The 143,793-nt window shown below is 45.2% G+C and overlaps 4 protein-coding genes across 6 annotated transcripts; 1 reads left to right on the top strand and 3 right to left on the bottom strand.

The window, feature by feature from the left end:
- Positions 1–8,568: 8,568 nt before the first annotated feature.
- On the bottom strand, positions 8,569–17,136 carry LOC114685574 (zinc finger matrin-type protein 1-like). 2 transcript variants are annotated; one of them, XM_037203806.1, is made up of 2 exons: positions 16,814–17,136; positions 8,569–10,507 (listed from the first exon to the last, which is right to left on the bottom strand). In XM_037203806.1, the coding sequence occupies exons 1-2, from the start codon at positions 16,820–16,822 to the stop codon at positions 9,887–9,889; spliced, it is 630 nt and encodes a 209-aa protein (XP_037059701.1). In that variant the 5' UTR covers positions 16,823–17,136; the 3' UTR covers positions 8,569–9,886. The 2 variants fall into 2 exon arrangements, with proteins under 2 accessions (XP_037059701.1, XP_037059702.1); XM_037203807.1 differs by having other exon boundaries at positions 17,031–17,136.
- Positions 17,137–27,798: 10,662 nt separating this feature from the next.
- On the bottom strand, positions 27,799–48,021 carry Krcc1 (lysine rich coiled-coil 1). The gene is made up of 3 exons (XM_028860217.2): positions 47,857–48,021; positions 34,826–34,991; positions 27,799–29,078 (listed from the first exon to the last, which is right to left on the bottom strand). Exon 3 carries the CDS (start codon positions 29,054–29,056, stop codon positions 28,286–28,288), a length of 771 nt encoding a protein of 256 aa, XP_028716050.1. The 5' UTR covers positions 29,057–29,078; positions 34,826–34,991; positions 47,857–48,021; the 3' UTR covers positions 27,799–28,285.
- An 8,328-nt stretch (positions 48,022–56,349) lies between these two features.
- Smyd1 (SET and MYND domain containing 1) lies at positions 56,350–104,714 on the top strand. Of its 2 annotated transcripts, XM_028860219.2 has the most exons (10): positions 56,351–56,564; positions 77,684–77,860; positions 79,510–79,723; positions 80,996–81,126; positions 82,999–83,037; positions 92,945–93,134; positions 99,963–100,055; positions 101,836–101,999; positions 103,468–103,636; positions 104,369–104,714. In XM_028860219.2, the coding sequence occupies exons 1-10, from the start codon at positions 56,428–56,430 to the stop codon at positions 104,525–104,527; spliced, it is 1,473 nt and encodes a 490-aa protein (XP_028716052.1). In that variant the 5' UTR covers positions 56,351–56,427; the 3' UTR covers positions 104,528–104,714. The 2 variants fall into 2 exon arrangements, with proteins under 2 accessions (XP_028716053.1, XP_028716052.1); XM_028860220.2 differs by lacking the exon at positions 82,999–83,037 and having other exon boundaries at positions 56,350–56,564.
- Positions 104,715–110,300: 5,586 nt separating this feature from the next.
- On the bottom strand, positions 110,301–115,872 carry Fabp1 (fatty acid binding protein 1). Its single transcript, XM_028860221.2, has 4 exons — positions 115,670–115,872; positions 113,764–113,936; positions 112,499–112,591; positions 110,301–110,421 (listed from the first exon to the last, which is right to left on the bottom strand). Exons 1-4 carry the CDS (start codon positions 115,734–115,736, stop codon positions 110,371–110,373), a joined length of 384 nt encoding a protein of 127 aa, XP_028716054.1. The 5' UTR covers positions 115,737–115,872; the 3' UTR covers positions 110,301–110,370.
- Positions 115,873–143,793: the final 27,921 nt, after the last annotated feature.

Here is a 143,793-nt window from a genome sequence, read left to right as displayed (position 1 = left end):
GATTCAAAAGCAGCAAGTAGTAGAACACTATCCTTCCCTATAGAGCACCCATAAATCCAGAATAGCATCAACCTTTTTCTTTAAGTTTTACAAATCCCTGCCTAACTTTGATACATTATTTTGGGTTACTCTATTACAAAGTGTACCATTGTCCAGCTTGTTCCAAAAGCCAGAGGCTGATACAGAATCCCTCATAATTCATTCCCAGGAGTAAAATATTCAAGCAGAAAGGCTGCTCTCATCCCTAGCCACATGCTCACTATAGCCTTTACCCCTCTGTGTGTCTCAGTTGACAAACTCATCAAATGCACACAAGGTTCCTTTACATCACTTCTTCTTCTTCTTCTTCTTCTTCTTCTTCTTCTTCTTCTTCTTCTTCTTCTCCTCCTCCTCCTCCTCCTCCTCCTCCTCCTCCTCCTTCTTCTTCTTTTTGGTTTTTCGAGACAGGGTTTCTTTGTGTAGCTTTGCGCCTTTCCTGGATCTTGCGCTATAGCCCAGGCTGGCCTCGAACTCACAGAGATCCACCTGCCTCTGCCTCCCAAGTGCTGGGATTAAAGGCGTGCGACACCACTGCCTGGCCATTTTAGCTTCTTAAGGTTTTGATTACATTTATTTATGTGTGTGTCTTCAGGTCAAAGCACAGCTTGTGTGAGTCAGTTCTCTCATTTCAACAAGTGGGTCTTAGGGATCAAATTCATCTTACTGGCCTCAGCCTCATGTTAACTTGTGAAATGAACATGGTCACTACCCCAGAAAAAAGGACCCCAAATAGGTAAATACCAAAAAGCAAATATACAGGGTTTTTAAAATGACTCGAGTCTGGGTATTGTGGCACATGTCTGTAACTCAAGCGCTTAGAAGACCAAGGCAGGAGGGTCTTCTGTTTAAGGCCAGCTGGGACTATATATCGAGAGCCTGCCTCAATAATTTTAAGTTTTATACTAGGAAACCTAAGTCCTTTTATCAGCTCACACCATGACCCTACGTAGAGTAAGCCTTTTATTAAAAAGAAATTATTCAGCTAGACACTGTAACTTTTGCCTGCAATCCCAACATTCAGGAGGCAGAGGCAGGGATTTCCACAAGTTTGAAGCCAGCCTGAGCCACATAGTGTTGGCTGTTGAAGGAGAAGAAGAGAGAGAAATCCAGCAAGGATCAGTGGGTAAAGATGCTGTTAAGTTGCATGATCTCAGTTTGATTCCTAGAACCCACAAACTGGAAGTTGTCTTCTAACCCTCACACGTGCCACACAGGAACTCACGCAAATATACAGATAAATGTAATAAAAATAAGTAAGAAGGAGAAAGAAAATACTCAAATAAAATCCTGTGTGTGTGTGTGTGTGTGTGTGTGTGTGTGTGTGTGTGTGTGTGATATGTGTCTCCAGGCTCGCATAGGTCACCAGCCTTCACAGTAGGTGATAAGGGTCTTCACCTGTTGAACTATCTCACCCACCTCTTTCAATCAGGCTGGAGCATTCTAACAGTCCTGACCAGGGCTGGGAACATAGCTGATTAGTAGAGCTTATACAAGAATACACACACACACACACACACACACACACACACACACACACACACAGTCAACCTTGATGGCTGGCTGGAAGGATGATTACTTATAGATCAGAGTTTTCTACTACACTTGAGCTTAGCCAGAAAAGATGTACCTAGAGTTTGAGACCTGCTTGTGCAACATGGTAATATCCTTGTCTCAAAAGAAAATATGAAAAAAATCCCACATGCAATGAATGAATACATGAACACCATGCTCGCTCCCTCTTCCTCATTCAGTCCAGGGCCCAGTCCATGAAATGGCACTGCCCACATTCAGGATAGGTCTTTGTATCTCACCCCAATTAAGACAATCCCTCATGCCCAAGGCCAACCTATCTAGACAATATCTCTTATAGATATTCACTTTCCTGGTGGTTCTACATTGTGTAAGTTAAGCATAGGTTTGCTGACCTCCTGTATTCAGGGGGAAAATATTATTTTATTTACTGTTTACTATTTATGTCCAGGTTCTCTGACTTCAACTTTTAGAAGGTTAAATAGCTAGGCTGGTCAATACAACTCATACATGTAATACCAGAATTTGAGAGATGGAGGCAGGAAGATCAAGGATTCAAGGCTAGCCTTGGATACATAGTGAATTTGATGCCAGCCTTGGATGCATGAGACTCTTCAAAACCCAACTAATAAAACCAAAAATAACTATGTTACAAGTTATCATTGTAAGAGATGCAAAGATTTTGACTGAGTAGAAATGCTGACCTCAAAGCTATGGTATGGCCTATAGTATAGCAGCTATTTTTCATCTATATGGATGTTTGCCTGAATGTATGCATGTACATCATGGATGTGCAGTGTCCTCAGAGGTCAGAAGAAGGCATTAGAGCCCTTGGAACTGGAGTTGCAAAGGGTTGTGAGTTACCATGTGGGTTCTGGGAAACAGAGCTGGAGTCCTCTGAAACCTCAGGCAGCGTTCTCAGCGGCTGAGCCATCTCTCCAAATGCATTCAGCAACTGCCTTTGTGTCTAAGTCAGCACACACATTCCACATGAATGCTTTTCACGGTAGCTCTAGCATCCAGTCTGATCTCTCATCTCCGCACACATGCAGGAACAGAAGGAAGGAGATGTGGCAGTGTGCGCTGCAGGTGATGATAGTGTGCTGGGTGTTTCCTAAAGGATTAGGTTGTGCTCAGAGCCTCCGCTGGTGGGAGATGTGTCTATCTCTATTACATCATCTCTGTTTATCTCCCTATCTGCACCAATGTCACCTCCATCCCTCGCTACATCATCTCTATCTATAGCAAGACATCTATAGTAATAATACATATGTATGTGCCTATGAGGTTCTGTTATTCTACATAGCTCAAAATACTCTCCGAGAGGCTGGTCTAAAATCAACTCATGTTCTGGAAGACGTTGTCCTGCAGCTCTATGTATTCAGCTCTGCTTCGCAGTCAGTCTTAGCTCTTTGCTCTAACCTAGTGAGCAGAGAGGAGGCTAGCCACCAACCACCATCAACCCCCTTGTTCGAGCAGCTGTACTGTGCCCTGCGCCTGTTTGCAAGACGGAAATCTGCACCTGCTCCAGACACTGGCTCATTGTGTAACGCTCTGTTTTCTACTCTGTGGCAGCACATGTGGTTACAGCGCACATGCTCTGTTGTTCCAGGCCCCAGATATTCCAGGCAGTGGCATGTATTCAGGAGCTAGGCAGACGGAACTTCTGTCCACAGGAAGTACACAGTCTTCGTGGGATAGACAAATAATAAAGAGACACTATGAAAAATTGGGCAATTTGTACCAAATTACAGTAATTTAAATAACGCTTGGTGGGAGACTGAGGAGATGTCTCAGTCTTTAAAGCACTTGCCTCTCAAGTGTGAGGAGGACCAGAGGGCAGATCCCCAGATATGTGCAATGCCCAGTGGGTGTGGCTGCCCATCTCTATTGCTGGATTAGACATGGAGACATGGGATCCCCAGAGCAAGCTGCCTAACAAGACAGTGAGCTCTGGGTTTGATTGAGAGACCCTGACTCCATGAATAATGTGCACAAGTAATTCAAGGTGATTCCTGACATCAGTCTCAGGCTTCCACGTGCACATGCCCCCACTTGTGCCCAAACACAGGTGTGCCAGCAAACGTGAATACATACACAGACATACACATACAGATACACACACATGTACATACACCACATACATAAAAATGGGAAAAGGCAAATAATAAATTAAGATTCTTATTTCTTTTCAGACAGTCTCATGCATCCTAGGCTGGCCTCGAACTCACCACACAGCTGAGGATGACTTTGACCTCCTGATCCTCCTATCTGCTCCTGCCAAGTGCTAGGATTACAGATGTGCATCACTGTGCTAGACATTAGTTTAAAGGTCTTAGCTGGTTTATTTTCTATTCTAGAACACTTCGGTTCATAAAGCAGAATTAGAGTTACTAAGGTCTGAGCTGATGAGGCCAATTTTCTAGACAGAGAAGAGCCAAAGCCATCAAGAAACTGAACCAAGTCTGGCCCAGGCCGTTCCAAGGCCTTCTAAGGTGGGGACAGAATAACAGAAAACCAACTGACTGCTTAACATTTGATCATTTCAGGGGCTTTTGTTTGTTTGGTTGGTTGGTTGGTTTTTGGGGGGGTTGGGTTCTGTTTTTTTTGTTTGTTTGTTTTTGTTTTTGTTTTGTAATGATTAAAGAATGCAAGATATAAGGCAGAGGAACCATCATTACCATGAACTGAAGTTAGCCCACTGGGGGAATCTGGAAGTCACCTCTCATTTCTTTGGTTTCTTGAAAGGTAAAATAAATGGCTTAGGATTAGTTTGATGACGTGTAACTTTAGCATGGTGACTTTCTTTTGATGGTGTGTGTGTGTGTGTGTGTGTGTGTGTGTGTGTGTTGTGTGTTCCTCTGCATGCATGCATGTGTGCAGGTACACATAGGAGCCAGAGGTCGACACTGGGTGTGTTCCTCCACCAATTTCCACCTTACCTTTTGAGACAGGGTCTCTCACTGAACGTGGAGTTTTCAGATTTGTCTAGACTGGCTGGTCAGTAAGTCCCAAGGATTCTCCTGTCCCCACTTCTGCAGCGCTGGCCTTTCAGGCACGAGTCCACACTCAGTTTTCTATGTGGGGGCTGGAACTGAACTCAGGTCCTCAGGCTTGTGTGGCAAGCTCTTCCTGACCAAGCCATCTCCCCACACATTCTCTTTTTGACTTGTAGTCTGTTGGATGGATTTTTATTTAACAAATTAATGAGCTGATGAGGAAATAGACTCATTTATTCAAGGCCACAGTGAGTGTGCACGTGCATTCATGATTGTGTTCATCACTGTGATTACACATGAAGATATGTGTGATTGCATACACACTTTAGCATGCCTCACTATTTAATGTTCTGCATATTGATACCTGATCAATATTCACGACTCAGCATTCTGTTCGATAAGTTGAAAGCAGGCCATTGGTTTATACTCAAGCAAATCATGCTGAAGTTCTAAACCAAGTTAACCTAGGAGAGCAAAGAGCCCAATTCCCAAACCAGGCAGCTGCGGTTGTCACGAAAAGAAGCCTCCTGCATGGCAGCCTTCTGGTTTGGGCTTTCCTCAGCCCCTTTCTGCTGTTTATCTGTGTTTCAGTCTTTCATCTGAGCCTTCTCACTCCTGCCTGGAGGACACCCCAAAAGGGCACCTGCAGTCAGCAGTTTGGCAACTTCATATCATTTGTGAGGAGCAGTGGGCTCTGCCTCAGAAGACCTCACTTAAGAGTCATGACCTGTTCTCCCAGACACCCAGGCTTTGTACGGGGGGTGGGTGTGGGGGGTGTTATGATCGGCAGTCTTGCCATCATGCTGGGGTGTCCACAGGGACACAATGTGGAAGTGTTTCTTCATGCCAGGTGGAGTTGGCGCACATCTTTAATCCCAGGACTCGGGATTTAAAAGTATTCAGTTTTTTCTCATGTTCCCCTTTTTCATTTTACTTACACACAGAAATATGCAAAACCCTTGGATATTTTCAGTTCTTAACCAGAATCATTTGGGAATTGTCAAGTTTTTCTTTAAGGAATTTAGAAAGGATAGCGGATGGTGGTGGCACACACCTTTAGTTCCAGCGCTCAGGAGGGCAGAGGCCGGAGAATCTCTGAGTTCAAGGCCAGCCTGGTCTACAGAGTGAGTTACAGGGCAACCAAGGACACAGAGAAACTCTGTCTTGAAAAACCAAAAAGGAAAAAGAAAAAAAGGAAGGAAGGAAGGAAGGAAGGAAGAAAGGAAGAAAGGAGGAAAAGAAATCTTTTTTTCACACATGAACTGAAGGATTGAGTCTGGAACTTTGGGTGTGAGCTGGACTCTACGGAGGATGCATGTTCTATGTTATGATGGACTGCGCTGATTGTCTTATTGTGGAAGCAGAGAGGGACACTGGCATTTAGTAGGTGGGTCCAGGGGTGACAGATATTACCTGTTCCTTCCAATAGATGTCCAGAATCAAGTTCCAACTTATATATAAAGTCTCCCTCCATGTTTCTTCCTTCTTCCCTCATTTCCATATTTATGTTTATCTCATTCACTGCCATATCTTAGTGGCTAGACCTATGACTAGAATTCAATAGCTTAAAATTTGTGTGTGTAAGGATCTCCCTGGGAAAGGGGAAACAGAATAGATTTCTTTGGTGGACTGGGAGTGGGTGGGTGGGAACAGGAGAGATCAGTTGTGTGTGTGTGTGTGTGTGTGTGTGTGTGTGTGTGTGTGTGTGTGTGTGTGTTGGGGGCAGAGAGAAAATACTGGGAGAAACACCTGGAATTGGGGGCATTTCGGGGGCGAGGCAGAAATCTAGTGCAAAGGAAACTCCATGGAATGGGGAACGCAGAGTCTGAACCGATCATCTTTTTTTTTTTTTTAAGATTTATTTATTTATTATGTATACAGTGTTCTGCCTGCATGTATGCCTGCAGGCCAGAGGAGGGCACTAGATTTCATTACAGATGGTGGTTGTGAGCCACCATGTGGTTGCTGGGAATTGAACTCAGGACCTCTGGAAGAGCAGTCAGTGTTCTTAACCTCTGAGCCATCTCTCCAGCCCCTGATCATCTTTTGTAACCAAGCAAGGCCTCAAGTGGCAGGATTAGGACACCAACCCAGCCACAAAACCTTCAACTTGGGACCAGAGTCTAGCAGAATCCTCTTCAGAGGCCAGAGAGACTTCATCCAGCAACTGATGGGAGCAGATGCAAAGTCCCCTAGCCAAATATTAGGCAGAGCTCGGGGAATCCTGTGGAGAAGGGGGAGGAAGGACCGGAGGAATAAGATGGATCAGAGACACCAGAACATGGTTCACAGAATCAATTGACCAAGACTCATGGGGGCTTGCAGGCATCAGGGAGCCCCGAGGGGTCTGACCTAGGTCCTCTGCGCATGCGTCATGGCTGAGTAGCTTGGTGTCCTTATGCGACTCTCACAGAGCGGCTGTCTCTGACGCTTGCCTGTCTGGGGGACTCACACTGTGCTGCCGCCTCTTACAGCCTTGAGGAGATGGTATGTGCCTGTTCCATTGTAGCTTGTCATGACATGTTTGGTTGACGTCCCCGGGAACCTGCTCTTTTCTGAGAGGAGGCCGAGGAAGGGTGGACCTGGGGGAGAAGGGAGGTTGGGGGGGAGGGGAAACTGCAGCCAGGATGCACTATATGAGAGAAGACTAAAACGATTCACTTCACATTAAAAATGGATGTGTTGCGGGTAGTAGCCCAAATCGCAACTGTATGGCTCAAGAGATTTTCAGCAAATAACCACAGGGCCACTACTCAGATAAAAAACAAAAAACAAAAACGTGTTTATACAACTTGTGGGAGGGCATGTGTGTGCCACAGGAGTGTGTGGAGGTCAGAGGACCATCTCAGGTGTCCATCTTCTCCTCGAGACAGGGTCTCAAGTTAGCTGCTGCATACGCCAGCCTAGCTAGGCCTTCTTAAAATTCTGTCTCTGCCTCCTGTCTCATAGGAGTTCTGGGGTCACAGGCACAGCTACTGCACTGACTTTATACGGGATCTGGGGACTCGAACTCAGGGCCTCACTCTTGCACAGTGAGCGTTTCGCCTGCTAAGTCACCTTGCCAGCACTTACTGTCTACATTAACAGGTGCAATCCTTACTCTTCTGTTCGGTTTATGATTTCTTAACTGGTAGAAATGGTTTGTGTAGTAAGACTTTATCAGTGAGGGCCAAGTCAAAGCCACAGCGGTAATTTAAGCAGAGAAAATTAAATACAAAAAAAAAAAGTAACTAATAAAAAATGGGTAATTACCCAATGAGTACAAGAGGACTCTAGGGCAAGGGTTGACAGGCCTTCTGTAAAGGGCCACGTCGTATTTTGGGCTTTGTGGGCAAGAGTCGTGGCCAAGGATATCACAGACTACAACACAAACATCCACAACATTTTATTGATAAAATCCAAGATAAAATGAATTCACGTTTCTAAAAACTGTATTATGCTTCTCTATTGTGTTGAGGGTACAGGGAGTGGCTGCATGTCACACGTGGAGGCCAGAGAACAACTCGGGGGACTTGGTTCTCCATCCATTCACCAATGCGGGACCCAGGGATTGACCTCAGGTCCTCAGGCTTGGCGCCAAATGCTTTCAGCCACTGAGCCATCCGCCAGGCCCACAAGTACATGCTTTGACATACATTTCGATGATGACGACATCTCCACTTTGTATCACTGAGATTCAAATACAAGAACCATTAGCAGCTCAAGAGCGACAAGCAGGTGGCTGGCTGTGACCTGCAGGTGCCGGTTGGCCGGCCTGGGGCTCCAGGGGTCGGGCTGAGGGGGTACAATGGGTGGGGGAGGCTGGGGGTCCTCTCCACAACCGCTGAGATTTAGACTCTGCAGCTAGAACTGAGCCAGTCCACCAACAAAGACATTTGCCCAGGCGTGCAGGCTACAGGTAGGGCCCGCCCCAACACCTCCCCATTTTTGTTACCAAGCAAAAGGCAAGCCAGGGAAAGGGGAGGAAAGCCCCCCCCCCCCCCCCACCCCCGCCGCCTCTACTCTACAATGACCTTCTAGTGCCATCTACTGGAAGAGAATAAAAAGCCAAGTAGTGAAACCAGACTAGCGGGGACGTCCTGTTTTACCAGGTGATCATTTGATAACTCCAGTGGGGAACCTAACAGAGTGATAAAGGTGCTTTTCCCACTCTGCTACTTGCTTTTACAAATATCTCCTGGAAAAGGCTCATATGAAACGACATTCTGAATAAAAATAAAATAAATAAAAACAGCACATTGCAGGAGCTGGCTGTCTCCTTTTACAGTGTGGGTCCCAGGATCAAAGTCAGGGAAGCCAGGCTTAGTGGCAAGCCCCTTTACCCTGAGGCCTCTCACTCGGCCCATGAAGGTTAGTCGACTCCTCACTGTCCTCTACCCATCCAATTCTTGTGTCCTGAGTCCATCCTACCAGATACTCTGTGTCTTTCTGTGTGTGTGTGTTTAATGCTTACTGTCAAGATTCTAATTTTTGTAGATTTTAGAGCAAAATTTTCTGCTTTACTCAAAGTAAAAATGTTTTGGCAAATACATCTATTACCTTTTCTTGTTTAATAGCATCTGGCGAATGTATCTTGAACAAAAAAAACAGTTCTCTCTTGGCTGGGCCTGGCTGTGACTGCCTTCAGTCCCAGATATTCTCGCCATGACTGTTTCACACAGCACATGCAGATCTCTGCTCACTATAATCCTTGGTGCACGCTAGGTAACCCTGCAGCCAATTTGACTCCGGGCGCTTCCCTTGGTGGCCCGTCAGAAGAAGGCTTGTGATTGGGGATGAGATGTAGCTCAGTGAGAGAGCTCTTGCCTAGCGTGCTCAAGACTGAGGGGTGGGGGTGGGGGGTGGAGGGGTGTGTGTGTGTGTGTGTGTGTGTGTGTGTGTGTGTGTGTGTGTGCATATTCGACTTGACTGGTGTAGATCACAACCCTCTTGTCTTCTTTTGCTCTTTATCGCTAGTAGGGGGCTGAGTGGTGACGAGAAGAGGGAGTGGATGGCAGGAGCAGCTTCTGAATGGTGGCAATGGCAAAGGTGGCCGCAGGTATTGCCCCCGTGGTTTCCAGGGTAGCAACAATGGTAAGAAAACAGCTGAATTTTCCAGAGTGTCCAGGGGCAGAAACAATAGAGGTGCTGGAGACAGCAACGAGCCACAGAAGGGAAAGTGAGCCCTGGTCAGGGGGAGGTCAGTCCTCTGAATGCTCCACACCAGCAGAGCAAATGGACCATGGCAGAAGCCTGACATCTAGTTGCTTTGAGGTATTTGATCCACCCTTACCAACAGAACCAAGTTGTTGACTTTTGGGACCCCAAATGCCCAAACATCAGTCGCAACTGCCCAAGATAGCTTCATCCCACAAATCCCTCTCCTCTGGTTCCTTCTTCTCTCTGTGGGACTGGCGTCTGCTTCTGGTGGGGTCTCTCCCATCGTGGCGGGTCCTCTTTCTGGGCTCGGACTTGTCAGTTCCCGCTGGCTCCGCTGAGGCCTTCCTTCTGCTGAGACCTCCGTCTTCTCTGTGGGAAGCCCTCTCTCTGTGGTGTTTCCTCTTGAGCGTCCCTTGCTCCACACCGGTGGCTCCTCCCCACTCCTGGTGTCCGTCTTGACTGACTGGCTGGTTTTTCTGATGATGTTTTAGAGATTGCAGTCTTCGTGTGCAGTGAGGTACCAGGTCTTCCACTGTCGGCCTTTCGTAGGAAGTAGAGGATCTGGGGTGTTTTCTGGATGAGAGAGGTGGCCCCAGCATTGGAGCTCCCGGGCTGACGAAGTAGTCTCTTTCTTGGTGAAAAGATTCCTCTGCCGTATTTCTGACAAAGGTCCTTGGATGTAATCCAAGGCTCCTGCTTGTAGTCCTGGCTCTCTGCTTTCTAATGAAATCTTCAAGCTCATGTTGAAAAGAGTCATTGGTCTGAGGCTTTTCCATTGTACTGACCATGAACGGACTTCTCTAGAGAAAAATGGGAGAAGACCTTCTGTTAATGCATCATATTGCTGAAGATATTTTCTCTGTCCTAAGAGAGTGTTACGCTACATAGTATACAGTAAGTAGTGAGTAGTCACTCATGTTGGACATGAGTGCTTCTGACGTACTGGGGATGGGAAAGTATAATGGGGGAGGGAAATGATTGCTCATTTGTCTTGTTTTAAAAAATTTGATTTTGTGTATGTTGAGTATGGGTTTGTACACAGTGCCCACAAGGCCAATGGTGTCAGATGCTCCTGGGGCTGACAGGTGGTTGTGAGCTACCTTATGTACGTGTTGGGAACCAAACTCTCAAGTAGTACATCCTCTTAACTGCTGAGCCATTTCTTCAGCCTGAATTTTTTCTTTTTTGACATGGTGACTTGGTCCTACTAAGTAGCCTTAGCTGGCCTAGAACTCACTCTGTAGAACAAGCTGGCTTCAAACTTGTGTTTCTATGTCTCTGCCTCTAGAGAGCTGGGATTATAAGCACCTATCGAAGCTGGTGGGAAATGAGTCTTAAATCACTGCAAATGTTCGGATCTATATGTATAAATAAATGTAATACATAGCGAGTATTGTAATGTAATACATAGTGTGTGTGTGTGTGTGTGTGTGTGTGTGTGTGTGTGAGACCACTTAACTGTACATTCATTTGTGTGAACTGCATAGTTATGTGCAGGCTAGAGGCTAAGCTCAGTATTACAGTATTATTATTATTTATTTTATTTTATTTTTTCCGAGACAGGGTTTCTCTGTGTAGTTTTGCACCTTTCCTGGAGCTTGCTCCGTAAACCAGGCTGGCCTCGAACTCACAGAGATCCTCCTGCCTCTGCCTCCCAAGTGCTGGGATTAAAGGTGTGCGCCACTACCCCCGGCTGCTCAGTATTATTCTTCAGAAGCCTGGTTTTTTGAGACGGTCTCTCGTCGGGACCCAGGGCTTGCCCAGTATGGTAGGATGACTGGCCAGTGACACCCTGGGATCTTCTGTCTCCTACTCAGCACTGGGGTTACACATTCGCCACAACTTCTCCCCAGGGTGCCAGAGATCAAACTTGGTCCTTCTCATGTTTGCCTTGCAAGTATTCTTTGGACTGAGCCAACACGGCGCTCAAGTGTAACATGTACTAATGGGTAGAAGAAGATTTATCAATGGTTGAGACAGGTTTAACAATCAGATAATTTGGGCTGAAGAGATGGCTCAGCAGTTGAAATCACTGGCTGCCTTTACAGAGGATTGTTGGGATCCCAGCACCCACATGGTAGCTCACACCATCTAGTTCCAGGGGATCCTGTGGCCCTTCCTGGCCTCTGTAGGCACTGCATGCAGACGGTACAGAGACAGGCACTCCAGCACACACATACACACAAAATAAAAATAATTCTTTAAGGTGGCGCATGCCTTTAATCCCAGCACTCGGGAGGCAGAGGCAGGCGGATCTCTGTGAGTTTAGAGACCAGCCTGGGCTACCAAGTGAGCTCCAGGAAAGGCACAAAGATACGCAGAGAAACCCTGTCTCAAACCCGCCCCCCAAATAAATAAATAAATAAAATAATTCTTTTAAAAAAAATCAGGTAATTTTAGACTTTTTCTCTACCATAAATACTATTCCATGTATAAGATTAAGACATTTAAAGAAGAAAACAAAAAGAGAAAACCATGTAATTAAACTAAGCTGAAATTAAGCTGGGCATGTTGTTACAGACAGTTAGTCCCAGCACTTGAGAGGCAGAGGCAAGTGAACTTCATGAATTTGAGGCCAACCTGGTCTACACAGCAAATTCCAGGCCAGCCAATGCTACACAATGAGATCCTGTTTTAAAACAAACAAACAAACAAACAAAAAAGTGCTAGGATGAGGACCAGCTACATTCAATGGGTCACTGGGGGCTGCTCTGAAAACCTGACTTCATCTGACTGTTTGGTTTTTCCTTCCATTTAGCTAAGGTAACTGTTAGTTCTAACAAAAAGCCTGCTGTCGTGACGGTACCTATCACCCAATCCAGTTCCTGCTATTCTACCCTCTGGGCTAATTGTTGCTCTATTATAAATATAATTATAAATGCAACTAAGTGTGAAGTCAGATTTGTCATGCTGGCTTGAGATTTAGTTTCTTTCTTAAATATATATATATATAGTCACATGCTACATACCATTTTAGTCAAGGACAGAATTCACATGCAATGGTGGCCCCTTAAGACTGTGAGCTGGCTCAGCAGGCCAAGGCACTTGCTGACCAGTCTGATGACATCAGTTCAATACCTGGGACCTACAAACTGTCCCCTGACCATCACATGCCCTGTGGCATCTGTGCAAGCACACACACAAGTGTCTTAGCTGGAGCACAAGCACTCTGGTCACATAACATTTCTCGATATCTCGTCCTCATTGATAAGCAATGCACAGCTATGCTAAGAACCGTTTTCTATTTCTATTTCATAATGGATGCATATAATTAAGGGAGCTGCCTGGCATGCTGAAACACTTTTGGAAAGTGGTTTTTATTTTCAACCAAATCTCTAAATTTAGGTTGTTTTGTGGTTTTTAGGTCTCACTAATGAAGCGTCAGCATTCTGGACACACAGTGTGCCATGGATATAGCCAGGCTCTGGGGCCACGGCCCCCATTCTTGGGAAGGCCCGACAGCCTAGTTCTAAAGCAGATAAAGCTGAAGTTCCCACCAGGGACTTAAGCCTTTCTCCCTTCCAACTGCTCTTCCCTGTCCTCCCTCCATTTTCAGTGAGAAAGGGTCTCATGTAGAACAGGCTGGCCTGGACCACTCTGACCTCAGACTCCAGCCTCTGCCTCTCAGTCCTGAAGGTATGTGCCACCACCCCGTCAGGTGGATGTGGTGCTGGAGGGCAAACCAGGGTGTGCCGCTCACTACCAACTGAGCTACATCCCCAGCCTTGGGTTTTATTTTTCCTGTGAAGAGATTTAAACTGAGTTCAGATTGTGTGGAGGTGAAATGATTTTCTGGTCTTCAATATGGAAAGATGAAGAGCAAACTTTTGGCAGAAAACTGTTTTGTCAGTAATGGAAAGGTGGTTAACACCCTGGTCTATAATAAGAAAAGTGCAGGGGAGAAAAGACAGTGTCCACCCACAGGGAGGAGGAGGCGCTCCAAGAGCCCGGGTGTGGCTGGGTCTCACCTCCTGATCCTGCTCTCAGCCTCTGGGAACAGGCCACACTCCTTTAAGATGTGACTCTTGTGTCACATACTCATGCGTCCACCTGCCTGACAGTCTTGTTTTCAGTACCTCAGCTCCTCACGTGGGAGGGCCCCGTGGGGTGAGTCAAGCAGGCATTGTATGGTGTGTTTCTGCATGGAGTTCCTCCGAGCCAGGGACGAGGCTTGGTCTTCCAGTTTTGTATGATGATAGGAACAATAAATAATCTTTGACCCCACCCCAAAATGCCAAACAAGGGCTGGGGGTGCAGCTCAGTAGGATGTAGGATGGCCATATTGAATCTCCAGAACTGCTGTAGCAATTTAGCAGAGTCACTGTATCTGGAGTAGACACTACAAGGAACTGAAGAAGCCTTGTGGAAAATGGTGATTGTTTTGCTGAAGGGACTTTGCGGCCATCCCATGACTTTGGTCACAAGCCACCTCAGGCATTGTGTACTGCAAATGACACATGATAAAGGACTAGAGTCATGGGGGCGTGGGAGGCTCTCCTTTAGTAAGACCTGTAAATCAGATTATGGACCTTGAGATGAGGAAATACTTTGTGTAACTCTCAGTAAATACGCCTTTGTATGGCTGTTTGGGGTTCAGCCCATCAGAAGAGGCTGGACCTTCCTGCTGCCACATGGGCCTTACGATGTCATCTTGGAGTCCCTTCTTTCTTCAACCGACCCAGGCTATACTGTGCACCTGGACATGGCACTCCCTCCCCAGGTGAAGCAATTCCGATAACAGGAAAGGCCCCGGGCTGCTTTATTGGGAAGAGGAGATAAGGGACAGCAGACACTGGATAGAGTGACTATGCCCACTTCTTTCTCTACGAATGACCTTCTTTAAAAACGGCTTAGACATTGGCAGAAAATAAAGACACCTCAGCTTCACCAAGTCTGGCCTGTCTACCTACTCAGCATCCAGTAGTTTACCTGCTGCCCTCCATTTTGTAAATCTGTAATTTAACCCCCCAATTTATTTTATTGCATTCATTTTTATTTTGTGTGGGTCTGTATATACGGGGGAGGCATACATACGCTACGGCACATGAGTGGTCAGAGGGACTGTGGGGAGTTGGTTCTTTCCCTCTACCGTGTAGGACCAAACTCAGGTCACCAGCCTCGGTCTAAGTAAAGTGAGATCCTTTGCTCTCTGAGCCACCTGCACACCCCTTTAAAGTTGGGCTTGGGCAGGGCAGTGGTGGCGCACACCTTTAATCCCAGCACTTGGGAGGCAGAGGCAGGTGGATCTCTGTGAGTTCAAGGCCAGCCTGGTCTACAGAGCGAGTTCAGAACAGGCTCCAAAGCTACACAGAGAAACCCTGTCTCAAGAAAAAAAAAAAAAGAAGAAGAAAGAAAAGAAAAAAGAAAATTGGGCTTGGACTGGATCACTTTACCTCCCCTGGGTTTAAGGGATTCCAGGCTCATGTAACCACACCCTTAGCGGTCCTTCTACTTTGACGCATCTAGAAGTCAATTTTCCAAGAAGAAAACAGAATAGATTTGAGAGTCATCCGATCATGTCATCACCAGCCCAAACCCCCATGTTTCTCTTTGGTTTAAGTGATACTTATTAAGTCATGGGGCCATCCACTTTTGAGTCTCTACTTATCCAGGGTATTTATCATTTTCACCCTATTTGTGACCCAGGCTTCTTACTGACCATGAAACATGAACTGGGATTGTCAGGAAGGAATTCCTATGCCAAGTGCTTGCCTAGTCAAGATGAGCTGGGCTGCCCTCCTTCTGCTTCCTAGGCTTGTACTATACCGGAGGGAATACCGCTATTTGTCAATAGAAAGACAAAATGTCAAGGAAGAAAGCCCAAGAAATACTTAGCTGAGGAAAAGCAAGGAGGGCTAAGAAGAAAACAGTGTTGAGACCAAATGTTTCCCTCTGCTCAGAGTTTTCCCCGAGGCGGGAAACCCAGGCTGTGCTCACCACAAGGGAATCTCATTAGTCAGGTGCTCCCTCTCCACCAACGCCCACCTGTCCTCAGGCAGTGAGAGCCTTCTGAGGCTCTTTGCTGCTTCCCTACCTTGAGGCAGCACCATCAAGGTTTGATCTATCCAAAGCTGGCTTTGAACTCACTGGTGACCTTTCCTGCCTCTCCCCCAAAGCACTGGGATCCTAGGCATGTACCACCACACCCAGTTTTACGCAGGGCTGGGGCTCCGTGCATGCCAGACAAACGCACTATCTATCAACTGTGTTACACCTCTAGCCCCAGCTCCATTTCCGGTCTCCAAAATCCCGGTCAAACTGCCATACCACTGGTGGGCTGGGGACACTCCCTCTTTTCTTGGGCTCCCCGCTCCAGCTCATTGGGTCTGTTTCCAAACCCACACTCACAATAATCTTTCTAGTTTCCTCTTATTTGCTCACAGGTTTCCCTCCTTCAGAGGGAAGCTCAGTTGTCCACTGGCTGCCCACAGCCCTGGGGTCCCTGCGTCCTCAAGACAATCTTCCTCTTGTTCTGGCCTTCCAAACACACTGCCTCTGGGCTCACACAGGGACACTGGTCTCTGAGCCTTTGTGCTCCGAGTCTCTAAGCAAGCACACCAAAGATTAATCATCACCCAGGGCTGGGCTGGAGTGCTACCTCAGCTCTGACGACCTCCACGACACCCCTCTGCTACCCCTGCGTTATCACTGCTTAAGCTTCCCCACGTGCAACAGGGATGTCACACGCCTGTAACCCAGCACCAGGGAGGCTGAAGCAGGATTCTGAGTTTAAGTCTAGCCTGGCTAGTGAGTCCTTGGCTATAGTCACACACAGCTGATTCCAGCTCTTCCTTTCTACCCGGCTCCCTGCTGCTGGCGGCATTTCTGTCACCTAGACCACACAGAGCGGCAAGAACTAACACTTTTTCAGGTCAGGTATGTTCTAACTTCCCACACATGCCCGCAGGGTCCTCATGCGCAGAGAGCTCTGCAGAGAGTCTCTGTTTACCCGTTTCCTCACGACATCAATTGTGCCTGCCGTCAACTAGGTGCTTGGCAAAGAAACCAGTGAAGACAGGTCCTGACCTCTCCCTTCCTCTCGAGGTCCACTAGGAACCCCAGATCCGAGGAGCCCACCCTTCCAGTTTCAGGGTCCCTTGCTGTACCTGGGCCATGGTTCTCGCTAGTGCTCCAAAATGCCGCCAAACATCAGCGTGAATGAGAAACGCGCGTTTGGGTCAGTTCTGCTCTGGAACCATCACCTTGATAGTTTACTGAGAAAAACGTCCACACACAGATGGATTCCTGGCCTTCGCAAGCTTAAGAGCCTTAAGGGTCATTAACGCCGAAGACCTGTGGGTACCACAAAGCACCAATGTCTACCTGGCTAGAATCTTCAGTAAGGGCCTCACAGGAGTGGCGAATTAGTGAGCTCCGGAAGAATCCCAGGTTCCCAGCTGCTCTGCTAATGCTCTTCTGGGCTGGATGCCTGGGAGCCGGAAGGAGGAGGCCACGCCCCTTCCTTTGTCTAGGTTCTGGTGCTTCGGCCTTCTCAACCTGTAGTTCTAGCTCACCGAGGAAATAAACTCAATCTTTTTTTTTTTTTTTAACATAAAAACAGGTTATAATTCAAAAGTCCAGGATTATTTGAAGCTGGAAAATATTTTCTCTGTAGAAAATAGTATAAATGATAACATTTCCCAATAAGCCCTTTTAAGCCAAAATGACAGCTGAATTATACATATAAATATTGATTAGGTTCTGGGATGCAGAAGAAACCTATCTTCATCTGTTCAAAGAGCTATGCTTTACTTAAGTTGTGTGAGATTCCTATTCATCTTCCTATTCATCTTCACTGATTACAGCAGACATTTCTCTATAGGCTAATCCATAATCTAAAAAGATTTTAGCCTCCCCTCCTAAAACTACAGCCAGCATAGTCTTTCATCAGCTTGATATGGTACAAATTCTTATCCTAATAGTGAAATGAATAAACCCAATCTTACGCCTGAAAGGGACTGAGGAACACCCTCAGTTCACTGCCTGAGAACAACAACAACACAAAAAAAAAAAAAAAAGAAAAGAAAAAGAAAAGAAAAAGAAAAAACAAAACAAAACAGAATGTAGCCAGATCAACACTAGTCAATCCTGTCTGGAGTTTATCTTGAAAAAGTAAATGAAATATCCAATTTTTAGCATACCCAACCCCCACGAAGTACCTCCCTCCCTCGTCTTTCTCTTTTTGGAGATAGTCTCATAGCCTTAGTGGGCTTCAAATTCTTTTTGCTGTTTTTTTGTTGTTTTGTTTGTTTGTTTGTTTTGAGACAGGGTTTCTCTGTGAAAGTGTCCTGGCTGTCCTGGAACTCACAGAGATCTGCCTGCCTCTGCTGCCACGCCCCCTCCCCAGTGCTGGTATTAAAGGTGTGTACCACCACCACCACCGCCCTGCTGACTTCAAATTCTTTACAGAGGATGACCCTGAACTCCCAAACCTTTCTAGCTCCACTTCTTGGGTGTTGGGATCACTGGCCTGAGCCAACAAGTGGATTTATGTGGTACTGGAGATTGAACCCAGAGCTTCTAGTATGCCAGCTAGGTAATCACTCTTAACAACTGAGCTACAATCCTTCATGTTGTACTTTTAAAAATATTGCCAAATTTGGCAACCAATCTTACAGGGTTAATCTTTTCCTATTCATCTTTTGAATTATAATTACTAACAATTATAAAATCTAGTGACTTTCATGGTGACATTGTCATTTTATGTATGTGTCATAGTCTGATTCAGTCCTGTCTGTGGATGCCAACCTGGGGTTGGCTGTGTTGAACACTCTGACCTCAGAACAAGGCTATGTCCAGGGAAGTCATCACTGTCTTCAGGCAGGATCGTTACCTAGTCAAAAGAGTTCATCTGTTACAACATGCAGATGCCAGTGGAGGATGGGTGGGTGGTCATGCTCAGCACTTCTGACACAGGGCAAGACTGTCACTGCCTCGGGGCCAGACTACTGCTAGCCACAGGAAATCCCAACTGCAACTCTTCCAGAACACCGTGACACTGAAACTTGGACTTCCAGCTCAGAGTTCCCTTCCCAGCCCAACCAAAGCAGCTCTCTTGTCCTCTTGTACCACAGTGTAGCTAATGAACTCTACTTCCAAGTTCCCCTGTCTTCCACAAATTCATTCTTAGTCTGGGTCTCTGGTTTCTGCATGGCAGTATCCCCCTTAAAACTCCTCATTTTTGCTCTCCACCCATCCCTTTCCTTACTTGCTGTAATAGTCCTTGGATTTTCAGGTTATCCTTGTTTTGTTTTCTTAAAAAAAAAAAAAGAAAAAAGGCCGGCAGTGGTGTCGCACGCCTTTAATCCCAGCACTCGGGAGGCAGAGGCAGGCGGATCAGTTTGAGGCCAGTTGAAAGACCCTAGCCTTTCAGGCTTACACCCTCAAGCCTCAGGAAAAGAGAAACTTCAAGCACCAGGAAATGAGAAACTAAAAATCTAGTTCCAAGGACAACCTGACTTAGCCATTGTTCAATCTCCCCTGCAACCATATAACAATGTAAAGAGATTTCTGTTAAGAGATATGCTCAACTGTGACTGGGATAGTTGCAAGTGTTCCAGGAAGGACCACTGTGACCTTTGTGTAAACTCCACTCCTGCCCTGATACGCCCCTTGAGGTTTCAGGAAAAATGTACCTGTTGACATAACTGTACCCCCTCTGTGATCACTTTGTAACCAGACCATGATCTTGTGAAACAAAATTGTATGGGAATTGTAATCTTGTGGGTTTTGTGGGTTTTTCCTTTAAAAGCCCTCATGGGACTGCAGTAAGATGCGGCTCTTGCTCTCAGGACAAGAGTTTGCCCTTCTATATAGAAGCTTTAATAAAAACCTCTTGCTATTGCATCAACTGGACTGGAGTCTGGGTTCTTGGGCGCCACTTGAACCTAAATTTTGGGGTCCAACACAGCCTGGTCTAATGAGTGAGTTCAAGGACAGCCAGGGCTACCCAGAGAAGCCCTGTCTCAAAACAACAATAAAACAAACAAACAATGGCACCTAATCACACACAACACATTCTGTATTGACAGTACACCAAGTAGTCCAGAAAGCAAACTAACAAAAATCGAAAAAAAAAAAAAAAAAAAAAAACAACAAAAAACAAAACAAAACAAAAAACAAAAAAACAAAAAACAAATTCAAGCATTAAACACAAGTTCTACAAAGAAGATATAAGGGTGATGGCCTTTCTAGTTCTAACTCTGCTGTGGTGGTTGTTGTTCTTGTTTTGGGTGGTGGCTGAGTGTATAAAAATATATTTGAGGGCGGTGGTGGCACAGACTTTAATCCCAGCAGAGGCAGAGGCAAGCGGATCTTTGTGAGTTCGAGGCCAACCTGGTCTACAGAGCAAGATCCAGGAAAGGCACAACGCTACACAGAGAAACCCTGTCCCCAAAAACCAAAAAAAAAAAAAAAAAAAAAAAAAAAAAAAAAAAGAACCCCCACCCCCAAAATATATTTGGTAGTGAAGTGTAAAATCGAATGTGAAGTTCCACGGCTTCTGTTCACAATATCTGCTCCAATTGTACAGAAGTCCATTGAGTTGTATAGTCTTTGTGTCTGGTTAAGTTTGGTGTGTGATTTTTTTCCAACTGTTGTTTATAATACAGTTTCAGATATTAAAAATAAAATTGAAAGTGTATTCTGTTTGTTTATTTGTGTGTGAATGTGAGTGCACACGCACCATTGTGTGCTTGTGGAAGTCAGGGAACTTACGGGGGTCATATCTCTCCTTCCACCCTGTGGGTGCTTGGGATTGAACTCAGGTCATCAGGCTTGGTGGTCAGGGCTTTCATCAAGTAGCCACTTTCCCAGCACCTGGTTTCTGAAACAGGTTTTATTCGGAAGCCTGGAATGGTCTAGAACTCACTATGGCACACAGCTGACCTTGGTATTGCAGCAATCCTCCTGCCTCAAACCTCCTAAATGTAGGCCTTAGAAAAACATAATCAGGTACATTCCCTCCATCTCTCCCCACCTGTAGCCATCCTGATCGAAGTTAGATGGAATCTCACTGTCACCTGGATTTGCATTTCCCTGATGGCTAAAGATATCGAATATCCCCCCCCCAAAAAAAGATATCGAATATTTTTTATTACATATTATTGTCTGTTTGGATTCCTTTTGAAAAGTGCTTCTCAAATCATTTGCCTATTGGTTAAATCACTCATTGTTTTGTTGTTAAAAAACAATTTTATTTGAGAATAGTCTTACTCTGTAGTCCAGGATGGCACTTAGATACAGAATCTTCCTGCCTTAATCTTATAAGCACTGGGGTTGTAGGCATGTGCTACCATGCCTGACTTAGAATTCATTTAATATTCTGGTCATTTCATTAAGCATCTATGGGATAAACAGCTGGCAAAGATTTTCTTATTCTGGAGGTTTTGTCTTTTTTATGCAGATTCTTTACATTTTGATGATATGGTCCTCTTTGCCTATTCTAGCTTTTATTTCCTAAACTAATGAAGTCCTAGTCGGAAATCATTTCCCCTGCTGAGATCTTGAAGTGTTTCCCCTATGCTTTCCTTGAACACTTTCAAAGTGTCTGGTCTTATATTAAGGCCTTTGATCTATTTTGACTTTTTCTGCAGAGTGCAAAATAAGGATCCAGCTTCTGCTTTTTTCTACAGATACGCAGTGCTAACTAGCGGCCCTGTGTTAAGGAGGCTGTGTTTTCTTCAGTGTGTTGTTTGGCAACTGTGTAAGAACCAGGTGGCTGGAGATGATGCATAGGTGTATTTCTGGACCCTCTAGGCTGTTTTATTGGGCTCTGCTTCCATCTCTGTGACAGGAGCACGCTATTTCTGTTACTATGACTGTATGAAATGAGGTATTGTGATGTCTCAGCATTGCACTTTTTGTTTTGTTTTTCTGAAAACAAAGTCTGTCTACATAGCCCTGGCTGTCCCAGAATTCACTATGTAGACCAGGCTGGCCTTGAACACATAAAGATCTGCCTGTCTCTTCCTCCCAAGTGCTGGGATTAAAGGCGTGTGCTACCAGGCCCAGCAGCATTGTAATTTTGTCTCCGAGTCCTTTGGCCATTGGGGTCTTTTGTGCCTGCATGTAATTTTTAGGATTGTCTTTTCTAGGTAGGGACTGCACTCAGTCTGTAGATCTTTCAGCAGTATGACCATTTTACAAAATTAATTCTCGCGATTTATAAACACACAAGGCCTTCCTGTAGTGGGCAGCCGTTCCAGCTTTGACCTGGAAGTATCACCCCCTTTGAGGCTTAGGCAACTGTCACGCCTACAAGGTGGAGCTGAGAGAGGACCCCTGAAGACCCGGGATCTGGATGGGGAGCTTGCTTGGTTCCTGGACCCTGGACGCTGGAGGTAGACCAAGCAGAGTTCTCCAGAGAACACCGCCAGACTGTGCTACACCTTTCCCAGACCCTGTTCCCTATCCCTTCACTTGTGAGTTACCCCACAAAATAAACCTCCCTTTTAACTAGTGGAGTTGCCTTAATATTTAAACCAATACCTTCCCATTATCTAGTTTCTTTCTTTCTTCTTTCGTCTCTTCTTTCCTTCATTCCTTTCTTCCTTCCTTTTTTTTCTTTCTTTCTTTCTTTCTTTCTTTCTTTCTTTCTTTCTTTCTTTCTTTCTTCTTTCCTTCTTTCTTCTTCCTTTTCCCTTCCTTCCTTCCTTCCTTCCTTCCTCTTTTTTTTTTTAGTTTTTTCGAGACAGGGTTTCTCTGTGTTGTTTTTGTGCCTGTCCTGGATCTCACTCTGTAGACCAGGCTGGCCTCGAACTCACAGAGATCCACCTGGCTCTGCCTCCTGAGTGCTGGGATTAAAGGTGTGCACCACCACCGCCTGGCTTCTTTCTTTTTTTTGTGGGGGGGCAGGGTTTCTCTATGAAACAGTCCTGGCTATCCTAGAACTCACTCTGTACACCAGGCTGGCCTTGAACTCACAGAGATCCGCCTGCCTCTGCCTCCTGAGTGCTGGGATTAAAGGCGTGCGCCACTACTGCCTGGCATTGTCTAGTTTCTTAATTGAAAAAGTCTACTTTTAGTTCTGTGTATGTGTCTGTGCATGTGAGTGCATGTCTGAGGAGGCTAGAGGCATCTGACCCCCTTGTGCTGCACTTAGGGGAGGTTGTGAGTTGCCCTGTATAGGAGCTGGGACCTGAACATGGGTCCTTTTTAAGAACAGCGTGGACACACTTTAACTGCTGAGTCAACTTTTCAGCCCCTTTCATTTTCTTTCTTCAGTGTTTTATCATTGTATTAAAATGTATCTTTACATTTGTATGTGTGCATGTGTGTGCTATAGAGAGCATGGGCAGGTCAGAAGACAACTTGTGGAGTCTGTTCTCTTCTACCTATGGGCTCAGAGGATCACACTCGGGTTGTCAGGCAGGGTGGCAAGTGCCCTTACCTCCCAGGCCATATCACCAGCCCTCCTTTACAATTTTTATTGGAAAAGTCTTCTACTTTTTTGAAATTTATTCCTATTTTTAAAGGATGTGTTGAATAGGATTATTTTCCTGACTTCTTTCTTGCATTACTTGATGTATAAAAAAATGGTTTAGCCAGGTGTGCGCTGCTTCCTAGCACCTGGGAAGCAGGGGCAGGCAGATCTCTGTGAGTTCGAGGCCAGCCTGGTCTACAGTGTGAGTTCCAAGACAGCCAGGGCAGTTACACAGAGAAACCCTGTCTTAAAAAACCAAACCAAACCAACCAATCAACCAACCAACCAACCAAACAAACAAAAAAGGACTTACTTTTAAGTACCTTTTCTCTTTTTGATATGACATCTTTTTTCCCAGATGTATTTATTTATTATGTATACAGTATTCTACCTACATGTTTGCCTGCAAGCCGGAAGAGAGAACCAGATCTCATTGTAGATGGTTGTGAGCCACCATGTGGGTGCTATGCATTCTAGGTTGGAGTTGAACTCACAATCCTCCTGCCTCAGCCTCCCAAGTACTAAGATAATAAGCATACACCACCACACCTAACAACTATTTGCTCATTTTTTTGAGATGTCTCATGTAGCCCAGGCTGGCCTGGAACTATGTACCCAAGGCTGGCACTGGTCTCCTGACCCTCCTGCCTTCATTCCTCAGGTGACAGAATTGCATACCTACCTAACCCCTTGGTCTTCATGTTTCACCCACTCAGACTCACCTAGAACCATTCTCCAGGAAGCAGACAGAGGAACTTCAGAGTCCTGATCCTCTGCTTCCACCTCCCAAGTTCTGGGGTTAGCACAATCATGCCCAGACAATCATGGAACTCTTTTTTTTTTTTTTTTTTTTTTTTTTTTTCGAACAGGGTTTCTCTGTGTAGCTTTCGCCTTTCCTGGAGCTCACTTGGTAGCAGGCTGCCTCGAACTCACAGAGATCCGCTGGCTCTGCCTCCCGAGTGCTGGGATTAAAGGCGTGCGCCACCACCGCCCGGCCCGGAACTCTTTTTTTTTAATTACTGTTTTTATACTGTATTATGCTTAAATTTGTGTATATTGAGCCATCCTTGCACTTCTAAAACAAAACCAACTTGATCATGGTGTATTTTTTAAATATGCTTTTGAACTTAAATTGCAATTATTTTTATTATTTTTTGCATTTATGTTCATCAGCAATACTGATCTATAGCTTTTTTTCTTTTCCTTTTTTTTTTTTTTTTTCAGATAGGGTTTCTCTACATAGCCTTGAGTATCCCAGAAATCATGGTAGACCAAACTGGCCTTGAGATCATAGGTATCTACCTGACTCTGCTTACTGTGTGCTGGGATCAAAGGCAAACACCACCACACCCAGCCTATAGCTTTCTTTTTGTGTGTATTATTTATGTTTTGGTAAGTATAATACTGCACAGACATAATTTGTCTCCTAACAAAGAAAGCTTGGGACCAGATGGATTCAGTTAAATTTTACCAGGCCTTTGAAGAATCACTATCAATGATTCTCCAACTATTCTATGAAAGACAGGGAAGGAACTCCCCCCAGATTAATTCTACAAAACCTATACTAAACCTACCCAAACCCGAGAAAGACACATGATCAGCTGGACATGGTGAAGCATGCCTGTAATTCTAGAACTTGGGAAGTGGAGACAGAAGATCAGGTGTTCAAAGTCTTCCTTAGTGATGTAGGCAACCTCAACTACCGGAGACCCTTTACTCTCTTGTTTTTTAAAAAATCCTGTATCATCACGTGTAGGGACAGAAAGAATATGAGCAATATGTGAAGATTCTGATAGGTGTAGGTGTCCATACCATTTACTATGACATTCTGTCGATGCTAAGGATATATCTGGTGTGGGCCTTCAGGTTATGCTTGTTTGGGGCTGGATCATCAGCTGCAGGCTTTTGTCTTATTGAGGATGAATGTTTTCCTGGTACCTGCTGAGGTCAGAAGAGGGTGTTGAATCCCCTGGAACTAGAGTTATAGACTGCTGTGAGTCCCCATGTGGGTACTGGGAATCGAACCCAGGTTTTCTTCAAGAACAAAGTGCTCTTAACTGCTGAGCCATCTCTCCAGCCTCCATCTTCCATATTCTTTTTTAGGTTGAAATATCCACCAAAGTCCAAGTGGGATTAGGTTGTAGCAAACAATCTACAACCTGCCCTGGATTTCTCTCCAGGTGAAATGAGGTAATTTATGTCTCTAGAAAGGCTATGTTTGCTGGGCAGTGGTGAGTGCACACCTTTAATCCCAGCACTTAGGAGGCAGAGGCAGGCAGATCTCTGTGAGTTCGAGGCCAGCCTGGGCTACAGAGTGAGTTCCAGGAAAGGCCCCAAAGCTACAGAGAAACCCTGTCTTGAAGAAAAAAAAAAAAAGGAGAAGGAGAAGAAGGGCTATATTTGCTTCTGGAAGCTTTAAGTCTGTATACTTGGAGGCAGTGTGAAAGCAGGAGCTATCTCACTGTCCAGAACAAAGTTTGTTAGCATGTGTATCAGTTAACAGGGTACATATTCACTCTGGTGGTCTGCAGTCTGTGTATCCAGATGTGGCATTACACAAACTGGTGGTGTATCCCTGGAATGTCTCAGAGGAAGTAATCAAACCAACTTATTTGATGGAGTTCATGGGAGCCAAACCTGTTGTGGGATAATCCTTTTGTACACTATGAAGATGTGTCTCTGCCAAGGTACTTTCTGATTGGTTTAATAAAGAACTGAGTGACCAGTAGCTAAGCAGGAGAGGATAGGTGGGACTTCTGGAAAGAGATAGGAACCCTGGGAAAAGAGGCAGATTTGCCAAGACACAGGGAAATCAGACGTACAGTATGGAGGAGAGCTAAAGAGCCATGTGGTGTATATAATGTAGATGAATATAAACGGGTTCTTATAAGAGCTAGTTGGGTACAAGCCTAAGCTAAGGCCAAGATCTCATAATTAATAAGTCTTTGTGTCATTATTTGGGAGCTGGCAGTCCAAAACAGTCTATACAAGTCCTTTGCCAACCTGGTCTTAGTCTTTCAGATCTACCCCGTGTGAAACCATGTGATCAGTCTTGATTCTTGTCATGGTACCACTGGTGACCGTGTCCCTTGTTCACTTCCTCCCCACAACCCAAATTCCCCACTGGACTTGTGAGAGACATCCCTCCTTATTTGTATTTGTCCCTCAGGGGCCTTCTCCCACCCTGTCACTGAAGCAACGTATCTACAGGAACCTTGAATTGTGATTATTCACTATTTTCTGGTCCTCTGAGCAGCCAGTCCGGGATGAAGTACTTCTGATAAGCACTTCTCAAGACAGTGCACAGCATTCTGAGGTTTTGCTGGGTGTTGTAATGGATTCTCCAAAGATGGCTTGTCTGGAGGACAGTTTCAGGCTAATCCTCCTGGATTTAAAATTTTCTAAGGGCCAGTTTTTTCCTGCAGTTAGGACTGTAGTTTGATGTTACTGTGAGTGGCTGGCACTCTCTGGCTTACCTTACACTTGTGGTCTTTGGTTCTTACTGGCTTGGGGAGCAGGGACAACTAAATTGCAAATTGCTTTGTATATCTTTGCATTTCTCTGTGGTATTTAGGCTTCTTCTCTTTTGATTTCCAGACCTCTTTCTGTCCTCTTCATTGCTCTGATTCTTCTCACTTGCAGAGTTGCATGAAGAATACTACTATTTCCCATCTTGTACTTTGATCAGCTTTTTTTTTTTTTTTTTTTTTTAACGTGATACTTAAGACATCTTCCTAACTTTTGATCAGGGTTTCTCCACCTCTTCTATTTTGTTTCCAAGTTTCTTTGTAGTGGAGACTGTCCTTTGCACAGTCGATGTTTGACAGCAGTGTCAATGAAGGCTCAGCTTCAATCAGTTTTACATACTTTGTGTTTCAATATTGAATGGGGTTGGAGAACAGGACATTTTAGGACAAAAGCCTTCTGTCCTAATTTTTTTTAAAAATATTGTGCTAGCCAGAGTGGTTTCCTCAATATGATCAATACTACATATTTATAGTCTTCTCTTGCTCAATACCTATGATTTTAATTAAAATGTCTTAAAGGAACTGCATGACATATTTAGTGTCATTTAATGTTCAATTATATGATGCTAACTGTTGACCTTGAGTCATGTTGAAGAAATTACAGAACCTTGTTGTCTTGGTATTTGTACAGCATTGCCAAGGGTAGAATAACATATTCTTTTTCATAAATTCCTCTCATTAGTTTCAATTATTTGGAAAAATTATGGTGAGCCACAGATTTTTTTTTTTTTTTTTTTTTTTTTCGAGACAGGGTTTCTCTGTGTAGCTTTGCGCCTTTCCTGGAACTCACTTGGTAGCCCAGGCTGGCCAAGAACTCACAGAGATCCGCCTGGCTCTGCCTCCCGAGTGCTGGGATTAAAGGCGTTCGCCACCACCGCCCGGCGAGCCACAGATTTTTATCATAAAATATGAGTAAGCCTGATACAGTAGGTAAGGCATTTTCACAACTTTCTAGCGTGTTCTACCTCCAAAATCTTTCCTCTTTATTATAGTGTGGTTATTGCTTTTCCCCTTCCAAAGGAAAATCACTAGAACAGAGCCACTGACACAAAACAACATTCAGAAGTTAAAATACTTTATTATTATAAACATTTTCAGAATATAAACTGATTTTGTGTGAAGACTCTGAAACTTTTAAAACTATATGTAAGATAAGATTATTATAATGTATTTCACTTTCCAACCCAGAAAATACTGCAAGTTAGATCTACAAAAGGATATCTAAATTGTTTCATAGAGAAAGCCAGTGAGCATAAAAATACGTGACTCAAAACTAAAACAAACCCAACCAAGAAACAGATTCCACAAAGTCTGTTAATCCTCCAATTTTAAATAAATGATCTCCCAAGGGAAAATAATTCCACTACCACAGCAATTTGGTGAATCAAAGCAGAGTCACTCTTTTCTTAAAGGGAAATTCTATCATATGTAAGAAAAATTAATAAAGCTTTTAGAAAATAGGAAAGTAATCTCCATGTTGGAAAGCAAGCATACTAAATTCCTCATGTTCACTTCGTTAGAAGTTGAAACTTCTGTCCACATAGGAAAGTGACATGAACATGAATGCATAGAACCAAGCTCCTCAGATGTTATTTCAGTTGAGCCTCAGGAGAACTGACTTAGGAGCTTCAAAATCCAAGGATAGACTGGTCCCAAAGCATCTCCTCCTCTGTCCTTTCTTCGCCTTGCTCCTTTTTCTCCTTTCTACGCTTACGGTCCTCTTTCTTAGAGGATACATCTCGGCCTTTTCTCTCTTTTCGGTTCTTAAGCTTTTCTGTACCGTCCTGTACAGTTTCTGTTTCTGCCTTTGTTTTCTTTCTTTGGATGTTCCTGTGTTTGTTTAAATCCATTTCCTCTGAACTCCTTTTCCTCTCGTGTTTGGGCCGCTCTTCCTCCTTTTCTCTGCTCTCCTCTAGATGTCTTTTCCTCTTCTGGTGCATTTGTCTATGACTGGCTTGAGGGTCAATGGTACTGTGCCCTGAGCTGAGATGCTTGTGAACTACAGATTCTACACTATATGAGCCACAGTTGTATTCTTGCTGACTAAGGTTGAAGGGGACTGGTTTTTCTGAGAAGCCGTCTCTGGTAAATTGACAGTAGCTCAGAGAGTCTAATCTCAGCTTTCCATGAGCTGGTAACCACTGGGGCAAGCGGTCTTCTGTCTGTGAACTACTGCATGATCTTGGGTAGGTATGGTTGGTTCCAGATGGGAGTCTTTGATCAAACATGCTATACCTGGGCCTGGAATCAAACTCTTCTCTGTACCCACAGCTTTCCAAATAGTCCCCTCTCATCCTTCTGAAACACGTCTTTGGCTCTAAGCCTCTGGCTTTCTGTACTTTAATATAATCTTCAAGTTCATCTTGAAAAGAGTCATATGACTTGTTTGAATGCTTCATTAGGTTGACCAAAAGGGATTCTCTATAGAAAAGATGGGAGAAAAAACCAAAAAATTATTTTGTTCTGAAAGCTTCATTGTTCTTAGAAAGGTTAAAATAACAAAAGGAAGACCAAATTAAAACCTACTTTAGCAAGTGCTAAATATTTTGGTACTATATATCAAAGAGTAGTATCAAAATGGTCAAATATCTCACAAACCATTCACAAATAACTTCACTATTCTTCTACATTGGGAGAAAAAGTATAAAAAGGGAGTTGACACATGGGATATTTTCATACAGCTGAAAATGTAAGGCAACAGGGATGTGTGAATCACATGTCTGTGGCAGTGGCCTGATCTCAATGTTAGATAATTTCTAAGGCTGTGATGACTCAGTTTCCTGTTATTATTGTTTTCTAAGACAAGTAACAGAACCACAATAAAGTAATTTAATCTTTAAAATCCTGTTTACTCAAATAAATGTATATACTTACCTGACTACAGTACTCTAAGGCTTACTAATAAAAGAATGTGATGTTTGTAAAGTGATTTAGTAATGCTGGAGATGATAAAATCAGCTACAAGATGAGAACTACTCTTAGGGATCGGGTGTGAGGGAGGATGAAGGAACAGAATAGAGTTCTGCGGCATCTGTATAGCACTTGGATTCCCCTCTATTACTTCTGACTGGTATAAAGGCATTCTAGAATGCCTTTTGGTTTGTTCTCTCCAAGAACAGTAAGTATGAGGTAGAAACAGAGAAGGAAAGTGGAGATGGACATAATAGGGACAGAACTCATGTAGAAACATTTCAGAATTAACTCACACATTACAGAATTTTTATTTGATTTTTTTTCTTGCTAGGAGGAACAGCAACTATTCCTGATTCTCTTTCTTTCCCCCACATCAAAATACATTTCCGGGGATTTATTTTCTCTATAAAATTAGGAGGTAGCAGCAAAACCCTATGTACAATTGAATATTTCTTCCCTTTAAAAAGTACAGTCCAGAGAGACACTGCAGCCACCGCCATGACCAGCAGCATGTGAAGACGCCGGTAAGCCACCAGCCATGTGGCAAGGTATAGATTTATGGAAATGGTCAATTTAAGCTATAAGAACAGTTAGCAAGAAGCCTGCCACGGCCATACAGTTTGTAAGCAATATAAGTCTCTGTGTTTACTTGGTTGGGTCTGAGCGGCTGTGGGACTGGTGGGTGACAAAGATTTGTCATGACTGTGGGCAAGGCAGGAAAACTCTAGCTACAAATGGCGCCCAACGTGTTGGCAAGAGTTTCCACCTAAAACCTGAGAAAAGATTTAGTTCTAAATCGGAACTAAAAACAGCTTCCTAATTGTCTCTCTCAAATGAGCAGCAGCTGCCGGTTTGAGCTACTGGCGGGTTCCTAGCATGTGCGCTTGACCTGCAGTATGGCGGGAATGAGGACTCTGCAAGTGGCACATTAAGCTGCATAGTGGATTTAGCTTTTGCTAGTACAAAACAAAAAAAGAGGTCTCTGGGCTACACGCTGCTTGGATAAAAGCATAGACCCACGATGGCTCCCAGAGCTGGCGGAAAACATACCACCGCCATGTTGGGAAGCTGAAATGGGCGGAGCCAGCAGCCACAGCGCCATTTCAGGCTTAAAAGGCTGCAGTTTAAAGCAATAGGCTCAAGGTAATATAAAAAATAAGCCACATAAAGATGGCTACCACACAGAGAATCTGGATTATGTTCTCTTTGATATTCGTAACTGAAGAAAAACATTTGATTACAAAAGCTGTTGAGTTATGCCAAAATGTATATTTTAAAGGTACCTTGACTTCAAAATTTGACTATAAGGATATGTTGCTTTGGAAAAGAGGCTCTGCTTTTGTTTCTACAGAAAGCCAGAGGCTATGGATTTGTTCCAGATTAAGATACATCAGGTTTGACCAGCCAAGACCACCTGAAAGGTCTCCGATGACACCATGGCCCAGAAGATCCAATATCCAGAATCGTTTCAAGGCAACTGGCTCAGACGATACGGTCTCATGGACTACTCCATGATCCTAAAATTTTCTTTGTGTCCCCATAAGATACAGCGCCCCCCTCCAGCAGGAAGTAGTAAGAGAAGCTACGCCCAAATTCCCAAATATACCAAGCTGACTTTGGAGATGTGTAAAAGTTAAAAACCTTCCTTTTAAAAAAAAAAGAAAGGGGAAGTGCTGTGGGATGGTCTATATGTCAAATTGCTCTGATTGGTCAATAAATAAAACACTGGTTGGCCAGTGGCCAGGCAGGAAGTAGGTGGGACAAGGAGAGAGGAGAATTCTGGGAAGTGGAAGGCTGATGTGGAGAGACACTGCAGCCACCGCCATGACCAGCAGCATGTGAAGACGCCGGTAAGCCACCAGCCATGTGGCAAGGTATAGATTTATGGAAATGGTCAATTTAAGCTATAAGAACAGTTAGCAAGAAGCCTGCCACGGCCATACAGTTTGTAAGCAATATAAGTCTCTGTGTTTACTTGGTTGGGTCTGAGCGGCTGTGGGACTGGCGGGTGACAAAGATTTGTCCTGACTGTGGGCAAGGCAGGAAAACTCTCTCCTTTGAACTTGTCTTTGTTTGGCATGTTGAGATTTTATTAAGAACCAAGGCCCATACAGGGTAGTCAGACTGAAGGGGAATAGGAAGTACATTTGCTTTCAGTCTCTGTATGTGGGTGAACATGAATGAACAAAGCAAATAATGAATCTGTATGATGTTCTTGACAATGGAAGAGTTTGGATGCAGCTCAATTCAGGAGATTAAAAGTGGAAAGTATAAATCTGGATACTTATTTTCTTAGAACTATGCCTGTATGTTCCTTGTAATGTCTTCTGTTATTCACAGGTACATTTAAGAGTGTTCCTCTTGAGGAGCAGTAGGTAGAAAAATTGAGGCAAATCAAAACAAGGCATTAATTTAGGCAAGAGAAGCCTTTACACAAACTGTAGAGCTATGGTCTTCATTGCAGACCAGCTTGTAAAAAAGAAATGTTTGCTATATTTTCTCTTTTGTCAAGGCAGAGAAATATTCATTTCTTATTCTTCTAGTAGAAGGGATGAGAAAGACGGACAAATTTATTAAGAAGAAATTATTTACATTTGCTTATAGGAGTCCGGCTCCAACCTGTTGAAGTGTTCTTGAGGGGGAGTAGTGAGGAATGAGGAAGTATTAGATAGAAATATAGACAGAGATGACCAGAAAGTCACAGACACAAGATATCTTTGGGAGGTCAATACCCAGTCACTTTGACTTTACTCATGATGGGCTTTTCATACATCAGCAAAGGGAGGGGCAAAAACTTATCCCTTTAAAGGTGGAGGTATAAAGTACCAGCAAATGTAGACCCTACAAAACACCTAGTAAACACACCCTTGGCCAAATTATCACATTATGCAACCCTGCTGTGCAAAGCAAGCTCAGACTTTCTGACCTTGAGTAAGGACTTACTAGGGAGCCCCTGTGGGCCCCCACAGTTACTTTATGTTCTTTTTCAAAAACAAAAAAAACTCAAAATTTTAGGATGTAAGGATAGCGAACTAGTAGTCTTGAAGCCAGCCAGAGAATTGAAGAGCTAAGTCTTGGGACACTTTCTAACCCTCTTCTCCTCTAACCCTCTAATCCACTGTGGTCATTTCTATCAGTGTCAATGAGAAGCATTTTCTTTGCTTCCATGATTTGTACATGTAACAGTCTTATTAAATAAGAAACACAGAGCCAAATGCAGAGTTAAAAGCCCAAGAGGTCAGAGCAGTAGCTAAGAGTTGATACTAAAAACCCTTTCCTACCCTTTGCTGCCACTGCTGTCCTTCTGCTCAGAAAGAGAGAGGCCTACTTCCTGTGTGTCTGTGTTTTTACTGACTTTCTGTTCTGCCTTCTTATTGTTCTGCCTTCTTATTGGTTGTAAACTCAACCACATGATGTCCTCGTCACTGCCTGTCTATACAGACCTCCGGTCTTCTATGGTTGGTATTGAGATTAAAGGCATGTATCTCCATACTGGTGGTGTCCTTGAACACACAGTGCTCTGCCTGTCATGTGATCAGGATTAAGGGCATGTGCTACCACTGCCAGATTTGTGCTATGGCTTGCTTTTAGCTCTGACCCCAGCACTTTTATTTATTAACATACAAATAAAATCACATTTCAGCACAAATAAAATATCACCATAATGATTAAAATCTTTTGTAATCAAAGTCCTTGCCTTACTCCTCTCTTATCTTGTTCCATTGTCCCATGTGACAGTGGACTGCACATGTCCAGGAGGGAACTCCCAATGCTTATCAAAGCAGCTCACTTAAAAGAAATCCCAGGGCCCTGGTGCATCCAACCCAATGGGATTTTTGTGATATATGTAAAAGTAGAAAATATTAGTGGTCATGACTCCATTTCAGATGTAAATATTACATATAGCACACACCACTTAGAAAACGTAATGAACATGTATCATGAAAACAGAGATTTGCAGTATAATTTGCCTACTCCACCTAACACATCATTAAACAAACTCTGCTTATGATTAGACTGTGGGAACATTGCAGGATAATTTTACTTGCTATGTAGAATCAAAGGAGATATAAACATTATCTTCCCTAAAACTTAATGACTACAAAGTGTGTCTATAAAGACATCAGACAATTCTTTATATGATATAGATATTGCCACAATTCAGTCTTTCTGGGGAAAATATATTTTACATAATGTAACTGAATCAGATACTGTACAAGGTGAATATATTCATTAAAGAACTCTCATCTTCAAAAAAAAAAAAAAAAAAAAAAAAAAGTACAGTCCAACAAAGCACTCCAGAGTCACAAATAAGCAGTGCTTATTCTGAAAACAGGAAAATGGTCTAACTGAAACCTATTTTGGTGAATTAGAAAAATTAGGTGCCATTTGAATTTGAAAAACATAAAAGCTCTGACTAGGATAGCAACAATAAACATGATGAAACAAAGGCATACTATGTTGATACTTCAGAAGAGCATGTATACAAACGGTCAATAAACACAGGAAAAGATGTTGCAGATCATTAGATATAAAATAAGTATGAATTCAAACCACAGTGAAAGATTGCTTCACATTCACTGGAATGACTGAAAGACTGACAGTGCTTGGTGAGGAACAACTGCAACCCTCACCTCTCAGGCAGGAATGGTAAAGGAGACAATCACTTGGAAAACAGTTCAGCAGCTACTTAACCAAGTTACATACACACCTATGTAATGACCTAGTCAAACCACTCAGAGGCATTTACCCCAAAGAGAAGGATATGTCTATACAAGACTTATATAAATATGAGTGTTCATAGTGGTTTATTTATTTATTTATTTATTTATTTATTTATTTATTTATTTATTTATTTTGTTTTTCGAGACAGGGTTTCTCTGCGTAGCTTTGCGCCTTTCCTGGAGCTCACTTGGTAGCCCAGGCTGGCCTCGAATTCACAGAGATCCGCCTGGCTCTGCCTCCCGAGTGCTGGGATTAAAGGCGTGCGCCACCACTGCCCGGCCTATAGTGGTTTTATTTTTAATAGCCCCAGAAAGGGAAAAAACAAAAACCACCTAAATGTAAACCAATAGGTAAAGCAACTGATGGTCTAACTACCTAACGGGAAAAACATCAGTGATAAAAGTAGAAACAGACCCAGCATCCACCCACTGACAACTGGACAAAGCAGAAGAACCCTGGAGAGACACTATTCCAAGTAAAACAAGCCAGTCCCTAAAGATTTCAGATGGCACATGTGAGTGAAACCTTACCGTTATCAGGCTGAGAACTTGATGGTGAAATGTGATCATATTCAACCATTAACTGCTTCAGTATTTCAGCACGAATGCTCCACAAAGTGAAGACTACAACAATCAGGGAGCTAAATCTCGGAGTAGAGAATTCATCTACTTTTTCTAATATTCAACTCTCATTCACCTGAAACCAAGCACAATTTTGTCACATAGATTAACGTTCATACCCAGGCAACCAACACAGATCATCAACAAAATACATCTTTATTGTTTTGCTGTAAGTCTGAAACTTTTTTTTAAACATATATTTTGTGTGTGTGTGTGCGCGCGCGCACAGAGGTGTATACACGTATAGAGGACAGAAGACAACTTGCATAAACCAGTTCTCCTTCCACCATGTTGGTTCTAGGAATCAAACTCAGGCTATCAGGCTCCAGAGGCAAGATTCTTTGCCCACTGAACCATCTTGTCAACTACTAAAAACTTAGCTTTTGTTTGTTTCATTTTTGAGACAGGGCCTCTCTACATGGCCCTGTTTGTCCTGGAACTTACTATATAGACCAAGCTGGCCTGAAACTCATAAAGATCTACCTGTCTTTGCCTCCCAAGTGCTGGGATTAAAGGTGTATACCATCTTGTCCAGTGAGCATTTTTTTTAAGCCCTGAAAAAACCATTTTGATTAAGGTATTGTATCTAGTATCATCCCTCTTGTCCACCATTCTGGTTTCTCCAGACTTCCTTAGTCCTGCAGGAGCTCCTCTTTCTAGTAACCTTAACCCCCTAGGGACCTCTTGGTGCTGACCCAGTATCTACCTAATTCTTCTCTACCACCTACCCATTTCAGCTATTCCTTCCAGTGCATCTCCATTCCTTTATGACACTCACTGACTTATAGACTCACTCTCTACTAGGGAGCTAGTGGCCACACTAGGCTGGATTTTCAGGTCAGAGCACTGCTCTGAGCATTCCTCTCATCAGAGAAGCTTCTTTCAGTAGATGAGAATCAGCACAGAGAAGTACAACTGAACAATGTGTGGAAAGTGACACTTTGGAGAACTCAGTCCTAAACACGATGTCTTCATTAAACTCCTATCTTTAAGGTTCAGGGATCAATGTGGAAGAGAAGCCAGAAAGACTGTAAGAGTCAGGGGTGAAGGAAGACTCCAGGGAAACTCCTTCTAGACAACAGCAGGACTGATGCACATAGGAATGCAGACTGTGGTAGCATGCACAAGATCTGCACAGGTTCAAGAAAGATGGGATCTCAGCCCTGAAAAGGGAAAGTGGACACAAAGTTCCACCCCTAACCAAGAAGCTAAATGTAACTGATACCTGCTAGGAAGGGGAAAATTAGTCTTCCTAATGGAGTGTCACTAGGTGTATCAACCACACTCCAGAGCAGGTCCCATGCCCAGGAGTACTTGGCCAACACAAAAAAAAGCCCATGTTTTTGGCATTTTTTTTTTTTTTTGGTCACACTTCTTTGTTTTGTTCTTATTCCCTTCTCTCTCTCTCTCTCTGTCACGCACACACACATACACACACACACACACACACAGAAAGAACACATGAAGTTGGGTGGGTAGGAAGGTAGGGAAGATATGGGAAAGGTTAAGGGAGGCGAAGAAGATGGTCAAACATAGTGTACTAAAATGTTTAAATGCATTATCACAATGGTGAGATGCTTCAGTGGGTAAAGGTGCTTGCCACCAAGCCTAAGGATCTAAGTTTGATAACTCATATGGTAGGAGAGAACTGACTTTGGCTGAGTTCAATTCTAACTTCCACATATTCACACCATGGCTTGCATGGCCCCCCACATTATGATGTTTGCTCAGTGGGTATATGTTTGTCACATAACTACAAAGACCCAAGAGTTCAAATCCCAAGAATGCATGTAAAGGCAGGTACACTAGCATGTGCCTATAATCTATTAATCCAAAAATTTATTACTATATTCAGAGTTTTAACCTGGTCAGAATGCTATCTAGCATTAAGAAAACAATAATAAATGCTATCAAGGACTTTGGGGGAGGTATGCATTGCTGGTAGGAATATAAGCCTGACCAGACACTATGGAAATGTGTATGAAGCTCTTAAAACAAAAAACACACAAAAAAAAACTAGGAACTACTGTATAACCTAGCTTTCCCACTTCTGGGTATTAACCTCTATGACTCAAGCCAACATATTTACTACAGCACTATCCACAATAGCCAGGTTACAGAATCAAGTTATCCATCAACAGATAGACGGATAAAGAAAATGTGGTATATACTGCACAACAGAATTTTATGCAGCCATAAAAAAAGAATGAAATGTTGTTGCTAAAAAATGGATGCAAACTAGAGATCATCATATCAAGTGAAATAAGCCAGGCTCCTGGGCAGATATGGTTTCTCTTATTTGTTGATCCTAGATTGGACATATAAAGGCACACACAAAAATATTTTTTTTTAAACATGTATTTTCTGGCCATTATTAGGCAGAATACAGCCATGTGAATAACTTCAGGTTAAAAAAAAAGAGCTCAAGTGCTGTATGGGGGTGCTATAAGCCCTCTTGCTGCTGGAATGATGCCACAGTTAAGACTTTAGTCATCACAGAACATGAAGAAGTAGGCCAGTGACTCAGAGCAAAAACAAAGATGCTCGGGTCTTCTCTAATCACATGATGAAGATGTCCTAACAGTCTTGTATTGTCTACCTCCAAACTCTTTTTTATTTTTATTTTTTATTTTTTTTATTTTTCGAGATAGGGTTTCTCTGTGTAGCTTTGCGTCTTTCCTGGGACTCACTTGGTAGCCCAGGCTGGCCTCGAACTCACAGAGATCTGCCTGGCTCTGCCTCCTGAGTGCTGGGATTAGAGGTGTGCGCCACCACCGCCCGGCTTACCTCCAAACTCTTATGAAAGAATATCTAAGAGAAAATGTGGTGGTAATCTAATTGTACTGAAATGTGATTTTGATTGTATGTTAATAAATAAAGTTGCCCAGGGTCAGAGCTATTAGAGCCATAGACAGAGTGTGGCGGTGGTGGCACACGCCTTTAATCCCATAGATCTCTGTGTGTTCAGGGATACAGCCAGCATTGGAGACATATGCCTTTAAGACCTAGGGGGCTGTACATTCAGACAGTGACGAGGCAGTCATGTGTTTGGGTTTACAACCAATGAGAAGGCAGAACAAAATACTATAAATAGACAAACAGACAGGAAATAGCTCTCTTTCGGGAAGCTGGCACCGCAGGCGGAAGGGTGAGATTTTAGCTCTGAGCTCTGACCTCTCGGCTTTCTCTTTTACATTGTTTCTGTGTTTCTTATTTAATAAGACGGTTGGTTACATCAATAAGAAAATGTCTCTGAATAAGCTTAAAACTGTCCATATAGTAATAACTAAAATGATGGTACAGGGAAAACCAAGAAATTAACATTTAAGAGTAAGATCATAAATTATTTTTCTTGAATCTATATTTATCTAAGTTGGCTATTACTTTAAAATCTAATTTACAAGCTAATTTAAAAATTTCAATACTGGGGCTGGAGAGATGGCTCAGTGGTCAAGAGCACTGACTACTCCTACAGAGGCCCTGAGTTCAATTCCCAGCAACCACATGGTGGCTCACAACCACCTGTAACGAGATCTGGTGCCCTCTTCTGGCCTTCAAGGACACATGCAGACAGAACACTGTATACCTAATAAATAAAAATAAATCTTAAAAAAAAAAGAGAAAAAAAAATTCAACACTGCACAAAGAATCAATAAAAGTTAAAAAAAATTTCAACTCAACTCAAATGTCAAAAACAACACTTTGATTACCTGATACGTTTCTAGAAAATTAGAATAAACACAGTTGGATGCCTGCTTTTACTTAATTAGCAAACAAGGCATTTTGCAGGTTTAAGAAACAGAGAGTCAAAGTGACTTGCCCAACAATTAATGGCAAAATTGAGACCTGACTCCAAGGCCCCTAAACCCAAAGCTAAGAAATATCTACAATCCTTTAATCTTTAAATTAAAAAAACTTTAATCTCAACTACATATGAACTATGATGTAGTTTCAGACAGATAACCAATGGATAAAACCAGATGAGGTGGTTGGCAAGCTGGCTCAGTAAAGGGCACTTAGGGCCAAGCCCAGTCACCTATGTCTGATCCCTGGGAACAAGAAGAAAGGTGAAAACTGACTCCAAGTTGTCCCCCAGCTTCCCTCAGTGCTGTGGCAGGTATACACCTACATGCAAAATAAATATGTACGTGTATGTGGGAACCACTTAGATGAGGTCTTTAAAAACAGCACAACTGACTTTTATGTTTCATTAAAATAAAGTGCCTAGTACTTTTGCATCTAAAATACCAAGCTAGAGAGATGAAGTTTATCCAGGTCTCTGAACATTAAGAGACCAGAGTAGGAAAAGATTATTATACACAGATAGTAGTGCTTAATGGCTATCCCCTGCCCACCGCCGCTGCCAGGACACTATTATACATACAATGGTGGAAGAATGGAAGCCACACCATCTAAGGGAAAACACTGGACAGGGACTCAGACTTCATGTACAGCAGTGGTTCTCAAACTTCATAATGCTTCGAACCTTTATACAGTTGCTCATTGTTGTGGTGACCCCCAACCATAAAATTATTTTCGTTGCTACTTGTGTAATTTAGTTACTGTTGTGAATCATAATGTAAATTTATCTGTTTTCTAATGGTCCTAGGTGACCTCTGTGAAAAAAAGAGGGGGGGGTCTTGACCCACAGGTTGAGACCCACTAATGTACAGGCATATTCCCATCTGCGACTAGCTGAGAGTCACAACTCATCTGGGTCAGTATCTTCATCTATGACCTACTGGCAAGCCCACCAAACAGTTCACAGCTCTTTTTCCATGATGTGAAGCCTCTACTTAAAAGGCTATCAAAGTAGTATCACCTTTACTGTAGTGGAAGCCACTGATGAGGTGGCTTCAGCAGAAGAGTATGAGGGGGTGAACTTTAGAGTTAGAAGGATCTGAGTTTGAGTTTAAACTCTAATTATCCAAATATGTCAGCACATTACTTCTTTTCTGAGTCAGTGTCTTTATCCATCTAAAGGACAATAACATCTACCACATAGGGTTCTTAAAAGAATTAAGTAAAATGGCATGGATGAGGTTTATCTGCTACTTTTTTTGTTGTTGTTTGAGACAGGGTTTCTCTGTATAACAGTCCTGGCTATCTTGGAACTCACTTTGTAGACCAGGTTGACCTTGAACTCACTGAGATCTGCCTGTCTCTGCCTCTTAAGTGCAGGAATTAAAGGCATGCGCCACCACGCACTGCCTGTTTTATCTACGTTTAAAAGCTTCCAAAAGATACAGTCTTTTTATTTTCAACCTACCTCATAATGAAAAATCTTTGATCATTCAAACAGCAACACCACTCCACAGATGTCTTTTATAAAAACCTGTCTGAATTCATTCCTGGTATCTACAGAGAAAATAGGCTGTTGTGTTTTCAATCTTCAGTTGCCAATATCATTTCATATACTATACTGTCAAATTTAAAGCATTTCTCCAACTGCTCTTAACAAGGTGGGTGGGGGGGGGGGGTATACAGATAAATTTGTAATAGCTTTTTGCTCATGAGAATGTCAATTTTAACATGAAAATGTTATGCAAGCCTAATATTTAATATGGTAATTTTCTTTCAAACTTAAAAAATAAATTACACTTGTTTATTGTGTGTGTTGGGTGTACATGCCAGAGCAGGTGTGTGGAAATCAGGGTATATAACTAGCTGGTGTCAGTTCTTTCTCCTTCTACCAGGTGGCTTCCAGGGATTGAACTCAGGCCCTCAGACTTGGAGGTGCAAATCTTTATCCACTGAGCCATCTTCAGGCCTCCTTGCCTCAGCCTCATGAGTACTCGTAATTATAGACGTGTACTATCCCACCTGGATGTAACATTTTCCTGTGGTCCAGAAAACATCACTCTAAATGAGAAGGTACCTGGAAACCAATGATTAGGCTCTATGGAAGTGGGCTGGGGCACAATATTGAAATATGGACTAAGATACTGAACCTGGGCACTTTTTGGTAGCAAACAATCTGAATAAATGAAATAAATTTATTAGTCACTGATTCTAACTTCAGTGAGCCCTCCGCATATCCCTGTGGTCCAAATTCTTGGATTTAATCAACTACTGATTAAAAAAGAACATGTTCATAGAGAGTGAGAGAACTTATTTTCCCTGTCATCATTCCCTAAACAATATAGTTTAACAACTATTTACCTAACATTTACACTGTACTGGGTCACTGGACATTTCAAGTAATCTGGAGATGACTCAAGTGTATAGGAGAATGTATAAAGGCTATGTACAACTACACTAAGACTTGAACATTTGTATATTTTGTTAAACAAGAGGTAGGGAGTCTGGAATCAATTTCCTGCAGATAATTAAATTCGACTGTATACCACTAATGTTCTACAAAAATCACAGGGAGGAACCACAAACCCTGTTCACCTGTGGCAGGCAACCTTCTCCTACAGTTGGTAAAAATGTGACCAAATTAATTTCATCAAAAATGCAAAGCCATACAAATTCCTCAGGCTAGTCATGTTGTATATTAACTTTTAGGACTTGGGCTAACTTTTCCTTCTTCATAGTAAATCTTGCCTCACTATATTTACATGGTCTACAGTTCAATCTCAAGTACCTAACTATTGAAATTTATTTTACACATGCTAACCAGTTTATGAGCAGGACTTTGCTACAGTTTGACAAAGCCCATATTGGAAACTATGCCCAGCACAAGTTAGGTGAGGCCTAATGGGAAGTATTTAGGTCATGGGGTCATCAACTTAAGATTGGATTAATGCCAGTTATAAGAACTTGAAGCTGCAAGTTTAATTTTTCTCCACACGAAGACTCTTGCCTTCCTTCATTAAGATGGCTTTCACCAGAGGCTGGCATCTTAAAATAGGAATCACCAGACTCTAGAACTGAGAAATCTTTTTAAATAGTGTGGTATTTGGTTATATCAACATGAAACAACTAAAGACAAATGCCAATTATTTAATACCAAAACTGTACTTTATATGCAGGTATTCATTTCTGTTGTTTGAGATGCAGTCTCATCATTTAGCTATTGATAACGTGGAACTATTTAGGACAGGCTAGCCTCAAACTTCAGAACTTCCTGTCTTTGCCTCCTGAGTGCTAGGATTATGGTTATATGCTAAAATGCTGCCTTTTATGTAGTTACTTAAATTGGAAAAGTGGTGTTATGAAGAAATGTCCATGGTATAGTAAAAGAAAAATGTATATACTTCCAATTTTAATATCAACAACCCAATATATACAAGCAAAAAAAAAAAAAAAAAAAAAAAAAAAAAAAAAAAAAAAACACATTTAAGGGAGGAATTACTGTAGCTGTGTCATGATTCATTCACTTCCTTCCCCAGGGATGGGGGGTAATGGTAGAAGGTAGGTAGCACCTAGATCTGAGCAAAGCCCTGAATGGTATTTGCTCGGAGGAAACTCATCTTTAAAATTCCCTTTTAAGATATTCTTGGCCAGCTGGGCGGTGGTGGTGCATGCCTTTAATCCCAGCACTCGGGAGGCAGAGCTAGGTGGATTTCCGTGAGTTCGAGACCAGCCTGATCCAGGACAGGCACCAAAACACAGAGAAACCCTATCTCAAAACAAAACAAAACAACAAAAAACCTTGGCCAAGGATTACTAAAAGTAAACATGGCCCATCTCTAGGAGATATAGAACCCCGAAGAATGCCATAAAAGCTATATAACTCCCTAAGGCACATGGATATATTCACAACCTGTGTGAAATGAACCAGTGAATCTCACTTAGAAACTATCCATTACTTTGGGCCAAAGATAAAAGTTTGAAATATCTTTCACTTCCCAGATACCACTTTATTTCATTTGGGTTTCTAAATGAACTTATCTTTGAAATACTTACTCATTCTTGATACTGTCTAATACTGCTGACTCATGGAAGCTGATTTGGTTCAATCTTTTTTTTTTTTTGAAATGTATACGTCCTGTATTATCAATTTGCTTTTGCAACCTTGGAAGGAGCTTCCCACCCCCCAATCTTCACTCAACCTTGACAGATTTTAATTAATTAATTATGCTTTGTTGAGGTGGAACTAAGCCATGACATAGGTGCTAGGAACTGAATCCAAGTCCTCTATGAGTAGCCAGTACTCTTAACCTCTGAGCCATTACAATGAACTCTTTTGCCTTTAAAAAGTTGTATCTTGCTGGGCAGTGGTGGAACACACCTTTAATCCCAGCACTTGGGAGGTAGAGCCAGGTCTAACTCTGTGAGTTCTAAAGAGCGAGATCCAAGACAGGCACCAAAACTACACAGAGAAACCCTGTCTCGAAAACAAACAAACAAAACAATATAACAAAAAAAAAAGTTGTATCTAGTGCCTATCTAAGTGTGAATGTAAATTGGTGAAGGCACTTGCCACTAAGCCTGATGATCTGAATTCTATCCACATCCACATCATGGAAACAGAGATTTGGTTCAATCTTGTTAGCTATATTTTATTGAAAATAACTAGATATAAAGCAAAGGACAATCAGACTGCAACCCATAAATCCAGGGAAGCTATCTAGCAGGGGGGACCCTAGGATGGCAGTGGCTTATAATAAGTTTTGGTTTTGCCCAGTCACTGGGCAAGCTTTAGTGAATGAAACATTTCACTATTAGGATAAAGAATTTGTACTGTATCAAGCTGATGAAAATGCTGGCCATAATTTTAGGAGGGGAGGCTAAAATCTTTTTAGAGTATGGATTAGCCTATAGAAAAATGTCTGCCATAACTCAAACAGTGAAGAGGAAGATGTATTGGAATCTCACTTACACAACTTAAGTAAAACATAGCTCTCTGAACAGATGAATATAGGTTTCTTCTGTATCCCAGAATCTAATCAAATTTATAATTCAGCTATCATTTGGCTTAAAAGGGCTTACTGGGAAATGTTATCATTTTTACTATTTTCGACAGGGAAAATATTTTACTGTTTAAAATAACCCTGGACTTTGGAATTATAACCTGTTTTTAAGTTCAAGCTATCTATGTATTATTTCTCCTGCAGTTGTACATAAAATGTTTTTATATTTAAAAAAAAGGACAAAAAAATTTTTTTTGAGAGGGTACTTGTTAGGGAAGCTCCAGTGGGGTTCCAAGGGGGAATAAGAGGACGATATGATCAAAACATGTTGCATATATGTATGAAGTTCTAAAGAAATAAATAAAAATTCTATTAAAAACAAACAAAAAACTCAAAAAAAAAACAAACCCCCAAAACTGGAAAAGCATACCTTGAATGGGGTTTGTTACATATATCTGTACTACAGTTTTAACTTTTGCAAAAATGAAAAACTCTGTACTTATGCTGGTTATCTTTAAGCCTGACTTCGGCACCAGTATGTAGGTTTAAAAGGCTTGCTTTAAAATGTGTGCTCAAAGAACTGTTAAGTCAGAAACATTTTAGAAACTTGAATATACTGTCTTGCAATTATTTTGAATTGTTTAAAAATATGTAGTTTAGCTACATTTGACTGTAAAGTCAGTAAGGTCTCCAGCATCGGAGCAGGCCAGGCGATCTTGTGAGTTCGAGCAGCTGGCACAAGTGAGCTCCAGGAAAGGGCAAAGCTACACAGAGAAACCCTGTCTGGGGGGGCGGGGGGGAAGTCAGTAAGGTCAAAAGGTTTCCACAACTTCCCTTGATTCCAAATCAGTGCACACAAACTGACTGTAATGATACTGACTCTTCTTGAGACAGGATCTCACTGTGTTCAAGTCAGCCCCAAACTCCTGGACTCATGTGATCCTATTAATCAGCTTCCTGCTTAAAAAAGGTTTTACTGGTCCTATTTTGAAAGTGAGAATGGAACTGTAATGACTGAAGCAGAATAATTCTTTTGTAACTTCTGAAGAGGTGTCCTAACATGGCCTTAAACAGACCTGCACATACACATTAAGGTCCAAGCATCACCTTTTTGTCTACCAGCGTAACTGGAAACTAGTTTAATAACTATTCAAATAATTTCTTTTTCTAAGACAGGGTCTCACAGTGCAGCCCAGGCCAGCCTTAGACTCCTGAACCTCCTGCCTCAGTCTTTGAACTGTGTTACATGCCCAGTCCAACTTTTTTAGGGGGTGGGAGTAGGTGGGAGGCAGTCTATGTAGATCAAACTGGCCTAAAACTCAAGAGATCTATTTGCCTCTGCCTTCTTAGTGTTGGCACCACACCTGGCTCTAGCCTACCTTTTATAACTATCAAAAATAAATAAAATATATTGAGTTCTAAACCAGGAACAGTAGTGTACTCCTATAATCCCAACACTTGCAAGATGAGATGATTGGCAAGGAATTCCAAAGGCCTGTAAAAGTGACTAGGTAACTTTTTAAACAGTCGTATCTTTGATCTTAACTCAAGATTTTTGGATGCCATCAGATGGCCATTAAGAGTACAAACTTGCATGTTCTATGATTACTGTCCCAGCACACAGCCACACCATGGAAGGAATACAACCAACAGACTGCTAAAATCAGCCCTAAATTGTGTATCTAATCTACACAGGCCTTCAGAGTTTGGTTAGTGTAGGGTTCCTCAACCTTGACAATACTGTTGTTCTAGGTAGAATAATTCTGTTGCGTATGTGGGGGTTGTCTAGTGTATTTTAGAGTGTTTGTGGCATCTCTGTCCTATACCAAATAGATTACCTATAGCATTTGCTGACCATATTCTTCTGTCCAGTGGCAACAAGCAACGTCTCTAGACCTTGCCAAATGGAGGATGGGGAGCTTGGGACAGACATATCGTTGGTTGAGAACCACTGGGCTAGTCCAATTACCTCATTCAGTAAATGACATAACCCCAAACTAAAAAGTACAGGACTTTCTCAGGGTCATATACTTGTAGAGAAACTAGCAATAAAACCTATTCTTGGTGAAGACTCCTATCTCACTAGTCTCATTTTTACCACCTGTAAGTAGTACAGAGGTTATTGCTAAATGAATTATCACTTGGTCTTTCACACATATTAGAATCATTGAAAGGAAAGTAGATGTGGAAACTGGCAGAAAAGCTGGTCTTGTTTTCCCATGAAGAGCTGATTCTAAATCATCCTGTGATCTGACTTTAGAACTAAAAAGAACTGAAGTGTTGACACCTATAATCTGTCCAGACATACTTGGTGATAGGCAGGAAGTTTTAAAGGCAAAAAAGAAAAATCAGATTAAAAAAAAAAAAAACAAAAAACCTGTCAGGATATTGTAGGCTGACTGAATATATTTATTTTATTGTAATAACTTTCCAGTAACATCTGTACTGAATGGAAGTGTTCATAAAAAAGTTTTAAGGATAATACTGTTTTACTTCTGTGCCACTTCTCTAAAGTGAACTGTGTAAAAAAAGGAAATAAAACAGATAGGAAGAAAGTTACTTTCAGTGTTATGTTTACAGATATTCTAGAAAAATGGGATCTAAATTATCCTGCAATATTCCGGCTTCTATTATCTTTCATGCTGAAGACAAGGAACACTATAAGACAACACAGCAAGTACTAAAGATGTTTCTCTGTTTCTGGGCGTTTTACTGAAATCTTCTGCAGTGGGTATCAGGTGCCACGATATAAAATTATTTCCAAAACTGCTCTAAAGAGCTATTTCACAGGTCCAGGCTGTCTGCAGGTGTCAGTACCCACAAGAACCCCTATTTCTACTGGGATAGTCGCCAGCTTTTTGTACTTTGGTAAATGTGTTGGTGAGACTAGACTATCAAAACTCTCCAAACCTCCATCCTTATAAAGTGACTTAACCATAGTTGAACACGGTCCCTAGCAGCCTACAAGTCCCCAGCCCCTCAAGTTTACTGTTTATTTCAGCCCTCACCTGATGACGGGTCTCTGGACTCTTGTGTTTGTGATGCTCAGGGCCTCAGGGTTCTACCCATAGTAGAGACCACTCTAAGTTATTTACTTTAAAAGGCTTATCATCCTACCCCCCCACACACACCCCATTTCTTTCCCCCCTGAGGTAGTGTCTCACTATGTAGTTCTGGCTGGCCAGGAACTCTCTTTAGACCAGGGCGGCCTTTGCCTCTCCAGTGCCGGGGATTAAAGGCCGGCAGCACCACACCCAGCAAAGGCTCTTTCCTGTCATTTTAACCTTAGTTCCCACGCCTCGCCAGTGTCTTCCATCGACCACAAAATCAGCTCTTGGAAATGTATTAGGATAGCAGAGGCGCCTTCCCGGTGTGTGGGAGAGGACCGGCGCCCGACTCCCCGAATTCCCAGACGGCAGCAGGAGCAGGGACTGACCCTTTGCCACTTTGCCACCTCTCCTTACACGCTCTCCTTTTTCGCCAAGGCCCCCCGGAGTCACCCCGGAGCAACGGAGAACACGGCTCAGCTCGGCCACCGGCGGCCGGTGGGGGGGGGGGGTCTGGGTTCAAATCCTGTCTCTCACCGCTCTCACGTTGGTCAGGGCCCTCTACCACTCGAGCCGCTAACGTCAAGGTACGTTTGTGCTTTTTTTTTTTTTTTTTTAACGTGTCTTCCGGGGTCTCCAGAGGCCGAGACCAGTGTCGGGGGGCGAGCGAGCCCCTCCACCTCCCCTCTCCTCTCCCCCTGAGCAAACGTTCATCAGCCCGGGCGCTCGCACGCTCTCCTTCCCCCGAACTCGCTCAGGGGGCCTGCCGGGAAGCCGCCTCTCCACACGCCACTCCCCCACAGCGAGGCCGCCCTCTCCGGGGCTCGCTTCACCGACGGGGCTGTCCTCACGGACCCCCGCGTCCCTCGGCCGGGCCGGGCTGTCCTCCCGGCCACCCCCGGGCCCTCGGCTTCCTTCGCCAGGGAGAGAGAGAGAGAGAGAGGCGCTCCGAGGGCCGCGCCCGCCCGGGCCGTCCGCCATTCCGCAGGCGGGGCGTCCGTCCCGTCCGTCCGTGCGGCCGTCCCGCCGTCCCGGGGCCGCGGGAGTGGAGGGCTGGAGCTCGGGCCGCCCCCGCCGCCGGGCGGGAACTCACCTTCTCCGAGGCAGGGGCGGGCGTCTACAACTACCGTCCCCCTCCCCGCCAACAACGCCGGCCGGGCGGGGCAGAGGCTGCGGTGGAGGTGGCGGAGAGGCAGGGACGCCGCTGCCGCCGCCGCCGCCGCCTCCGCCGCAGAGCAGGCGGGGTGGGGGTGGGGGTGGGGGGAGGAGACCTAACTTCCTGAGGGGAAGTCGCCGCCACCACCCGCGGCTGACTGGACGGCGCCAGCGCCATGGCGGCGGGGCGCGCCGGCGCGCGTGCGCAGCAGCGGCGGGGGGTGGCCGGGCCGCCGGCCGCTCCCTGGCCCCGCCCTCCATGTTGGCTCCGCCCCTCCCGCCATTTGGGACTCCAACCGGCTCTGGTTCCTGAGAGCCGCGTGTGTGTGTGTGTGTGTGTGTGTGTGTGTGTGTGTGTGTGTGTGTGTGTGTGTGTGTGTGTGTGTGTGTGTGTGTGTGTGTGTGTGTGTGTGTGTTGTGTGTGTGTGTGTGTGTGTGTGTGTGTGTGTGTGTGTGTTGTGTGTTGTGTGTGTGTTGTGTGTGTGTGTGTGTGTGTGTGTGTGTGGTTGTGTGTGTGTGTGTGTGTGTGTGTGTGTGGTGTGTGTGGTGTGTGTGTGGTGTGTGTGTGTGTGTGTGTGTGTGTGTGTGTCCCCTTCCTTCTGGTCACAGCTCCCCCCGGAGAGCCAGAGTGAGTCTGAAGTGTAGGTGTCTAAAAAATGCACACCTGCTTTTTCTCTTTCTTGTTGTTATGCTTTTTTTTTTTTTTTTTTTTGTTTTTCGAGACAGGGTTTCACTGTGTAGCTTTGCGCCTGTCCTGGAACTCACTCTGTAGCCCAGGCTGGCCTCGAACTCACAGAGATCCGCCTGCCTCTGCCTCCCGGGTGCTGGGATTAAAGGCGTGCGCCACCACTGCCTGGCGTTGTTATGTTCTTAATAGTAAAGTGAGTGAGGCACAGTCCCTGCTCATGGTACCTTGCCAGTATAGTTCACAAATTCCCTCTTTCCCTGTCAGGTTATGCCTGTAGGAGCATGGTACTCTTCAACGCACACACGGTATGATTATATCCAGCCACCCTGCCTCTGGATCAGGATATTTGTATGCACTTACTTTCCTAAAATATGTGCTCCTATCATGTAAATACAACATTTCACACAAACACTGCCGAAGTATGTTTAGTTTTCTTTACGTTTTAACTATTTTGTGTGGAATGGAGTGAGGGTGGGGCTCCTTGTACCAGATGCACCCCAGAGGTCGAACTCAGGTCCTGGGGCTTGGCCCCAATCTCCTTTACACAGAGAACCATGTGTAGGATAGGGTCTCACTTTGGCCCATGCGGGTGGGTCCCAAACTAGTGACTAAAGGGTTAATCACCTAACAGCCTCAGGTGGACTGAGAAGCTCAGCGTTGACTCAGGAAGCTTCTGATGAGGCAGCTTCTGATAAGGATCCCCCGTGTACCACTTCCTGACTTCAGGGGAACTGACCTGCGGAAGGAATCTCCCATCCCCCAAACTCCCAACTTCCTGTGGTACAAGACCCCCAAGCCCCCCCACCCACCCACCCACTTGCTCCACATGCATAGTCTCACTTCCCTGAGAGACTGCAAGCCCCTCTGATTACAGACCGGTTCTGTTTCTGGAGATGCCTGTCTTCCCTTCATTTCCAAATCCTTATCTAACAGAAACAACCCTCTGCTCTCAGCCTCTCAAGTGCTGGAATTACAAGGGTGAGCCAGAAAGCTTCTCTGGGGTTTTGTTTTTCTTAAGACTGAAGACTGTGTTTCACTCACAGGCTGGCCTGGAAAACAGGGTCCTTCTGCCTCAGACTCCCAAGGGCTGGAATTATAAGCACCTTTACCCACTGAGCCACCTCGAAGGCCCTGAATCCTGTTAACACTACACTGTTGCGTAACTCAACATGCTGCATTTGCTTCCTTCTCCAGAAATTGCCTCTCCCCTTCTTCCTAATGAACTCTGGAAGAAGTATCACCTAGCCTGCACACAGGCAAGCAATCTATTACTGAATCCACGATACTTTCATAAGACAGGGACTTTCGATTGTGCTGTAATTAGACAGAATATAACGGGCTATTTATGCGAGTGCTTGATGTACATATATGAACTTTTCTCTCTTCTTTCCACCTTTAAAATATTTATTTTATTTTTAAAATACTCTTTATTATATAAAACAAATAAACAGAAACATGATGGTCTTAAGATTTCTTTTAATCATTTGTGTGTGTGTGTGGGGGGGGTATGTGCACGTGTGTGGGTATCCAAGGAGGTCAGAGGCATCAGATCCCCTGGAGTCACCACCGGTTCTAAGTGGTCTGATGTGGATGTTGGGGACCTAACAGGCACACCGCAAAAGCTCTTAACCTCTGAGCCGTCTTTCCAGCCCCTCACTTTTATTTGCAATGCCCTTCTTCCTTTATAATTAACACTCCTTTATTCAGTTCCTGAACTTTCCTTCTGTGTCTCTCACGTTGCTTATGGAATGAAGAATGAATGAATGAACAAGCCTGTGAATACTCAGAGACAACTAATGTCAGGCATTCTGGGCATGCTATTGTCAGACTCAGCAGGGGCAGGCAAACATTTCCTGTAAGAGGTCCACAGCGAGCACTTTGGGCTCGGCTGGCCCTGTGTTTTCCATGGGACACAGTCTGCCACTGTGCCATGAACACAACTGGAGGAGATAGGAAAACAAGTGAGTACCTTTGTTTCTGATACAGTTATGTTCACAGTAACCGAAATTTGAATTTTGTCTAGTTTTTTTTTTTTTTTTAACCAGAAAATTCATTTGATTTCCGCCTCCCCCCCCCATTCCCACCCATTAAAGACAGTAAAACTATTTTTAGTTCACAGCTGTAAAGGGCCCCAGAAGACGTCTGTTTTAATCGAACTTTGGCACCAAGCAGAGCGGAAGTTGAAGTGTTGTCCTTTTCACTAGAGACAGTGTAAACGCTTGCAGCTCCCTGGATTTACCACTAGATGGTAATCTTTGCGAGCGCCTAGCTCAGGCGGAGGGGACGCGTGGTAGGGTTTCCAGGGTGTGGTAGCATCCCTGTATTTGTACAGGTACACGGAAAACTTATCACAAACCATATTGGTAAATTTCCCCCTTTACTTCTGACTTTCATACCTGTTCATACATAAAATTGTGACATACACAATCGAGGAAACACATTCCGCGTCCTGAGGCGTCTGAGGTGACCAGTTTAAAGGTTTGGGACAACAATGTATATACATAGGGGTCAGCTAAAGCTTTAGGTGCTGCAAGAGGTGTCTGGAAACAGATCCAAGCAAAATTCAGGTGAGCGAGACGAACTCCTTCGTACCTCCAGAGGCTGTTTACCCAGGAGTGCTGGCAATTCTGGTAACTTGGGAGGTGAATGCCAGAAATCACAAGTTTGAAGCCAGCTTGAACGATACATATCCCGAGACGCTTGCAAAACAGCAGCCGTAGCAGCAGCGGCTATCTGAAGCAGCTATGCCTGGGCTTTGTGACCATCTCCCCCTCTCTCCAAAACAGTCCCTTGTCATCTCCACACGATCTTCGTCTGCTTTTGAGGAGATAGTCCACGCTGGCACCTCTCCCCCACCTGCCCGGGAGTAGTGCCAGTGCCCACTGTCGCACTGATGCCGGCCAGAGATATTACATGTCCTTGGAAGCAAAGGACAACCTTAGGCAATGGGGAACCTCTGCTCACCTCCAAAACACAGAAGCATATCTCAGGTAGGTGAAAACATTATTTAGGGTCACCTGAGTCTAGAATTCTGCTCTTTGATATTTATTTTTACCAATTTAATATTGCATTTGTGTGTCTGTATGTAGATATGTGCACATAAGTCCAGGAGCTCTCTGAAGCCAGAGGTGTAGGATTTCCTGGGAACTGGAGTTAGAGTTGGCTGGGAGCCTCTGAACATAGGTGCTGGGAACCTAATTAGGGTCCTCTGTCGGAGCGGTATAGCACTCTTAACCTCTGAGCCAGCTCTCTAGCCTCCAGAACTCTGCATGTTATCACAGGGAAGGTTTTTAAACACTTTAATATATACTGGATTTTTTTTTTTTTAATGGATGCGTCTTCTTGTTGACTAAAGAAACATTATATTTCTTTTGGCTAGCACCTCTAAGCGATGCTAACTGTATCATAAAGTCACGTTATAGACACGAATTCCCCAAGCAAGATTTGTGTACCTGGAAGCAACCTGCATCTTTAGCTTTCACTAATGTAATGAATACATTTGGAAGTGCAAAGATCTGGCCACTTTCTGCCTTCTAATGTAATTCTTCTTCCCAAACATATGAAAATGAGCCTGTTTAGATACATTTATCTGTAACACACATATATTAACTTATTGTAAGTTAATTTTCATTGTCTTCTCTTTTGGAGTAAACTAATAGTTTGTTTTTAATGTGAGCTAGTAAATGACATTCTTCCTGAATTTCATTTCAGATTTGTTTTGTTTTGGTTTTTCCAGATAGGGTTTGTCTGTGTAACAGTCATGGCTGTCCTGGAACTGGCTCTGAAGACCAGGCTGCCCTCAAACTCATTGAAATCCCCTTGCCTCTGCCTCCCAAATGCTGGGATTAAAGGCTTGTGTCACCACTGCCCAGCTGTTTGTTTTATTTTGAGATAGGGTTTCACTGTGTAATCCTGTCTGGCCTGGAGTTCTCTATGAGAAATGGTTAATTATACTTACTGTAATAAGAGACAAATGTAATATTTGATGTTAGATTCCTATTGATGGAGTAACAAACTATTATAAACTTAGTGACTTAGAACAATGTAAGTTTATAACCATTTACAGTTCTGGTGAGCAGAGGCAGAAATGGGGTCCCCTTGACAGTAGGGCCGAGTTCCTTCTGGAAGCTCTGGAGTGGGGATCTCTTTGCCTATTCCAATTTCCACATGTCTCCTGTATATCCTGGCTCATACTCATCCATCCCATCTCTGAAATCATCAGGCACTTTGCAGTGACTCTGGCCATCTTTCCTCCATGATCATCTCCTCTGCTCCTGCTTTCTTCCAATGAGGATCACTATGATTACATTGGTCCCACCAGGATAATCTCCCTGAAAGATCCTAATTTAGTCACATTTGAAAAGTTCCTCCTGGCATGTGTCACAGTCCGTTTGCTGATCCCCACTTGAATATCACAGATCTGTTTATAAAGAGCATGCTTTTCGACTTGTGATTCTGGAGGCTGGGAAAGTCCATGGTCAGGTGGCTGAATGTGGAGAAGTCCTCTTGTTGGTAGGACTTTCTGCAGAGGTCCAAGGTGGAGCAGGACTTTGCAGTGTGGGACAGAGCATTCCCACTCATATCATCTTTCCTCTGACAAAGCCACAGTACTGTCAGATTAAGGTCCTCCCTGTGGCCTCATTTAACTTTTATTACTTTCCACAGAACTTTCAAATACTACAACTGGATTATGTTTACATCTTCTCTATACCTCATGAGTCTATTTCAACATGAATTTTGGTGGACTCTGTAGATAGCATTTGTAAGGTGGCATGTATAGTTCTGGGGATTTGAACTTGGACATCTTCTAAGGGCCGTCTGTCTTCCACCACATCACTCTACTGTGATAAGATGAATAGCCACAGACAAAGCTAGAGCTCAGAGTTTTTGTCTTTCATCTCTGTCTCAGGTCGGGTAGATGTCTTCCTCGACCATGGCTTAGGCTGAACATGTCCCAGGACAGCATCTAGAGCAGGTTTGAGGCCTTGCCAGACTGAGCGCTGTCCTCAGAATAGTTGTTGAAAAGACTGTGAGTTACAGAGCAATGTTGATACAGGACACTTATTGGAAGCTAGATGGGTTGAAAAAACTCCTTCATAGTTTCGTTTTCACCCTCTTGGCATCAGTGATATTTAGGTTTTTTTTGTTTGTTTGTTTTTGTTTTTATTGTCTTCCTTATACCTCCTTCTCCTTTTATTCTTTGAGAGAGGGTCATCCTATTTAGCCCATGACCTCACATCACACTCACAGTCCACCTACCCTAGCCCCTACAGTGGCTGGTGTAGTGGTTTGAATGAGAATGGCTCTCCATAGGCTCATGTTGGATGCTTGGTCACAGTTGATGGACTGTTTGGGAAGGATTAGGAGGTGTGGCCTTGTTGGAGGAGGTGTGTCATTGGGAGTCAGCTTTTGAGGTGCCTCTGCCTCCATCTTGCAGATAAGATACAAACTCTCAGCTACTGCTCCAGCACCATGCCTGCCTGCCTGCCTGCTACAATGCTTCCTGCCATATGGTCATGGACTAACTGTTTGGAACTGGAAGCAAGCCCCAAATGAAATGCTTTCTTTTTTTAAGTTGCCTTGGTCATGGTGTCTCTTCACAGCAACAGAACAGCAACTGAGAGAGCTGGAATTGCGGGTGGATATCACCACACCCAACCCCAATGCTTCCCTTTTCAGGCACTAGTTTAAAATGCTTTGAGTTGTTTTGCTTTTGGGGATCTATCTGAAATCACTGAGATTCTCTAGCTCCTGCGTTCCAAGAATCAGGACATGCTGGATGACAAGGGGGTTGGATGTGTTTCCAAGGCTCAAAGGAGTTTTGAGACACGCAACTTGGCTGAAGATACATTGGAACTTCTTAGCTGGAGATACATTGGAACTTCTGGGTCATCCTGATAACTGGGGGAGGACATGACAGAATAAAAATAAAGCAAAGTGGCCCCCACTGAACGGGTGCTTTCAAATGCCAAGAGCTGTGCTATCCTTGCACATGTCACCCCATGTGATGCTCACCACAACCCAGTGAGGCAGAGATTGCCACCCTTGGTCCACAGGTTCCATTTTCAGGTGGTAGTAGCAGGCTCAGCACACATGAGCTACTGCATTTGCCAAAATCTAGGGCAGAGGGTGCTCTGTAAACCAGGGTGTCATGGTTTGTTTGTATTGCTATACAGAATGTCAGAGACCGTACAATTTATAATGAGCAGACATTTGTTGACTCATGATTCTGGATGCTGATGAGAAACCTTGCTGCATCACAGAAGGGCAGAAGATCCCCTGTGGACAGAAGATGTGGTGGGAGAGGCCAGACTCATTCTTTTTTTGCAGGAATCCATTCCCTTGATAATGGGATTAATTGATTTATGAGAGCAGAGCTCTAATGAACCAATCATCCTTGAAGATGCTGCCTCTCCAGAGTGCAGCACTGATGATTCTTTTGTCTGGAACTCAGGACAAGTCTCACTCAGTACCTGTGGCTCCTCCCAGTGCTCCTCCCCTTCCCTTCCCCCAGCCTGGTCCCTACCCCTGTCTCTTGACCTCTTGGCCTCTTGGCCAGGGCCACCTCTCAGTCCCGAGCTCCTCTCTTCCTCTCTCTCCCCTTGGCTCTTCTCATGGTCTGGTTCAGTCTGCCGGCCATGCTCAGCCTGGACTCTTCCCTCTGCCTGCTTTCTCCCTTATGTCTACAATAACAATCCTCTCCATACTTCAGGAGTAGTCATGTCCTCCTCATTTTATTTCTTTTCTTAAAATGCAATTATGTTTTCCGACACTTGAACTTTGAGGGTTAGACTCAAACCGCAGCAATCGAGAATCTAAACACATCCAGGAACTAAACATACTACACAGAAGCCAAGCCATAGCACAGAATCTGCAAGGGCCTTTTCCCTCAACCTCAGTGAGATCTGAGGCCAAGGAGTGGTGTTAAATTCACAGGGAGTTTTAGAATTATCCCCATAATGTCTTTCCTCCTGGATGGGAGGAAGGGCAGAGCACGTTGATATTCTCCTGACAGCAGACATCTGCTCTAGGGGAGTTGGATGGAAAGTCAGGGATGGGTGCTGTTAGTTTCAAAGCCTGCCGTCTCTGTATCCAGCTCTCTGCACCATCAGTGACGTTCTAAGAACGGGCACCTCTGACCTCCAGTGCTATGTGAGACCCAGGAGACATTGGAGAGAAGGATGCCCCTTGAATCTTAAGAGTTCTGGCATGTATATGCATATGCCAAAGGCCCATTTTTGTTTCTGCTATTTATTTCTTGCCATGGGGGGAGACTGGGAGGGGATGGGGCAAGGGGCCCGTCTCACTTGAGAAAGTCTGGGTCTGACAGCTGAAGGGTCCCAGAGCAGCCAATGTACCTCGCCTCTTCTCTCTGTCCATTCCAGTTGTCTGCTTTTGATTGACAGAGGCATCTGGGGGCTAAAAATATCCTACTGACCAAGTGCTCCTGATTTCAACTCAAGCTGAACATGACTGCAGTCCAGAACATGGCACATGCAGGGAGTATTTTCAAACAGGTTTTCAAAACCCATCAGGCTCCGTGTCAGGACCACACGAGCCTGTGGTCGTTTCCTGTCTTGGCGTCTTTTCTGGGTGGTGAATGAGACCTTTGTCAGGTCGCTGTTCCTTTGCCTTTTCCCTCCAGCAGCAGTGGTGGAGGGGGAGGGGAGGGCCTAGTTCCCGAGAGGAGTGGGGAGGGGAGGTGGCCTGTCCATTTATAGACCTGCTCTCTGGGACGACGACGGAGGTGCTAAATAGCACCAAGGACAAGAGGCTCGGCTCAGTGCGAGCCACCCACTGCACGGGCTGACGGAGTCGGAGATGACAAGAGGCAGCATGGAGAATGTGGAGGTCTTCACTTCGGAGGGCAAAGGCAGAGGTCTGAAGGCCACGAAGGAATTCTGGGCTGCGGACGTGGTCTTTGCCGAGCGGGCTTATTCTGCAGTGGTTTTCGACAGGTATGGCCTGCGGGGAGTGGCCCTCTCCACTGCTGGTTTGACTGGTGCCAAGCTCTCAGGTTCAGGCTCCCAAAGTCATCAGGGGAAGGAATCCAGTTCATGGAGTCCTAGATTTGTGATGAAAATTTTATTACATTTATTTATGGGTGTGTGTGCAGAACACACACCTGCCGCAGTGCGTGTGGGAAGGCCAGAGCATAGTTTTCGGTGTCTGTTCTCTCCTTCTACCATGTAGGCTCCAGGGATTGAACTCGGGGAGTCCGGTTTGTTGGCAAGCACCTTCAGCTGAGCCATCTTGCTGGCCCTTCAAATTGCACTTCTTCTTCTTTTCTTCTTCTTCTTCTTCTTCTTCTTCTTCTTCTTCTTCTTCTTCTTCTTCTTCTTCTTCTTCTTCTTCTTCTTCTTCTCCTCCTCCTCCTCCTCCTCCTCCTCCTCCTCCTCCTCCTCTCCCTCCTTTTTTTTTTTTGTTTTGTTTTGTTTTGTTTTTTTATTTTTCAAGACACGGTTTCTCTGTGTAGCTTTGCACCTCTCCTGGATCTCACTCTGTAGCCCAGAATGGCCTCGAACTCACAGAGATCCGCCTGTCTCTGCCTCCCAAGTGCTAGGATTAATGGCGTGCGCCGCCACCACCACCACCTGGCCCAAACTGCACTTTGGATTGCTCTCTCTTGGTCTTTCTTTTCTGCAGGGAGTCGTTGTCTCTGACTCTTTGCGGCCCCTATCCGAGTGGCAGAGCTGAGCAGGGGCCTCTAGGCACTTTACCCTAATCACAGAGAACATGCCTGAGAGGCTGTGAGGGGTGGGGGTGGGTCGTGGGGGTGGGTGGGTGTGGTGCAGTGGGAAACATTTTCTTACAAAAAAAAATTAAACAAACCCCAACTTACTTTTAGTTTCTTTGGAAATACAAACGAAGCTAAATAAATGTGTATAAACCTATTATAAGTCTGTTTTAACCTGTTAGAATATAAAACATTTGTTGGAACTTTAAGAAATTAGCTCTAATTATTAGCAACACAAGCATCCATTTACTTCCAAATATTAGAGTCTTGCCCAATGTACCTCAGGGGTAACTTGTGCTTTACTTTAAATCAGCTTTTTCCAGAACATTCTTATGTTATTTCATACATTGATTTGCACTGAGCAAGCTGGTTAGCCACAGTTTGTTTGTTTAGTTTTTTGCTGTTTTTTTTTTTCTTTCATGAAATTCTGTCAGATTAGAGCTTGCTTTTTTCTTTAAACAATGTTTCTGAGTCTATCCTTGTGAGGACAATAAGTCTACAGATACTTCATTTGTTTTATTACTTTAAATATTGCGTGTGTGTTCCTGCATGTAGGTGTGCATGTGCTATTACATACATGTGGAAGTTAGAGAACAACTTTCTGGAGTCAATTCTATCCCTCTGCTACATGGGTTCCAGGGCTTGAACTCAGGTCCTCAGCTTTGGCACCGGGACCTTTACCTGCCGAGCCATCTTGCTGGTCTGGATACATCTTATAAATCCCCAGATATCTAGTTATTTTAACTATGTGTAGAGCTTTCCATATTGATCCATGAATTATACGGGATATCCTGTAGTAATACTTCTGTAAATATTCAACATATAAATATATAAGTATATGTACAGCATTTACTCATCTATTTTCCAATCAGGACACATTTGATGAGTTCCTATTTCTCATAAAATCAAATATTCCTGCAATTAAAATGTGTTCCAGTATCCACAGCTACACGGTGTGATGATTCTTCTCTAGACCATCTGTGTCCACAGGTACATGGTGTGATTCTTCTCTAGGCCATCGGTGTTCACAGGTACACAGTGTGATTCTTCTCTAGGCTATCGGTGCCTACAGGTACACAGTGTGATTCTTCTCTAGGCCATTGGTGTTCATAGGTACACAATGTGATTCTTCTCTAGGCTATCGGTGCTTACAGGTACACAGTGTGATTCTTCTCTAGGCCATTGGTGTTCATAGGTACACAATGTGATTCTTCTCTAGGCCATTGGTGCCCACAGGTACACAGTGATTCTCCTCTAGGCCATCAGTGTCCACAGGTACATGGTGTGATTCTTCTCTAGGCCATCGGTGTCCACAGGTACACAGTGTGACTCTTCTCTAGGCCATTGGTGTCCACAGGTACATGGTGTGACTCTTCTCTAGGCCATCTGTGTCCACAGGTACATGGTGTGACTCTTCTCTAGGCCATCTGTGTCCACAGGTACATGGTGTGATTCTTCTCTAGGCCATCTGTGTCCACAGGTACATGGTGTGACTCTTCTCTAGGGCACGTGACTAGAAGGGGCTTGCTGCTTTCAACTTTAAGAGGGTCTGTCAAAGCTATATTCCCATTTCCCTACCACCCTGTCTACATGGAGCTATCTAAATTTTAAAATAGTACTGAACCCTTATTTAAAAACAAGCGAACAACCCTCCCACAAAGCGACTCCATTAGAATGGCGGTATTTTCTGAGCCACAGTTGGAGTGACCTGTCTGGCGTTTGTGTAGCTTGAATGAATGAAGACGCCCTCTGATGAGCTGGGCAGGTGAGTGGCTGCAGTGCCTGCTGTCTGTCGTGGGGTGGGTGCTTCAGAGATAACTGGTTAGCATTTACATCCCCCTCCCCACAAGGCCTTCCAAGACCTACAGGAAAAAGGCTGTGAACCAGGGAATGTGTCTCATTGCCATCCAAGGAGTAATCGTGAGCCCAAGTGACATGAATAGCATTTCAGAGAAGTGTGTGTGTGTGTGTGTGTGTGTGTGTGTGTGTGTGTGTGTGTACTGAGTACAGGTATGAAGTCAACTAGATTCAGAGTTAAAATATAAAATCACAGCAACACACAGCAACAACCACATGCTGCTTTGGGTTTGGTCACCACCATTGTGTACTTCCAAGTCCCCAGAGCCTGCATAGCCAGATTCTGTCTCAAGACTCTCGAATTTAGTGGTGTGTTCCAATAATTTTTTTTGTTTTTTTCTGAGATGGGGTTTCACCATGTAGTCCTGGCTGGCCTGGAACTCACAGAGCTCCATCGACTCTGCCTCTCCCTACTGAACTCTGGATTAAAGGTCTGCACCACCACACCTGGCTCTCAGTAGAGTTTTTATTCACTTGTCGGGCGCCTCCTTCTGGCTCGCTTCATTTGTTTTACTACGAAGTGGAACTTTTACTAGAGGACTTATTTTTTCCATTTAATAACTGAAATGCCTTCTGTGTTTACCTTTGAGTCTATGTGCATGTCATGTGTGAGTGTGAGCATGCCATGCCATGGCTGGTGTGTGGTAGTCAGTAGACAACCTCAGGTGTTGATCCCCACATTCCACCTTGTTTGAGGCAGAGTTTTTTTCTTTTTTCTCTCTTTTTCCTCTCTCTCTCTCTCTCTCTCTCTCTCTCTCTCTCTCTCTCTCTCTCATTCTTTCTTTTTTGACACAAGGCTTCTTCATGTAGCCCTGGCTGTCCCCGAACTTGCTGTGTAGACCAGGCTGGCCTTGAACTCAAAGTGCTAGGATTAAAGTCGCACCATGCTGGGCAAGGCAGGGCAGGGTCTTTTGTTTCCTCTGTAAATGACAGGGAGAGTGGCCTAGGAGCTTTTGGGCATTCTCCTGTTTCCATCTCCTAGGAGAGCTGGAATTACAGATGTGTGCTATGGCATCTAACTTCATGTGGGACATGGGATTGGAACTCAGGTCCTCATGCTCTGTGAGCAAACACTGCCTGCAGTGCCATCTCCCCAGCCCTTGTTTTGTTCCTTTTGTTGTTGTTGTTGTTGTTTTCCGAGACAGGGTTTCTCTGTGTAGCTTTGCACCTTTCCTGGATCTCGCTCTGTAGCTCAGGCTGGCCTCGAACTCACAGAGATCCACCTGGCTCTGCCTCCCGAGTGCTGGGATTAAACGCGTGCGCCACCAACGCCCGGCTCGTTTTGTTCCTTTTTACGGTGATACTGAAGCTTTAAGTTCTTTCTCGTTTGTTTAGTTATTTTTATTTGTTGTGATATGGATATGCATGTTGGCGTGTGCGTGCATTTGTGTAAGGTGGAGGCCAGAGGTTGCTGTTGTGTCTTCTTCAATTACTCTCTGTGCTATTTATTTGTTTATTTCTATGTGCGTTGGTGTTTTGCTGCGTGTCTGTCTGTGTGAGGATGGCAGGTCCTGGAGTTACAGACAATTGTGGTGCTGGGATCTGAACCCAGGTCCTCTGGAAAAGCAGTCAGTGCTCTTAACCACTGAGCCATCCCTCCAGCCCCTCTGTATGCTCTTTTTGAGACAGGGTTTCTCACTGAACACACAGCTCACCCACTCAACTGGACTGATTTCTAGGAGACCGCAGTGATCCTCCTGCCTCTGCCTCCCCAGTGCTGGGATTACAGTTTCTGCGGTGCTCGGCGTCTGGACTAAAGGCCTCACTCTTCTGCATAAGCGCTTTACTGACTGATCCGTCTCCCCGCCCCTTGTTCCTTTATTTTAGTTTAGTTCCTGTTGCCATTACCGTTCTTGATTTTTCGTGCTCAGTAAATTAAGTCAGTTCTGTGTCAAGCATGATGAGAAGATGAGTGGTTTTATTCTTAACAATGACTTGGGCTTTGGCAAGGAGAGGAGATGCACATCTCTTTCTCTGGTTGTCTGTCACCACTGTCACCATGTGACTGTCATCATCGTTACCACCATCACTACCTACACCAGCATCACCACCATCACAACCACTATCACCACCATCACCATCATCACAATCACTATCATTACCATCACCATCATCACAATCACTATCACCACCATCACAATCACTATCACCATCATCACAATCACTGTCACCACCATCACCATCATCACAATCACTGTCACCACCATCACCATCATCACAATCACTGTCACCACCATCACCATCATCACAATCACTATCACCACCATCACCATCATCACAATCACTATCACCACCATCACAATCATCACAATCACTATCATTACCATCACCATCATCACAATCACTATCACCACCATCACCATCATCACAATCACTATCACCACCATCACCATCATCACAATCACTATCATTACCATCACCATCATCACAATCACTACCACCACCATCACCACCATCACAATCACTATCACCACCATCACAATCACTATCACCACCATCACAATCACTATCACCACCATCACCATCATTACAATCACTATCACCACCATCACCATCATTACAATCACTATCACCACCATCACCATCATCACAATCACTATCATCACCATCACCATCATCACAATCACTATCATTACCATCACCATCATCACAATCACTATCATCACCATCACCATCATCACAATCACTATCACCACCATCACCATCATCACAATCACTATCATCACCATCACCATCATCACAATCACTATCACCACCATCACCATCATTACAATCACTATCACCACCATCACCATCATCACAATCACTATCATTACCATCACCATCATCACAATCACTATCATCACCATCACCATCATCACAATCACTATCACCACCATCACCACCATCACAATCACTATCACCATCATCACAATCACTATCATTACCATCACCACCATCACAATCACTATCACCACCATCACCATCATCACAATCACTATCACCATCATCACAATCACTATCATCACCATCACCATCATCACAATCACTATCATCACCATCACCATCATCACAATCACTATCATCACCATCACCATCATCACAGTCACTATCATCACCATCACCATCATCACAATCACTATCACCACCATCACCATCATCACAATCACTATCACCGCTATAAGCATCCTCATCCCCCTGACAGGGAAGAGCTCATCACTGACCCATCCATTCTCCTGGCTGAGTTTCTCACACTAGACTAGATTTCATAATTTGCTTCGTTTATTTAAGAGCTCCTGTGGCTCAGGCTTGCCTCAAACTCACCCTCTGCTGAGGCTGGCCTCCAGTTCTTGGTCCTCTGGACTCCACTTCTCAGGTGCTGGGGATAAAGACATATGCCACCACACTTGGCTTATAATTTGCTTTTAAAATTGTTACTGCTTTTCACTCTGCTTTTTACAAATTTTAGCTTATAAAAATATTTAACTTCATTAAAAGATGTCAGGCCCCCAAGTATTTTCTAGGGATACCTAGATTCTTTTAAACCCTTGACACTGAATTGTCATTGCTTTTAATCGGAAGGGTCCTGGAAGTTCTGTCTAGAGATGAAGAGGGTGATCGGTTCTCCAGGCCCTTCCCTATCTGCTGAGGGAGACTTGGTGAGGATGCTGTGCACAGAAGCAGGAACAGAAGGGAACGGACTCACATGACCCAAAAGAGCTAACAGTCTGAAACTCTGTGGGCTGCAATGGGCTAACGTGCAGCAAGAGAGGGGCGCTGAGCTAATGAAATGGAGTTCATGCTGATTAGTATTTTAATCTAATATCAAATATAAAAAGGCACAGCGATGCTGACTAAGGGCAGTGCTAAGAACGCCCAAATTTCAATTCTCCCTCCCTTTTCTGAGATAAGGTTTTACTATATAACCCATGTTGTCCTCCTGCCTCAGCTTCCTAAGTGCTCTACACCTACTTCAACTCTGTGTGTGTGTGTGATGTGCACATAAGTGCCGTTGCCCAGGAGGTCAGATGAAAACTTCAGACTTCCAGGAGTGGAGTTATAGATGGTTGTGAGCTACCTGACGTGGATGATGGGAACCAAACTCTGGGCCTCTGCAAGAACAGCAAGTGCCTTAACTGCTGAGCCCTCTCCTCGGTCCTCTCAACTTTCCCCATCAATGATGATGATGATGATGACGATAATAATAATAACGATAAATAATGTTCCAGGTGTCTTGAATTTAGAGTTAATTTAGCCTCTGGTTCTCCATGGATCCTAAGCCAGGGAAACATCTACAAGTGGAAGGTCAAGGTTTGTGTGGATGTGCATATGTCATTTTTATTTCCAAGGGGAAAGTCAATAGCTTTCATTGCTTTCAAATGGTCTTCAATAAAATTTTTCATTCATTTTACACATCAATCAAAGATCCCCCTCTTTTCCTTCTCCCACCTCGTTTAAATTCTTTTTCTTTTTTCCCCTGTGCTACAGGGTGAACCCAGTGTCTGCACATAGTAGGCAAATGTCATACCATTGACCTATATTCCAACCCCCCAACCCCCCCCCCCCTTTTTTTTGTTTTTACCAGACAGAGTTTCTCTGTATAGCCCTGGCTGTCCTGGAACTCGCTCTGTATATAGATCAAGCTGGCCTCGAACTCACAGAGAGCTCCATGCCTCTGCCTTCTGAGTGCTGAGATTAAAGGTGTGTGCCACCACCACTCAGCATCCCTTCCAAATGACTCTGGTTAAGAACTGAAAGTACCCAGGGCGGTTGTGCATATTTCTATGTGTAGGTAAAATAAAAAAGAGGAACATGAGAAAAGTTGAATGCTTTTAAAGAAATTGCTGTCAGTCAGGCTGTTTTTGAAAATCAAACCAGTTATGAGCTTTCTTAGGCCCAGTGGGGACAGCTGGGATTTTAGCTGGCGTGTTCTTTGTAAGCCTGTGGGAGAGACAGGATTAGCCCTGCCATACACAGTAGCACACATGTGGCTTCTACTCTGGTAACAGCTGGTGAGTGGATGGGTGGGGGCAATCAATGTTATAAATGGAAATAATTTAATAACAGGATTAGAGAAATTCTTGAGCAATTAATTCAGAAAAATGAGGTAAGTGTTTACTACATCATTAGGTTTCTCTCTTCAGTGTTTAAACTTGTTGAGAATAACTTTTATAGATGTAGAATTATGCCTTTAATTTGGCCATGCTTGGGTATAGAGGCAAGATGTGTTGACATACCACACAAACTGCTGTGAGTTATATTGCTAAACTTTACTAAATAATTGACATTTTATTTTATTACCAGCTTTTAGAGACAAGTCTTCTAGGGCTCACGCTGGCCTTGAACTCTGTGTTCAAGAAGGCAATTTTGAGCCACTGGTCTTCCTGCCTCTACCTCCAAATGCTGGGCTTACAGGTGTGTGCCACCACGTTTGGCCCCATTTTTTAATATTTTGAGACAGGGTTTTACTGTGTAGCACAGACTGTCCAGGAACTCTAGATCCTGTTGCATTTGCCTCCCTAGTATTTGGGATCACAGACCAGCAATGGCTGCCTTTAAAATCTGGGAAAAAAAAAGACAAATTCCTGGCAGAATGCTGTCACTTTTCCTCATTCCCTCCTGTGGGTGTGACATGAACTTAGAATGAGGGGTGTCAGCTGGAGAGCAGAACGTGTCCAGGTGTGACTATGGGTGTGAGCATCATCTCACCCTGGAGAGCTGTTGTGGAGCAAACGCTGAGATGTGTGGTATGATTTTCTTATTTGTGTGTGTCTGTGTGTCTCTCTGTGTGTGAATGTGGGTGCATCCGTGCCGTGATACACACGTGGGAGGCGGCTATCCCGATCTGATTCCAAAGGGAACGCCTCTGCCCAGCTCTTTCCTGGTGTTCGTCAAGAAGACAGCCTTCCGGCACATCTGGTTTGGGGGCTGCTTCTCTGGAAAGCACCCTTCCAGAGTCAGCTACCTCTTCAGATCCTGTAGACGGAGGGGCCTGGGGACCATGGCCTTTGGCATGTGTTAGAAGAGAAGACTTTGGGTTCATCTACATCCTGGCACATTTGGAGAAGATAGTTTTGAAGAGCCACTGTTTATGGGCACATTTTGGGAGAGAAGCCTTCAGTTTTGTTGGTGTGTCTCAAAAGAATGGTTCTCTAATACTGCTTCCTAGTTCTCAGAATTAATTTTTAAAAAATATTTATTTTATCTTTATGTGTGTGTGTGTGTGGGTACCCACAGAGGTCAGAAAAAGGGTGTTAGATTGTGGGGTTAAATTGTGGTTACAGGTGGTTGTGAGTCATCCAGTGATGTGAGTGCTGAGAACTGAACTCGGGTCTTCTGGAAGAGCCAGCAAGTGCTCTTAACCACTGAGCCGTCCCTCCAGACCCATTTAAAACTTTCTTGGTGTATTCCAGCGCAGTGTTGCACAGGCATGACTTTTTAAGGAGAGACTAAGAGCAGACGGCCTCCCGTTGCAGACAGTGTTGGACCCCAAAATCTGGGGGTCTCGAGTGGGTGCCCCAAGAACCCAGACTCCAGTCCAGTTGATGCAATAGCAAGAGGTTTTTATTTTTATTTTTTATTTTTGGTTTTTCGAGACAGGGTTTCTCTGTGTAGCTTTGCACCTTTCCTGGAGCTCACTTGGTAGCCCAGGCTGGCCTTGAACTCACAGAGATCCGCCTGGCTCTGCCTCCCGAGTGTTGGGATTAAAGGCGTGCACCACCACAGCCCGGCAAGAGGTTTTTATTAAAGCTTCTGTACAGAAGGGCAAACTTGTCCTGAGAGCAAGAGTCACATCTTACTGCAGCCCCAATGGGGGTTTTTAAAGGAAAAACCCACAAAACCCACAAGATTACAATTCCCATACAGTTTCGTTTCACAAGATCATGGTCTGGTTACAGAGTGATCACAGAGGGGGTACAGTTACGTCAACAGGTACATTCTTCCTGAAACCTCAAGGGGGTATCAGGGCAGGAGTGGAGTTTACACAAAGGTCACAGTGGTCCTTCCTGGAACACCTGCAACTATCCCAGTCACAGTTGAGCACATCTCTTAACAGAAATCTCTTTACATTGTTATATGGTTGCAGGGGAGATTGAACAATGGCTAAGTCAGGTCGCCCTTGGAACTAGATTTTTAGTTTCTCATTTCCTGGTGCTTGGAGTTTCTCTTTTCCTGAGGCTTGGGGGTGTAAGCTTGAAGGGCTAGGGTCTTTCAACAGGACCTTATCTGTGGCTGCTGGTGCTTTCTCCATCATTTCCCTTTCTCTTTGTGACGGACACTCTCTCTCCCTCTGGTTGGAATTTCGTTGTTTCTTTTGGCTTCTTTGATTTTATTTTCTTCTGTTCTCCCAGGAGCTGTTGTGAGGTTTGTTTCTCTTGCTTCAGCTTTTCTTTCCCTGAGCTGTTTACCGCACGGAGTCCTGGCTTCCATGGCTGCGGAAGAACTCTCTTCTGGATGAGGGGTGGTGTGTGGTGGAACGTCAGTTGAACTTGGTCTTTTTACATCATCTTTCTGTAGAGCCTTCCTGGTAATTGCTCTGACTTCCGCAAGTGGCCTATGCTCCTGTACTGCTGTAAGGATGCTGTGTGGAGAACCCTAAGGTTGGGGAGACCTCCCTCTGGCTCCTGGCATCACTCTTCTGTCCTGGGCAGCATCTCTTTTCTGCTGCTGCCACTGACATCATCTTTAGTGGCTGTGTGGGAACTCCTAGGAAGCACTGTGAGTGAGTTTTTCTGGGTTGCTACTTATCTGCTTAGTGTCACTCTTCTGGCTTGTGGAAGTTGGTGCTTTAATAAAAGTGATGCTAAAAATAAATAGTCAGGGGGGTGGGTGGGTGGGGTGGCTCAGTGGATTCAGTGCTTGCTGCATGTACATGAGGACCCGAGTTTGAATCCCCAGCACACATGGGAAAGGATGGGGCAGTCCTTTGGCTCTTGCAGGGAGTGAGACAGGAGCATCCCCAGGGCTTGCCGAGCATCCAGTCTATACAAAACAGTGAATTCCAGGTGCAGTGAGAAATGTCTCAGAGGAGGACACTGCATGTTAAACTCTGTCTTTCCATGCAACATACATGCATCTCTCTCTCTCTCTCTCTCTCTCTCTCTCTCTCTCTCTCTCTCTCTCTCTCTCTCTCTCACATACACACACACACACACACACACCATAATGCTGGCCTTGGTAACATCTGCCTATAATTCCAGTATTTGGGATGTTAAGGAAGGACTATTGGAGACTATGGGGGTCCAGCCCCTCGATAGTCCCCTCTCAGGGTCCAGGAAGAATCTATAAGCAGCAGATAATTAATCTATGTACACGAAATTCCTTAGTTCATACACTTTATTATTCTAATTCAGTTCTCTCTCTACACAGCTTCTATCTGCTCTCATGTCTAGCTCCTTTCTTGCCTGATTTCTCTCTATATTTATCTACTGTTCCCTCTAAGTTCTATCTTAATTCTCTCGTCTTAATTTTACCTCATTTACGTCCTTTACATCTTGTTCTTACCCAGCTAGCACTTCCCCATCTGACTCTTCCTCATCTTCCATCTCGTCCACACATACTCTCTTTATCCCTCTCTGTTCTCCATCTCTCTGTTCTCCATGTACCCCCTAAGTCTCCCAGGAATCCAGTTATAAACCCAAGCAATAGCAAGTCCCTGGTCAAGCAAGGTCACCAGGCTTAAATTCTACAGGGTCATAAAGGCAGGTAAGAATTTTCCTCAGGCAGTGACCACCAGGCTTCCAGGGTCAAATGGAGTAGTGATAAGAATCACATAGAGGAGCAGTAATTGTTAATTATCATTTGCAACCCAAAAGGGAAGTGACTAATGGGGAAATGAATTAACTAAAGGCTAAATTTGGGTAATATCTAAGAAGAGGGATCTTATATGCTCCACTATAGTCTTAAACGTGATTGGTAGAAAATGTTAAGAATCTGTAAGTTGCTAGGTCAATGGGAGAAAATAAAACTGACTTCTTTTTTCCTGTGGCTCCTATCTGTCCAAGCTATCTGCCATTTATTTGCAGGGTGGGAGAAAGTGTGGTCGGTCACTAGGCAACCTGTGCACAGCTAGATGCCTCTGTGATAGTTAAAGGGAGATCTGGAACTAGAGGTAAGATTTGGGAAATGAGGAAGTTAAGCTTAATTGGCACATTTGCCAGGCCTTCTCAAACAGGGAGTCTGGATGCTTAAATCTGTTATTAGAGAGTACAGAGGTATCTCTGATAAGGTACTTTCCTCCATCTGGTGATGGACCTGGCCGGATGCTGCCAATGATGATAATTACAGGGAGGCTTGAACTGGGGTTCTGGCTGAGCATAGCTGTCAGCGCAGAAGGTTATCTAAATATTCCTTTAGTAGAGGGGAAATGGTGTCCAATAAATGATGGAAAAGCTACAATAGCACACAAGAAACTCATAGCAGGAAATGGCTGATAATCAAAAGCCAAATATCACCAAGATTCCTTGAGCCTTAGATTGACCTCTGGAAGGCCCTTGGCTACTTCTAGGTATTAGCTTTGTCATAATCAGCTGAAATCCTACTTTGTATAGTTTTGTGGCTTCCAGCACAGGAGGATCACATATTTGAGGCCAACCTGGGCCTTATAGGAAACAACAAACAAACAAACAAACAGGACAAGACTAACAAAGCCAGACAAGCAGACTGTCCTTATGTTTGAACAAGGATGCTGTACCGCCTGATTTGTGCCTAGGTTTATAACAGGCGGTACAGACCTGGGCCCAGAGATGCCTCAAAGACCGACACGGACTGCAGAAAGACGGCATCAGGCAGCCACATGTGCTCACCTACTCTGATGGTTCCTTTCTGCAAATGCCTGCAGTGACTCCCCTTGCCTAAAGGATGAGGATGCAGCCCTGGGTGGCTGCCCCCAGCCTCTGCAGTTTGGTCACCTCTCAACATCATTTCCCAGAACGGGGCATCCTATGGGCTCCCCTTCCAACAGGTGCCTGCATGCCACCCATTCCCAGGCCTTTGGCTTCCATCAGTACCTCTTCGCAGAAGACCTTGACCTCTCTGGGTACAAACTCAGTCCACCTTTAGACAGTTAGAACAATGCCTCTTTGCCATCTTGTGGATTGAGTTTCTGGATGCCTTGCCTCCCAACACCTTGGTGGAAATGAAGTCTCCCTTCCTTGATTCTTATTGCAATTCACCTCCATCTTCATACATGTTTATGTACCAGCTCATCCTGGGGTCTGCTAGGAAGCAACATCTATGTGTTGTTTATCTTTAATACCCCCTGTGACGATTTGAATGAGACGTCCCCCATATTATCGGACATTTAAATACTTGGTCCCAATTGGGGACGCTGTTTGAGGATGCTTAGGAAGCCTGGCCTTGCTGGAGGAAGTATGTCACTAGAGGAAGATTTTGAGAGCTTGAAGACTTGCTCCATTTGGAGTTCACTTATGGTGCTAAATGTGAGCTCTCGGCTGCTGCTCCAGTCACCATGCCTGCCTGCTGCCATGCTTCCCACTGTGGTGGGGATGGGCTCTTATTTTTCTGGAATGGGCTTTCTGTATGCTAGACAAATATCTACCAATTGAGCTACATCTCCAGCACCCAGGCTGAGTTTTTTTATTTTATTTTATTTTTTATTTTTTATTTTTCAGAGCTGAGGACCAAACCCAGGGCCTTGCACTTGCTAGGCAAGTGCTCTACCACTGAGCTAAATCCCCAGCCCCCAGGCTGGGTTTTTAAGCAGTTTGGAGACACAGAAGCATTGGCTCAGCCCTGTTGGCTCCAGGGTATTTTTTCAGGGGTGTTCATCCACGTGCAGACACCTTGTCTCTGCATTTATCTGTTATGGCTCGTTATTCCCATACAAGGAGCGGCACACAGCTGCCATTCTACCGCTCTTGACTCTGACAGATGACAGACCCCAGGACAGGGCTGCAGAGTGAGGAGTGACTGGAGACATTCCTCCAGGGCAGAGAGTACTCCAGGCCTCTACCAAAGCGGCGCCTGCCTTGTATTCTGGGAGCAGTGGCCGGGAACAGGGATTTATGAGACCAATATCCCTGTGAAGACAGTGATCACTAGCACTCTAAAGAGCATATTAGAAAGGAAGGAGCAGGACTGGGGAGGTGGCTCAGCAGTTAAGGGCTCTAGCTGCTCTTCCATAGGTTCTGGGTTCAATTCCTGACACCTGCATGGTGGCTCACGACAGTCTGTACAACTCTAGTTCCGGGGGGTCTGACAGGCACCCTTTTCTGACCCCCGTGAGCACCATGCACATACCTGCTACACAGACACACATGCAGGCAAAACATCCATACACATAAATATACAAAAAGTTAGGAAGAATGGCTAGAAGCCTCACTTTGAAAACTGTGAAGTCTGGTGAAAACGGGAATTACTACCTCCTGGGAACAGAAGTTAGGGCTGGAGGACGAGCCTCACTGAAGGACACCCAGCTGGAGTGAGCGCCCTTTCTCCTGGAATCCAAAAGGAATTTGGGAACCTGGTGTCTTCTGGACACTCTCCATCACTGGGGGATAAGGGAGTGGTGGTGGCATTTCTGTCAGGGAAGTGTCCTTGTTCCCAAATAGAGGTTTCCCTACCCAGCTGTCTTCCTTTCCCATGGCTGCCTGGGGAGGTGAGGGCACTGGAGAAGAGAGAACTTGAATTCCCTGGCCCAGTCTTGTCTTGGGACATGGGATGGGCAGGGTGGGATAATGTGTGGAGAACTTGTGCCTGCATACACACACACACACACACACACACACACACACACACACACACAGATCACGTATATAGTACGTTGTAGCAAATGTAACCTTAACTTTTTATCATCATACAAGAATCCATGCTAGTCCAAAATATTTTGGAGACTTGTTGCTTCTCTAGTCTAGAAAGAGACACAGTGATAAAGGAATAGCTCAGGAGGACTGAGATGTTGCTCTATGCCACGTGGTCATCTTAAGATGTGAACTCACAAGGCATGTGATCTTTAACTGGAGTAGAGATGGCTACCAGTCAGGTTGCTGCTTATATCTTGATAATGGAGGAGACCCAGATGGTTGCTATTTAAGACATGTTTTCCTAAGTAGACCTATTTCTTAAATAAGCGTGAAATCCAAGTTACATACACAATGTATTCTAAACCAGAGTTGAGTTTTTGTTACAGGTTTTACAGATTCTTTTAGCCACATCCAGTGAATTTACAATCTCAAGATAAAGACTGTTTACACAATAGTCTTAAAAGATTTCTTAGGAGCAAAGGACGGAGATATCATTGAGATAAGAGATGCAAGAGGGGAAAGTTGTAGCGCCTCAGAGATAAGAGACTTGGGATCACTTGCTTGTGCGGTGGCAGGAGCTGTTCCAATCTGCGAGAATTTGGAACTCGGATGTGCCATCTCTGGCCATCGAGCTATATTAAGGCCAAGCCATTTTCAGTAAGACAGTGAAGTGAGGCTTTAAGAAAGTCTCTGACCCCCTCCCCACCCCATCCCCATTCTCCCCTGCTCATCAAAGCCTGAGGCAGGTGGGAGAGCTGGCCCTGAGGTCCCAAGAGCAGGAGAGCTGGCCCGCCCCTCATGAGCTGTAGCCCTCCGGAGAGTGGCCCCCATGCAGCGCTGGGGCAGCACAGTAGAGCTGGCCTTGAAGATGTAGATGCAGGAGGTCTGACCCTGAGGACATGAAAGCCAGAGAACTGTCCCTGACCCTTGCTCATTGATTCAAAGGGTGAACTCGCAGGGGCAGTGCAGAAGAGCTCACCCTAGTGGTGAGGACAAGGGAGAGCCCAGAACCAGGGCTATGGATTGGCCCACCCCGGTATCCACCTCATCTGTGGTCTGCTGGGTCCGCAGACCCAAAGCTGCAGGATCTCCGCAACTCGGGGCAACAACAGGATATCCAAAAAGAGTCCCAGTGAGGGCCCAGCATGATAGTGTAGCATAAATCAGAGGCCTCAAACCAGACCAGTGACTCTTTGATATGAACACTTGCAGGTAAAGATGTAAGGACTAAAGGATAAACTGTGTGACTCACTATGACACACTACAACCCCCCCCTTTTTTTTCTTTTTTCTCTTAAATTTTATCTGGGGGTAGAGGTGCTGCAAGGGCAGAGGATGGATACACAGGGACGGGAAATGAATCGAGATGCATGATGTGAAAGACACAAAGCATAAATAAAATAATAAGATAAAAGAATAAATAAAAAGTTAAAAAAGATACTTTAAACATTAAAAAGAAAAAAAGAAGAACATTTCTGCATTCGAGAAAGGAATTGAGTCCAAGGAGAAAAGGAGGAATGGTCACACACTCTGCCATAGGGAGAATTAAGCAGCTAAGAGACAGAGTAGCCATAAGGACAAGGAGGAACAAGCCGGAACTCCGCCCACAGGAGCCACCAGGGGATAGAGAAGCTTAGCGGGCGCTCCTAGGGGGAGCTTGTAACGGACAGGTCCAGAGTGCACGCAAAGAGAGAGCAGGTAGCGCCATGGGGTAGTGGGCAAGGAAAAGATAGAAGACCCCAGAGCCTGTGGATAAGCTGTGGAATTTAGTAGGCAGCTCCTCCGAAGAGGTGAGGAAGTTCCAGGAAGGAGCGGAGGGGTAAGCGCCATGGTAACAAGGATTTCAATCCGGGCCATCCTCAAGTGGACTGAGAGACTTGTCAGAGAGAAACGTCCCAAATCTCCAAAGACAGGCATCCCTTTCTGTGTGATCGGGGTCTAGCAGGGCAAGAGGAAGCTTCCTGGCACACCAGTGTGGCTTTCATAGTAACAAAACAAAACAAAACAAAACAGGGAGCTCTGTAGCGACACTTACCCGGTAGAAAAGAGAGACACGTGGTTAGAGCAGGAAACAGCTGGGGAGGAACAAGTGTCTTAGGAAGTGGAATTGCCCGCGTGGTGGGGCCTTGAGGGGCATAGCAGGGAGATGCCCATGTGATGGGTACCCTAAAAGGGTGCAGAAGGGAGATGGCCACCTGGTGGGCGGCCCAAAAGGGCATAGTAGAGAGAGGGGACACTTACTGAGGCGAGGAGAAGTGGATGGATAGTTACGGTGGAGGGAAGATGCGGTTGAAGAATCAGATTCTAGAATCAAATCTGGTGATGGCAAAACCCAGCAGAAGCAAATGATCCGTACATACCTTAGGAGAGTCAGGTTGGCAGCTTGGTTCAGAGCGGCAGAGCTCCTTGGGGAGACACTGAAGCCATTCCCATGGCTTTGGCACCAGATGAAGGAGAAAGAAAGGAAGGAAGGAAGGAAGGAAGGAAGGAAGGAAGGAAGGAAGGAAGGAAGAAAAGGGAAAGGAAAGGAAAGGACATGACTGCTCCTAGGTATGGCAGAGAAGAAAGTTTATCATCGATGAAAGAAGAGGGTAGGCAGAGGCAGGGACATCTGGGAGAGTCTAGAGTGATCATGACTGAGCCACATGGGGAGAGGGGGAGGGGGAGGGAGAAGGAGAAAGGGAGAGGGGGAGAGGGAACCATGTGCCTGGAGGTCAAAGGTACAAAGAGGGGCAGGTAACCAGAATGTCTGGATTAAGTACGAAAAAGCCTCTCAGGGAAGGGCAGCCTGGCCCCTGGACTGGAGAGTTCAGGGTGGAGGGTGGGGTATGCCAGCCATATTCTGTAACAGGTAGGGACTGAGGGATGCTGGGAGAATCTGGAAGTCAGGTCCGGTTTGATATCTTTAACAGTCACCTCAGCCGTTTGTCCCTGGATTGAAACTGAACAACGTCCTGGTTTCATTTCTGTTCCTGTGATAAAATACCTTGACAAAAACAACATGGAGGAAGAAGGGTTTGCGTGGCTTAAAAATGACATCATTTCAGGGAAACCAGGGCAGGAACTCAATCCCATCACAGTCAAGTGCAAAGAAGAGTAAACACACCTTTGCTTTCGGCCGGCTGGCTTCTCTTTTCATACTGTTCGGAACCCACCCCTCCACCCCCACTAAGGAACGATATCATACACAACAGTTACATCTCCTTACACCGATTCATTGTCAAGATGTCCTCCACAGAGATCCCCAAGGGCTAGCTTGATCTAGCCAACTCCTCATTGAGACCCACTTCCAGATGATTCTGCATTGCGTCAGGTTGACACTTCAAACTAACCAGCACCACGAGGACATATTCTTGAGCTGGTAGGGATCTTGATTCACGGCTTAGTGAGTGATTGTAAATGCTCCCCAGTTTCTCAGCCGTGGGTGAGAACCTCAGGGATCTGCCCACAGCTTTCTCCTGGTCAAAGTGACTCTGAAGACGTTTGGGTCACTTATTTCTAGGGATAAAACATAGTGACAGTTCGTGGCAAGCAGATCATTTTGTAACTGTGCTCTATTCAAAGAGTATTAAGTCAGTTCATGGGCACCTAGAGGCAGTGCCAGTTAAGGCGCGTTCCTTCCATCTGTGTCAGCCTGGGAAACCTTGTCCCAGTAAGCCACAGGTTGTGTGGACCAGAGAAATGCAGGGCAGGACACCTGGTTCATCCTTGGTACAGACAACACATACAGCAGTCAAAAGCACTTTGCAGTTGGAATAGGAAGACCAGAAATTCAAGGTCACTTATGTAGTCAATTGGAGGTTAGCCTGGGCTATATGAGACCCTGTCAAAAAACAAACCACGAGGTGGAGAGATGGCCCAGGGGTCGAGAGTGTGTACTACTTTTGCAGAGGACCTAAGTTCAGTTTCTAGTAGCTACATCAGGTGGCTCACAAATGCCTGCAGCTCTAGCTCCAAATGATCTGATGTCATGCTACCCAAATTCTAGTGCACATACTCGAATAGAGGTACACACACACACACACACACACACACACACACACACACACACACACACACAATTTCTCAAAAAGCAAAGATAAGAAATGAGCAGCCATTGTAACAATGAGAAAATGGGGCTGTAACGCTTCTGGTTTCCAGCAGAGCATTCCAGGTTTGGTTTGCTTTTGCTTTTGATAAAGTCTCACCCACTGGAGGTATGGCATTCAGGGAACAGGCAGCCAGAGTGGGTACTTCTCTTAGATCATGTGGGACCAAGGAATTGAACTCAGCCATCAGGCTTATGTAGTGATATATTGTGTACCCCAATAAAGCTTACCTGGGGATCAGAGGACAGAGCCAGCCACTAAATTAGACACAGAGGTCAGGCAGTGGTGGCACATACCTTTAATCTTAGGAAGTAATATGGCAGGACAGAGAAAGGTATGTAAGGTGTGAGGAAACGGGAACTCTCTCTCTTGAGGCTGAGGATTTTGTAGAGGTAAGCTGGTGGCTGGCTGTTCTGCTTCTCTGATCTTTCAGATTTCACCGTGTCTCTGGGTTTTTAATTAATTAATTAATTAATTAATTTATTTTGGAGCTGATGACCGAACCCAGGGCCTTGCACTTGCTAGGCAGGCGCTCTACCACTGAGCTAAATCCCCAACCCCCAGGGTTTTTTATTTTTTAAGATTAGTGTTACAGAGTTAGTAGCAAGTGCCTTCATCAGCTGAGTCATCTCACTAACCCTTAAATGTTATCGAAAAAAAAAAAAATGTGAGGAGATGCTGTTAGAATGTTCTAAAATATCAATTTGGAAATAAGCTATCAGAGCAGTCCAAGGGGGCCCCTGAGCAGATAGTTGTGGAGTTACAAGTGACAAGACAACATGATTGTGTCTACATCTAACCCGTACCTCTTCGGATCCTTTCCTGGTCCATTCCTTTTCCTTCCTGACTTAAGTTTGTATTCTGAGCCAGAGGCAGGCACTTGTCCCTCTTCTTTCCCAACCTAGGTCAGGCTCTCAGAATTGTGCATGACTCCAAGTTCCGGATACCAGTATAAAAGATGACCAGACAGTTCAAAATGACCTTGACACTTTGGAATGCCACACTGAAAGCTGCTGGAATAAATGTGAAGCTTCCCCGTCCAGTTAGACAACCAAGTGCCCCGAGTGGCCCTCTGGCAGTGAGACATGCTGCCTATCTTAATGCAGTGTTTGTCAGAGCCTATCATGGAGGTGGACTGGATGCTTTGCGAGATGGATATGAGCCTTCAGGGGGGCAGCAGAATTCTAGACCGTGGCTGTCTCCCAAAAGGTCCAGGTGTTGAAGGCTTGGTTCCAGCCGGTGGCACTGCTGGGAGTAACGGATCCTTTGGGAGGAGGGGCTTGATGGGAGGTAGCCAAGTCATTGGGAAGTGCGCCTGTGAAGCGGGTGCTGAGATCCGGGTCACTGCTCTCTCATTTGCTGCCCAGCTGCAGAAGGTGGTGACTTCCTCTGCCAGGCACTCCTGTCATGAATTAGCGTTTTGACACAGGTATAAAAGCAAGGGGCCAACCGCCATGGACAAGAACTCCGGTGTGTGTGTGTGTGTGTGTGTGTGTGTGTGTGTGTGTGTGTGTGTGTATACATATGTGTTCTAGCATGCCACAATGTGCATATGGAGGTCAGAGGACAGCTTGCAGGAATTCTTTCCTTCTACTTTGTGAGTCCTGAAGATTGAACTCATGTTATCAGGCTTGGCGGCAAACACTTTTATCCACTGAGCCCATGTCTGCAGCTTATTATTATTATTAATACTGTGCTAGGGGTTGAACCCAGGACCTTGCCTGTGCTGAGCATGCTACAGGCGAACTGCAGTAGCCCACGCCAAATGCATACATGGAGAGTAGCTCTACTGTGAGGTCTTGATTAACCCTCCCTCCCGAAGGCCCCACCTCCAAACACACAGTCTAGTTGGCTGCACTGTCCTAATACTTCACATGGGAACTACAGCTCACCCATTTTGACTGCACCCAAACCGTAGCAGGGCTCACGGAAAGGGCCCATTACTGGCAGGTGGGAGACCTGGGTTCCAGTTCTGGCTCAGAATATGGCCTTTCTCATTTTGAATTTTAGACTTCCACTTTTCAAAATGAAGTTCTCATTCTAAATGTCTCTTCTAGATGAAATTAGTTCTTGAGCAGATGATTTTAACGTAATCTGTTTTCTTTCTCCTTTTTGTTGTTAAGGCTAGCTTCAAACTCTCCACCTCTTGTCTCTGTCTTCCGAGTGCTGAGATTTCAGGTGTGCCATCCAGCCAGGCTAGATCTCTTTCCTCTATAGCTTACCTAGTTTGTGGTAATGTGTTATTTGCAACAAAATATGAGCAAAGGCACCCCCCTCTTTTAAAAAATGAGGTTTTAAAAATTTTTTAAATTATGCGAATGTGTATAGCCCAGGCTGGCCTCGAACTCACGATCTTCTGCCTTTGCCTCCTTCAGCAAATCCTACTAGTCTGCGCCACCACAACCAATGGGAATGTGTGTTTGTGCATGTGAAAGTGGGTGACCTCTGAGGCCAGAGGCGGCAGATGCCCTAGAGCTGGTGTTACGGGTGGTAATCTGGAGCTGGTGTTACGGGTGGTAATGGGCACCCGCGTGAATGCTGGGACCTAACTTGGCTCCTGTGCAAGAGCAGTATTTGCTCTTAACTGCTGAGCCATCCTTCCGGTCCCAGCACTTCTCCTTGACTTCATTCCCCGCCTCTCTCCGCTTGCAGCCTCGTTAACTTTGTGTGCCACACCTGCTTCAAGAGGCAGGAGAAACTCCACCGCTGTGGGCAGTGCAAGTTCGCCCATTACTGCGACCGCACGTGCCAGAAGGATGCTTGGCTGAACCACAAGAACGAGTGTTCCGCCATCAAGAGATACGGGAAGGTGCCCAATGAGAACATCAGGTCAGAGCTGGTCCCCGTGGCAGGGAGTGGGACTTCCAAATGTCAGGCTGGGACGACAGAGGTGACAGCATTCCCAGCCCTCAGGATGCCAGGTTGAGTGTGTATGTCTCAGCTCCTTTATCCCACTGTCTCCTTTAGGTTTCAGAGGGACATTGGGTGTCTATAGCAGTGATTCCAAATGGTAGCTCCTAGAGAGACCCATAGGCCCCCCACATAGCTCCTCAATATTTAATTTAAAAAACTGATCTTCCAAACTTTGAGATTTAGACAATTACATGTGAAAAATCAGGGTTTCTGATTTCTCTGGAGAACAAGAATAAAAATGAAGCTCTGATGAGACGCATTGCAGCTTAATAGCATGAGTCTCTTTTAAGATGTGATTTTCTAACTCACTGAGCTCACCATACAGTGGTCCTTCCTGCAGCCCAGGCACCTGAGTTAATGATGCAGACCTTCACATGGGGCCATTGCTAGGAACCTCAGGACCTAGCGTGAGAGTTCCAGCTGAGAGCTCCCAAGTGCTGGTAGCTCTTCTGGAAGGTGTTGGTGCTGGGATATGGGGGAACATATAGAAGCCATAATGACCTAGGAGCAAAGGGGGTGAGGGTACTGATAATTAAAAGCATTTGCAGGGCATACAGGGTATAACAATCAAGGATGGAGTCATCTCCTGGGAACTTTTAGGAATCTACAGGATGAAATTCTGTCAGCCTCGCCAGCCTCCTTGTTTTATCTACTGGAGTCATATTCTTCAAGACCCTGAATGACTTCATCTCCCGACCTCTTTCCTCTGCACAGCTCCCACAGATCACATCTATTACTGACTTGACATCTGTCCCCCATTGTTCTCTCTTCTTGGGACCATATCCCTGGGATTTAGAAGCTACTGACCTTTCCCCAACCCTATCCTGAACATTATTCTCCCCCATGCTGCCCTGGGCTCTGCGTAGAAACCTTTTGATTCCCAGGTACCTGGAGAACCTAGAAGGGCACATTTCTAAGACTAATTCTGACCCAACAGAAAGAAATAGGGCCCGCACTGTGCTAGGCAAGAGGAGAAATCTCTCCCTGCAGGATCATGTCTGCCTGGACCACCCACCCCGAGTCAGCAGGTGACAGTGTGACACTAAGGGTCTAACAGTCCACAAAGAAGCCCTTGGGAGTGAGGTGCCCCCCTCTGTGTTAGACCCAAAGGTCATTAGAGTCCCCTCCTGTCCTATTTTGCCTTGCCTCCCTCAGGATTTAGGCCCAAGACCCAGGATGCTGCATGTCTCTGTGTCCTAGACCCTACGTGACTTGGCTCCTGCCAGTCCAGTTACTGCTCAGGTGTATTTCCTGGTTCACACAGCCCTGATGACCGTAGCTTCCTCTCCCCAGTTTCTCCATCACGTCACTCTTTTACTTTCTGCATAGCACTGAGCATGACTTGAAAATGCTCTTGTTTAGTGAAATCTCACACAGAGCAAGACGCATCTGGATAGAAAGAAGTCCATTCCGGCGGACACTGTGCCTGGCATGCAGTAGGCACTGGTGCCTGCTGAAAGAGTGAGTGAATGAATGAATGAATGATGAGTGTGTCTCAGTGAATGGGTGAATGAATGACGAGTGTGTCTCGGTCTCTCGAATGCTGTCCTCCCCTCTCTTCCCAGGCTGGCAGCCCGCATCATGTGGCGGGTGGAGAGAGAGGGCACTGGGCTCACAGAGGGCTGCCTGGTGTCGGTGGATGACTTGCAGAACCACGTGGAGCACTTTGGGGAAGAGGAGCAGAAGGAACTCCGGGTGGACGTGGACACGTTCTTGCAGTACTGGCCGCCACAGAGCCAGCAGTTCAGCATGCAGTACATCTCACACATCTTTGGCGTGGTATGGCCTTGAGTCCCCTCCAGCTCCCCTGCTCTGTCCTCTGTGTCTGTCTCCTCCGGCTTCCCTTCTTCCCCTTCGGGAAGATAGGGTTTCTCAGATGGAAGGAACCCCCAGCTGCCCTGGACAGTGGCTTCTGTTTCCATGACAATGGCCGCTAGCCCAGGCAGCCAGGGACATGAAGTCTGCCCTCTTGCTTCTCAGGTATAGTAGGAATACCTACTGCCTCTTCTGGTTCTGAACCCAGAGGCAGACTCCTAAATATCACATTAAAATAAACCTAGAATCTTCCAGTATGATTTCTTATAATAGAGGGGCCACAGTGACACTGGGTGTTATCCAACTAAGAAGCTTCCAGAAGCAATCTGGCAGGTTGAGGAGAGAAGACCAAAAGTCTGGAAGAGAAAGAAACTTAAAACGATGCCATTTTATCCCACCATATTTTTCTTTCTTCATTTTTCTGTCTGTCTATCTATCTATCTATCTATCTATCTATCTATCTATCTATCTATCTATCTGTCTGTCTATCTAGGTGTCTTGCCATGTAGCCCAGGTTGACATTTGAATTCCCAAAACTTCTTGTATTCACCTCCTGAGTGCTGGGATACAGGTGTGTGCCACCTCTCTTAGCTCAGAGTATTTGCTCTTATTTGCTTTGGACACACACACACACACACACACACACACACACACACATGTACACACGTACACACGTACACATGCACACCACAAAGCATGGAGAGGTAAACTAAATTATGGATATTGAAAAGGACTCCTGAGACTAGAGATGAACTGAGGAACCGGCCTTCCTGCCTGTGGCCTTATTAGGCCAGAACTCCTGGAAGTGTCAAAGTGGCAGTTGCTTTGATAAACGTGGGACTCATTCAGGACTCCCTTCAGGGCACTCATCTTGTGGATCATTTGAAGTCATAGAAAACAGGAAAGTATTGACAGACTCTGGTTTACATCTTCAGGATGAGAATGGGCTCTCTCTAAAAAATTTGATCAATTTTATTATTTCGCCATTTCATACATGCATATAATATATTCTGATTATTCCTGCCCCACTCCTATTGTTTCCTTCCTATCTGGGTTACCATCCCTTCCCCCATCCTTACCAGTTCCTTTCCCAGATTCACAACTTTTGGCTTGGTTTTGTGACTCCTTTATTTCAAGCAGAGGGCCCTCTATTTTTCCAACTCTTTCAACACATAGGGTGATATTCTGTGCTGGAAATGTGTCTGTTGACTGACTCTTCTCCTGTCCTCTGGCTAGATCAACTGCAACGGTTTCACTCTCAGTGACCAGCGAGGCCTCCAGGCAGTGGGCGTGGGCATCTTCCCCAACCTGGGCCTGGTGAATCACGACTGCTGGCCCAACTGCACTGTCATATTCAACAATGGCAAGTGAGTGCCCCTTTGTCTGGGCTTGTGCAGTGGGGATAGATCGGACACAGTTTTCCACTTGACTTCAACCCAAGTCAGACTTCTGGACTTGACCTACCATAGATATCCAATGTTCAGCAACTCAGGGTCTCGGTTCAGACTAACTGTGAGGAGAGGAAGGCCCTGGGGTGGATGTCAAAGGCTTCTACCTGGTCAGTTCTTTGAGGCTGCCTGGATGTGCTGGATAAATCATTAACTCCTGTTCTAAAACTTGGGATCATTTACCGAGAGCCAAAGCACCAAAGAAGGATCCTATGCTAGCTAAGGTCTCACAAGAAATTAGAGAGCACGTTCACATAGTTTACTCAAACAGAATTTAAGGAAAGGACAATTTACCAGTGTGTGGGCAGGATTTAGGAAGGATCAGGGACAAGGGGCTCCTTGCTGAGGACACAAAACTGTTCCTAGACTTAGCAGACTGACGGAGAATGCTCTTGCTGCAGCCGGTGAACGTCTGAGCCATGATACGTTTCCTTTGGCTGAAGTCTGTGTGGTACAGCTGTGCCTGCACAGAAGCTAGTCACTGCTGGGCTTACGGGATAACAGCTCCAACCGTGTTCTCCTCCTCTTGGCTAACCTCACCCAGAAGCCAAAGAGCAAAGGAACCTGGGTGATGCAGTCCAGCCCTTTGCCCCCAGGAAGGCACAGATCAAAGACACGTGGGCAAACACTTGGGTCTTGGGAGTGGGGCACAAGAGGAAAGGGATCAATAAATAACCTGGGGCCTGATTGTGCATGGCTCAGGCTGGGGAGATCTGGAGGGTGGAGCCTGAACAGCGTGCATTGCCTTTATTTGTTAAGAAGGTGTCATAACCATGCAAGTTAATTCTGAGCCATCCGTCAGTAGCTTTCCCACCCAAAACTTCCTCAAAGCCAGGGACAGTGACTTCTGGGTCTCAGCTGAGAATTAGGTTAAAGTGGCAACATAAACCAGGACTGTGATTTATTAATTCCTTCCTGTTTCTGACCTCAGCATCTAAAGCTGTTGAGAACGGTGACAAAGATCGGGAAGGTTATTTTGGACTCTGAGAATAATATTTTCTAGCAGGTTGTGTTTCTCTGTCTAAGCCTCCAGCATAGTTGCCCTAGACCTCACGGAGTCTTTCTGAGAGGGTGTGTTGCTCAGGTTTAGCCTGGTTAGCAGAGTGAATCATGTTTGGCCATGCACAACTTCGGGATGGCTCTTCTCTAAGTGCCCTCTTGTCACTGTGTGGACCCCTACTGCCCCTACTGCAGGGCATCTCAGGTCTGCTGTAGCTTCTTTGCATCTACTAATTGTGAGTGGCCATGTGTTCCCTGGGTTTGTTGGCTTTTGTGCAAGAGAGGAGATCATTGCAGTCCTTGCCTGTCTGCCCACCACCCTGGAAACAACCCTGGACGTGGTGTCAGTGGGCCAGTTTTAACCACAACAATATGCAAGCTCTACATATGCAATTCAGAGCTCTCCCCAAGAGAGTCATCCAGAGAGGCCACGCTCATCCATCATGCTTGTCAGTGCGACAGTAATAACATCCCTATATTTTTTAGCAGTCTGTTCTCAAATGTGTCATCTCGTGACAGCCACATTACGGGATTCTGAGTGGAACACTGAGGCCATGGGAAAGGAAGTCAGTTGTTCAGCAGTGGATCCCTCTGTCACCGCATTTTGTAACGCCTTCCACCGTGCCAGTGTGCTTTCCGCCATACCAGGCGGCATCCTGGCAGGGGAGGGAGGAAGTTGGTTGTGACCATCAATGCTCTGGTTGCATCAGCCCAGAATGCTGTGCACTCTTCTGGCTGTGGCAGAGCAGCCGATGGTATTGATTTCCTGTGGGTGTCTGTTTTGTCTTTCAGTCATGAGGCAGTGAAATCCATGTTTCACACGCAGATGAGGTGGGTCAGTCCTCTCACACACCCTGTTTCTCTGACCCATCTCCCTCACGTGCCTGGCTTCCCGGGACCAGCCCCTCCTGACTCCTTGGCTGCTGTCATGTCTTCTGCTCTGCACTGCACTGTCTTGGCTTCACCGAATGGCCACTTTTCACGCACTTGAACTCACTGCTTCCTCCTCACGCACCTACCACTTGCCTTGTCTTGGTTTTGTTTTGTTTCCTTTCTCCCGCCATCCCCACCCCGCCTTTCACTCCTGACTTCTTTATTTTTACCTCAAAGTTTGAACCTTTCTAGTTTCGAGTTCATCATTTCAGCCCCAAACTCCATTATCTCCCTTGAACTCTGCTGACCATGAAACAAGAATGCTTACTACTAACCCACCAAAGAACTGTGTGATTGTCTGTCACACAGTTCTTTCCAGCTTTTCATCCAAGCCAATAACACCCAGAGCTGTGATATTTTGGTAAATAGGTATTCACAGTATACTTTTTACTGATCAAAACTATGAACACGTGGCTTAGGTAACATTTTGCTTTGAACCATTTTTTTTTTTTTCTTTAAAAGAAACAAGAGATAGTTTATTCTGGAACCATTTTGAGTGTTCACAGCCTAGGAATATAGATTTAGGTTACCCCAAATTCCATGTTCCAATATGGTAGAAGTTTCATGAAGTTTTTGTTTTTATTTTCTTATATAGTTTCGCAGAATAAAGAAAGTCACAGACCAAGGCAAGTTTAATTACATTGGTGGGTACAGCAGAGAGGCAGGTACAGTAAGATGGGGGAAGCTTTTCTATAGTCCCAAGATGCTATTCAATAACATTCTTAGCTTTGGGGCTCATAGAAGATAATAGTCTGCTTAGTTTATTTATTAACTTACATAAATTCTAAAAGGTTTCTGTCTATAAGTCACAGGATGTTAGTTCTGACACAGAGGTGGGCAAGGAATGGCTGTTCTGGAGGGCTAGAACTAGCCTAGATAAGGTAATTAACCTCTGGACCTGCCACATTCCAGCTGCTCCACAACCCCGGAACTCTACCCAGCCAGTCAGACTCCGCAGGCTCAGCTTCTCTTCATTCACAGTTCCCCTTTCTCGACAAGCACCACACTTTGGGCATGTGGGGCACATATTATTTATTAAATATTATAAGGTCCCTCCTAGCTAGGAAGGCTCATTCCTAGGATCTGATCTAGATGAGGCTGAGTAGTGGCAGGACAGCAGATGTCAGGAGAGAGGAACAGCTGGGAAAGGGCATTAGGAAAAAAACTCACGGATCATGTCAAAACCATTACCCAGTTCCAGCGTGGTCTGGATCTGAATGTGTTTTTACACTCTCTGTGTCTGAGATAATACTTGCGTGTAACACAGACTGACAATATCTAAAATTAAATAATCAAGTTTGGCCTAATGGGGTGAAGGTAACTCGAAACAAACATTTCTAAAACAACCAAAATTTACATATTTTAATGAGTTTGACTATGTAGTTCCCCCTGTATTTACAGTTATTTGTACTCTATGAACTATCTTATTTATATTTAAATGGTTTGAAATCAGACTTTAGAAGGAGTCATTGTAGGATTCTCTCCCTTTTTGTTAGTAAAAAGTAAATACTGTTTAATTAATTTTTAATCCTGGCTAATTGTACTATAAGACGTTTTAGATACAAATTAAATCAATAACCATCAGTACTGGAGGTGTAAACCTTCATGGACGCTGTTGTTATTAGAGATTGATGCCATTTGTCTAACTTGGATAAGAACAGTCAACCCAAATCTTTGGATAGCTCTAGTTAGAATAAATGGAGTGAAAGTTTAATTTAAAAACTAGATGTTTTGTTATGTCCAAATTATACTTGAGAATATGTATATTTATGTATTTATAATATATCTGTATTTATAAAAAACAATGAAAGCCAGGCGGTGGTGGCGCACGCCTTTAATCCCAGCACTCGGGAGGCAGAGCCAGGTGGATCTCTGTGAGTTCGAGGCCAGCCTGGTCTCCAAAGTGAGTTCCAGGAAAGGCAAAGCTACACAAGAGAAACCCTGTCTCAAAAAACCAAAAAATAAATAAATAAATAAATAAATAAATAAATAAAATTAAAAAAAAACAATGAAAAGCTTGAATCTTTCAAACATTACTTTTGAATAAGGTGGGGCTTAGGGTAAGCAAACCGTCAAAACAAAAAGCATGATCAAATGAAGGAGCACAGTATTTTAACTTCCTTAAGACCAAGGTTAGTATTATTTTATCATTTAGAAATATAACAGGTAGAACAATGGATGTCATAAACAATATTTAACAACTAATTTCAAAAATACGTAAGAAACATAAAAAGTGAGAGGAATGCTTACTTAGTACCTTGGAGTACTCGCTGGTCAGTGGCACTGGAGATGACTATCACACAACATTTTGAAGTCCACATTGATATGCTCAGATGATGTGGGGAAGCTTCTTATCTCCTGAATACAGTCCTTGATTTTTATCAGAATGGAGTCTTTGATGTGGTGTCTTTTTTTCTTTCTGATAGAATCATCTGGGTTCTTGTCTTTGCTTTTTGGAAGACTCTGTAATTGATTTTTAATTATTAAAGTTAAATTTAAAAAACTTATTCTCTCATACGTTACAAAAGTTAATTTTTTAACGATATTATGCATTATTTATCTACTACATCAAGTTTGATTGACTTAGATCCACACATCATTCCTCAGTGACAGGGTCCTGATGGGGAGGACCAGATGATGAGAAGTTAGGTTAGAAAAGCTGGGATCTTACACAAGCTGTGTCTTATACTAAGCAAGTTTATTAAGAAGTACAGAATCTTATAAGTAATTTGCAGGAGAAAAATAGCACAAAGTCAGCAGAAAGCCACCATCCAATGGGACAAAGTCAGCAGAAAGCTAATCAAGCAGTATTGCATGAAGGGAACACAGGATATCTCCAGGGTATCATGGACCCAGCACACGGTGGCCTTGGGACTGATAACTCCAGTCTCTTCAGGAAGAAAAGTCAAGTTCCCAGGAATAGAAACGTTAACTCCTTTGAGGCTCTGGCCCCAGCCGCAGACTGTACCTTGTTAAGCCTGCCCTTGGGCAAGGACACAGACTAGATTCCTCCTGTCCTTTCATCAGGGCCTCTGAGAAAGGCTTGGGCTGCCTGGCTTTCAACATTTTATAAACGGATTTAAACATTTGTCCACCAAGAAATGCTTCATAATCACTATTTGAGTTTGGAATATTCTAAATAGGCATAACTCTCGAAACATATTAAATCACAGGTTTTACATGTCCATGTAGTAAAAGGATACTAAGAACAAATCAGTCCTTGAAAGAATATCATAGAATATCAAGCATTAATTTTACCTCAGGGTATTGAATTAATCTTAAAACTTTTATAAGTTTTTACATTGATTTTGACTAAGTCACAACTATATTTTTTAAAGCAACCTTCTACAACATACTTTAATCTTAATATTATTATTACAAGATTTAGGAAGCAATTTTAGTGAGGTAATTTTAAATGAAAGCTCAGGAGGCTCTATCTAAATCACAGAAAACGTACAATATCTTAGATCTCTAAAAGTTATAAACACAGGTAAAGTAAATTGACTGTTTTCTTAACCAAGTTTAAATTAATTACTTGTTAAAGATTCTAGTTATTATAACTTGTAGCTTGAAATTTTTCTTGTTAGAAAAGTATTTACTTTTTATTAGTGTTTATGAGGTATCAAAAGTATGATAAAGCATCCAGAGCAGGGTAATATAACTTTAGCACCTGTAACTTTATTATTATTTTTTTAAAACTAAAAAAAAACAGAGATGAATAATTTTTAAGATATGTCATTATGTTGTACTACACTAAGGTGACCTGTAATCTCTAGGAGGTCTGGGTGAACCTTAAAGTAGTTTTTAAAGTTAAAATAATTTTTAAGGGTTCTTTTCCTTATATAGATCTGGCTAAAATAAGGATCTTGAAAAACCTGTTTGTTTATGCATTGTTCTTAAAGAGGCAGTAATGGTCAAAAATATCCTTAAAATGTTTGTGTTCATATATATATGTAAATATATTCACATATATATATACATAGAAAAAATCTAAAAGAATAAAACTAAGTTATCCTCTTAATCTTCAGAATAAAGAATTTAGTATTTCAAGGGAAGGTAGTTGTTTACTTGGAAAAAATGTATTCTGCAGTAGGAGCAATCACCTCTTTAAGTTAATCTATATATTCAAGTGGTACGGACCATGTATAGAATTAGAATTGGGATAAGGATGGAGGAAATCACATCTTGGTCAGATTATGCATGGTTTGATTTGTTTGATTGAGTAGTCTTGTCTTTAAGAAGCAGATTTAAATCATTTATTATTTTATGTGTTTGGATGTTTTGCCTGCATGTATGTCTATGTACCATGTGCATGCAGTGCCCACAGAGTCCAGAAGAGGGCACCAGATTCTGGGACTGACCAGCCATGCAGGTGATGAGAGTTGAACCCAGGTCCTCTAGAAAAGCTGCCACTCCTCTTAACTGCTGATTCATCTGTCCTGCCCAGATTTAAAATTAAAAACTCATATTAATTGTCCCAAAGAAAGTTTTAGGGCCATTCGCCATCTCCGTTTGTTTTACCTGTGTGGTCACATTTGATTAAATACACTTTCTGTCTTTTATCATTATTCTGTTTCTTAAAATTGTAGTTCGACTATGAGCCAAAATGAAGTTCAGTCAAGTTAACAACTTTAGTTTACATGAGCATTTGTTTACAAGCCAATTTGGCAATAAATACAGTATGTAAAAATAAAGAAACCGCAGCCATTTATAGACAGATAGTCTATATAAGTAATCATACATATGATATATTTTAATAAACCAAGATTTTGAACATTACTATTTGTAGGGATTATGTTTTTTATAACCCTCATTATGAAAAGGAAACTTAGCATAGAGATCTTTAGTAGACATATATCTAATAATTTATATATAGTCCAATTATAATAAAAATTTACATTTAACAGTTCTTTAAGAATATTTTGAAGAAATCATATGAATTTTATGTTATCCATTATATAAATGGGATAAAAATGTATATCTATTTTAGGTATCTATATTTAGAATCTGTTTTAGAAGGAAATCCTTATCAAAATCTATGTTCATATCAATAAAGGTTTATAAAACATTCAATATTCCTAAAAGTATCATTTTAATAGGTTGTAAGATATTTAGAGTGCTCACATTTACAAAATAGTGTATACTTATCAGTCCTCCTCTTATAAGGGATAAGAAATAGTTTATTCTGGAGCCATTTTGAGTGATCATGGCCTGGAAACACAAATTTAGGTTATCCCAAATTCCACGTCCCCTGGACTTTTTTTTTTTTTTTTTTTTTAATGATGACCACATAGGTTTTTTTGTTTGTTTGTTTTTGTTTTGTTTTGCTTTTTTTGCTTGGGCTGGACTTAAAACCCCTTTAAGTGGTGTCTGGATTTAAACAAAATGTTGTATTCCAAAGTTTGGGCTTTGACGTGAGAAGCTGGAGTGGTAGGTTTATTTGTGTCTGTGTGTACTGCTTGTGACTTTGGACAGCTCTCACCATGTCCTGGGCTGGGGTTCCAAACCTGTTAGCGTGAAGGTCAAAAGCATGAAATTGAGCACTTGGGCAGTAGGGCAGGAGAATCAGGAGTTCCAAGTCATCCTAGGGTACAAGATGGACTTGAGACAGCCTGAGCTATAGAAGACCTTGTTTCAAAACACAACAAAAAAATAACAAAATAAACAACAGCAAGAAAGCAACTCTCCGGTCCTCCCTAGTTCTAAGCCTGCTTGGCGCTTGGCTATGTTCCTAATGTCTGCAAGAAACACTTGGATGAGTAGCTGGCTTGCAGTTTGGTTAGCTCCGCTGTAGAACTGTAGAGTCCTGGAGTGGACGGGATCTGCAGCTCAGGGGGAAGCAGACCTGCCTCAGGAAGCTGGTGGAGGAAGGAGCCGGGTGAAGCCTTCAATGCTTGCTCCTGCAGTGATTTCTTTAACCATTGCTCACCTCTCAACCCATGATTCTGAATACAGACAGTTCCTCTCGAGAGGTGGTTTGACTTAACAGCTTTTATGCTTTATGGTGACAACAAATATGCAAGGCTATAACTGTGACATTTGTCACCTTTAGTATAGCAATGAACAACTATGGGAGACATCCATCCCTTCATTATAAAACAGGCTTTGTGCTAGCTGATTCTGCCTAACTATGAATGTGCTCTGAGCAGGCAAAGCTAAGTACATGAGATGTATTAAATATGCGCTTACAGTATTTTCAGTGTGCTGTGGACTTATTGGGGCACACCCTGCTATGTACTGAGAAGCATCTCTAGTGTAAAATGGGATGGGGATCTATGCATCCCCTCCTTCCCCTTCCCTCACCTCTACCCTCTCTTTCTTATTTCCAGTTCTAGGGATCGAACCTAAGGCCTCAGCTGTTAGACAAGCAGTCTACCCCTGAGCTACATCCTCAGCTCCATCTCTATTTTTTATTGAGACCATCCATCACTAATCTGCCCAGGTGTGCCTCTGTTGTCCAGGCAGGCCTTGAACTTACTGCCTAGTCTTTGGAGTAGCTGAGATTACAGGCGTATTGTCATAATTAAGTGGCATAAGGTTAATTCATTTTTTGGAAACTTTTTCCTCCCTTCCCTCTCTTCCTGTGCTGTAGTCAGAAGTTTCTCTGGTCCTGCCATTTGGTCCCAAGTAAAAACACACAGAGGCTTATATTAATTATCAACTGTATGGCCTATGGCTCAGGCTTCTTGCTGGCTGGCTATTATAACTTAACTCAACCCATTTCTATTAATCTATATGTTGTCACGTGGCCGTGGCTTTATCGCGCTGCTGGCATGCTGCTCCTTGGGCAGCAGGCTGGCATGTCTCTCTTCCTTCTCCTTTCTTCTCTCTGTATAACTGCTTGGATTTCCTGCCTGCCTCTAAGCTGCCTTGCCATAGGCCAATACAACTTCATTTAATCAACCAACGGGAACAGCATATATTCACAGAGTACAGAAAGACATCCCCCAGCACTGTGCCTTCTCCTTCCTCCTTGTCTTCCTTCATTTTTCTCCTCCTTTTTTCCTTACCTGCTCCCCACTCCTCCCTCCCTCCCTCCCTCCCTCCCTCCCTCCCTCCCTCCCTCCCTCCCTCCCTTCCTTCCTTGATGTAGGGTCTTGCTGCATAACCCAAGATGGCCCTGAGCTTCCCATGTAGCCCAGCATGACCTCAAACTCATAATCTTCAAGAGTGCTGGGATTACAGCATGCACCACCACACTCATATGCTCTTGATTTTTCCACCCCACACTATTTCTATTTAAATAACTTGAGATACTTAGGTCTTGCATGGGAGTCAGAGTTTCTGAAAGTACCAACCAATTTGCTACTGAACCACATTGGATCATGACATACCACCATGTCATGCCCAAAACACAGAATATGGAGGCTGGGGATATAACTCAGTAGAAGAATGCTTCCAATTTGCCTTCCTATTGCATTAAGGCACTAGCCATCCACTGTCCTCACTGGCCCAGGAGTGGCCCACATAGAACATCTTAGAACATTAGTGGAGCCCTAAAAACAAGGCCCTTCTCCATGTATCACAGGCCCCGGAGGCAGCTGAAAGCTATCTGCCGTCAGTCTGAAGTGCACAGTGGGTACCTGAATGCTAATCTTGGCTGTCTGCCCAGTGCTCTGGGGTCTTGATGGAAATGACTTATTTCTCTAATGTCCACAGCCTTCTTTGTGAAATGAGGGTTCTCTACAGCTTGGAAATAGCAGGATTTTCTGCAGAGCCGTGAGCAGGGTCACACACTCTTCCTCCCCCATTTGTCCTTTGTCACTTTAGTTACAGCTCTTAGTGACAATTGGCAAGTGTCCCTGGAATGCCAGAGCTCCAGCTGCCTGGCACCACTTGGGATTAACATCTAAACCGGGCTCTATCCAGACAGCCAATGGTCTGCAAAGGCAGCAGACCACATATTCAGATGCCATCTCTGCCTGGAGGTTATAACGTGGGTGGGAGGAACACAGGCAGCCTGTCACTCTGGAGCTCAGTCTTGCCCTCAAGTCAGTGGTCAGCCACTCCTCTGATGATGTCTGAGCCTCTCTGGTTATCATTCCTTGCACTCATTCTGTGGACGTTTGGACCAAGGCACTTCATGAAATACTGGGTCTAGTTAGGGTGCCAGTATTGACCTTGTACTGCTCAGTGGGCATCTGGGCTGTGTGTATCAGTACTGGCTACCTCAGAACAGTGTTATCAGTAACATGTACGTGCAGATTCCTTTCTGCTTTGATATGGAGTTTAACTGGATCTTCTAAGACAGAATATGAATAATGCCCTTACTCTTTCTCGCTGCCCCTTTCAAAGGGGACAACGGAGTAACAGGAGGGTGGCATTCAGGCTTTCTAAGGCTCCATTCAGTTGTTTTTATACACATCCATTCTCTCTCTTTCCCTGTCTTTAGTGCTGGGAGCCAACTCAAGGCTTCATGCATGCTTCGTATGCACTCTTCTACTGAGCTACACTCCCACGCAGCCCCCGACATTAGTACATGCCTTCCACTTATGGCAAAGGTTTTGGAATCTTAAGCAGTCACCTCAGCTATCTGGGTCCACACATCCCTGCCACTCAGTAGTTGCTTCTTCATTTATCTTCTCAGAAAACATGGAAGGGGGGCCTCTGAATCTCTCTAGGGTGCTGCGATCTTGCTTTTCACATGGTGCCTGACAGTCTTTCTGGGAAGTGCTGACCAAGACTCTCTGCCCGGCGGTGGGACTCCGGGCTTCTGGGGATACTGGAACACGGTTGAGAACTGAGCCTACAGGCCTTGCCACCCCTTCCTCCTCCTCTTCCTCCACCTCTTCCTCCTCTTCTCGCAGTCTGACTTTGTGGTGGTGGAAAGCACATGGCTGAGAGGCACTGTGCTGGCTTAGCTGGACCGGTGTCAGTTGTTCACGTGCCTTTTAACTTCAGCACCTTCTGTATTATTATACAGTAAGGTGAGTAGTTTTCTGAGTAACTGGAAGGCCAGGCTCAGGCTGAGAGAAAACAATAAATAAAATTAAGATACTGTTGTTATTTGAGGCCATCCTGGTCTACAGAGTGAATTCCAGGACAGCCAGGGTAGTTACACAGAGAAACCTTGTCTAAAAGAGAGAGAGAGAGAGAGAGAGAGAGAGAGAGAGAGAGAGAGAGAGAGGAAGAGGAGGAGGAAGAGAGAAGGAAGGAAGGAAGGAAGGAAGGAAGAAGAAAGAGAGAAAGAGATACTGCTGCTAACAATCAGTTAGCACCACCTTCCAACAAGCACGAAAGTGAGTCAGGCTAATGGCCCCTGCCTTTTTATGTTCAGATTCCTTTGGTGGTCTTCAGTGAGCACAAATTCCCTACATACTGTAGGCTGAACCGTTGAACGGAAGCGTAATGGACAAGGGGCTTAAGGTCTAGCACAGAACGGGCCAAGATGGCGGCAGGTCAGCATGTGTGTTACAGAGGATGTGATCTCCAAACTATGGAAGTGATTTTTGGATCTGGTCTTGTTTTCTCTTTGTTATTATTCCCATCCTGATATAGATCAGTAACCGAGTGTATGAAACTGTAGGCGTTGAGGTTGTGAAGAGCTTTAAGACCAAGCCCAGTCCTTCATGGGGCTTCTATTTGAACCGATTCCAGAAAAGTTAACTGAACGGAGCTGATGTGACATCAAATGAGCGCAATAACTCTGCTTTAGGTTGTGAGCTTTCTGGAGGGATGGGCATTTTCTCATGGAACTGTCTCATGGACAACAGTGGAATCTGTTGCCTTTGAGGCTGGGTTCCTGGAACCCCTGGAGAACGCTGATGCGCATGGGTTCTGTTGACTCCCTTTTGTCCTGCTCCAGAATTGAACTCCGGGCCCTGGGCAAGATCTCAGAAGGTGAGGAGCTGACAGTGTCTTACATCGACTTCCTCCACCTCAGCGAGGAGCGCAGGCAGCAGCTGAGGAAGCAGTACTACTTTGACTGTTCCTGTGAACACTGCCAGAAGGGGCTGAAGGACGACCTCTTCCAGGCAGTGAAGGAAGACCCCAAGGTACACACAACTCTGCTTCAGGGGCCCAGGCTGCCTTCCTGGGAGCTGGGCAAGGGTGGGGCTTCTATCCTTGAGGAGAAGGCATGGGATGGAGCACAGAGCAGGGCGGGCAGGGCCCAGCTGAGGCAAGGTGGGGGAAGTTTGAAGAAGCCAGTCTTCTCTGGGAAAGGAGACCAATGGCCTGACTGTACTGTTATTATGAACACTGAACAAGATGACCCGTACAAAAGGGCTGGCACCCAGGCACCCAGCAGGGTTCAACTCCCCACCCTGCCCTTGTGCAGGTTAAGTAATATGGAGAACTTCAGAGATCGAAGTTCAATAGGCAAAGGGATTTGAATATGGTTTTCCTAGTTCTGTAGAGATGGGTACTATGGAGATGGGGTGGGCTTGCCAAGGGGATGCCAGGAGCTCAGCTGAGCTGAGAGAGAGCTGAGATGCCAGATGCCAGGGTGTCCAGTTAAAGCCACATGCCAAAAACAGAGCTGAAATATTTAGACACTTACAAACAGTATAAACAAGAAGCCCAAACCAGAGAGGGTGCCAATCCGTGCTCATCTGTTCCTCCCTTGGAGTACACAGGGGTGGAGGGTGAGTCAGCACAGGCATGGGGGTACTGTTCTCAGTGTTGGGAGAACTCTGTCAGAAGGCTCAGGAAGTTTCTAGATCTGTGATTAGAGCGACAAGGGGAAAAAGCTCCGGGAACAAAATAACTGGCCACCAAGTCAGAGTGGGAAAAAGTGTCTGCAAGGCTTCCTCTTCTCCCAGTAAGGAGGTCTCAACAGAAGTACGCAAGAGGTTAACGGGATGCTTCTGTATTACTGGTACTCGGATGGTGTCTGTGGGACACACATATATGAACTTCTAAACTTCCCTCTGAGTGCTGTGTGTAGGAGGAATGTGCTCCTGGTCAGAGCAGAGGTGCTGGTGAATTCCAGGGTGCTCGTCACATGACCTGTCTCATGGCTCCATTACCTAGTGGGGTATGTGCTCATTAATGTTTATAAAACACCCCCATCCACCTCCTGCCCACTCCTGAGCATCTCTCCTTTTCATCCCTGGGCTGCTCTACACAGTTTTATGGCCAATAACTTACTTGTATTCTTAATATATCATATAAACATTTTCACCAAGAAGTTCCACTTCTAAGTATCTACCCAGAAAAGACACCTACACATTTGTTATAAGATACATGGTAAAAATAGACTGTGGTGGTGCTTTTAGGAACAATAAAACACTGGGGGGGGGAAGAACCCCTCAAATCAACACACATATGGAAATATATGCACAGAAGAAATGCCCTAAACCATTCAAATGCGTGAAGCGGTGTCTAGATGCAGGTCTGCAGTGAAATCTGTTCCTCAGGGGAAATGAGTTAAGGGGCCCAAGGATGTCATGTACATATGTTAGATTGCTAGAGTTGCTATGTTCGATGCCCCAAACTGGGTAGTGTAAACTCAGTGTAACCTGTCTTACAGACCTGAGGGCCAGAGGCCCACAACTCAGTGGTTGACAGGCCATGCGGGCAGGATCTATTCTAGATGTTTCTCCTGCGCTCCTAGGAAGCTCTCTCCTGGTGTCTCTTTACAGCTTCCCTTTGCTGTCAGTCTTCTTTTTGTAAGGTCACCGGTTGTGTTGGGTTAGAGATCCACCCCACTTCATTCCACATGACCTCACTTAAAGGAACTGTATCCACAAGGATGCTACTCCCAAGTAAGGCTGCATTCTGGGGTCTTGGGGCTTAGGACTTCAATGTACAAATTTTGAGAGGATGATGGCATTCAATTCATAACATCATGCCTGTTTACCATGCTATGAAAATTAAAAGGAACAGGCATGCACATGTTGGCATGCAAGCAAAGTCAGTATCTATGCAGAAAGAAATAGAAGGAAGCTGTGACCTTACAATGAAGATCAATGAAGCATGAGGTAGAGAAATTGAGTCAGTCCTCCCATGCAGGAGAGAGAGTAGCTGGGGCCAAAGATTATGGGTTTTTTGTTTTTTACAGAAACAATCTCCTTTTCACAGAATCAAAGGTGTTGTATTCTGGGACTTACATACTGTTAGTATTTGTGCACAATGCTTTGGACACTACAGAGAGACTAAGGGACCACACCCACCTTCATCCTGCCCTTTTAGCACCAGAGGACATCATGTGTTAGCCATGAGCCCCAGACACTGGCCCTGAGCATGTGTCTCCTAACTCAATCATTCTGCCACTCAGTTATGTGTTTTTGTAAGTAGACAAGATCCTCTTTTCCTCCTTTCAAAATTATACAACACAGAGTAGTTTAGGTCTCTCTATATATTTTTGGTGGGTTTCCAAAGTTCAGAAGGTGATGGGTGGTCTCAGGTCCTACTCTGTCACAATAGATAGGTGGCTAGTAGTGATAACATGCCGATGTCTCTCAAGTTGACGTGTCTCTGATAAAAGATTGATGATTTCTGCTTGAACTTAACTAGATTCAAAGCAAAATCTTTCTGACATTTCTTAAACACCATATTGGATTTTCCAGTTTAAAAAAATTTAAATTGAAGCTGGGCAGTGGTGGTGCACGCCTTTAATCCCAGCACTTGGGAGGCAGAGCCAGGCGAATCTCTGAGTTAGAGGCCAGACTGGTCTACAGAGCAAGTTCCAGGACAGCCAGGGCCACACAGAGAAAGCCTGTCTCGAAAAAGCCAAAAAAAATTTTTTTTACATTGCATTTATTGCCTGAGTGTGGTGGGACATTCCTTTAAGTTCATGGAGGTAGAAGCAGGTGGGTCTCTATGAGTTTGAGGCCAGCTTGATCTACATAGTGAGTTCCAGGACAGACAGAGCTACATAATAGAGAGAAAACAACCCCCTGTCTCAAAAACAACCCCCCCAAACAGACAAAAACCAAAAACTACATTTATTTATGTGTGTATATATATGTATGTATGTATGTATGTATGTATGTGTGTGTGTGTGTGTGTGTGTGTGTGTGTGTGTGTGTGTATGCATGTATGTAAGTGTGTGTGTGTGTGTGTATGTGGAGATCAAGAGGACAACGTGCGGGAGTCGGCTCTCCTCTTCTACCATGTGTGTCCCAGGGATTAAGTTCAGGTCACCAGGTTTGGTGGCAAGTGTCTTTACCCATTGAGCCATCTTGCTGGCCTTAAATTGGGTTCTTTATTAAAGTAAACAAATGAACTCAAAATAAAAGTAACTCAACCTGGGCGTGGAGAGATGGCTCAGCAGTTAAGAACACTGCTGCTCTTTCAGAGGACCTGAGTTCAATTTCTGGCACCCACACGGTGGCTCACAACTGTCTGTAATGGGATCCGATGCCATCTTTGGTGTGCAGATATACATGTAGATGAAACTCTCATATACATAAAATACATATCTATCTTTAAAAAAATTAACTCAATCTAAACATTTGGACAGGAAAGATTAACGAATTAATTTGAGGTAAAGTCTGTCTGTGGCTTGAGCTGTCTTGAACTCATTATTTAGCTCAGACTGGCTTCTAATTCATCATCCTCCATCTCAGCCTTCCCAGTGTTGGGCCTGCAGGTGTGTGACATGCTCGGCTGTCATACCTTTTTTAAAAAGTCATTACAATGTAGTAAGAATGTAAAAACAAATAGAACAGCAACAACACCAACAACAACAAAAAGCCGAGAAAGAATGAGGAAGTCTGTTCTCTAGTTCCAGCTATAACCCTGAATGTCTGAGCCTGGGCAAATCTCTTCCTTTGGGACCTCTGTTTCCTTGTCTGTAAAATGGAAAGCTGGATGAGTTTAACAGTGTTCCCCTCAGCTTGAACTATATACTGTGTCATCACAACTGTCTTGTTCTGTTTTTTATGAGACAGTGTCTCATGAAGCCCAGGCTGGCCTGCACTTGCTGTATAGCCAAGGAGGACCTTGAACTCCTGGCTCTCCTGCCTCAGCCTCCCAAGGGCTGTAACTACAGGACTGAGCCACCATGCCAAGCTTGGCTGTTTCCTTTCTCTTCCTTTTAACACTTTACGGCAGCCCTGTAAGCGATCCCATGGTCAGCACACTAGCATGACTGTCAGTCAGTACCAGAAGTTATACTACCTGCTTCCTGTGTGCACAGTAACCCCTAGGAAACGCAAACCGAAAGTTTTAAATGAGAAAATAAAAACAAAATATAAAACACCGCCTTCGGTTGCACCTCTGGACTGTCTGTTTAGGCTGATCAGATTTTTCTTTTTCTCTATCCTGCAATGCTACTTTTCCAAGATCAGGAACAAGCATCCTTCCTAACTCTGTCCTTTTCCTTCTTCTCTGCCTCCTGCTGTAGCTGCTTCTCCCCTTCTCTTTTAGCCCCGCCCCTTCTCTAGCCCCTCCCATTCACCTGGCTCCTCCTCCTGCTGCTTCATCTAGCTCTTGGGGCCTCTCTTCTAGCTCTCCCTTTTCTCCTCTTGCTTCTCCATCTCCTTCTTTGGAGTTTGAGACATTTGGCACTCCCTCCCCCATCAAAACAGACAGACAGACAAACAAACAAACAAACATACAAACTAAAAACCAAAAAACTAACTGTATCCTCATGGGAACTGTTTTGGTAACTGTGGTACTTCCTTATCTCATATACCAAAACCAAGTTTGAAAGGCTTTAGCAAGATCACTAGACTGCTTAGTCTGTCTAATGTGGGAAGCCAGATGAGTCCGGCTTTCAGAGAGCTGACAAAAGCCTCTCATGCTATCCTTTCGATTAAGGAATGACTAATGGCTGCATGCTAAGACAGTTGGAGGGTCTGCATGACCATAATCAGAAGAGCCCTCTTAGTAAGCTCCAGTGGCCACTGAAATATGATTTTTGGATCAGGCCCTCAGCTTTACTCCTGTCCTGGCTAGTAATTATTTAGTAATTTTATTTTATTGGTTTCTTGAAGACAAAAGTACAAGGCCTAGCTGTGGACTAGGTGGCTGACTTGAAGCAAAGAATTTTAGACAACAAGATCCCAGTCCAAAATTCCAGAGGAAACACACATGGAGTCATTGTCAAGTGTGCAAAAGCCCATCAGTGAGCCAGACTTCCAAGGACTGGGTGGTGGCAAGGTTCTGAGCCTTTGTCACCAAAGTGTGAAGAGGGAGCTGGAGAGAAGGCTCAGTGGGTAAGAGTGCTTGCTGCTCTTCCAGAAGACCCGAGTGTCATTCCTAGCACCCATGTTGGGCAGCTCACAGCTCCCTGGAATCCAATGCTCTTTTCTGACCTCTAGAGGCATGTGCACACACCTGGCATACACTCACATAGACACATACACACACTTAATTGAAAAGAAAAAAACAGGCCTAGCTCAGGTTGCACAAGCCTATTTAACAATCCATATTGAAAATGCGCTCGTGTGTGTGTGTGTGTGTGTGTGTGTGTGTGGTTTAAATAGAGTTACCCAATTTTGAGTGATAATGCTCCCCCCCCCCAAAAAAAACCCCTGTAGACTGTCTAACAAAAACTCCAGTGCCACATACAGGAAACCTCCATTTGAGATGTTAGGAATGACCAATAGCCTCCCAAAACAGTACAGGCCACTGCCATTGCCCCTGGTTGTCTCCCAGCACTCGAAGGTAAGACCCTCTTACAGAAGTTTTTACAGACTTCAGACACAAGACTTGGAGGGACTGAGCTGGAAGATGCTATGCAGTCTTCCAAGGGAGAAAAACTATTGGTAGTTCTGCAAACACGGGAAGCCTACAAACAACAACGACTGGCCCAGCGAGATATCCTCGGTGACACAATAGTGCCAACTTTGTCTTGGTGGTAAACAACAGATTGGACTTAAGGCCTGATCACTCAGAAGGAATTCATGTCTGACACTGTAAATCCAGCCAGCCACTCATGGCTGGAGAAATCACAGACCCCAGAGGGGAACCTACTACTTTCCTAAACCAGTATAATTTCTAACTGTACTCTAAATATTGATCCTTATATTCAAATGAGTGTAGTTCTCATTCCTCATCAAAGAAACTTTTTTTTTTTTTTGGTGCTGAGAGAGTCTATGACAGTCAACTGGTCAAAATGCAGAGCATACATGACTGTGGGGTGACCAACCCCAAATGATATACCTGCGATGCAGTCCCTACACCCAAGGCTCAGGGCAAATTACAGAAAGGGGAGCAGGAAGATTGTAAGAGCCAGAGAACCAGGATGCCTGCTGTGAGAGAGTGTCTTCTAGATGTGACAGGGAAGCTGTACCCATTAAATCTCATGTGGTTGCCTAGGCAAAACTTGCATAAAGACAACAGTCAATATACCAGTGTGGACAGGGCAACTCGTATAAGGCCTTGTCCCTAGATGAAGAGCTACAGGCTGTCAATGGCTGCTGGGAGAGGGAGAATCAGTTTTCCCCAGGGATGAGCTTCCTGATAAGTTATTCAAGCCAAGTGGTCATCCCCAAGCACTTGTGAGCAACACCGAGAGGGAGTGGGGAAAGACGGGAGGGATGGAAGTAGGGAGAAGGGTGGGAATGATACGAATACAGTGCGCACGTGTGAAGTCCTCCAAAACCAAAAAGCTTAATTAAGAAGTCGAGAAGAAGATGCACGAAAAAGCATTTGGAAAAGCTGCAGGGGTCTTTACCTACTTGGAGAAATGAGACCACTATAATGTGCGAGGCTCTGATCCTACATTACAGTGAATGTCAAAGATGGCAGACACTTGAAGATAGTTTACTTCTGTTTCTGTTTTGGTAGTAATGGGATTGAAGCTTGGGTTTTATGCATGCAAGGCGAGTGTTCTACCAAGGAACTACATTCCCAGCCTTCAGGAACTCTGACATAAGATGGGCTGCCCAATGAGGTGATCTCAAACTGGATGCCCCTATCTTTCCTAGCCCTCCCCGGAAGTGGTGAAGGAGACGGTACAACTCTCAAAGGATACTCTGGAAAAAATAGACAAGGCTCGCTCTGAGGGTTTGTATCATGAGGTGAGAGCACTTTTAACAGAGGCTAGTGATGGGGAGGAGGGTGGAAAGTCGGGAGGTATCGTGAACAGAAAAGGGGAGACTGCTGAACAGGTGGTGTTTCCTGGAAGGCCGTTTCTCGCACACCCTTCAATCGTAGTACCCATTGAAGGTGTATTCGCAGTGACTGCTCAACCCAAGGGAATCTGTTCAAGGAGAGCAAACGTTGCTGGATCCATGTTTTAGGGGCTGGAGGAGGGCCTGTGACAGCTCAGGTACCATCAGAAATGGAAGAGTGCAATGGCCTTGGAGGACACCGAGAGTGGTCTGCTAAGCATTCAACTTTGGCTCCTGAAGTCCCCTAGATTCTCACCTGGCTCTATACTGTAATCGCCTGTGTAAACACCTCGTGCCTCTCTTCAAACCAGGACAGTGTTTCTAAAATCTCTGCTCGAGGGATCTAGGCATCAAGGCTTCATAGCTCCCATAGGCTTTCGATGTACAGTCAAGTGGTCTGTGGTGATGATGCTGTGGTGATGATGTTAGTTCTTGGAGACAAGGCCTTGGTATATAATGCAGGCTGGTCTTGACTTCTCTACCTGCCCGAGTATGGGGATCGCAGGCATACACCACCATACCTGAGAAGTTGCTTTGAATTCATCTCAACAGCTTGTTGGAAGTCAATTCTTGTGTCTCTCCCTCTAAGCTGGGATCTGTAATGAACATCTAAATCGTTCCAGTATGGTAAAAACTTGGGAGTCAGAAATTAAGACAAAGACCTAACAAATCTAAGGACAGCTGACCCTCCCTTCACCCCCCCAACAAGCACCTCTTCAGGAAACCCTCCCTTCTCTCTTTCTGTCCTTTCTAGCAGACCTCCTCAGTACTCCAAGATCTCTATGGCTAATCCCAGTCAGCCAATCGCTGACTCGGTCCTTTGATCAAGGTGGCTTTATTGGGACAGTTCTCCCTCAACGGGAACCTATTCATTCTGAAATAGAACAGAGGCACCATGAATCAGTGGCTTCCCCCACCAAGCTCATTATGCAGCTTGGATGAGCCACGGGTGACTGTTACTAGGGTGTGCTAATTGGTGGTTAATTTCACTTCCTGTCTCTTTCATTTCATTCCTTTTCTCCTTCTGCTTTACTGATTCATCCATTGCACATGTATGAAGCCTTACTAGGGTGACCAATGCAAGACATTCTCTTTGTCCCCTCCATGAGTTCTGTCAGGTGAGAGGAAGCCATGAAAATGAAGTTTTATGCATGGTAAGGAATCTATGGCAAAGGCATGTGTCAGGAACCACATGGGTGGGGCTCCATGGGCTCCATTCCTCTGACTCTCCTCTCTTCACATCTACCTCCCAACAACAGCACAGGCTGATGACTAACCCTTGAACACATAGGCCTTAGGGGTGGGCACGTACCCAAACCATATCAATGTATTTACATTGTCTGTATCTATACATAGGCATGCATACATGTACATATATACACACAGGTTTAGTGCATGTGTAGACAGGCACACACATATGCATATGTAGTTTCCACAGCTCTGATGCATACTGACTTCGAGCAGGCAAACCTCCTCACCTTGTTGTATCATCTTTTTGGCCCAACCCTACCGTTTCCCACGCCAGCGTCTTAGCCAGGAAGGTCGTTTTGTTAGTTCAAACCACAAGCCTTGTTTGTTCCCTTCTTTCTCCAGCTTTCAAAGAGTGAGTCTGGTGCTGTCTTGCCGTCCACCCGTCAGTTAAGCACCCACTCTGGTACAGTGGTGATGAAGCTGTGTCTCCCTCCAGGTAGTGAAGCTGTGCCGGGAGTGCCTGGGGAAGCAGGAACCAGTGTTTGCTGACACCAACCTCTACGTGCTCCGGCTGCTGAGCATCGTGTCCGAGGTCCTCTCCTATCTCCAGGCCTTTGAGGAGGCCTCGCACTATGCCAGGAGGATGGTGGACGGCTACATGTAGGTGATGGTCCTGGGTCTCAGGTGGTCTCCCGGAAACCCTCTGTTCCAGGGATGCCAAAGAGAGCACACATTTGATTGCTCCTCCCACACCTCCAATGGCCATGGTCACAGTCGTACTTCTCCTTACAAATTAAGCTTTTCTCGTGGTGTCCCAAGCAGTAATGACTGAACAGTCAGAGGTGATACTCAGAGGAGGCCTGGTTGTCATCTCTGACGTGTTTGTTTTTACTTCCTTATTTGTCATTTGAGCGGCATCTTCTGCTTTGCATTTTCCTAAATGAAGCTTGAGAATTTTAAAAGCTTGGAGAGGTTTTTATTCTCTCTTTAATAACCTATGACCTCCCCCATAACACATTGGCCTTGGGGGTGGGTACTTACCCAAAACATAGCAATATATTTGCATTATGTATGTCTTTACATATGTACACATGTGTGTACATATAGACACATAAGTATGTGTGCATGTGTATACATATACATGCATATATTTTTCACAGCTCTGCTATGAAGAGAGAGAGAGGCCATTCTTGCTTATACATGATAATATGCTGCTTCCTCATTTCCCCTCCACCAATGTTCTCTCTTGCCTCTATGTTCACATTAGCGTAGGAATTTGTGTTTCTGATCAGATGAGTAAGTTGTCATAAGAAGGCTTTTCTGTAGGACGCTGCTCATTAAAAAAATGCAGGTAAATGGACCAGCATGCTAGGAAAGGGCCCTGCCAGGAGAAGAAAAATACGGCGCAGTCCCAGGAAGGACACTGAAGTTAGACTTCCCGCCTTGAGCTTCTTTTCATGTTCCCCAGAAAACTGGGGGTGCTCCAGATGGTACCTGGCTCCCTGGGCTCAGGCTCAGAGTACAGCTGTGGCCCTCTTTGTCCATGAAGCCTTAAGGGGCTTGGTGGTCCAGGTCCCAACTCTCCTGGCCTCACTGTGTAGAACACTGGTCAGCTCTGTGGATTTCAGAACCCCACAACAAGCCGGGGGTGCCTCACAGCACCAGTGGGAAGACAGGCGGACTTGATCAGCGAGAGCACTGGCTTTGGCGTCATTTCCATTTGCTGTGACAGAATACCCTGACAAGTCAGCTTAGCAGAGGAAGGGTTTATTTTAGCTCACAGTTCCAGGTCACAGTCCACCACTGCAGGGACGCTGAGGTCACATCACACCCATGCTCAGGAGCAGAGAGCAATGAACGAATGCATGCAAGCTTGCTCTTACAAAGTTTAGGGTCTCCTGCTCAGGGAATGGTGCTAACCACAGGTCCTCACGACGGTTGCCCACAAACATACCCATAGCCAACCTAATCTAGAAGATTCCTCATTGAGACTCTTTCCCCAAGGGATGCTAGGTTACGTCACATTGACAACGCCATCGGGCAGAGTGCTTTTAGGAGTTGTTCTGTGCTGTACAGATGTAAGGAAGCTTGGGATGGTGAGTCCTGTTTACTTCCTGTGCCTCTGCAGGAAGCTCTACCACCCTAACAACGCCCAGCTGGGCATGGCTGTGATGCGGGCAGGGCTGACCAACTGGCATGCTGGCCACATCGAAGTGGGGCACGGGATGATCTGCAAAGCCTATGCCATTCTCCTGGTGACACACGGACCCTCCCACCCTATCACCAAGGACTTAGAGGTAAACAGCATCCTGGGCGTGGGCGGTCGCTGTCTTATTTGAAGGTCTCTTGAGATGGGAGTCCTGGCTCATCTGGACTTTGCTTTATGGAAGTCTGTAGACTGCTAGCCAGACCAGAAAGGAACTTGGAATGCTTTAGCTTTACATACTTTCCTCATGTTACATATGAGGAAACAGAGGCCCGAGGGAGGGGAGTGGTTTGATGGTAAGGTCAGAGATGGCTAATTTTGTATCTAGTATCTTAAGCTTGTCAAAGGCAGTCTCTGTCAGTCTTACCTACTGTGGTGTCCTGAGCCTCTGAACAGCTAGCTAGCCCTTCTGAATATTCTGAGTAGATATGTGGGAGAACAAAGACTCTGTTGTGTGTTATTCGCTATAATCTTCCCAACCCGCTGTGGTTAAGTCCATTTACTGAGGCCCTACAAGCACAGAGGTCAGGGTCCAGGGCTCAGATCCCGGTCCTCAGCCGACAGTGAGAAGAAGCATTCTCTGGGGAAAACGACTTTGCAGCTACCGTCTCACGGGTCCCTCTCCCTCTCCCTCTCCCTATGATGCTAGGCAGGCTGCTACACCATCCGTCTACAATGGTGCCCCTCCCCCTCCCTCTGCTCTCTCACACACACTTGTTTCTGGATGGATAGAGTTACTGACCAGGGGTCATTTATGCAAAGATGCGGCAGGACCGTGCCATGGGACTGTGTCGCTCAATGCAATGTTCTCTGTGTCCCACAGGCCATGAGGGTGCAGACAGAGATGGAGCTGCGTATGTTCCGCCAGAATGAGTTCATGTACCACAAGATGCGGGAGGCTGCCCTGAACAACCAGCCCATGCAGGTCATGGCTGAGCCCAGCAATGAACCAGCCCCGGCTCTGTTCCATAAGAAGCAATGAGGACCTTGTGGGAGAGTGGGGGGCAGTGTGGTTGGGGAGCTGGGGAGATCATTACCCTGGGTCCCCCACTGTCATTTTGGTTCAGTTCAACTTGGCTTAGCTCTATCTCACCCCAGACCAACTCTTTCTGTTTGTGTCAGGTGCTAGGTTGCATCATCTATTTAATAAAGAAGCCCAACTATAATTGGGCTAGAAGGACAAATGTAAACAAAAAAGGCACAGCATAATAGTAAACGTAATGGCGAACTCTATGGAGAGGGGTCTAGAGGAGGTGAGTGTGTGTGTGTGTGTGTGTGTGTGTGTGTGCTCTCTCTCTCTCTCTCTCTCTCTCTCTCTCTCTGTGTGTGTGTGTGTGTGTGTGTGTTCTTTTTTTTTTTTTTCTTCTTTTTTCTGTTTCTGTGGTGACACCTGAGCTAAGGGTGGCAGGTACCTCGAATCTCAGATGACTGCTTGTCTATCTGTGCGGTGTCTCTGGGGCGGCTGGTCTCACCTATGCCTGGGAATATTTAGGGTTGGCAGACTGGGATGGATGATGTCCTGCATCCTCAGGCTGGCGTGGAGTTATTAACAAAGGACTGGGCTGTGTTTGGCCCTTTGAGATCCACTCAGAGACAGGAAACCCATTTGGGACGGTGCCTAGAAAGAGGCAGGGGCCTTGTTCAGACCACCTGTGATCTCAATTCCTAGTCTGAGCTTGAAGCATACTTTTAGAAATAACTCCAGAACTCACAGAGAAGGAATTTTTCCCTGTCTGGTTCTACTCACCAAGCCTGGAGCCCCTTGTGGGGTGTGTGTGTGTGTGTGTGTGTGTGTGTGTGTGTGTGTGTGGTGGTTCTTGAAGAAAATTTGAGGGTTTTCTGCCGTTGACTAGTAGGAGTTTCAGGGTGAAGCTGAGGGTGTGCATGTCTGCTGGTGGGCCCAGCCGAAGTGGATTGTAAAGGTTTCGAGCCTGGGTAGTCTGCACCAGCTTAGGCTTCATCGTTGGCCCCAGGGAGGCTCTGCTCTCTTCAGTGAGTGACTGTTAACTTCCTGTGCTTAGTTTCTTTATCCTGTCCATGCTCTGGGGGCTTCTGCCCTTCCTAACAGAAGGCTGTTCACCGGGGCTAGGATCTCTTCAGGAGTGTGCCCACTTTGTTCTCACTTGCCGAGAGAGACCCATTTCCATCTGAGAAATGAAGGCCCAAGGGTGACCTTTCAGTTTCTGGGACCCCAACTTTCTTACCAACATGGCCGGGGATCATGAAGTGCATTCCTTTAGTTGAGGGTGTCACCAAAACTGCTGCATAACCTTGGGCTACTGTTGACCCCAGAACTCCAACATCATGACGTCACAGGATCCCCACTAAAGCACAAATTTATTTATTTCTGCCTGAAATGTTAGTTCCTCTGTCCCCACCCTTTCATCCAAGAATGATCCCCTGCTCCCCTCTGAGCCACACCCAGCAGCTGAGGCCTCTGAAATGGCACCCCCTTAAAGAAGATTAGTACCTAACCCTTCGTTCTTCTTTGAGGATTTGTTCTCTAGAAGCTTCTCTGAAAGGTTGACAGTTACCTCAAGCTCTACCCCTCAGGCTTAGGGACAGCATCGACCTCCTTGGGAATCCTACAGGTGTGTTCACATCATCGCTCCTGGTCCCCAGCACGGACCCTGCCCCAAGTCCTCTTCTTTTCTCTGTCACTGTTGTGTATCACCCATTTTCATTGTTTCTTCTCATCGTCCTAGTATCTGTTTTCTTCAGAATTAGTCACGGTGTTTGTGCTCTTCCGTCTCTCTGCGAACCTTCGACCAGGGTTCGCCCTCTCTCACTAGCTATCTCTGCTCCTGCTCTGGATCCCTTGCCTTCCTGTGCCCTCCAGAGCATCTTTTACGTCCTGAGCCCTTTCCATTCTCCCACCACGGGGCTTCTTTTCTTTTCTTTTTTCTTTTCCCCTCTTTATTTCTTTGAGACAAGATCCTTCTACTTAGCCCTGGCTGTCCTGGAACTCACCATGGGACCAGGCTGTCCTCAAACCCACTGACATCTGCCTGCCTCTGTCTCCTGAGTACTGCGATTAAAGATGTACACCAGCATGCCCAGACCCACCCGGCTTCTTTAATGACGCCATTAAAGATGCTGAGGACCCTTGGATCACCGTCTTCACAGCTGGGGGTTCTCTGCAGTTTTGTCCGGTTTCTCCTCTCTTTCCATGTCTTCTGAAACCCACTGCACACTGGTTTTTACCATCGCCTCTCCGTTAAAGTGTGTCTTTTCTAGTTCCTTACATTATCCAGCCTCTGTTAGCAGCACACCCCGGACTTGGTTTCTGTGACCCCTTTCCTTTGCGATGAGCCTCTGATGTGGTTTCTCTCACCTTCCCTGGTCCTGTTTCTCACCTGCCCCTGATAGGCCCCTGAGTTGATGTTTGTCCTTAGGTGACACTTTATGCAATGACTTCATTGAGGTTTCTGGTTCTCAGGTCTGTTATCTGATCTTACAAACTGAGCTCCAGCCCCTCACACTCTCTTGGGTGCTTTGCAGGCACCTCAAAGCCCGCATGCTCCAAATGAGACTCCCCTAACACCTCCCCTAACACCTCGTCATTCTCAGAACACCACCCAGGAATGCCACCTCCTCCATCATGGTGTGGGTTCCTGAAGGCAGGCCCACATCCCTTTGTTCATCTTTCTGTCTCCTAGCACAGGTCCTGGAACACAATGGTGCTCACTAAGTGTATATTGAGTGAATAAATGAGTGAAATATTCATCTCAAAGTTAAAGAGTCACACAACTGGGTATTTCAAGTATTTCTGTTATAGCAGTCAGCGAAGCTCATTAAGCTACCTGTGTCTGTGGGACATGGCTTCCTTCCTTCTGACGGCCTTTCCAGAAAAGCATGGTCTCATGGACTCTCCAGGGATGATGGATAGGACTTCATCTGTGATGTCCAATTTAGTAGTCACTAACAGCTTGTGACTATTGAAGACTGGAATAATGTTAAGGACCTGAAAATTTAATTTTATTTAATTTCAATTAATTTTTTTTTCAAGACAGGGTTTCTCTGTGTAACAGTCCTGGCTATCCTGGAACTCACTTTGTAGACCAGGCTGGCCTTGAACTCACAGAGATCCACCTGCCTCTGCCTCCCAAGTGCTGGGATTAAAGGCGTGCGCCACCACAGCCAGGCCAATTAATTTATGTTTAACTAGGGAAGGTAGCCAGTGGCTGTTGCATTAAACTGTAATTTTAGAGAAATGCCTTAGTGTTTCTCTAAAACACCAAGAGCACGGATGCTGACAAAAACCACTTCAGTTTGCCTTCTTCACAGCTGTCCTGATACCAGACTGGTTACTTCCTCCCTGCCTCAGTTTCTCCATTTCTCCCTCGGCCTAGGTTGGCAGTGAAGACCGGATTTTTAAACTATAAATTCCTTAGGATAGTACCAGGCCCATTGGCAGTGTTTGAAGAGAATGCCACAGTGTTATACTGGTTGAACCACATTTCTGCCCATGTTTCCGTTTTCCCAGTTAGAAAGGTAAGGAGTGGATGGTGGTGTGCTGACATTGGCTTTGTCAGTGGTGGGAGCGACTGTGAAGGTGTCTATAGCACCACGCTTACTGAGAGCCCACTGACAGATAACTTGAAGTTGGCCACGGCAGGAATGTTAGTCCATGCCCAATGTCTGAAGCTTAGAACACCCATGTTAACCTATGAAAGGGGAGTGACAGAATGGATCCTCAGAATGTTAAAGGAGTCTCTGTTTGAACTGGAGTGGAGACTGTACTTTCAACCTCTACTCCCTCAGAGCCACACTGAACATGTCTAAGAGTTCTGTGTCCACCCTCGCCATGAAGCCACCTGCCTGTATTGGTGAACGCAGGCACTAACCAGACATAGTCTGAGCTTGGGCTTTGTACTCTATAGGGCAGAGCCTAGCCACCTGCATCTGGAGGAGCTGGGTCTGGACATTACTGCCTTTAGAGTGTTCTGTGGGCAGAGCCTGGCAGTTGGAGGTCCTCAGGAGCAGGACCTGGCCACTCACTCACCTTGAGGGGCTTACACAGAGGACCCCAGGTCCCAGCAACTACCTATAGGTTACAGGCAGGTCACAACTGCCTATAACTCCATCTCCAGGGGATATGACACCTTCTTCCAGTCTCTGAGGGCACTCCCGCACAGGCACACGCACAGATGTTCATAATTAAGACTTTAAAAGAAAGTCTTTTTTATTTGTTTGTTTGTTTTTGTTTTTGTTTTTTGAGACAGGGTTTCTCTGTAGCTTTGGAGCCTGTCCTGGACTAGTTCTGTAGACCAGGATGGCCTCAAACTCACAGAGATCCGCCTGCCTCTACCTCCCGAGTGCTGGGATTAAGGACAGGTGCCAACATCATTTGGCTTCTTTCTATTTCTTAGCTGTTTTATTTGGAGGTAGGGACTCATCTAGCTCAGGCTGGCCTCAGACTCCCTGCGTAGTTGAGGGTGGCTTTGAACACCTTGAACCTCCTGCCTTCACCTCCCAAATGCTGGAATTACAACCACATAGTATCATTCCTGGATGCTGTGTCTACTTGCAGCATTTCGTATTTATTTACTTAGCTCTTCAGTCTAGAATTTATTTCTGTGACTGGCATGTTGGTGTATGCTGTTGGTTTTTATTTTCCACTGTAGCTGCTTGCTCTTTACCAAGGCTTCCACAGGCTTGGCTACTTCTGGCACTGAAAGACTCCGCAGGTGGTGACGGCAGAAGTGGGCAGCAATCTGGTGTCTGAGAACTGGATGATTTTACCGTTGTTCCCCGACCCGGGTGGCTTGAGCAGCAGCCCTCACAGTTCTGGAGGCTGGAAGTCCGAGATCCAGTGTGGGCAGTGCCAAGTTCCCTCTGAGGAGCCGGGAGAGCATCTGGTCCAAGGCTCTGCTGGCTTCTGAGGACTCCTTGGTGTGTGTCAGCACAATGCCAGTCTTCACATAGCTGTTTCCCAGGTATGTCTCACTAAGGACATTGGCCATATTGAATTAGGCGCCCGCCATCTTTTCCCTATGGTCTTTGATAGCTGCAATGACGTGTTTCTAAATAAGGTCACGTTCTGAGCGACCGGGCATTAGGATTCCAGTGTGTGCATTTCTGCTGGGTAATTCAACTCCTGTCAAGCTCCTAGCAGACTGGGACAAAGTAGTGTTCAGGGGGTTGCTTCCACTTCCTGCTTCCTGCTTCTGCCCAGGTCGTGGGAGGAATCCCACCTACACTGCTTCGGTGCATTAAGCCCTCCAACAAGAGAAAAAGTCGATCATTTGGTAGCTGAGTGCCCAGCCTTTTGGAGCCTTCCCACTGATGGGTGGGTCACATGTGGCTGTGTTCACGGCCGCTGCTCTCCCTGGCCTGCCTGGTCTCCCTCATCCCTGTCCTTCTGCAGAGACACCCTGAGACTCACTGCATCCTTCTTGCTCCAGCCTCTTGTCCATGGCTAACAGAGAGAGGGCACGCTCGACACACTATACATCCGTTCACACTTGGCATTCCTGTCAAGGACACCGGAGTCAGAGGTTGGTAGTCGGGGTCTGAGCTGGTAGAGTGACACACAGATTGTAATTACAAAGTCATAAGTGATCAATGCTCACTGAAAACACCAGGGCCTGGGGTGTAATTCAGTGATAGAGCTTATGCTCACATGTTCGAGTCTTTGGGTTTAATTTAATTCCAACACACACACACACACACACACACACACACACACACACACACACACACACTTAAAAAAAGAAAGACTAGTGCCACAATGAGAAGCCATCAAGAAGAAATGCTTTCAAAACAAAGGTAACTTTATTGTATAAATTTTACACTGTAAAAGAATATGAAATGAAGCTTTGTCTAAATTTTCTTGCTGATTCTCTTGTAGACAAGGTCGCCCAGTGTCATGGTCTGAAAGTCAGAAGAGAGATTATGAAATATTTTCTTGATGATGAATTGTAAAACAAACAAACAATGATCTCCCCAAATGATCCCAAATGTGCTAACATGTGAAGCACCTTTGAAAATTTTTATTTTCTTTATGGGCAGAGGAATGATGGGCAACTTTTTCTAAAACACCATGCTGTATCTTGTCACTTCTCTTGTTCATGTGGAGGGCTGTCCTGCCAGCCACTGAATTATTTCCTAAATCAATGACAGCTATAGAAAAACCATCCAGAGCAGCCCAATCCATTGTCTCAAAATTTCATTGATCTATTACTGCCCACTGACTGCCTGTGGCTAAACACAGGATATGTACATGGATACACTGGGCGACTAGAATGGAACGTAGCAGGGGCTTTATAATTTTCCTCCTAAACTTGTGAACGAAGCACATGAGAACACTGGCCATGGGTTTGTATGCAGGATGCTTACTGAGCATGCTCAAAGTCTCAGCATAGCAAAAAAAACAAAACACATCAGTTTTAAGGTTGTTGGTGAATGGTCCTTCCATCCAGCCCTCTCGGTCTCTGATCTTATGTCTTATGCTATCAAGTGGAAAAGGAGCTCCTTAGCTCCAGCAATCACCCCCTGGGTTGGAGCCCTGGCTTTATCACATCAGCTATGTGGTCTTGGATAGGTTGGCCTGATTATGAAATCCGTTGTCTGTGATGCCCATAGGAGACTGGAAGACTAGGGAAATGCATCTCCACTCAGTCCAGGGCCGCTCCTCTCTGCTCACCTGCTCTGTTGTGAGAGTGAGGGGCAAGAATGGGGACTGAACATTGCTTCATGATTGACACCCCTCTCTCTCCATGGTTGGGAGAGGTTTTCACTTGCCCAGATGATGTCACTTGGACAGGCAGCTGTCTTCTCTGACCCCCTAAAGTGCATTCTGGATACAAAGGAGAGCTGGAAGACCTAACCTTGGGAGGAACACTACCAATTATCATGTAGGCTGTGGACGGGATGTTACCAACAGCTAGGCATGGAGGATGACTGGATAGGAGTGCACACCCAGGGTGTCATTCGTTAGCGGCCATAAACTTGGCACAAGTGTGACTTCACGCCAATGCCAAGTGGGCAGAGGCATCTACTAGGCACCCGAGCTGTGGAAGATGGCAGCCTCTGTGGCTTGTTGCTTAGTGCTGAGGCAGAAGGAAAGGCTGTGGCTGTTAATCACTCTGACATCATCAAAGAGGAACAGCAACAAGAGAGCCAAGCTCTTGTGCAGGTCTTGCACTGATGTGAAGTACTGCTGCAGGAGGCATGGGGTCCTCATGGGTAGGAGATCTGCAGATGGAGTGGAGTCTGGGGACATCCCTGGGTTGAATGGACTTCTGTCCTACAGGGAGGTCTGTGGCCCTAACCCAGCAGAGACAGGAAAAGGCAAGTTGTGTTGTGCACATCCTGTCCTACGTCTCAGCACACCAAGTACTTCTTACCCCATCCTGTTGAAGTGCTCTTGGGATCAGGGAAGAGGCAGGAAGTGGGCAAGGAGGAGAGGCTGAGGGGATGGCAGTGGCTGACTTGGGAGTGGAGGGCAGCCTGGAGGTGGAGTGGAGGTGGAGTCACCAGGTAACTTAGAAAAGGTGCCCCTTCCTCAAGACACTGCTCTTCTGTCTGTCAGAACATCACCCTGATGTTCAGCCCTGGTTTGGTCAGAACAAGATGGGTGCAGATGTACTGAGTGCAAATTTCCACTGTCTATGGTGGGAACAGCTTCCCTAGGCCTTGAGTGGTGAACAACTGAGAGATTAGCTCAAGAGATGGACCCAGTTCTGGGGTCTTGACCGCCATTTGACCAGCTCTTCTGGTCATAGCCTTACTTTCCCCACTTAGAAAAGTGGTGTTCAAAGATTCGAGACAATATGTATCAACTCCATGGCACATAATGGATCCCCTTAAGTGGTAGAAGACACTGACTAAAGCCAAGATCTCAGGGAGGAAAAGATGGAGAATGAGAGATGTCATACAACTGCCCCTCACTCTTTACATCTCCATTCCCCACAAGCTGTGGGATGGCAAGACCAGAGTGCCGACTTACATTGGTGATTGTGTCGCCATTGAGTTCGGTCACGGACTTCATGCCCTTGAAACTTGTCACCATCTTATTGTCACCTTCCATAGTAACCACGGTCTGCAGGGAAGAGAGGTCATGACCCACGAGCAAAGGCCTGGCAATGACGCTAATGAGGTCGCTTCCCCGCATGGTGACCACTGGCAATGAGTCAATGTCCTGTTCATCTCTAGTTCTCTAGCACTGAATGGAAATTGAGTATACTTATGAATGAAGGAGAATGTCAAGCCTGCCTAAGTGGTTCTCCCCTGGGGAAAAAAATCCTAAAATAAAATATAAAATCCTATTTTTCAAGCTTATAGAGGGAGGTGGTGGCAGAACTCCAATCACCAGCCGCCATGGGGACACAGTTTGCTGTGGTAGATATTTAGTCTTTCCTATTGTGGCGCCAATTCCAAGCCTTCTACATCAAGGATGGTGGTAAATTGAAGTGGCTGGGCACAGTGCAGCGCTTTTAATTTCAGTGCTCAGGAGGCAGGAGCTAGAAGAGCCTGAGCTTGAGGCCAGTCTGGGCTACGTGGCAAGATGCTGGGGGAGGGAGGAGAAAAAGAAAGGAAGCAAGGGAGGGATGGGGAGAACCAAAGGAGGGCGGAGGAAGAAGTATAGTCAGGAACAAAAGACACAAGGTCAAAAATCTGCCTCCCCAATGGGCCACTGGAAAACCCATGGCACCCCACCCAATCCCCCTCTGCCCTTCACCTTGACAAGTAAGAAAAGGAGAAACAAGAGCAACTTGAAGAGGCTGCTGAGCCTGAGGCACAAAGCTGCCAGGAAAGGCAGGAGTGGAGAGAACAGAGGCAGAGTCCACTGGCTTCCCTGGGATGTGCAGGCTTCCTGGGGAGGGGCAGATGACGGAACCCACAGCCCTGGATCTCTGTTATCACCTGTCCATCGCTCACACAGTCCACGGGCAGCTGGCACTGCCACCTGGAACCGTTGCCCCGAGGAGGTGAAGCTGCCCTGACTCCGTTAAAGGATTTCATTGGCACCGATTTGCCCCAGTTCCGGGTTCTCCATGGAGGACTCTGAGAGCCTGGAGCACTGACCCTGAGGATCCTGCTCTGTGCCCCATTTCCCCCACATCGTCTATAGAGAGAGCCCAGATGTCTCATGATCCCTGAGACATTGAGAAGTCTGTTCTCAGAGCTCTCTGTGTCTCCTGCCTGAAGAGGGTTTAGTGTCACGGTCTCTGTTAGGAGAATTTTGGGGGGACAGGAGGTGGGACTACATACCTTGACCTTTTCCCCACTCATGGTCTCCAGCTCGCACTCCTCCCCCAAGGTGAACTCATTCTGGAGCACTTTGGGCCCATAGGTGATGGTGAGTTTGACATGCTTCCCATTATGCACGATTTCTGATATCCCCTTGATGTCCTTCCCCTTCTGGATGAGATCATCAGGCATTCCTGGAAGAGCCCATGTAAAGTTAGAGTCTGGAGGAGCAGAGAGATCACTGTACATTCCTGAGGCTCCACACACTTCTATATAGCAGACCTGTGAGCAGTAAGGCCTTTGGTTTCTGACGGAGAAAGTCAGTGGCCTGCTACTATTTTCCCAATTAGTATTGTTAGTTTTTGAGGCAGAGTCACTTGTAGCCTAGGCTAGCCTTAGTTCACTATATAGTTGAGGGTGACCTTGAGCATCTGATCCTCCTGCTTGCACCTCCCTAGTGCTGGGATTACAGTTGTGTGTCACCGTACTGGGCTTCTATGATCTGGGGATTGAACCCAGGGCTCCATGAACTGCTAGGCAAGCACGCTACCCACTGATCTGCATTCCCAGCCCCATCAATTCACTTGTGATAAGGAACCTCATTTGGAACCAGGTAGTGGTGGCACATACCTTTAATCCCAGTACTTGGGAGGCAGAGCCAGGCGTATCTCTGTGAGTTCGAGGCCAGCCTGGGCTACAAAGTGAGTTCCAGAAAGGCGCAAAACTACACAGAGAAACCCTGTCTCGAAAAACCAAAAATGAGGCCCTTTCCTTTTTGTCTCCCTGCTTTTTACTCATTCTCCCTCCCAATTTTCCCCCTTTTTAGTGGTCTTGTTCTTAGAGTGGGAACACGTAATCCTCCAGGATGTTTATCTTCCAACTCAAATGGTCCCACACACAAGTGTGACCATGCCAGGCACACTTGCTGTGGCCTCTGGAGTCAAGGCTCTTGTGGGTAATGTCCAGAAGTCCTTTGCCCCAGAATAGGGCTTTGCCGATGTCAGAGCAAATCTGTGCCTTTACATGAATAGAGGTTTACAGGAATCATGAATTCCCAGCAAGAGCAGAGAGCCCTTTGTACGGCCAAGGGGTCCTCGAATTCGAGAGCTGTGACTTGTCCACAAAAGCACCTTTGAGTCCCAAGATGACCCGAGTGTCCTCCTTTCCCTGCTCTCGCTGTTTCCCATCTTTTCTCTGTTATTCTCCTTTGTCCCACCTTGCCCTCTGCCCACAGGGCTCTCTCTTCCTGGAACGCACTCTTCTCTCCCTGGTCCCAGGCTCGGCCTTCAGCATCAGTCTTTCCCTCCTATACCCCAGAAACATAGGCCATTTAACTAGGGTCTCTGGGACCCAGCACCTGCTTCTGACTCCAACTCCAATACATCCGATACAGCAGCCCTCGTGGCTGCTTCTCCTTTCTTGGCGTCAGCTGTCTCAACAGTGATCAACTCAGTTTTATGGTGAGTACTAAATGTGGACATTGCTTTTCCTGGTATAAAGTCATCAACATTGAGGGACATGTCATTGCATTTAACTCCAAGCAATTGGTCAGTATTGTAGCTTTGTCTCCAAACATTGGTCAGGGTTGCAGCTTATCACACTCTGTCTCCCTGGCGTATGTACAAGCAGAGTGCTTGAGGTATGGTTGGTCTTGAACCAATGACTGCTAGAGAAATGAATGAGTGAGTGAGTGGATGAACAAGGTCATGATGAAGTTCCAGTAGACACACGTCAATCCAGCTCAGTGTCGTTTCCACTGCTCCTGGTGGCCTTGTCCAGTGAGGGACAGTGTAAGTAGCAAGAGACCAGGAGAGTCACTAAAGCACTCCTAAATTTGGGATAGCCTGGATCCTTCCTTTTACTGCTGAGAGTAGGGCTAGCCCCTCATTGCCGTTACATCAGCTTTGGCGTCCCACCCAACACTCACCCATTGCCTTCATGAAGGGCTCAAAGTTCTCTTGGCTCTGCAGTTGGTACTTGCCGGAGAAGTTCATGGTGGCGATGAGGCTCCCTTTCCACAGCTGACCACAGCAGCTCTGCCTGCCAGGCCACCCCCTCGTGGCTATTTTATAAGGGGCTTCTTCCTCCTCAGATATAGGCCATAGGTCAGTGCTTGTCGATTTCTTTATGGCCAGGTTCAAACATTAACTCCTGAGAGCAATGGTCAACGATAAAAATCAGAATGGGCAAGGCAGAGGTTTGTTCTAATTCAGCAAACATTAGTGAGTGCCAATCAAGTACAAAGCTCTATGTGATGCTGCCTTTATGGTGACTTACCACTGCTAATGAAGTAAGTGTGTGTGCATGAAATGTATGTGCACAGATGCATATGTGCAACAGACATATGTGAATTATGTCTCTAACAATGTACACATGCATATATACATAGGTGTACATATCTATGTGTTTGTACACTTGTATATATGCATGTATTTATATACATGTAGCTACAGATGCACACACACACATATACATATATAAACACATTCATGTATATGGGTGTTATGTGGGGAGAAATACCTTTGAACTCAAAACCTTTTTCACATAACCTTATGTTTGTGTCTCAACCTTTCATTATCATACAGACATCATTTTACATACATGTCATCAGTCCCTAGAGCTGTTTTGTATTCTGAGAATTCTTGCTCGGTGATTCCGGGCAGTCCCACAGTCCAGGCAGGCCTCCTTGTGGAAGTACTAACAGGGCTCTACTGTCAGCAGGTGTAAGTCCCTTGCAGCAGCAATGTAGACATTTCGATGCGTTTTGTTGGACAGAGACAAGTCAAGGGAAGGAGAAGGCACTGCCTGCTGACTTACCCCATCTCTGCTTCAAGGCAGGAACATGGTGATACATGAGAGTTTGGTCTGCCTGGAACTGGCCTTGGGCAGAAAGCGGAGGGATGCTTTATCCCCTGTGAAGATGAGGATCTTTATCCCCCCAGATCTTGTGTTTGAGGCAGCTCTCAGCATGTGATGCTTCACACCCCGGTTCTCTCTTCTGTCTAGACTTTAGCATCAGGCTCTGCACCCACAGCCTTCAGCTCTCTACCTTGAGGCTACATAGACTGTTGTGAATCAGAACCTGGGGTGTGCCATGCCTCAGTTTTAAACCTCTGATGGTCTCTAGTGCTCCAGCGGTCACAGGTCCTGGATGAGGTGGAAGGTCCCTGTGTCTGCTGTCCTGGCTGCGACAACTGCTTTCAACAGAGCTTGTACTCTGCTACCCTGAGCTCTCACTTTTGTCTTGGAAAGTGACTGTCATTGTCTAGACTTCTAGTGTGGCTGCTAGGCTTGCAGAAGCCAGCTTTAGTCAAACTCCTTTCTCTGGAGGTCGCAGTCACAGGGCTAGTCAAAGGTGTCAGGGGTGTCCACTCTGTGGGAATGGGTGTCTCTTCTTCTGCTCTTTCCCCCTTCTCCCAGCTAGGGGGCACTTTATAACACCCCCACCCATCCTCCTCCTCCTCCTCCATTCAGCTGGGCTGACTCTCAACATCCTTCTCCACTGTGCTCTTTCCTCAGTATTCCCAATGTCTGGCACGTGGGATGAGTTCAATCAGTGATGGTTCAGCAAAGAGAAAAAACATCAAAAGATAACGAGGCCGTGGCTCTTGTGGTTAAGAGGTAATGAGAGATATGGAGTAGTCAGATCAGCAAACCAGTCCTGTAATCAGTGAATCATACGAGTCCAGAAGCAAGGAGACCGGAGGGCAAGTGTGTCTGTGTGCACGCACATGGGTGTGTGTGTCCTTCACGTGGCTGCGGCTGGCCTGAGAGCCAGTGGAGAAAGCTGTGGAAGGGATGGAAATTGTTGCCCCAGCCTGACGGCCCGCTCCTCTCTTCCCGCCCTTGGTGTTTTTTGTTTGTTTGTTTGTTTGTTTGTTTTCCTGTCACCCTGCTCTGTCATCCCAGCCTGTGTGAGATGTTTTTACCTAGAGTCCTTTCTGTTCCTGGACCGTTTCCTCCCACTTCTGCCCAGCAGCTCTCTACTCCACCCAGAAACTTCCAGGGTTGCAGTGTCTCCCTCTAGACCACGAGGCTCTGGTCCAGCAGATCTGCGGTAGGGATGGGAGGGAGGAATTTGGATGGATGAGAGCTCATGCCAGAGCCACCGGTGCCTCAGGAAGACAGCTTAGGGCCAACAGCCCTGCCAGTCTCCAGTAGGGGTATATCTATTACCTCAATACCCACACACAGACTCCCCAGAACCTCTGGAGTTTGCAGCTTCTGGTCCAGCCAAGCCTTTAAGAAGTCCTTGAATCTCTACACCACATGCCCGATGCCTGGGCCTTTCTCACTCATCCCCGACAGGTGGTGTTTATATGCACTTGTTATGGGAGAGGCTCTTCTCGTTGGCATGATGGGAGCAGGGCATTAGTTGAGGGTAGCAGCACACAGATTCTGGCCCCAGCACAGAGAGCCGCTCTACTCGGCCTCCCCTGCTTAGCTCTCCTCTAATCGTGTTAAGGACGTGAAGTGCATCATGGGCCACACGTTGAAATGATCCACGGGAGAAAGATACAGACAAGCACACAGATTAAGCCAATTAAGATTCTATGAGTCCTTTAATTTGAGTTGGCGACCAAGAGTGAGCCAACACCTCAGAGTATCTTGGTACCGAAGCTCCGGGGCGACAGCATTTTAAAAAGTAAAACTCACAAAAATCATAATTTATATCAAAGCCAAGTGAGGGTAAGACTAACCTTGAAACATTTATTTCCAGCAGAACATAGTAGTTATTTCAAACATAAACAGCGATTATTTTTTACTTATATCTTTCTTCTGTTAATTTAGTATATATTGCGTTTGTATAAACAATGCATCTGGACCACGGCCAGGGCCATGGAATCTCACATGTGTTGCTGAGGCAGATGTGACTATTGTGAGATAGAAGGCCGAGAGCTGTCTAAGTAAACACAAAATGGTGACTCAGGACAAGACTGCATTATCTTGGTCACTCCAATGTCAAATTCGAGCTGTCCCTGAGCATTCTTGTGTGTTGAGAATTTATGTCTATTTGTAGTTACCTAACCCCTTGAGCACAAGGCAGGAATTCGCAGAGTGGCTCAAAGGATGATCAGAACATGAAGGTGTCTTCCTGCTCAGAGCCTGTGACTTACACTATGAAAGGGACAGTCTAGACACTGATCTCCAAGTGGGGCACTGAATTTTTGTATTTACATATATAGTGAGTTTAAAGGTATATTCTATAACAAGGTTGCATTCGAATTTTCCTGAGGGATCTTCCCCCACCTCTGCATATGCTGCATGCTCGTGTGTGTGTGTGTGTGTGTGTGTGTGTGTGTGTGTGTGCGCGCGCGCAAATGACTGGGTGAATTACTTGGAGAAAGCTTGTTTGAAACTCCAACCTGGGCAGCAAGCGCCAGGATGCAGAAAGCAGCCACTCTTGTGCAGAAGCCTAGAAAGGCCAGGAGGAGGCAGGGGGCCAGTGAGGCTGTGGGCACTGCTCTAGGGGCCCCCGAACCTGCTGCCCTCTTGCTCCATAGGCTAGATTCACACAAACAAGTGAATGAACATGAAAAAGAGGAACCAGTGAGAGTTTAGAGAACAGGCCACTAAGGCACCTCCAGCGAACAAAGCAGGGATTCTAAGAAGAGCGGTATGGACCTGGACCTGGAGCCTAGTTGTTTACTCTGGAGTGAATACTTCCTTTGTTTTCAAGCCCTCTCCTCCTGCCTCAAAAGCCTCTGTAGAGGTAGTTGTTGGCCTGGGGATATGGCTCAGAATGCTTGTCTAGCATGCACAGGGCCCTGAGTTCCATCCACATGCCATATAAAGTGGATGTGGTAATGTATGCCCATAAGGAAGTGGAGGCAGAAGGGTGAGAAGTTCAAGGTCATCCTTGGCTACATAAAGCCCGACTGGGCTATATGAAACTCATTTGTACCCAAGTGGGAAATGATCAGGGACTTAGATTTGTTTCTGAATTGATGCCATGCAGCTGAGGAAGCTCGTGTAGAAGCAGTCCCAGGAACAGAACATCCATGGAGATCCCCTCCCCCAGAGGACCCCAAAAATCTAAGAGAGGACCTTAGGAGCTTCAGGCTCATTTAATCTGAGTCCCAGGCAGCCTATGCCTGTCTGATGACCATGAGGGGTGGTGCCCTGTGATGCAGCTATGACCATACCTGAACTCACTTTATCTGTCATAGAGAGCCACTGCCACAGGGGTGTGGGACAATGAAGCCTGGGACTTGGTGTTTTGGTATGCCGTGATGGCTACACGAACCCGAAAAGGCTGGATTTGTGGGCTCACTGCAGAATGTAGGGGCAGCATGCCAGCACGAAGTTGGGAATTTGAGTGGAGGCTCCTTAGCAGCTAAATGGAGCCAGCAGCCATGGCCTTCCACGGGTCCATCTGGTCCCCTAGCTTAAGAACTGGGTACAGTTGGAGTTGGCGGCAGCAGCTCAGCCCAGGAGAAGTTCTGTGTCCTCAGAGGACGATCAGTTTTAAGGCTCGGCAGCTACCATCGATTCAGGTTCTGCAGACTTCCACATTTTGTCGCAGGGATACCACCTGATGTAGGAGGCTGTCCTCAGCAGCCGGATGGGTCAGACAGCTTCCTTCCAGGACAGGCACGTGTGCTGTCACTAACCTGCCCAATGGGAGCTCCTGGCCCTCACTCGGCCCTCTTCACCCAGAACCTGTCCAAAGAGCTAGTGCAACATGATGGGGTAGGAACCTAGTGTGCACGTGGTCCCTGTCATACAAAAGATAAAAAGATGGAAACGGAAGGAAGGAGGGCAAGGGGGCAGAACGAGGGAGGGGGGCCTCGGAGCTTTGCAGTCTAACCAATGAAACGATCACCAAGGGAGGAATGGTGGAGCCGCCCCCACCCAGTCCACCCTTCAAGTTCTTCCTTGGGAGGATCCGCGGCAGTGCCCTCTATATATCACACGCTCCCATGCACCCCACTGCCTGTGGGATGTCACACTCATATAAAAACAATATCTGACATATAAAAATCTCACACGCGGGTCAATTCTTCCTTTGACCATAGATACCAAGCTGCCGCTTTCTGGGGCCTAAGGTGGTCATGGGATGGAAAGTGTGAGCTTTCTTCCATAGGACAAGTCAACATTAATCCCGGAGGCCTCTGGTAAGGTTCGAGTCTTGAGGACTCTGAGGAAGAGCAGGACACGTGAGCAAATTTCTATTGGAACCTCTGATTCAATTTCTATTGGCCTCTCACTTCCTGCCTACCTATCTAGGCAATGCCAGCAAATGGTGACCAAGTCTGAGGACATGAGGCTGGTCCAGGGCCTGGCCTGGCAGGTAAAGATGCAACAGACTCCCTGACAGACAGACAGCCTAATAGGAAGAAAAGCAAGTAAAGCAGGTTGGGAGATTCAAGACAGGATGCACTCCCCACAGATCTCAGGCATGGCCATTTGTAGAGAACCCCAATAGCTTTCTTAGGTCAAGATCTTGGGTAAGGGGGTGTGTGAGTCTTGAGGCCACAGAGGTTAGTAGCTATTTCAAAAAGCGATACTGTGTGGGCATGGTGGCTCACACCTATGACCCCAGCACTTGGGAGGCAGATGCAGGAGGATTTCCTTGTGTATAAAACCAACCTGGACTACAGTGTAAAGACCTTGTCTCAAAAAACAGACAACAACAACAAACCCCTCAAGAACCAAAAACCCACAAAACAACAACAAATCCAACAAAATCGGGGCTGGAGAGATGGCTCAACCGTTAAAAGCATTTGCTGCTCTTCCAGAGGACCTGAGTTCAGTTTCCAGCACCCACGTGGGGTGGCTCACAACCACCTGTAACCCATGCTCCAGGGGATCTGATGGCCTCTTCTTGCCTCTGTGGCCGCTTGCACACACGTGGTATTAACTTGCAAACTGACACACACATGCACAGTAAAAATGAATAATGGTAATAAACAATGTAAAGTGCCTGTTGTGCACACTTTTACATGAAAATTAGGTGAGCACAAGGACATATTCCACCTCCTCCCTGATCAAACATGAGAGGAGACAAAACCCCACCACAATGACAAAGTTCAAGTGACAGTCAGAAAATATTCAAATTAAAAAACAAACAAACCAACCAAAAACAACTCCAATACCACGGTCGCAGCTTTGGAGTTTGGTCAACTCAAGACTGTCTTCTCTTCCGGTCCCACTAGCCACGTCTCTCCTCACATGGCCTCATCAGATGGACAACATGCAGCCTGTGGAGAGGAAGGAAGGGACACACTCCCAGACACTCTTGTAGCGGCAGGCACTTCTGCACTTGTATGTGACCCCAGAGTGCCTGCAGTGCCCGTGTGCCCATTCCCTGCACTTGGGACACAAGTGGTGTCTGAGGAGCCCATGCTTCCCCCAGACCTGGGCTGTGGAAGGAAAGAGCTTGGGTTAAGGTTCTGCCCTTCTTATGGCCACAATACCACCCTTGAGCCTCCTCGGGCCTCCGCTCTCCTTACCTGCTAAATGGTCAGAATATTCTTAGCTCTGTGAAAACTGTCTTGTGCTTTGGGAATGCAAAGCTTCAATCACAAGAGGTCAAGACACTTAGCCTTTGCACCTGCCAGTTTCCTGGTGGGGGGTCACTGGTCTGGGACCCAATTAGAGTTTATCTCCTGGCTAGAGGGACCTTGCTTCCCATCACCCTGCGCTACTGGGTAGTGTCTCAAATCCCAGGTTTGTTGATAGTTCAGTTGGATCTTTTGCAGGCCTGAGCCCTAGTCTTTTGCCTACAGGGCACGTGGACCCAAGCTGTTGGCCACTTGAGTCTATGTCCAGGTCTGGCAACCAGCCCAAATGACCTGATCTCATTGCTTTTCACTGAAGCTTTTGGTTCCCTCAGAGTTCCTAGAACCTGGGGCGGGGACAGGTTCCTGTTAAGGCTCAACCCCCACTCTCCAGCCAGGCTTGGGGGAAAAGAGGTGCATTCCTTAAAGAACTTCCCAGCAGCTGGGGGTATTGCTCTGTGATGGAATGTTTGCTTAGCATGCACAATGCCCTGGGTTCACTTCCCACTCTTGCCCTGTGGCAGCTGCATGGAATTTCCCTGTGGCAGCGCTGCTCTGACCTAGAATGAGACCCGTCTGAACAGACCATGGCGGGGGGGGTGGGGTGGGGGATGGGGGGTTGGGGGGTAAGTGGTGGTGGTGGTGGTGGTTGTTGTTTTTATTCTTTAGATGTCTGTCTTCTTGGAAGAGCTCATTGTGGGACAGAAGTCAAAGCAGATGCCAAACCACAGTTGTAAGTGGTTGGGAAGGTGGTTCGAGAGCAAAGGCAATAGATAGCCTGTAACCTCGACAACCAAGAGAGTTTAATCCATGGAAGTGTTGAAACAAAACAAACACGGTGATCCCAGAATCCCTTTGGAGAGATGGAAGGTGCAGACAGGAGGTTTGGCTGGAAGCCTCTGGGCCAGCTTGCAGGAGTACACAGCACAGCAGCAGGAACGAGAGAGATCCTCCCCTAAAAAGGTAGAAGGAAGGAGAGAGTCTATCCTGAATGCTGGGCTCCGAGCTCCACATGCATGTGACGAAGCGTTTGCACCTGCACACACACACAAATAAGCGAATAGGTAAGTTAATAAATAGACAAATATTTTAAAAGCACAGGCAGTGGCCCTGTAAAAGGAAACTATACCACAATAACTACAGAGAAAGTGTACTCATTGTGGAATTTGTGAATTAAAAAAAAAGGTTTTTGAACCCGCACCAACCAAATATTAATTCAAAATCAAATGTGTGTCGAGTCTCATATGTTTCCAGCACAGGTCAATTGTTACAGGGATTTTTTTTAAAGCCTCCTATTAAAGACTGTACCCAGGGCTTCATTCACGCTAGGCGGGCACTCTAGCACTGGGCTGTGACCCCAGCCCTGTTTCTGAGCACACAACAGACACATGTGCCCTGAGCGAGCTGCCGTAGCATTAAATGCCCGAGAGTGGCTGCTGTCTTAGTCAGGGTTTCTATTGCTGGACGAAACACCGTGACCAAAAAAGCAGGTTGGGGAAGGGGATTACATTTGCACAGCGTTGTTCACCATAGAAGGAAGTCAGGACAGGAACTCAGAGTAGGATCCCGGAGGCGGGCGCTGATGCAGAGGCCTGCTCCAGATGCTGCTACTGGCTTGCTCATCATGGCTTGCTCCGCCTGATTTCTTACAGAACCCAGAATCACCAGCCCAGAGATGGCACCACTCACCATGGGCTGGGCCCTCCACCATTGATCACTAAAGGAGAAAATGCCACACATCTCATGGAGGCATTTCCCCAACTGGGGTTCCTTCCTCTCCGATGACTCCAGTTTGTGTCAAGGCGACACATGAAATCAGCAGCTGCCTAACCTCGGCTCAGGGTCCAGACTATTATATGTTACTGTGGTAGTTTGAATAAGAATCATCCCCATAAGCTCATATATTTGAATGCCTAGTCATCAGGGAATGGCACTAATGGGAAGGATTAAGAAGTGTGGCCTTCTTGGAGGAAGTGTGTCACGGGGGGTAGGCTTTGAGGTTCCAAAAGCCCATGCCAGTCCGGGTATTGCTCTCTTCCTGCTGCCTGTGGATCCAGGTGTGGGACTGTCGGCTACTTCTGCAGCACCATTATAGGCGGAGTTTCTCTGTGTCCAGGCAGTCACTCCCAAATAACCACACTGAGGCTTATTATTAACTACAAATGCTTTGCTAATAGCTCAGCCTTGTTACTAGCTAACTCTTACATTTTAAATGAATCCATATTTATTATCTATGCTCTTCCACGTGATCTGGTCCCTGTTCTCAGTATTGCAAGTTCATCTCTCTCACGATTCTGAGACTCCTCCCTTCTTCTTCCCAGAGTCCTCTTAGTCTGGTTCTCCCTCCTAGCCTTATCCTGCCTAGCTGTCTGCCAGTCAGCGTCTTTATTAAACCAATCGCAGTAACATATTTTCACACAGTGTGAAGGAATATTCCACACACCATGTCTGCCTACAGGCTGCCATACTCCTCACCATGATAACAATGGATTAAATCTTTGAAACTGTAAGCAAGCCCCATTAAATGCTTTCGTCTGTAAGAGTTACCTTGGTCATGGTGTCTCTTCATAGCAACAGAACACTTGCTAAGCAAGTTAGCACAATAATTTGACTATGCACACTAAGCTTTCTGTTCTTATAGAAGCATGCCAGTTTAATTACAGAAAGCAAATACATTTTTTCCTGTTGCCATTCTTTAGCATATAGGTACCAAGGTAGTATATCTTTTGATTATATTGTGCTAGGACGCTTGGTTTTTTTTTTTTTTTTTTTTTTTAAATTCCTGTTTCTGTTGCTGACTTGAGTTTTATTTAAAAAATATATCCTTCAGTGAATTTTGGGTTGGTATTAGGACAGAATTATTAACTTTTCAAATGGTCCTAAATGTACTTCTGCCATTTTGTATGATGTATTTATGTGAAGTGGTATTTTCAGCATTGACCATTCTAAAATCAGAACACAGATCAACTCTGAAACATGTTACAGTGCTTCATGCCCTACAGCGTCAAATATTCAGTCAAGATTTGTTTATGCAAAAAACAAACAGGCACATCCATCTTGTTAGCATGCAAATTTGCTTTTATTTTTAATAAATGATAAAATTATATATACCAAAGAATTATTTTAAAGTAAATTTCTTTAAAAAAATGTTTAAACTTCATTGTGTGTGTGTGTATGTGTGTGTGTGTGTGTGTGTGTGTGTGTGTGTGTGTGTGTGTGATGAGTGCAGGTTCACACATGCCACAGCAAGTATGTTGAGGTCAGAGGTAACTTTGGGGAGCTGATGCTGTCTTCCACTGTGGGTACTGGGGACTGGACATAGGTGGTCAGGCTTGTGTGGTAAGTAAGCCTCTACCTGTTGAGCCACCCAAACCACCCCAAAGTAAATGTCTTTCTTTTCAAAATGCTTGTATCATCATTTTACTTTATGTGTACAGATATTTTGTCTGCATGTGTGTCTGTGTACCATGTGCATGCAGTGCCCGCTGAGGCCAGAAGAGGGCAACAAATCCATAGAACTCGAGTTACAGACAGTTGCGAACCTCCATGAGGTGCTGGGGATTGAACCCTGGTCCTCTTGAAGGGTAGCCAATGCTTTTAATTGTTCAGCCATTTCGATTCTCTCTCTCCTCTCTCTCTCTCTCTCTCTCTCTCTCTCTCTCTCTCTCTCTCTCTCCCCCCTCTTTTAATTAAAAACTTGTCAGCCAGACATTAGTGGCACATACCTTTAATTCCAGCACTCAGGAGGCAGAGGCAGGTGGGTCTCTGAGTTCAAGACCAGCCTTGTCTGCAGAACCAGTTCCAGCACAGCCAGGGCTACATAGAGAAACTCTGTCTCAAAAAAACTATATATATGAGTGTGTATGAGTATGTGTGTGTGTACACAATATGAAGATGGGGTGGTGCACATGTCACTGTGATCATGTGGAGATCAGAAGACAACTTTGTGGGGTCTGTTCTCTACTTCCACCTTTATGTGGGTTCTGGGGACCGAGCTCAGGTTATCAGACTTGCAAGCGTCTTTGCTCATTCAGCCATCTTGCTGGCCTGTAAATTTCTCTATGGAAGCAGAAAGGCAAGAGCATTCAACAGACAACCTTTTCTCTACATAGTAACTGTAGAACTGTCCCGTCTGAAATGAGGACTTCTGATGTTTGCTTTATGGTTTTCAATGACTTCTTGACACTGTGGAATGGAAAAGCCCGGGGTCATATGGGAAGTGGTGCAGAGAATGTGCGTGCTGTTCTCAATAAAGAGCATAAAATGCATCACTAGCCCAGCAGGTAAGGCCCCAGTTTTAACTGCAAAAGAAAATACCATTTGTCCTCCTGTGCCTCGCTGTCCCTCGCCCTCTGAGGCCTGAGTGCCAGCCTAGCTGGCCTCAGAGTTTACATGACCCTTCAAAGCAGTTACTTTTCAGCTTGCCACACCTACCTTGCACCCCGAATTTCGCCTGCTGAGCTCTGGGGAGATATGTGCTCAGCCTTGCCAAGCCTTGGTGGCCACCCACAGGCATCCATCAGGCATCCCTTTCCAGAAAGGTGCCCTGGGGTCTCTGTGCACAATCCCTATTTATAGTCCAATTTCTATTCTGTTCTTTTAATTCTGTTGTATTAATAGAGATAAAAAATGAAGAGGGGGCTGGAGAGATGGCTCAGTGGTGAAGAACACCGACTGCTCTTCCAGAGGACCCGGGTTCAATTCCCAGCACCCACACGGCAGCTCACAACTGTCTCTAACTCCAAGATCTGACACCCTCGCATAGACATGCATGCAGGCAAAGAACCAATGCAAATAAAATAAAATAAAATAAATGAAGAGATAAAGAGTTGAGAGCACTGGGTGCTTTCTCTCATTGAATTCTCAAAACAATACTATAAGGTAAACATTATTTCCCAATTTTTTTCTATTGAATAAACTATGTACCCAGTTACTCACTCAACAGGAATACTCTGACCTACTATGTGAAAATTGCGCTGGGATTCCATTTTGTATCCACAGAGGAACTCACTGTGTAGTAAGGAGCACGAAGTTAAAGCTATCTTTTAGATAAAATGAAGTTGAAATACAATTTCAAAATGTAGGGACAGTTTGAAGTATCAAGAGTAAGAAAGAATTTTCTGGTTGGGGAGGGAGTCAGTATGCCTTCCTGAAGAGGTAACAAGACATTCAGAATCAGGAGAATGCTAGCTACTGTAGAAGGTGTGTGTAAGTGGTAGAAAGATTCAGGGGAGGTTGGAGGAGCCAGACCAGGGGGTTGGGGTGCAAGCTGGAGACAGTGCCTCAGCAGAAGGGGAAGGAGCCTGGATGACCCACATACAGCTGTTTTAGACACATCGGCCTTTTTAGTAATGATAATTATGAATTTGATCTAATGTATGTTAGAAAATACATAGCAACTCACAGTCTTACGGATACTATTGTTTAGAATAAAGTCAAGTGTCCTTTGTTTGTTTGAGTAGTAGAGACTGAACTTGGAGCCTCACATTTGCTAGGCAAGCCAATCTATCACTGAGCTATACCCCACACTCCCCTTTTCATGGTGCTGGGACCTGAACCCATGGCCTTGTACACACTAGGCAAACATTCTTCTCTGAGCTACTTCCTTATCCCAAGTTTAAGGAGCATCTTAGAGAAATCTTGAATTTCCTTCTTCCTTCTATTAGAAAGTTCCTTCACAGCTTCATGACATAGACAAGGAGCGTAATGTTGAGTCTAGTGTAGAAAACACACGTTAACTAGAAATTGCCAAAGAGCAGATTTGACTGATGAGATGGGTCACTGAAGTGTTGACAGAGTGAGAAGAGGAAGGGACTTGGTTCTTTTAGTGCCTGGGGTGGAACACAGGAGTCTGCCCCTGCTTCTACAGCCTTCGAGGTGGCTGCTGCCGGTAGGTGTGGATGCAGTCAAATAGTGCCGCATTGATTAGGCTTTGAGTCATGCAAATGGAAGTAAAGACAAGGGCTGAGAGTCACAGGCAATAACTAGCAAAGGACATACGAAGATATGACAGATGCTGGCAACTGGAGACTAGAACTTGGGAGTTCTAGGGCAGGAGATGTGGACTGGAGAGTTTCTCAGTCTAAACAGATCCCTTGGAGATCTATGATAGGTGAGTAGGAGGGGATGGCAGGAGTTGGGTGCAACCACAGACTCCTCATGTGGTCACCGTGGTGATGTCCACGCCATCCATGCATCTGCTAACGGGCACAGTGGAGAGAGAAGCAGCCAGCCTTCTCTTTCCCGTCTCCAGAGAGTATTTTTCCCTCACTCTGAATCTCTGACTATAGACTCATTGTTTGGACTGCTCACTTCTGCAGCAATACCCAGGCTCACATCTTCTTTTCTTTCTGGTTGGCAAGTGCTTGGGGGAAGAGGGGTACAGAATCCAACAGGAGGCCTTCATGGTTCGTGAGACAGGCTCCACGAATATAAAGGAAACAGTGACTTTAATGATGTGACGACAGCCATTTCTCACCCTCCTTTAGCTTCTGGAAGATGTTTTTTCCATTGTCTGATGTCCTCTGTACCCTCCAAATCTGAGGGCAGGAGCCAAAGAAATGGCTCAGTGGTTAAGAGCACTTGTTGCTCTTGAAGAGGACCCAGATCTGGTTCCCAGCACCCATGTTGTGAGGCCCACAGTTATCCATAACTCCAGTTCCAGGAGAACTGACACACTTTCTGGCCTTTGAGGGCATCTTCACATGTGTCACACACACACACACACACACACACACACACACACACACACACACACACACATATATAAAAATAAAGCAAATCTTTAAAAAAAATCTGAGGGCAGACCCTAGCATCTTTATCAATGGCCCAACAGAAACAGCTACAGACTGATGAAAATTGTTAACAGACCTGTCTTGCTTTCCCTTAGCTGCTTCTCTTCTGTCTTAGTGAAGGTTTCTATTGCAGCAATAAAACACCATGACCAAAAGCATCTTGGGGAGGAAAGGGTTTATTTGGCTTTCACTTCCACATTACCATCCATCATTGGAGGAAGTCAGGACAGGAGCTCAAACAGGGCAGGAGCCTGGAGGCAGGAGCTGATGCAGAGGCCATGGAGGGGTGCTGCTCACTGGCTTGCCTGCCTGGCTTGCTCAGCCTGCTTTCTTATAGAACTCAGGACCACCAACCCAGAGGGGCACCACCCACAATGGGATGGACCCTCCCACACCCAATCACTAATTAAGAAAATGCTCCACAGGCTGGTCTACAGCCCGGTCTTACGGAGGCCTTTTCTCAATTGCGGTTCCCTCCTTTCAGATGACTTTAACTCGTGTCAAGGTGACATAAAACCAGCCAGAACAGCATCCCTCAGCTGACGAGATTCTGTGGGTTCCTAAGTGTTTAAATAACTAGGAGGCTTGAAAAAGAAATTCTTACAAAACAAAAAGACACAACTGTCATTCTTTGCTTTCAGGGTTACAATCTTTGATTGGGAAGATTTTAACTTTTGAGAAATCAACCTAAGAATAAGTCAAGAGCCCAATGTGAAACTAAACATGGCAGTTTGGCAGTCTGTAATGATTTTGTTTATTTCCTTTTGTCTATTTTGTGTAAGTCTCTGGGGATCTGTATGCATCTTTGTCTGTATCTCTGGGGCTTAAGAATGTGGTTGAGAAAGGCATTCAGGTCATGCCTGTTGAATGGCTGCTTGACTAGATAAGAATAAAATAAGTACCACAGATTTCATTCCCAGGAGCCTCCTGGCACGATCCTCAATTACCTATGAGAACAAAAGCCTTGCAAAGAGTGAAGATGAGGGAGATCTCTGGGAAAAGGAGATATGATGATAAGACACCTACAAGAAAAAGCCTGTAGTCTAGTCAATGGCATCTTTATAAACATTTATGGAAGGGCTGGGCCACAGCTCAGTTGGTAGAACACTTGCCTATCACGCATGAAGACCTAGGTCTCGACTCCAGCACAGCATGAAACCAGATATGAAGATACACATGTCTATAATCTCAACACCCTGGAGCCGGAGGAGAAAAGTTGAGAAGTTTAAGTGACATTGCTCTTTGCAGTGGGTTCAAGGCTGGGACTGAGACCCTGTCAATAAAAAAATAAGCACAGAGCATTCATAGAGACTCTAAAACTCCGGCTTGGGTGTGAAGTGTCTTCAAGAAATGGCTGGGACAGGACAGGATTCCATGGCATACACAAAGCTTACAAATGTACATTACCCACTGAGTGGCCAGATAGATCACCCCATCTACTGATAGGCGTTGTGCGTGGGATCGTTTTTTTTTTTTTAAATCATGTGGACATCTCTGGACCGAATTCCTCATTTCACTGAAGCTTTTGACAATTCAGTTAAATTTCAACTACATTTTATTTGACTGAACCCTGATAACAGTGTGCTGGGGCTGTCAGCCCTCTCTGGTTTTGCTGATAAGAGCATGGAAGGGAGTTAGTTTTCAAAACCAGGGCAAAGGGAAATCGCCATGTCTTGAGCAAGAGCCGCAACGCCGATCCAAGAGGGATGTAAACCTTCATTAACAGAGATGTATGGCCCTGGTGTGGACAGCCAGAATGCAATGGTGAACTTTAGCCTCCATGGCCTAGCTTGCCGAGTCTCACATCCACAGGAGCAGCCAGAGTGTGATGGTTACCTTTATCTATAGGGCCAGACTTACCCAGACTCACTCACCCCGACTTCTAAGCACCTGTTTGGCAGAGGAGACCTGCCGATTACCTCATCTTATCAGCGAGAAGCCTGCTTTGAGGGAAAGTATGTTGCCTGAGGTCACATCCTCATGAGACAGCAGGGAAGGCTGTCCTCAGAGCAATCCCGAGGCCTCTACTCCCTAATACACTTCATTTCACAGCTTCATCGGAAACGCAGGGCAGCCTCTGTATCTGAATGCGGAACACTTACTGGCTTGGGAGATTTCCCCTGTGTAGTCAGGGTTCTGTTGCTGTGAAAAAACACCAAGACCAAAAGTTGGGGAGGGAAGGGTTTATTTGCCTTTCACTTTCACACTGTAGTCCATCACTGAAGGAAGTCAGGACAGGAAATCAAACAGAGCCAGAACCTGGAGGCAGGAACTGATGCAGGGCTGCGGAGGGGTGCTGCTTACTGGCTTGCTCTTCAAGGCTTCCTCAGCCTTATTTCTTATAGAACTCAGGACCACCAGCCCAGGGATGGCACCACCCACAATGGGTTGAGCTCTTCCCCATCAAGCACTAATTAAGAAAATTCCCTATGGGCTCGCCTACATCCTGATTTTATGGAGATATTTCCTCAGTTGAGACTCTTTCCTCTCTGATGACTCTAGCTTGTGTCAAGGTGACATAAAACGAGCAGCACACCCTTGCTACATCACTGGAGAGTTTGGGTATGTGCGTTATCGTACCATGGCTTTTCCCTCTAGGCATAACAAGACTAATCCATGACTATCATAGAATAGACTCTACTGAGGCTTGCTCGTCACGCCAATGAAACAAGAAGTATACAGAGATAGTTATATCTGCGGTAATGGCAACGTGACCACAACACTGTGTGAGAGCACGGGGCCCTCTCCTGGAACTGCAGTCATTACACTGCTTCCCACAAGCTGCAAGTAAACCAGGAGACACTAGAGTACACAGGAAGTAGAATACAACTAAAAGCAAGACTCTATGATGCAGCTTCCATGAAGTCATCAGCAGGGATGGGTGGGACTTTGTGGTGAAGCTATTGCTTGGAGTCACCCAGGTACCTGTAAGTGACCTCAATAAACTCACTGGTTCACCACACTGGACTGCACTGGGATTTTTACTTTGGTCCCTATCTGGGGCAGAGAGGCATTTGTTCGCATCTCCCAAGGGAAGAAATTCAGGAAGAACATAACTGAGTTGTAAATGTTAAGCCTGGCGACTTCGGAGTCTTTCTTGTTCAGCTCAATGAAGTCATGTAGCAGCAGGGCCCACGTCAGGAGATGGCGCATGTCTGACTCTCTCAGATGGTGCTTTCTCTCAAAATTTCTAAAGGTTCAGAAGACATTGTTCTCACTCTGTGCCCATCTTCCACGTGCGCACTGAGTTATGAAACCAAGTTCATTTTAACATTTTTTTTAGTATTATTACTATTGTGATATGACATGGGGGGCACAAGTATCACAGCTTGCACATAGAGGTCAGGGGAGGACTTTGTAGAGTTTGTCTTTCCTTCCCCATATATGTGGAGTTTAGGGATTTAACTCAGGTTGTGAGGCTTGTATGACAAGCTCTTTACCTTCTGAGCCATCTGGTCAACCCCTCTCTGATTTTGTTTTTAATAATGCAACAATTCAGATAACATTCTCTGCTGAGGACTCTTTTCCAGCTACAGCACTCCCATAAATGAGCTGACACCAATTTCTGCTGGATTTTCAAGCACACCAAACCGGATATCTAAACAGCTTCCATAAACCTCTATATCCAAATATCCTGCACAAATCTCTCTCTTTTCCCCTTAAAACCTCCTGCTCTCCAGACTGACAAGATGGGTTAGTAGACAAAAGCACTTACCATGCAAGCCCGGTAACCTGAGTTCAATTCCCAGGACTCATGTAAAAAGTAAAACTGCATGCAGTGGGGCATATCTGCAGTCCCAGAATTCCTGTGGTAAGGTGGGAAATGGGACAGGAAAACTGTCTGGAAGCTTCTGGGCCAGCTAGCCAGAGTATGCAGTGTGGCGAGAGAAGCGACAAGAGACTCTGCCTCAGAACAAGGTGGAAGATAGGACCAGCTCCTACAAGTCATCTTCTGACTTCTACACAGGTGAATGGTACATGTACACACACACACACACACACACACACACACACACACACGCACGCACGCACGCACGCACGCACGCATGCACGCACGCACACAATAATAAATACAAACTTAAAACATAAAGTAAAATCTTGCCTTGCCTCTTTCTCAAACACGCACATCATTTACTGTGGCAGAGGAGTTCATTGCAGGATCTGCTGTTCCTAAAAAAGTACTGTTGTTTTTTGGAGCTTCTCTCTGATTATTATTTAGGCTGACATAAATATTTATTGAAGAATGGATGAATGAATGGAAGGGAGCATGAGACAGTTTCTGTGTTGCCTTGGAAACCCCTGTGCTGCACAGGCACCCCTTCCCTGGTTTTCTATTAACTCTTGTTGGTCCAGATTGAGCCAAGGAAGCAAGCTCAGGGAAAGCAGACTCCTTCTTCCCAGGGACTGAGTCCAACCTAGTCACTGTGATGGCTTCTCAGCCACCAAATCTCACTGATCTGTTGCTCTGAGGAACTGTGCCGAGTGCCAGGCCCCTGCTTGGCTTCCAGCACTGAGCCTCTAAGGCAGAAAGTGCTTTGTGACATTGCCTCTTCATGCAGAAGTGATGCAAACCTTCTTTTCCAGCACTCATCACCCTTTCCTCTGACCCTCACGAGCGAGCATGCATCAGGAACAGAGGAGGGCTGTCACATAGTCACAGAAAGAGACTTAAATCCTCTTTAGAAGGGAAAATGAAAACCAATGAGCTGCCAGGTGGTGGTGGCGGTGGCGGCGGCGGCGGCGGCGGCGGCCGCCACCGCAGCCCGCGCAGCAGCAGCAGCAGCAGCAGCAGCAGCAGCAGCAGCAGCAGCAGCGGCACACGCCTTTAATGCCAGCGCTCAGGAGGCAGAGGCAGGCCGATCTCTGTGAGTTCGAAGCCAGCCTGGTTTACAGAGTGAGTTCCAGGACAAGGAGGTCTTCTGGAGAGATGCCATGAGCAGCCCGGGGTCTCTCCGGCGAGTTTTTGCCCCTTTCCCCAGCCCCTTTGGAAGGTGCCCACTTGCCCTGAAGCTTGACCTCTGTCTTCTCTCACCTAACTCTCCATCAGCTCCCGGACTTAGGGGACTCCCCTGCCGTTCAAGCGAGCATATCAAGACTGCCTTTGTTGTGCCCTCTGTTCCCAGACTCAAGCTGCCACATCTTCAGTGACTCTTGAGGGGGATCCCCATTCTCTCCCTCACCCGTGCTTCCGTTCTCCTTAATGGACATCTGAACCAGGCACGGTGGAAAACCGAACCGTGAAGGAGTGCAGCTACATTTATGGATTCCTGGACACACAGTCCTGGGGTGCACTGGTCTCCTTCACTGCTACTTTCCCATTTATAGAGTAAACAAGTTGCTTATCCACTCACATAAGAAATAGTTATCAAGCATCTAGTTAGTAGTCTGCAGAGTAGCGATTGTCTCAAGGATCAATCCTGGCTGCTGTCTGAGGTTGCTGGGTGGATGGAAGGAGATCAACCATCAGTAGTGTTGTAAAGGACAAAGACCAGGGCTCCTAGAGGCTAAAAGCAGCTTCTTTCCCCAAAGATGCTGTGCAGAAGTTGAAGATATAGGAACAGGGAGCATGGAGAGTCGGTAACTCACTCAGCTTATCCTAAGTCTGGTACCTTAGTGCTGAAATGTGGGGCCAAACATGTCATAGACTTGCATTCATGGATGATATAAGAGATCAAAGACCTTGAAACCTCAGTCTCAAAGTTCTGGCACACTTGTGTGTTGGAGCTGGTATTTGAACTCTGGGCCCTTGTCTCCCACCCCAAGCCTGTCTTCCTACACAGACTTAGTAATGCCTCACACACTTTGCATTGCTTCATAACACACATGTATACTTGCCGTCAATGCTGAGACATCCCCACTCTTGTTCCTAATCCAGAGGGAAAGAGGTTCCCAGTTTTCCTGCGCCCTCATCAATAGTTGTTATTGTCCCATCTTTTGAAATATAGCATCCAGAGAATGTGGATGCAACACCTCCCTGATGTTTTGATTCGTATTTCTACAAAGTCTACAAGATGTTTTACATCGTTATATGTGTCTACTGGTCATTTGTAGACTTCTTTGAGGGAAAAGTTCATTCAAATTATTTCCTTGTTTCTAATTTTATTTTGGTTTTATTCTTGAGTTAATTGTCAAGAAGCCTTCATGTATTCTAGATAGAGTTTTGTTTTACCAAATACATGACTTATAAATATTTTTGTTCATTTTATGTGTTGTCTTTTCATAGTCTCAACTGGTGCCACTATGAGTAGAAAAGATTTAATTTCCATTAAGTCATCAATGTTTTCAGTTTTTGTACTTTTGATATTAAATACAGAAACTACTGCCTAAACTAATATTTTTATTTTTAAAAATGTATTACATACATTTGTTAAGTATGTGTGTGTGTGTGCATGTGTGCATGTGTGTGTGTGTGTGTGTGGTGTGTGTGTGAGCCTGTAAGTGTGCCATGGCTCATTCGTGGAGGCCACAGGACAACTTGTAGGAATTGGTACCTCCCTTCCACTATGTGGCTCTGGAGGTCAAATTCACATCATCAGTCTTGGTGGCAAACATCTCTGCTCACTGAGCCATCTTGCCAATCCTAGATCATTAATTTTAAAGGGCTCATTGATACATTAGTTTTGTATGTTCTGTCTTTCTAGTTATGCACTATTTCTTCCTTCGTGTGTCCCTTTTTCTTTTGGATTGATGTCACACTGTTTCCTTTTTATCTGCTCTGCTTGTATATCAGCTGTGAGTCTTTATTATTCTTGTGATTGCCTTCGAGTTTAGAGTACCTGTCTTAACTTATCACACACTCCCTTTGAATCATAGTGTACCTCACATGTACAGCATAAAAGCTTTGAAGTTATAGACTTCCTTTTTCCCCTTTTAGACCTTGATGGGATGATGGTCACATTTTTACCCTTATGTAATACACTGCACTGTGATTAATGTTTAAATAGTGATTATCTTTTAAAGAGATTTGAATAATAATTAATTTTTTATTACAAAATTGCCACTTCCTCTGCTGACCCTCCCTGTGCAGATCTGACTTCCACCTGGCATCATTTTCCTTATTAAAGGGCCGACTACCCTTTGCCCCTCAAACCAGTCCACACATTAGAAATGGAAGGAATGCTCCCAAGGTCATCCTAGAAAGATGATGTTACCCTGATGCCAAAACTCAGTAAGGACAGAGCAAAACAACAAAAACTATAGAGCAATTTCCTTGATGGATATGGATGAAAAAGTCCCTAAGAAAATATTTGTAAACTGAATTTAACAACTTTTTGAAAAGATAGCACACCCTGATAAAATTTACTTCATTGAAGGGATACCATGGCGGTTCCACACAGGCAGATCAATAAATGTAATTACATGACTTACTTACATACTTAATTGCAGTATTTACATACTGCAAGTGGTGTGTAAGAATCAGGGGAAGAGATGACAAGGTAATCTCAATAGACTCACAAAAGGCCTTTGATGAACCTCAACATCCCTCTATGATCCAATCCTGGAAGATATTAGGAATACAAAACTGTATTTCAGAATACTGAAGGATATAGAATAACCAACATTATAACAGAGTGAAGGAAAAATTGAAAGAATGCGTTTTGAGAATGCGACAAGGACCTTGGGTTGAAGGGTTGAGATGTGTCTGCTCTCAAAGAAAGTGCTTTTGTATCAGGAACGTGTGTGCTAGGCCCTGTTCCCACCGTAAGCCAAGCCATAGGTACATAATCTAGACTGTTGTCTTAGATTCTGCACTTTTATAGACTATTTTTTGAAGATCAACACATTTGCAAGATGATTGACTTGATCTTTGCCTAAATCCCATGAGTGTGCAGAAGCTTTCAGAGATGATAATGTAAATCTTGAGGGGGGAGATTATATACAATAGGGGTCAAAAATTAAACCTGTATTTAAAAAAAAACACCACCAAGTCTATTAGAAAACAAGTCAATGTGCTTAACGCTGAAATCTGAGGCAGGGCTTTCAGATTTCTATAGCTCCATTTTCTGAATGCACAAAAACGCCAGTTTTTTGTCTGTTTGTTTTTAAATGGCCCTTTGTGCCTCACAGTTTGTCCTTGTCACCAGTAGTAACTCTAAGGACACTACTGTCTTCCTGTGTCTTTCCCTTTGCAGCAACAGTACACGTGGTAGAGGTACAATTCACTGGACTTTTGTTAATGTGCTTATTTCATCCTAGTTTGAGTTATCTTAATTGTTGATACTTAAGTTGCCAGCAGTAGACATGCTTTATTTCTGATATATTTTAGCTTAAAGTTATGTTAGTATATGTGGACATAAATATAGATTTGATGTTTTATAAAAACAAAACCAAGAATGAGTCAAGGGTGTTCACTGTCTGCATTCTCACTGGATTCAGTGCCGGGATCTTAGCTGGCGCAGAAGTCCAGAGAAAGAAATAAGGGGACGGGAGCATTGCTCAGTAGGTAAAGTTCTTGCCACCCAGGCATGAGGACCTGATGTAAATCTCCAGCACTGGAAATCCTCACAAGGAGGAGTCCAGCCTCTCACCCTGCTCAACCAGCCTTTCAAAATGGGTCAGAGATCTTAATGCATGGCCTGAAACTTTGAAGCTGCAGGGAAACAAGAGGAAACACTTGAATAACTTTCAGAGTTACTCCCGTGGCCAAGGCAGCAATGTGGAGAATTGGCAAATGGGACAACAGAAAATCTGAAACCTCCAGGACAGCAAAAGAAAGCCCTGCCCCAGGGAAGAAAGCCCACGGAATGGGGAGACTGACGGGAGTTGTCATCGGAAACAAAGAGCTAGCACACAACAACAACAACAACAACAACAACAAAGCCCAAAGGACAAACAACTCAGCCACTATGTGGTCAACTTACTTAAAGTTTATTTTTTTTATAATAGTAAAAGCACACATAACTAATAAAGGAGTTTTTCAAAACACCAATAGTGACAATTCATGAAAAAATGTTCACTGTCTGGCAAACACAAACTCAAACTCTAGTGAGATCCTGCCTTAGTCAGAATAGGGCAAAGAAAAATGGGCAAATGTTAGTAAGGGTTCAGGAGAAAAGGAACCATTGTGCCCTGCTAATGGCAATGGAAATTATGCAACCACTATGGAAATTAGTATGGAGGTGCCTCAAAAAGTAATAGAACCACCGTATCACTTAGGTATCTATTCCTGGGTATGTACTTGGTGCTGGGGAGATGGCGCAGCCATTAAGAACACTTCCTGGTCTTCCAGGGGACCTGAATTCAGTTCCCAGCACCCGTGTCTGGTGACTCACAACTGTCAGTAACACCTCCTTCTGGTCTCTCTGAGTACTGTGTTCATATGTGTACACACACACACACACACACACAAAAAAAAAAATAAAACATTGTTTCAAAATATATGAACTCAATGTAAATGTCCAGCAACAGATGAATGGATAAAGAAAATGGGCAGGAACCTGGGAGGGAGAAGCAGGAGGATCGAGTGTTCGGGACCATGCAGGGCTACATTGTGAATTCATCTGTGTAAGGCTGGCCTGGCCTACACAAGGCCCTGTCTCAAAAAACAAAAGAGAAGAGAAAGAATGCACATATACACAGTGCTAGCCATAAAGAATAATGGAACCGAGTCATGTGCAGAAAAGTGGATGGACCAAGGATCATCATGTTAAGTGAAGAAAGCTGGACTGAAGAAGACAAATGCCCCATGTTTTCTCTCATATACAGAATACAGGTATTTTTAAGGGGAAGTAAGAAGGAAGCTATTTGAGAAGAAGAAAGAGGCAAGATGGGAAAATGACAAGGATTGAAAGATGAATATGAACCAAATATTCTCTCTCTCTCTCTCTCTCTCTCTCTCTCTCTCTCTCTCTCTCTCTCTCTCTCTCTCCCTGTCTTTGTGTGTGTGTGTGTGTGTGTGTGTGTGTGTGTGTGTGTTTGTGTATGTAAATATATATCAAGCTGGAAAGATGGTTCACTAGTTAAGAGCAGGTGCAACCCTTGCAGAGGCCTTGGTTCAGTTCCCAGAACCCATGTCTAGCAGTTTACAACCTGTAACTATAGTTCAAGGGATCCAGCGCCATCTTCTGGACTTTGAGAGTAGTAGCTGCATGCACATGATACACATGCGAAAAAGCAGGCACACACATGCACATACATTTTTTTTTTAAAGGAACATACTCAGAACAAAAATACACAAAAGAACAGTCTATTTCTTGTAACATGGAACTACTATATGAGTTCACTCAGCTTTTGTTTGTGTGACACAATCTGTATATCACCTTCATTTCTGGGAGATCTTTTCACTACTGTAGATTTCTAGGTTGTTAGGGCTATTTTTCTTCTTCTCTCCTCTCTTTAAAGCCCTAACACTCTGGTGTTATTCTTGCTCTGTCTCCCATGTGAAGTCTGCTGGTGTCTCTAATGTTACTCTTTCCATGTAATGTGCCAGTTTCCTGGTTTCTCCAGATAGTTTTCTCTTTATCATTAGCTTTGGACAGTTTGATCTATGATGTGTACAGTTTTCTTCCTCTAGTTTGTGCTTGGGGTTGGTTGGGCTTCTGGCATGTTAACAGTTTTAATAAAATCAGAGCGGCTGTTGAGATGGCTCATTGAGTAGACGTGTTTGCTGCCAAGCCTGATGACCTGAGTTCAATACCTGGAACCCACATAGTAGAAGGGGAGCGTTGACTCCTGCAAGTTGTCCTTTGGCTGTCATACACATGTGCATGTGCACACATGTATGTACACGAAGAAGTAAAATGTAAATAAGTCGGTGTAACAAATTACGTTATTAATTTTCAAAATATTTTACTTCTGCCTTGTTCTGCTCAAACTCCTCAGCTCAACAAAACTTTGTTTTCTAATTATAATTTTCTCTGTGTCTGGACTCATATTTATTCGCCTCTTTGGGTTCACTGTATTTCCTCTGTTTGTTTGTTTTTGTTTTTTCGATATCCAGTCTTTTACTCTGATACAGTTCAATAAAATAGTGTTGAGCATGTGTACATGTGTGCATGTGCCCGCAGAGACCAAAAGGGGGCGCCATTGCTCTGCAACTGGAGTCAGGCAGTTGGGAAACACCCAATGGGTTCTAGGAAGGGAGATTGGATCCTCTGGAAGAGCAACATGTGCTGTCAACTCCTGAGCCATCTCTGCAGCCCCCTTCCATTCATTTTTTGGCTCAGGCATTAAAGCATTTCAGTTTTCATCTCTAGAAGTTCAACTGTGGTTTCACTCAGTCTCTCGGAATTTTTTTCTCTCTGTGTAACGTGGTGGACATGGGATATGGGCATCGAGTCCATGTCTTTGTCTTCTAACATCTGTATCAGTTGTGGGAAGGTAAAATCAGTTGCATTTATCCGCATTATCTGTGTTTTTCTGCTAATTTCTGACTGGATGCATATAAGTAGCAACACTGGAGAGTGGATATATATTTTTGTGTTCCCATATATATTCTTGGTTTTTATGCTTGGATGCAGTGTATTCACCATGAAACACTTGGACTCTTTTGTGTCTTGCTTTTCACTTGATAGGCAGGACTGGGGAAGTGGTTTGACCAGGGCTAATTATTCACCAGTGTTGACATTTTACCAGAGACAGCACATCTCACAGTACTGTCCATGGCTACTGCTCTTCCCACCCATGAAGTGTTCGTCCTGACTCTTGGGAAGAAGCACTCTCCCTGGTCTTGTGTGGTCACCAGGAACTGTGTTCTCTAGTTTCTCTGCTTGGTCTTCTGACTATTCAAAGGGCACCATCTGGAGGCTTCTCCTCTGCAGCTCAGCTCTCTCCTCTCCAGGACATGTCCACATACTCTGACTCAGTCTTCCTGGACTCTTCATTTTGTCTCAACTCAGAATTCATCATGGTCTGGACAGGGTTCCTCCAACTGTGCCATGGCCTAGAAGCTCCCTTGAGACAATGAGCTGAGCTAAGTCTAAAGCAGCCTACTTTTAAGCTCTCAGAGGCCAGTGTCCTACGTAACAATATGTCTTGTGGCTTGGAAATTGTTGTCTCATATATTTTGTAAGTTCTTTGGTTTCATGCAGGGGGGTTTATCTTGTCCAGAAACAGTAGTTATAGTAGCAGTGGTGGAAACAGTAATAGTTCAGTAGTAATGGTGGTAGCTATAATAGTGTCAGTGGTAACCGTGGTAGCAGTAATAATGGTGGAAACAGTAATAGCACAGTAGTAAGGGTAGCAGTGGATAATGGCGGTAGCAGTAATAACAGTGGTGGCTGTAATGGCACAGTAGTGTTGGTGGTAGCGGTGATGGCATGGTAGTGACAGTGTTTCCTACCCTTTTTCTCCTCTTCATATTATCTTCAAATCACCTCTAACAGTTTCATCACTTCCTTTCCAGTCTTCCTAGCCATCACTTCTTTTTCTTGAATTATAATCTGCAGAGGCATGGCAGTCGTAACAGTGAGCAGGGCGGTACTTGGTCTTGTCCTTAATTCCTTCCTTCCTTCCTTCCTTCCTTCCTTCCTTCCTCCCTCCCTCCCTCCCTCCCTCCCTCCCTCTCTCTCTCTTTCTCTTCTCTTTCTCTTCTCTCTCTCTTTCGAGACAGCATTTCTCTGTGTAGCTTTGCGCCTTTCCTGGAACTCACTTTGTAAGACCAGGCTGGCCTCGAACTCACAGAGATCTGCCTGGCTCTGCCTCCGGAGTGCTGGGATTAAAGGCGTGTGCCACTGCAGCCGCCTCCGTCCGGCTTATTCTTAGTTTCAACTGTCCTTACATTTGCAGTAATCTAGGTCTGCAGGTCCTTTGCTTCGTTCCATTTCATTGAATTTACGCGTTCAATGGACACTGCATGCTGCTCTTTGGCTGGCCCCTAACCCGGCACATACAACCGGGTTGTAAACATCCCTGACCTGCATCAAGATAACCTGAGTCTTCTGGGAGAGCACACGTTTTCTGGTAAGGGGTAGGACAATCTGTGCAGGTGTGGGGTCCGAAGGTCTTCAGCCATCTTTGTCAAGCCTGAGGTGACCTTTGCAGGTGGAGGTGGCAGCTCTGCCCTGGGGTCACCAGAGCTTCTGGTTAAGTGCTGATTTGGGGCTGGCCCAGGCCTAATCACAGGAGTCATTGCTCCGCCGCTCTTCTAATCTCAGGGAGATTAATTAATGATCTGAGGCTCCTAGCCAGATGGCCAATGGTCACAGAGCCACTGGGCTGTCCATGGGACAGACGCATAGCAGCAGAAGGCTCCTGGCTGCAGTTCATCATTGCTCCAGAGTGAAGGAGATCTTGATCTGTGTGTGTGTGTGTGTGTGTGTGTGTGTGTGTGTGTGTGTGTCTGTCTGTCTGTCTGTCTGTCTGTCTGTCTGTCGTCATCATCCCCATGCTGGAAGTTCTAACCTTACCCAGGAACTGGGCTACACAGCACATCAGAATTGGCTTGCCACCTGCTCTGAGGCTCTGCCTGTTCTGGTCTTGTTTATACTGCGGCATGACCATCTACACTCCTGAGTGTTATGTTTATCTTTATTCTAAGATTTTTACAATTCAAGTACTTCAGAGGGTCATAATGATTCATGCAGGAGGTTACATTAGGTTGGTAAAATGGCCCTCTCCACCCTGCCCGGCTCTCCTCATTCCTCTGAATCTCCCCTGTCACCTCACTGGAGACAAGAGAGACCAGGAAGCTGAGGGCAAAGGCAGTAGGTGGAGGTCTAGACGGAGGCACCCACTGATCTGCTTCCACTTGACTCAGAGAAGGGGACTTCTCAATGAAAATGGAATGGCCCCCAGTTCTGCCACATCCTCACCCGCATTTGCTTTTCCAGCCTCCCTCCCATCATGCCCTGAGCCAGTCTCTGCGGCTTCCACACCTCTCAGTTTTACATATGCTTTTCCTTTTGCAAATCCCACTGTGTTTCCCTTTGGCTGGGTGGTGAACTCCAGTTCATCCTTCAGGATGAGGCCTGGAGACCTTCACAGTGTCTCTCCTCCTTTCCTTCAAGCAGGCCACACGTATGAGACTGCAGGTCTCACCCATCCATCACCACCCAGTGCTGCTCCGGCCCTGATCCTTTCCGACAGCTCTCCATTACACTGCCAGTCACCTGAGGCACCTTAGTCCCCAGCTAACAGACTTCCTGTGCCAGGATCTCTCATCTGAAAAGTGAGTTACATCAAGGGGAGCCTTGGTGGCCACACATCCCGTTCCCCATTCCTTTCCTTACTCTGTGAAACCACCCCCATCCCCAGGAAGGTGTACAAAGAGACCCCACCTTTGCCCCAAGGACTCCGATTCCTCTCTTCAGAGTCTCTGCCATGTGTCTGTCCTGGGCTGGGGCCTGAACACCTCTGTCATGCTGTTGCCTCTCTGTCTGTCTGTCTGTCTGTCTGTGGCAGTGGTAATTTTTCTAATAAACTCTTCACTCCTGTTTGAGTGTCCCTCTTGACCCCCTCCTCTGGAACCATCCACATGTGTTTCCTGTTGGTGCCCACATCATCCCAGGTGGTCTCCTGCCCAGCGGGTATGGAACTTCACGTTGATGAGTTCTCACAATTTCCTGGCAATTAAACTCTGGATTTCCTTCCCAATTAAACTCTGAGCTCCTTCAAAAACCTCTACCACCTGCCCAGTACCTAGCATCCATTTGGGATCCTGAAGCTGCTGCCTAGATTCAGGAAGATTCTGGTAAGGACATATCCTTTGATAGTACTTTTTCTAAGTGACTGTCACCACGAGTCCGAGGGACTCTAAAGGATCCAGAACTGTATGAAAATTTCAGATTGGCCTTTTCTAAGTCTTCCATCACATT

This window comes from Peromyscus leucopus, chromosome 3 (assembly GCF_004664715.2).
Source record: "Peromyscus leucopus breed LL Stock chromosome 3, UCI_PerLeu_2.1, whole genome shotgun sequence".
NCBI lineage: Eukaryota > Metazoa > Chordata > Mammalia > Rodentia > Cricetidae > Peromyscus > Peromyscus leucopus.
The sequence above is the reverse complement of the archived record's forward strand: the minus strand, read 5'-3'. Positions and strand labels throughout refer to the sequence as shown.

Bases quoted from the DNA above. Each gene is read 5' to 3' on its own strand.
- Krcc1 (XM_028860217.2), bottom strand. From the start codon at position 29,056: ATGAAGCATTCAAACAAGTCATATGACTCTTTTCAAGATGAACTTGAA.
- Smyd1 (XM_028860219.2), top strand. From the start codon at position 56,428: ATGACAAGAGGCAGCATGGAGAATGTGGAGGTCTTCACTTCGGAGGGC. The intron at 79,724-80,995 runs GTATGGCCTTGA...TCCTCTGGCTAG, and splicing joins TCTCACACATCTTTGGCGTG to ATCAACTGCAACGGTTTCAC. The intron at 83,038-92,944 runs GTGGGTCAGTCC...GTCCTGCTCCAG, and splicing joins ATGTTTCACACGCAGATGAG to AATTGAACTCCGGGCCCTGG.
- Fabp1 (XM_028860221.2), bottom strand. From the start codon at position 115,736: ATGAACTTCTCCGGCAAGTACCAACTGCAGAGCCAAGAGAACTTTGAG. The intron at 112,592-113,763 runs GTATGTAGTCCC...TCTTCCCTGCAG, and splicing joins TGAGTGGGGAAAAGGTCAAG to ACCGTGGTTACTATGGAAGG. The intron at 110,422-112,498 runs GTAAGTCGGCAC...TCTGACTTTCAG, and splicing joins ATGGCGACACAATCACCAAT to ACCATGACACTGGGCGACCT.